This window comes from Trichoplusia ni, chromosome 1 (assembly GCF_003590095.1).
Source record: "Trichoplusia ni isolate ovarian cell line Hi5 chromosome 1, tn1, whole genome shotgun sequence".
Lineage (NCBI taxonomy): Eukaryota > Metazoa > Arthropoda > Insecta > Lepidoptera > Noctuidae > Trichoplusia > Trichoplusia ni.
The window spans coordinates 7,982,621-8,106,167 of NC_039478.1; the positions used below are offsets into that span (position 1 = coordinate 7,982,621).

Sequence of the window (123,547 nt, forward strand, 5' to 3'; positions counted from 1 at the left end):
AATAAAGGAACTAAACGGAAAATCTTGTTGCGCGCGCGCTGTATTTATAATATGCTGGTGACGAGTCAGATCGTCCGCAGCATCTGGATTTTGTCACTTGGTTCCGCGCAAAACATTTGAACAACTGTGTTAGATATCAAGATATTTGCGTTAACAATGTTCCAGAATATTTTTATACAAAGTAAACTTCGAAAATCATTGTACGAGAAAATATGTGCCACGTTGGACAAACAAAAAGAGAATTGAAAGTCTTTATTAGTGTAACACATTATATGTAGTTTTATTTAACTGTCGATAAGAATTTCTGCCGTTTTCTTACGCCTCAGAGGTACCCTACTTGAGAAGACCGGTTGGCGGCAGTAAGTACCCGCGTATGCACTGTATAATTTAGTAATACTGGACGACATTATGCACAATAGTGTCGACGGTTATCGTCACGGCTACCGTACAATTATCGATGCTCACTACACTTATTATCGATACCCAACCCCATTAAACAAGCTATAAGTTTCTCGTTTTGTGGTAAACGCGCATTAAAATGATGGATAACGTCGTCCATCGCCGAAACGATCCGATAATGGAATTTGTTCTTTATTTCGATAATTACTCATCGCCAGCGGCGAATGTACTCGTACTTAATTTGTTTATTACGATTTATGAATATAAAATAATTCGATAAGTCTGTGTTATCTCGTCATTTGAAAGTGTTGCTACCAACCATCATATAAATGTATAATTACTGGAGCAATAGTACTAACTGTGAGTAATGGCTTATGCTCATCAATAATACGCCTACTGAATGAAAAATTTTAATTGGTTGTTGTTAGAAATTAATCGGGGTATAATCAAATTTTGATATAAATGTGTTAATTTGATTTAGTTTTGAACATAAAAGTGTATTAATTAATTGTATGTATATCGGTGTTATAAAGCTCGTTGCTTTCTTACAAAACTTAAGCCTTATACGTAGGTGCGCCTAAATCGGCGTCGTCATTAAGTGGCGACCCGCGACGCGGCTCGACCGGTCATTACCGTGTCTAAATCTAGACTGGGGTATAGATAAGCAAGTTTGTCGGTTTATTAGTGTTCGGCCATACGACTCTATAATTAATTTATCTCGTTCTCATCAAAATATCTTTGCGAGGCATGAGGTCCTGCCAAAGCGAGGCACGTCACGTCTCCTTAACGATAACAACTACTACGATATTGAAGGAAATGTTCAATACAGTAAATGTTCACATGACTGGCCTGTTGGTCTAGTGGTTGCTGGCCCTGACTGCTGTACAAGAGGCTGTGGGTTCAAATCCCACCCAGAACAAATGTTTGTGTGATTAGCACTATCATTTTTTCTGTGTCTATGTGTAATTTATCTATATTATGTATTCAATACAAGCTCTGCATAGTCTGAGACTAGACGGCGTTGTGTGCAAGTTGAGGTAAATTATTTTTTAATTGGACGTGTTAAGATGCCGAAAATTTTCATACATTTTGTTACGCAACGTGTTACGATCGCATGTCTTGGAGGTGTAAATGGTAAGTACGGGGTTTACAATCTCGGGCCCGCTTTAATGTCCCACTTGACGACGCTCGTGGCAACTTTTGGAGTTTAAACTCGAGCAGTGTGATAAGTATTTATGGGTTACATAAATAAAAGCGGTGTTCCTTATACCGTGAGAAGGGTTAATTTAAAAAATATATTGTGGTTATATGTCTCAATTCACATAATTCGTGAATTGATTTCCGATTTCTAAAGTTTCTTGCCCGCAATAAAAGAGATTAAGGATTATATATTGCTCGAAATTGTTTTCTCTTTAGAATTGATTTTTGCTGGACATTCACTAATAAGTACCATATTAATAGCACGCATGAAAACTTGATCACCTATTTAGCTCTTGTTGGTCGCTCTTCCATCTTTTTATATTAAACGCTAGCTCTCGTACCTTCGTATAATCATGCCTCAAGACTATTGTCCTGACCTTGTCTTTAATTTGCAAATACCTATTAATCGTTACACAACATTTTAAATAATGTCTCCTTCTTTAGAATCAATTCTATAATTATTTGCGACATAAGATGACTTAAGAGAAACTCGGCTTGCGCAATGTGGGTATTTTGTGACAAACTAGAGTGGGTGCTTAGGCCTGTTTCATCACGCGACCTTGCTTTCCGTTAATTAGGCACGTACACATCGGTGACTCTGTGATGGATCGGTTACTTGCACTTACATAGATTAGCGATGACTAGATGTGGCAGCTATTAAACATCTTTTTATGGATATCGTGAATGGACGTAGGTTAAGGAGAGACCTTTAGTATAGATCACAAGTCAACAAGAGCAGGACGCTCTTCAGTCCATTTGGGTAGATAATTAAAAAATAAGTTTACTGGTTTGAACTGGTTGCGGAAGACAGAGGACCAGGTGTTGTGACGTAACTCGGGGAAAGCCGCTGTCTGTTTATTTCTTAGATATTTAAAGTATAGATGATTCTGAGATAGCTCAACTATACTGACTTTTTTATACCAGTGAATTAATAGTGAAAGAAATAATTTAGTCAAGAGCCACACTTCAATTCTTTCACAGAGTGGGCCATCTAGCAAATAAATAAATGAATCTCACACCTATGTCGTTTCCTCTTAATGTTTATATCCTTGTAGACATGTCACCGCAGCGGACGGTCCCAAAATCACGCAACTGACCGCAGACAGGTTGATTTTCGTTACATCTTATCTCAGCGTCACCCTGTATATAACTAGGTGACCTTTACTAATTATTTTAGGGTTTTTAAACGACAAGTAAAAAAACATTAGCCGTAACCATTTTTGAACTCGAGTAACTGCAATTTTGACGAGATTGATTTTACAGCCATTATTTGTAAATAAGCATTGTGAAAGTAACTTTAATTCTTGTATGACTTTTCAATTTTCTAGATGTTCTATTTCCTCATTTGACAAGCGTTATGGGGTTCACGAATGTTTATTCTGTCTTGAATGTTTGTGGAACCCGCACGACAAAATGATCATATTCAGTAGTGCAGAAATCTTTTAAACAGAAAAACTCAAAAGTTTAACAATTTTGCAATTTAACATGATGTTGACGATTTTTGAGTTTGTTTTCCATAAGTTACATTCGTAAATAATGACTAGCGTTACCGATAAGAGTGATCTCCTACATGCATGTTATTTATAATCGATTATGCATTAACAAATTCTCTATAAATAGCAGCCTAGCAAACAATTGTAACTTTCCCTTTTCTGTATCTACTGGACAGACAAAACTAACTCAAAGGCTTACTTTGTTGCCATCATTAAAGAAACAATATTATTGTAATGTTCCTGACTTGTCTTATTTAAAACAAATTAATAAACGCCTACTTTACTATCTCAAGATTTAATAATATTCCAATAAATATAACATTTAGGTAAACTACCGAATTGCCAGTAAAATCCTGCATATGCATCGTAAATATTCGTTTATTTTCTATTAATAGTGAAGTTGTATAAATTGTATAAGGCTTGGCTTTCCAAATTGATTTTCTTATGACGCTACTACGCAATACTACTGAAGGGTTATATTGCCTTTAATTTGGGTTTCAAACACAATTATTAGCTTTTAAGTACTGGTTTATATGCATATTTATTGCACATGTAACATTACTGCAGATTAGTGCTGTCAAGTGCAATATAAATTGTAGAAAACAACAATACACTGACATACTGCTGTCATAAAACTGAAATTGCTAACTGTTTGCAGTTAATACTCTCATGTAACATTCCTATTGCTAACAGAAAACGTGTCCTAGTTAACTAAATTTCAAAACTGTAATTGCTTTCTCAAATTTGCATCATGCATTCCAGTAAGTTTACAAAAAGCAATGAAAGCGACCGCAAAAGTGGCTAGGTAAAGCTATCGGTAGTTTTTCAATAAGCAATAAATAATGCAACGCAACGGTGGCAGCGCACGCGCCGCTAACAAGGCGCCCGCGCCCGCGCCGTGCCATCGTTGTGCAACCTGCCCCACCCTGCGCAGGCGCGCGGCGAGTCGCCCCAAGTCATGAGCGACTCATACATCCATAGATATTCAATAAGTATTTTTATTGAAGACAATTTTTACTTCAGCGCTTTTTGCATGGCATTTGGATTTCAGATTGAACAACTATGTCAACATTCATAGTTTGTTAATATTGGATATTGGAAAAATCATTAGGTATATATATCGATATGTTTTAGAGTTGTCCATATGAAATATGAAAATGTTCATACCGTTACCCGTTAACATACCTTTTTATGATGTTGGGAACTGGTCTTCTTGATATATTTTTTTTAGTAAGACATTTCTTTGTTCATAGTCCAACTATCTCTTGCCAGCTTCAACAAACGACTCCTTATTTTTGATATTCAAAGTAAATCTAAATTCTACCTAACTTTAATTATCAAAAAAATTGCTTCGAAACGAATTCGGAGACATCAGTAATGCTACCCTATTTCAATTATCTATCAATGTTGCATACTTGTTAAACGCTTCCAAGTTTTTGTGACTTAGGCCAGCCCCTTAGTGATACCGTTCTTGTCCGACTCCCGTGCCCACTACACTATATAGCAACCACTCCGGTCACTAGTCCCACCTATTAGATCACTACGCCACGGTAAAAAACCAACAACTTTTGCTATCAACTATCAATTGATAAAAAAAACTACGAGTTACGTCGTGTCCTCCAAACACGGCAAAAATGTGTACCTTTCTAATGCCGTTGTATTTCGATATTGTCGGTCAAAACATGATATTACAAGGCGATACTGTCTTATTCATTAAACTGATAATTACTCTGGCTCTGGCGGTTTAATATACGGATATGGTAGAGAACAATCCTTTGCATACTAAAATAAATACCCGTTTTTGTCACGGTTTTGAATTTTATGGTTTTTTGACATTATCGTGCTTTTGTGGGTTAAATTTAAACTGAAAAAAACTACAGGTTCAGTTTAACTAGGTCGTAAAATTGTGAACTTAATACTTATTCGCGCTTTTGTGCTTTCTTCTTCGTGTTCATTATAGAAGGTAATCAATTCATCAATCTATGAAAAGAGAAGTGAATTCTCTTCATATCGTAAAGTAAATTATTTAAGTAATATTGTACTGCGTTTGAACTATACCGTCTTTGAGTTGAATCAGTTGCTATCAGGACCTGCATACCTAAACGTGGCATTTATTTGTTCTGATTAGATCAATAAATTTAATAGTTTGCCAACATGGCCGTGCAGATGGTGTTGGGCGGTTTCGTTTGTCGCAAATTAATGGCAATAAAGCATAATCATATCGTAAACGGCGTTCGTGAGGCTGCGCCAGCGCAACCAGCCTCCGGGCGCCCTTCGATTCAAGATGGCGCTCGCCTCAAATCTTATTTCGTATTTTTTGTTCTGTTTTTTCTACCTCTAATTCTTTTTTGCGTGTTTCTGTGACAATCTAAATACGTAGTCATTTGTGTCTCTATCCAGTCTGACGTTCCTTTAAGGCTTTATTTTTTGTGAACAGCCTTCAGTGTTGTGGGAACTGTGCGAACAAGGCTTACTTACGTGCTTAGTACGCAATGGGCCATTACTACCGTATACAGTTGCATTCAATTAATTGAATTATCTCGGGAATTGAGCTTAGCTGTGATCTTCAGATTTGTACGCTAAACTCCGTTACACTTGTAAGACTTATGTGCAATTGGTTGTAGCTTTCTATAGAATATTTTAAAGACTGTATTTATGTGTTGATAGATTTTTGGATGCAATGTTTTGTTTATTGGAAACATTTGTGTACCAATACTATTAATTATTTGATTCTATTTTTTCTTCCGTTCTAGGGCACATAGCATTTAGAGTCGCGCCATTATTTCTCTTTCCGACTTGCTTGTTTGCTTACTTTAGGATAAGTTAGCAATAAGTTAGGGTAGATACTAAATAAAAATAAAATGAAAAATCGAGAATAAAAGATTTATTGTTATTTATTCATTTTGACAAGGTAATCGGTGACCTTTGAACGACTAATAGGTATCAAAAGTACAAAACGATAAGGTAATAATCTCTATTCATTATACATTCTAGTGATAAGTTAAATAGCATCTCTTATGCGATTCAAACACGATTTTGGTACGAGTACAAGTCATTCATACAAGGTAATATTAATAGGAAGAGTTTGTATAGAGTTCTTAATGCGATCTTTCCTTTTGTGGAAGCGAGACGGAATTATGTAGAGTTTAGTACGCCGTCTCGCTTCCACAATTGGAATCAGACAGTGCTCAGAGGTCCATAGTACATGGACTATTATGATAACGTGTAGGGTTTGTAGCTAAAGCTTATATTACATGTGTTATAGGAAAGATTGAGGCTGAATGGTGATAGAGTCAGCGAGGTAGCCTAGAATGTTTTATATTTTTTTTTAACCTTTTTTTTCTGTGGCATAGTGACAAATTAATTCGAAATTAGAACATCGGATATTTGAATTAACTTTCTTATTTAAATAATAGTATATATTTAAATAAAGTATTAAAAATGATGGTTTCAAAATGTTGGGCAGAACATTTGTCCAATCTTCTAGATATCCTCGCTGCTCGTAGTTTTAGAAAGACATTTGGTAGTAGGTAAACACAACCATATGTGTTCTATGGAACGCGTGATCATACATAAAAGATATATCAACTTTTCACTCGCAACAATTATAGAGATCTATCTATACTTACAGGAACGTTTAGATTAGTTCTTTGAGAGATTTTATCAACTGTTCAAATATTTCTTTTCAATTGTCCAGTAATAAATTAAATCACAGATTTGTATAAACATAAATTTAGTAATTAATTTTGGAATACATAAATGTCTTAACAAAACTCTGCATTAATCTCTAATATTTGTTTAAGTTCTAATTTAAAAAATCTCAATACTATGTAAACATATTTAATTTGCGTAATATTTGGAAACTTAACAATTAGGGCATGCTTTACCACGGAGACAGTGTCTCGAGGTTCGTACCCTCAACGACAATAATTTACGCAACATTCATTATACATAAAATATAAATTTCGACTGATTACATAATTTTTAACACAAACTTTTCTAACATTTCATAAAAATATTTAATATCTTCAATAAGCAACAAGTTATATTTTTATTGGTAACCGGCGTTTCCTCTCAGACTAATAATACTAATTTACATCGAATTAAGCGAAATTTACAAAAAAAAGTACAAAGAAACTACTTACATCCATACAATATATTGATATAGCGTAATCTATGATAGCGAACACTCTCTCAACACTTAACATTATTTGTCTATTTATGTCATTACGACGAGGAATACATACGTACAAATATATTTTTCGTATAACTATCGGTAGAGAAAATTCGGTACGCGTCCTAGCTACATACACTACAATAGCTTAAGTATTTACATTAAGTACACGAGATTCAATATCACTTTATTTATAATACATATCCTAATAGCCGACTTGGTGGCAAGTACACTTACTTTCACTCGTTTGCGCCAATTCAATGTGCTAACGCGGTAACAATAATGGGTATTTACATAATTGATGATGCGTGATCATTATGATTACATTGTATGTAGTGTTTCCTTAGGTTCACAATTACCTGGTGCTCTATGGCAAGATTTCGAAACTTTTGAACATTATTGCCTTGCAATTCTATATTAATATCGTTTAAAACTGATAGCGAACAATAGTTGGCGCTTACTCATTAATTAATTGATCAAATTATTCACACTCAATAAGGATTCTATAAAATACACAAGAGTCATTTGGATGCATCGACCAGATTGTTGTAACTGTGAAGTGGTCCACTGTGTCCGGGTTCACTATCAGGTGTGGTCGGCGACGCTGGCGGTGGCGGCGGCGGCGCGCCTGCCCGGCGCCACGCGCCCCATGAACGACCGGATCTCCTCGAAGTATGTCTCGTCCGGAGACCTTCGACGGCTGTCCTCCCCGTTCTCCGCTTCATGTTTCTTAAGATGCCTATCGAGATTCGTCTGTTGCCCGAAGCAGCGGTCGCAGTGACGACACCGGAACGGCCTCTCTTTATTGTGAATGTTCCTCACATGTCGCTGAAGATTCGACGATATAGAGAAGGAGCGTTCACAATATTTACAGCGATAGGGTTGCTCGCCTGTATGGGTTCTTAAGTGTCGAGTCAGGTTGGCGCTGCGGGGGAATGCCTTGCCGCAGTAGGAGCATGTATATCGGTCTCTTGCCCTCGGCGCTCCAGGGTTAGGAGGTACGGGCGGCGCTCGTGGGGCGCCAGGAGTCAGTAGGGTGGCAGCCGCCGCCGGGAGGAACGGGTAACGGCCGAAAGACGCAGGTAACGCTAGTGGTAGTCGTCGACAAAACTGCAGGAGCGCTGGGTGCGCGGGGTGAGCTGGATGCGTGGGGTGAGTGGGGTGCGGCGGCGGAGAGGGCGTGATCAGGTTACAGTTCTCATCTTCGAGGCGAGGGGGGCGCTTGTGCGTTACGCGCAAGTCTAGTGGCTCGTCGGCTCGCGGGCTACTCAGCGGGCTGGGGTGGCGCTCGCATGGGGAAGTCGGCGGGGACGCGAGGCGGCGCGGCGCCGCGTGCTTTTCGCGCATGGCGGCCGCCGCGCACGCGCTCATCGGGCTCGTGCGCCACCGACCTGGAACAATACCAAACATTACATTAGTCTTCAATGTCTATTTAACAGACTCGTACAGAATCATTCGATCTAGATCTTAACCAGTTAATTTTCGATCAACTCTGCCCCTGCAACATCCTCCGAGCACTCACCGGTATGCTAAAACTTGTATAAACATTACGAAATGACGCGACCGGTGCCGCGGCGGGGGTGGCCGTCTGATAGATGTCGGCTCCTACGCTCGCCTTCGACGCACGCCCACTGACTTGCGACATCGGTAACTGGAGCACTTGCTACCGAAACCACCAAGTTTTTTGTTAATTATTAATACGCCTTTATAAAGCCAATATATTGCGTTCGAACCAGTTGCTTATGGAAGAGTTGCGAATGCGATCGACTGGCTAGAATCAGAATTGACATCCACGTAACAAGTTGCCCGACATGTCTTAGTTATTCTGAGCATGTATTCAGTTAGTGATGAGTGAAATATTATATCCTTATTACCCAAATCTTGCCCCAGATATGTCTGTCTAGTTTTTGCCCAATCTTGCATATTCTGAACAATGGCTTTCACTTCGTTTAAAAGTGAAATCGAAGACACGAATTGACATGAAAGATACGAGTGTAAACGGCATTAAAGTGCTTTCCTTTCGCTATTTTATGCTTCTGCCCACGGTTGTATCATAGCTGATAGTATTATAACAAAAATATTGTCTGCTGATAATCGTGCAACAATAAATTGGACAACTTCATTGTGAAGATTGATCGGCGCGCGCCATCACCCACGTACGTCACGCTCATTGTTGGCGTGCGCCGGCGCCGATACATTTACATGCTAAACCACATTATGTTGTCATTACTTAATGCTGTGATCCATAACAGATTTTGTTTCAGCACCTCTTTTTTACTGTGTTAATCTACGGAACAAGCGTGCAAACAATTCGATTGAAGTCATTTAGGAAATATTCACAAATGGGCATGAAAATGAAGAGTCATAAAGATCAGTGTAGTAATACATTACAAACCTTTCGATACAGGGTTAAACCAATGCAGTATAATCGAACCATTAACATAAAAAGTAAAAGCAAAACATCCTAATAGTGCTGCTACAAATTTGTTCGCTCACGCCTACAGCCGACACGGGCTAATTTGCGCCAAAAGGAGCCGACATAAATCCTTTGAACAAGGGTCGGGCATAGACGTCAGGGCCATATACGGTGCGGTCGTGAGCCCTCAGCACCACACTTATGATTTGTGGCGCAGGCCGCGGACGTGCCCCATGAATTCTAGGATTAGGTGAATAATTGTGTTCTCCTCGCCAATGTACATCCATTGTAATTGTAGGAGCTTTTAGTATTAATCGATTTTCAGTAAAGGTAACTTGATTCTGTAAGTTATTTAGATTTACATCACTTCATTGTGATACAGGAACAGAAAGTCTATTACCGATTGTCTACACTAAGGAAACGAATGAGCATCAACAAAAGCAGCGCATAGCTCGTACCTCCTTTAGAACTGCTGATATAACGAGAGTAAGTACAGGATGTTCTTATATTTATGACAGGTGAAAGTGTTTGCATCAATTAATTTATAGTTTTAAAAGCTAGTAATAAAATCTTAATTACGAATTGGCCGCGGACGGTTCCGCGAGTGAATGCTGCCGCAGAACAGTGTCCGGAAGCCGCGTAGTCTGATATTAGCGGTTCGGCTGAGCACAGATGCACGATTCGTAAGTAGCGCTTATAGCACATTAGCGCGCGCATCTCCGCTCAGTCACGACCCACTAATTACTGGTAATTAACGATGTTTGGCCGGCGCGTGACGCGCGCGCTGGTGGGCGGGGCCACCGTCGTTATGTATGTTAATGTAAATAGCGTGGCCAATGAGAAACATCATGCCGCGCCGACGCCGTGATATATTAGCATTTGAATCGCTTATTCGTTCCGTCGACTCGCTCGGCGCACCGACTGACCACTTTTGTGTTATTCCATGCGTTTCGACGTTCGTCCCACCTCGTTTCTTATGCAAAACTATAATAAATTACCGCGATTCGTTTTACTATGCTCCGTGTATTTGGAATTCCGAACGTCTGCGATAAACTATAGTAGCGATAAATTGCTTTATTCAGTCAATATAATGTACGGATAATGTTAGGGGCGAGGTGTGAATGAGAATGAGGTTTTATGTTTGTATTTTGTGTGCCCGTACAACATTACTAAGTAGCTAAATTGTTATCACTTTAAGTAATCGTTTGTGAGATAACTTTATGAGGGTCCATATACTTTTGTGCTTAAGTGGCGAATAATATGAATCCTATGCAGCTTGTTAGTGAGTATATTAATGTAGATATTATGAGGTTAAATTATCATAATTTATTGTGCATAATGAGGTTTGATACGAGGGCCGCAATATAATCAATCACGTCGATTAATTTTGCGGTACTTGGTACATGGTGATGTACATACCTAGTATGTACGTAGTTATATAGTGTATATAGATGTTTGATGGCATGCTATTGGCTGGCTTCTGTATGTCTCGCATGGCCGCCAGCCCGTGACATAATGCTCGCGTTGCTTTGCCTCGTTACCTCGCGTCTATTGTAATGTATGCACATATATCACACCTGTTATCAATGATCTAGTAGGCTGAACATCGTAAATAATTATGGCAATATTTGCCATGCAATATGGGTAGGGTAACTGTGAACCAATAGAAAACGATGCATGTTCGTCAAAAATATCTCATACTTCCAAATGAATGAAGACCGGATACAAACATTTCAAATATTGTTCTTTGCGATATTGAACCACGTTTGACATAGCGAAATAAGAACAAAAATTATTTCATAACAATACCCAAAGAATATTTCAAGAGAATATTGTCGAAAAAAGCGTGAGTCGTACAACAATAGGTTTAGAGCGGAGATTGCTCCACAGCTATTGCCACCGCGTATCGATAGAATGATTAATAAAAAAAAGTTGACGGCTTCTACTCCACAGGTCGCAACACTGCGTAGTCACGAAGCCGGTCCTTCGCAATATCGCAATGGTAATAAATCGCAAGCCATCGTCTTGCAAAAAGGGGTAAAAATATTCGCAACTGCAATAGATGAAGTAAGCAATTTGTTAAAAAATATTAAACACGTGCACACATGTCGAACTACACAAACATGAGTATAAAGTCAAGATTTTTTAATTCAACAAGCAACTAAATAAAGATAAGGCTTGTTCATTACTGATACTGCAGATAGATAAAATATTGTTAATGGGCACATTGCCAACATATTTACTAAAATTAGTAGTGGAAATCACATAAGTCATGTAGTCAATGGTCGACATTCCGTATGATATTCTCATACGATCGCGGCCGCAGCAGATTCACACGCACCGCCCGCTTTTTTAGACGATATCGTATCGACAACCACGATCTTTGATTTATTTCACATCACTATTTTAGGAAACGCGTCGCGCCGATCGCCTTATGGCGCGATATGAAATTGCTCAGCGATGTATGAACTAGAGGCAGAGCTAAACGGCCCGCTGTTCTCAGCCCGCAGTCTCGGACGACATGTCCGGCCGTATCATGTCGCGTATTATGCGGTCGATCGTTGCAAAACCAAAGCCGCTACTACTAAATCCTCCTGTTAAACGCACATTACTTACACTATATTAGGTCATGCTATTTAAAGCTTCTTCATTGAATATTATCTTTTAGATGACAACTAGTTTGTTGGCTGCGCGAATTTATTTAACATTAATGTCTCTCGGCTAGTCGACGATATGCCATTTATTAAGATCGTGATGGAACGCAGTCGTAAATATAGGTGTCTTTCTTAAGCATATTCAATGATAGCGTGTAGTTTATTGACAAAGGCCATATCTTGACCTGTGCGTGACATGATAATGTGCTCGTGGGCTTACCGAGGCAAGTCTCGAGTCGCACTCTGTCGCATTGTTGTAATTGCCAGCAAACTGCGTAAATCGACGCACAATCCCAAAATTAGGTATTCTAGGCACCCGCCGATGTTCAGCTTGCCCCGCGAAATAATTATCTAATCTATTATCGAATTGCGTTTAAGAACCAATCACAACGGAATGCGACTTATTTTAGAGTGGGCATTTAATACACCTTACGGGCCGAATCTGGCCAATGGCGGATTGATTTGCCACGCATGCGCACTTATGACGGTAATGTTGTTTATAAAACTTGCGATTGCATGTGGGAACCGGGGCGACAGCGCGACGCGCGCCGTGGGAACCGCCGGAAATCGGGACTTTTTTTCTGACAGCCTACACCTTACCTACATACAACTTATTTAGCCGTGATTAGTTATGTGAGCGGTGTCCGCAATTAAATATATTGACGCCGATTCCGCGAAGTATCAGTAGATAACGATTGAGGACCTTTTTCGTGACATCCTGAGATGACTGGACCATTAAGGAGCGTTCCAAATTTCAATATCATTTCTAGTGAATTTAATGAGTATTTTATCAGGGCAATTAAGTCATATATTTTATTTCGACATGAGCTCATCGGTATGCAAGGCATGAAGAAATTGTCTTGTATTTTAAGGATTTAATGATCAACTAATAAAAATGTAGATAACAAGTTGACAGGTTGTCACGTCAAGGAGCTGTCTAGACTTGTCCAAGACATTAGCATGCGTCACTCAGGTTGCGTTTGCATAACGACGAAGTAAAAGTTACTGAATTTATTTTTCGTTATCGACTTGAGGTGTGTTTCGATAGGTCTATATCTAATTTAAAATTTAGATCTGTTAATTTGGGTTCTAAAATTAAACCTCAACACTTAATTAATTTCGAACACAACTTTTACCACATAATTTACTATGTATATAAAACGAGGTCATGCAAAAGCGGTAGCATTATTTTATGGATGAAATAATTGAAGTGCACTGTGTAATTGGTAGTCATCGGTAGCCTAAGAGCCCGGTGTAATTAAACACGTCGCGCAAAATGTATGCGGCACGCGCCGAATTGCAACATTTTGATTTCGCACTAGAGAACCAGTTGATTATTTCACAATGATGCCTCTACAACACACTCAATATTAATATACGGCTCGCATAAACTGGCAAAACTGGAGCTGCCGAGATGAACATTTGTTTTGAATTTGGAATCATTTCAAATGTTTTTTTTCGTGTACAGCCTAATGTAGAGTGTTGACCGACCTATGTCGATATTTTCATTTCTTTTTTTTTTGAACACTTATTTTGAATTTGATTTTATCTGTAACGGTTCACCTTTATTTATTTTATTTTCTTGATTAAATAAATTCTTGATATCAAACCTGCTTGTATTCTCAATATCATGAAACTATTTGATAATTATTCCCATAAATTTTATTTTAGTACTGTACCTACGTTTGTTTCCCGAAAATGTTATAGGTTAATGTAGTTCGACCACAGCCGTTCGAGAGCGCAAAATTTTGCAAACCTACTAGAATAATGTATTTCCATTACGTATTCAGCGTATAATCTCAACGAAATTCTATAGAGAGACGCACGCCGATAACAAAACTGGCCTGTCTTATAATTTATAGTTCCCTATTACATCGTACTTTGTATACAAACTGCATTTCATTTGCATTGGAGATTCGGATTTGCGGTGACATGTCCAGTATTAAAATGATGTATCGCGGTTTGATTGCAGTCGCCGGGACCGCGGAGAGGCGCGTGCGCACCTCGGGATAAACTATTACGCTAGACCGCACCTCCGTAACTCTCCTTTGACGTTAACGACAGATATTTACGTTTATGACAAGAATAAAATGATAATTTTGTGTCATCTAAACTATGTTAATGTTGGATCTTAGGAATGATTAGGGAAAAGCGTTTAGATTGTATTTGAAGTCAACATTTCTGCTACTCCTGAAGAGATTAGAGTCGGTTTAGTTGTATTTCAATTGTTATTTGATATCATCTAGTAAGTGAGTAACACTTTTTGTATTTTTTGGGAACAGGTATCTTTTTCACATTCAATATAAATATTAACAAACTATTGAACAAACAAGTTTTTAAAACCCTGAACTAATATTTTCAGTTGAATGACTAATGATACACCTACACACTTAAAACTCATTTCTTAAAGAAAAAAAATGTATACCGTTCCATTTTTGAATTGAGACGAAAATTCGGTGAAATATATATTTCTAATTTTCGCTCACTGACTTAAATGTTGTGCCATACTCTACTCGATTTTAAAACCAATCGAGAGACGACCGAACCTAATTTACTAAGGACAAGTTGTACGAAATCCGATACCCTGGCTGTGCAGCGCATACCGGTGCCATAATAATGTTGACTAGTGAAATCCTTCGTGGGATTTACACGTAACGACCTTAATGTATACGGCCGGCTATTGACTGAGTTAATATCAAATTTCTTGTTCGTGTCGCATCAAATTCAACGGAGAGTTTTGACTGTAACTGTTTTATTTTACTGTAAGATGTTTTGTTGTTTTACTTTTTTATTGACAGATAAGTTAGGGATAGATATTTGGTTTTCTTAATTATTTTTTTAGGCTATTGATTTCAGGTTTGTTATTACTATAAAACGATTTTTTAATGAGGTTCAGGTGTATATGCGTCAAAAAAAGGAATCATTTTTTTTACTTATTCTAACCAATGAGAATGAGTTAATTAAAATATAATGTTACCTCAAATTACACCCAACACTATTATAATAAACATAACAATATTAAATCGATACCCAATTTACGATCGTTAACAAAATCGTTCAACTAGTGTCGTGCCGTGTAAAGCAAGTCTCGCCAACGCATTCCTAGTTCGTAGGTGGTCACGCCTTTATCACAGTTACAATACAACTAGAGGGGCCCGTTGCACTTTATTAGACTTCCCCTTAGTAAATATCGGTGCCGAGACCGGCTGATATTTCCATACCAAGTAACTCTAACTTTGTTAGAACAAGAGATTTGCCGTAAGTGAAATATATGGGCGAGTAAATTGAATTATGGCATTAGTATTGTATAATAAATGGACTTACTAACGTGTTAATTTTGATACTGCATACATATAAGTGTGGGCAATTTCATGTAAAGGTGTCATCACTCTACTTTAAAAACAAATGCCGAAAGAAGTAAAGAAAAAATCGTCTTAATTTTTTCTTAATCGATATTTAAATAAAAACTCTTTCCAAATTAAAAAAAAAGTTGTATGTGGTGTTTATGTCATGTCTATTCTATTTGAATTCTAAATTCAAATCGTTGAAGTGTGCAATCTGTATCGCCTTTCAGTTTTTTTTTATAACGGATGCGATCAACATAATGTTGATTAAATAAATTTGTACTATATCATTACTTTTGCTTTAATGCAAGATGATGCAAACCAAATTGGTATGTTTGCACTGAACCAATATTATGGAAATAAGGACTAATATTAAAAAGGCTTTCGACTAGTTTGTATAAACATGGTCAAATAGATTATGAAACGTGATACGTTAATATCTGCTATAAATACAGATGTGAACATACCGCCAAGTTGAGTAACAGTTATTATTTTAATTTGCATACGCGCACGTGTTTTACGTCGACATTTGATGTGCTTTAATTACACCTACGAAATGTAAATTCATTGATATAATTATTAAGTATCTAGTTCATTATTTCGTCATAAACGAGATTTTAAATATCAAAACCACCAAAATACGTATTAATGTTGACATAAAATTTATTAATATTAACACTGTCATATATAATGTCAATTAATTTTATTGATATGCGTCTCAACTTGTGTATGTTTTCCTTATAATAAAGCCATCATCATCAATCTTGAAAAGCATAAAAATCTAACACAAGTTTGTCAGACACCTTGTTACCGAGACAAGTGCCACGGATTATCGCGTCCATACGCAATAAACACGCGGCTGGTTATTAGTGAAGCAAGAAAATTAACGCCTACAATAATTACACATTTGATCGGTGAAAGCGAAGCATCGATGTCGCTCTACCTTCTACTGACAGGGCTGCCACTATCTTGCAAGAAAAAGAAAGAAAAAATCGTTCAATTTTATCGAATGTTACTTGCAAATTATTCCTGATCGGGACATCCTTATTGGTACAGGTATAAGATTCGAATTTGTTTCACGAAAGAAATTAAAATTAAAAAATAAAATTAATGTCGTATAATTTGACAGCTACTGCTCGTTAGTTATTCAGTTGATAATTAATTGTTTTATTGTGTTTACTTTATTCTATATTAAGCTTACCTTGTTTGCTAGAAGGATTTCTAAGTTTATTTAGCTTTAATTGTTTAAAACCTACAGAGAATAAAATCGAAAAATACTTCAAGGTAAAACAATATATAATCTGAATAAAATAGTTTAAAACAAAACTTGAATTGCTTTACATTAAATTGAGAGCGATGCACGCTATAAATCTTTTGATTAATTAAAAGAGAGATATTAACTAGCACATTTAAAATATTGTTTTATTCGTCAATAAAACTTCTAATAAAATCATTTTCTAATCTTATTAAACCGTTACTTCATATACGAAGATGTGAGTAATTAAATTCCTGCAATATCGATATTGGTGCTATCTGTATCATATTAGCTTATAGATTTCACTTTGACAGATCGTAAACTCACTATTTTATAACTTAATTATTATTACTTAGTATTACTTTGATGTTGCTATAAAGTTAGACTCGTAAAAGTAAGACTAGAATATTTGCTTTTAATCTGTGCTTCAACTTGTTTTCTTCGAGAAAGTTATTATTTTGACAAATGTGAGAATTTAAATTTAAAATTTGGAGTAACAGCAATTCTTGTAGGAATAGTTTTACTCTGCCATTATATTAGATTTGACCAAACACAGATCCTCGCTAAAGAATCCAAATTCCTACCTAGGGTGTTTCGCCAGGCTATTGAGATGAAAAAACACCCTAATTTCAATAGAGAAGATGGCTGGAAGATATCACCTACTTGGGATCCAATAATAAATAAACTCAAGGCCAAACGCAAGAGCAGCGCTGCAAGACATCAAGACACAGTGAGCCCATACTGCGTAGGTCGGGTCACAAATAATTAATTAAAATATGAAGGTAGAACGAGCAACATCTTCTGTCAAGACGAACGCCATCTCAGTCTGCCCGTGACCATGATACTTGCAAAGGTTTCGAAACGTCGGGAACTAAAATCTAAAATTAAACCGCGAAAAAATCCGTAAAAGTATTTTCATTTCAAAGTTTTACTCTGAATTAAATCATTACTACTCCGACATGGATTAGATGCATTGGTATTTTTTTCGGACTTGGCTTAACACACTACCATGTGTCCGGATCCATATTATTATTCCACGCACAGATGGCATATAGGATTAAAATTATAACTCGTTGAGTTCAGAAACGTGATGGAGTCCATTTACAAAAGTGTCATGTCTCATATTAATTGCGCGCTCACCTGTACCTATTAATTGTAGAGCGCTCTAAGTTCTTATTGAATCGACGCAACCACGACCATTTAGGGTGTAGACTGATGTCCACTTAAAAATTATAACATATTAAATCTACTAACGATCTTTGAACACGACATTCTTTCTCAGATGGACGATATGTATGGACAGATGTGAGGACATTTTAGCTGGTTATAAGATTACGCACTTATTTAGTATCGAAAGTTGTAGAAAAAATATAGAAGAAAAAAGTACCTGACTTGGTAATTTTCTTCTTGTCTTTTTTCATGTAATTATTTTCAGGAGAATAGATATATTCATGGACCATGTGCATACTGTAAAACTATAAAGTTTCTCGACCTACATGCTAATTATATTTGTCATAAATAAAAACAAACAAATATCTAATAAGAAAAACAATTTTAATGACACTGGTTTTAGACAGTCTATGATTTAAATTGTCTCTTGTAATTGTATTGCAAAATATTGATGAATACGCGAGCCCGAATTCCAAATTGCTTCGAAACAAAATACGATCGCGTGTGCTTGGCGTGTGCTACAATATTATTAACATTCCTTCTTAATTTAACGTTATTGAATGCATGATATTTATATTAAATAATATAGATGAAATTTACCCTTCATCGTGGTGGTCTAGCCGCTAGACGCCTAGATACGTTAAAATTTTCTTTTGGATACCTACCTCACTAGATAGCACGATTTTTTTTGTCCCTTTTCCAATGAATTAAATATGAAAATTAAACAATATTACTAAAATTCGTCAAAACAATTTAAACAGGTTTCAATCTGTTTAAATTATAGAATTTTGAATGATTGAATTATTAACTTGTCACATTTTTAAGAGAAAAGACCTACATTAATGGCAAGTGTAAAGCAATAATGACTAATATATCTAATAACACCTAATTGTCTTTCAAATATCGAAAATTACATTTTCAGAAAAAATGTTCTTCTGTTCATAACTTTTTACTTAAAACCTCCATCGCATACATAATAATATCTTTAATGATAATCTTAAAACGATAAGATCATATTCCGTTATTGATTTCTACGTAACAGTGTCATAGTAGAGGTTCGACCTTCTATACGTTCCACATAACATCTATGTTATGTTAATAGTGTAGTTAGCATTGTTGTCGAGAAGCTGAGCAGTGTTGACCCCGCTTTATATTACTCGCACACCATATACACAACACTATTGGTGATGTCATCTATGTATGTAGCTTTTATATCGTAAGTGAAGTATGTGCTTTGTGTTAATTAGAGTAAATATGAAACAAAAAATTTGATGTGGAAAAGCTTCAAAAATGCTTTTGAGGTAATGGTATGCTGAAGTCATGCTTCGGATAGCTGGCTTTACAGGCTTTACATAATTATGTTAAAAAAAAACAAACCAATCAGAAATACCGACTGAATTAACCAACCTACTACTTTTTTAAAGTCGGTTAAAATTATTTGAATTTAAAAAACGAGACCTCAAGACAAAATAAATAACAGAAAATGAAACGAGAAATCCATTCTATAATTTAAAGGTACTTTTCAACTTACTATTAGTTTGGTTAAATGGTACCACTCCCGAAGTCAATTTATACCGACTCAGACTACACTTAAAAACGATAGGTACTGTAATTATTAATGGCTCTACGACCTGTAATTGCGTCATAATTATTATAATAATGCAGGATGTATAATGTCTATACGGATTGAAAATCAAGCGCAGAAACTCTTCTACACAATACTTGGGGCCTACCACAGCTTCTCTAAGTAATTTTGTTTGCGTCAGACATATTTCCAAAAATAAAGGAATTCGTATTTTTTCGTTTATCTAGTAAACAAAAAATGAAGTTTATATAGTGATTTAAAATCTCGTGTGACGTAACTTACCAGTACGCTTTTTAATAGCTTACAATGTGATCTTACTAGCTCTCACTACAATTCATTTCGTTAAATAAAGTTCTTTTAATCTTCGTATCTCCTTTTTATCATTAATAAGGAATTAATGAAGTGATAAAATGAAAAAAAAAAAACATATTCTAAATGTGTGTATTCCACACAGATTTCTTTTATAAGATTTAGTCAAGCACCCTATTTTTGAAGTAGGATGGCGACAACTGTAACGCCGAGACTTTAAGAGCACTTTGAGTAATGTTAGGAGGCCCCTGATGACGTAAGCGACTCGTATGCGTAAATAAATTGTCGCAACACAGTTTTAATATAATCTCAAACTCAAGTACATAGATGTCACCGTCGTGCTAATGTTCCAGATTGCTAAAACACCTATTAAATTGCGGATTAAGATTTTATCGCTTAATTTTGTCGCAGTTTCATAAACTTAGATTAAATTGCATAGAAATTACTTAAAATGTTGTTTAGTTTACGGGCTATTCAATAGCTACGCTTGATAGTTGAGATCTTCAAGATATGACAATCTTCGAGCATCGTTTAATTTACTTTGAAAATGTTTCAAAAGCATTATAGTAACGTAGTAGCCACCTTCAAGAACGACCCGTATTTAGTGTGGCGTGGCGTTTGAATGACGTTGTTAACGAGTCATTATTTGGCAGCTATTGTCATAGCTTAAAAACATAAGATAATTTTTTTTTTATTATTTTCCGTTGTGAATAATTAGTGACTTTAACCCACACAGAGCGAACGGCAAGAGTATATTTCGGACTCTCCCGACTGAAAACATCCCTTGGGCCCTGGCCCCTGGCTTAATAAAGAGTCATAGGATCGCTCACGCATATTCTGCGCTACTCTGGCAATAAGTAAGAATCACCTAGCACTTATAATGTGATATCAATTTCGCTTAGTAATCATTTGTGGTTTTTTTTGTTGCGAATGGAAAAGTAGTCATTATTATGTCATATTTAATAACTCGCATCCGAAAACCAATAAAAAGTAGATCAAATATCAAATAAAAAAATCTGGATTCAAAGAAGACAGATAATTCAACAATTTTAATATTAGTTAATTTGTTGATTTAGCATCTGTGATTAGTGTAAACAAGTTTAAATCATGATCTAGAAACGACAGACTGTAATTTGAATATAAATGTGATAACAACTCGTCACAAAGTTGCACACCGTTTATTAAACGACCTAGTAGAATTGAAGTTATTCAAATTAAGAATTGAGAATTTATTATAAATGATGTATTAGTACCTAGTATCTTTGTATATTTCAATTTTTTTGTCGGACTAATTTCGACATCCTAAAAAACATAATTAAAAATAGTAAGGGTGGGTAAAGTCTGTCTGTTGGCTTTCTGGCTAAAGGAACAGTCTGCTATACATATGTATTACAGCAGATGTCGCGGATTCTATTACAACTTAATAAAAATATTTCTACGATTGTCTAGAGATTTTTCCGATATCTCTGTGTTATTTATCAAAAATATGTCAAGAAATATATTAGTATGCCCAACCGTTGAGATGTCTAGTACTCATAACACAAGCTTTGCTTCGTTTGAAGACAGAAAGCATTGTGAAATATTATATTAAATACTTTTCATTCGGAAAGCTCAAGAATATTTTACTCTACACTAGCTCTACAATCCTTGCCCTTCAGAATCGGACCTAACCCTTCAACTTACATACGTATAACATTATAATTATAAATATAACATCACCTCGAGTGATATCATCATAAATCTATAACAAGTGATGTCTATCACGTAAGTCGGGCAAGGCTGTCTTCCTCCAAGTTCAATACGTGTATGTTTCTATTCATTTCTTAAAACCGGTTAATAGGGGCCTACTACCACATCTCACAGTTTTTTTGCAGTTCTTAAAGCGAGACAGCGCCCTATACTTTGTAGCGCGTTGTCTTGCTTCCACAGTGGTTAGAGTATTTTTTTATTAAATGGTAGTAGACCCCCACCCACATGTTCACGCACTATTAAAACGTCTTTATGAGGTAGAAGTTTTACTATTTGACTACTGATTGTTCTTAGTAGTCTTGTTTATATGTTTGGTTTGAATTTGTAATTAAATTGGTCGGTGAATGGGACTAAGTATTTATTAAAAAGATAATTTATCTGGTTGTGTTAACGCACTGAGTTAACCACAATGACATAAACAATACTTTGTTTTGTATTCATCAATACGAGTTGAATTTATATTTTTATCTTCGCATCAAGACAGCTTAACGATAAAACCGGTAAAAATCCCAGATGGTGTTTTGTTCTATCATCAAAAATCCACCGAACATTGATCAAAAGCACAACCATAGAAACTATCTGTCTATACATATACTTCGTAATGACACTGGTATAGTTATGAAATGGTTAAAATTGTGCGCATGCGACTATGATTACAGTAATTTGTTGCGTTTGAGCCGATATCGCGGCGTCCACGATCTTTCCAAGGCAAGATTTATGCATTGCACAGATGATCATAGTATTCATACGTGATAAATTGCAGCTTTTAAAGTCAAAATTGAGATATAACCAATTTTTACTGAACATCTGGACAAAAGTAATGAATAGTTTTTGTTCGTTCTTGTGATGTTAAATAAAATTTATGAGAAATTATTTTTTCTTTATGTGGGTTGTGATTCAATCCGTTGAGACGTTGGTCTTAGTATTTTGCAAATTAAATAACGAAAACATTTTGTAGAGCCTAGAATTACAGTATTTATACAAAGTTTAGGGTTTCCAGAGTTAGGGTATTTTACGTTTAAGTTAGTGCCTTACTTAAGAACATATTTAAAAAAATAGTTTTTCTATGTTCAATCTGTACAAACAACTTGAACAGAAAGTTCCTCACAATCCGGTGTTCGTTAGTATTTATTTTGATTCACAATTCGATATCGACAGTGAAAACTCGTCAATAGATTCAAAGATACCGTCTAACAGGGAAACCAGTCTTCATAAAGTCATGTAACAAGTACGTATATGTATATCGGTACTTTACATACGGATTAGATCGCAGCGAATATGGAGCGCGTTTGTAAATGGCTCAATAATAGTGATGCGCCTTTTAATGCTTCGTGCTCGAGTAAGTTTTCTTAGAAATCGAACATCGATTTGAATGAAATCGGTTCGATTTTAAACGCTTGATTGCGTGATTGAAAAATTGAATTATGATAAATTGATTTAACTAATTCTTGGTTTTTTAATATCAAAATTGAAAACTGGTACTGTCATTACGAGTATATCAATAGCACAATTGAAAGTTTTGTACTACGAGTACCTAGTATATCAGAATACATTATTCGGAAGACGATCTATAAATAAGTACAGCCTAACAACTATGCTAATAAACAATAATTATAGGAGAGAGCTACGAAAGTATAAATTATCTCCGTACTTTTGTTATCGAGTAGTAAAACGGACAATAAATTGATATCCCTTCGATTTCTCTCGCTTCCACTCGATCTGTTCTTTCAATCGATTCACGTCACTATCGAATGCGGAGCTTATCAGTTGTCTGACCCTCATAATTGCATCCCATTAGAGCATCGGGTCCTAACGAGGCCAGTGTGTATGCGCTTTATGTCATACTTACGTATTATGTGTGGACTGATTTATGCAGAGGCCATTTATATGCGACTGTGAACGTTTAACTATTGCAGGCTTTATGTAACTAAATTGCTACATTTCAGACGATTTCGTTTTAGATGACATATTTAGTGCATGATAAGAGTGGGGTATGTTTGTAGGTGCATGTTAGTCCTAATGACTGCAAGAGAGTGATAATGATGTGGAGATAATATATGCATATCCATGTTAAGAAATAGTCTATTTGCAGCTTATTTTATGTAACTAGAAACAGTTAAGGAAATTATATTTTGCATGTTTATTAAAATACTACAGTAATAAGATAAATCTTGAATGGTAAACTAAACGTTCGGTTCGAAATATATAATCTATCTATCTAATATTCAAAGTGCCTAGCGTACCTAAACAATGGCCGGCCATTATTACTCAACCGTCAGCAACACCACCAATTAATCAGTCACATTACAGGCAATCGACCTTCTACGTGATAACACACAGATGTAGTGCAGCCTCGGGCTGTCATTACCGTAGGAGCCGCTGCAACGAAGGCGGCAAGTACGCGGGATAATCGCCCGTTTGCGGGACATAATGCTGTGGGTCAAGAACTCGAGAACTCGCAAGCTCCTCATACCGCATGCAACCCTGGTACCTCAGCTTCTAATACGAACCCATTTCACTGTTATGCCTGTAACACCAGTGAAAAAGTATCAATCATATTGTATTTGTGTGCATGTGTGTGTAGCATGTTTTAACTGCTTCCTTCAATTTGATGGGTTAGGTGTTACATTTGCTTGCGGCTACATCACCGTGTAAGTACAGGTTGCAGTGTTTGCAACATTCCTCGCACGCTAACCTTAAGGCTTTTTAGCTAGTACCAGTTTGAATAGCTTTTCGCTTTGGATGTGTTAAATATTATGCATGTTTGTGGTAATTGGCGTTTAAGATCAATTGATACATTTTCAACTACGCTTTTTAGATGTCGGGTCATTTTATTGGTCGATTCCATTAAAACCAAGATACTTGTTTGAAGTAATTTGATCCTGATTTATAATTTAAATGACGGAAGATTGACTAACACAATATGACTGATTGTCCCGCCAAAACCCAAAGGTCCTTAAACGAGTTTTGATACCTACTGCCTTTTTGTATTCATATCGTAACATTAATAATAATGGCATTATAATAGAAGTGGCCCAATATTTTCGATACAAATTAACAATGACACCCGGGCACAATTGTCTGCCCACACGAGCCTTGGCATTCAGTAAATGTCTGGCAGATTCCACTGGATGATACGCCAGACGATTGTTACGTGTTAATGCTTACGCGGCACTCTATTGATGAGAATGTCATACAGGACAGTCTGTTGAGAACTAAAAAATATAATCACATTGGAGGAAACTCTGGTACTGAAAAAATCTTTGCCTTTTAATGAAGATATTTCGGGCCCTTTTTAAAATTCACCCTGAACTTACTAACAAAACGCTATCGTAATACGTGCAAAATACTTCTTACAATTTAATAAGAACACTAGTTCTCCGTCTGAGATCTTTAATAAAATGCTTTGATCAAGACAAATAAGGACTCTGTACTATAAAATTATCTATAATCTGTAATTTATAAGGATGATTACAAATTTTAATTGTGTCATTTACATACAAGGTGACACGTGTAACAGATCAGCTGACATTTTCCTCTTGTGTTATATCATCTTCAGCTCTGAATGTACTTTAATGTAAATTAAATCTAATATTTATTTAAGTAGGTACTGTGTTATGTCCATCTTTTGTAATAAAATGAACAGCTTTTGTGTCAACCCGTATATCTCTTAAACTGGTATACCTTTTTCAGTGTGATTTCTATTGTTCAAAAGTTAAAATTATGTTTGAATGTTTTTCAGAAAAGATTAAGGTTTCAATGTGAGGCATAAAGCCTAGTTTCTAAAAAACGCTCACGTATAATAGTCAAGGAGTATGAGAGTAAGTTGTTGCCTTTTTTATTAATATAAATTTAAACGGGCCAATATAGAATTGAGTAACATTTAGTATTAGCATGGATCCTACCCACGTATGTACCAAGTTATTGGTATTGACGTGGCGATTTATTTGAAGCCCGACGTCTGGGCCATTATAATCGAGTGTCTAGAATGCACATTTAGAACACAGTAAATTAAATTGTAGTTTGAATCCTACTGTATTTGCAATATTTCTGAAATATTGCTTGCAGGTTTCCATATTTATATAATCGTTTATCAAAGTGCCTTACTTCAATGTTGCTTAACTCTTGATTTAGTGAGTATCGAGTTTAAAGCCTTAATTTCATTTGTAATTTTTCACTAACTTTCTAGTTATTATGCGTCGTATATAATAGCGAACATTTTACAACTATTTTGAGTAATGTCAAAGTTTATACCAAACATTTTAATTCATCGTTGATCACCATATCGATTCTTAGTTCCTTCTCACAAATCCCGCTTTACTAAAATTACACAGTCAGTTCTAAAGAAGCAATTACTTATAGAAAGTTGCTATAAATAAAGTCTAAACAAAAGTGACGTGTTACACGGAGGCAATCAAACACTGAATGGCCCATCAACATATCAAGCCGACAAGTTGGATCCAAATTGGTGCACTGACGAAGAAATTTCCTATATGCAATTACATTAAGATCAATGCAAATTCTGGAGCGTACGACAGCACCGTTTATGGGCTTCATTAAGGGAACATAAAAAACAGTATTGAACTCGCCTTGGCGTTTAAATAGCAACGGTTTTAATTAATAAACTTGAGGACCTTTGTTACCGGCCTCTTTGCTCGCATCTTACGTGACGGATGATTTCGTAATTCACTGTAATCCTGTTAAGTTGCCTTCGATTTATTGCGCAACTCTGGCTTAATTGAATGAGCATTGCTTAATTTTTCGGAAGTTTTATCGACTTGAATTGGAGTAAAAGAGGTTTATTCCTTTATAATGAGCTCGATGCGGATTTTTGTACTTTAGCGATATACGTTACACATCTTTTTATATTTGTTCGAGTTGTTACTTAAAATGGATTGAAAAGTTCAGCTTTTTAAACTTTGTTAACATTCTTGGGTGGCGGATAAATTTATAGCCGTATTAACAGTTAAAATAAATGTTCTGCAAGTTCGCGAGAAATTCAATATTGTTATTCTTAACTGAATTGGTATCTATTAGAAATCATCAGCGGAGTAATAAAGGGAGTCTAACTGGGTATTACGGTGCGGTCGTAAAGCGCGCGCTGCGGCCGACAGATGGCGGTGTGCGCACAATGGCGCGGGGGCGGGGTGCCCGCTGCCGATGCGCACGCGCAACCCGCCGCTATTGATTTGCTACTAACTGCAGAAGCTCAAATAAACTCATGTTTGTTAGGTATCATAGATTAGCACTATCTGTTTTATAGAATCTATGGTATCCTATTTGGTACATATTGTGTCTTTATTTTTTTTCTACTTTGAAATGTAGGCATGATTTAATAGGTCCGACTCTCGTTTTATAATTGTACTACCCTCACTTAAGGTAACTACCAAGCTTATACGATAAAATGATAAATTCAAATTATTTATCTATTCCACATAAATGATTACGAATATTGGACATTAGTAATAAAAATCGTATTTATTACAAAAAAATAAATAGCGAAAGCATGTTCTTCACTGACACCATTCAACGGTACTTGTATCATTCAATTGATCGATATAAAATGACAATGTTTAGGAAGTAATCTATCATTAACAGCCAATAAACGACAAAATCTTGAGCCAAACTAATTACCGCTTCCTTTGGGAATTTTCTGAAAGTAATGAAAGATTGTATTTGTACGTTAAAAAGCTCTGATTTCGATAATATTTAATTAATAATGACGAGAACCGGCCTCCTTCCTGTTCTACTAAGAAACAAGATGTAGTGATTCGGAGTTACGTAATAATAATATTAATGTGTGACGCGTAGTGCGTAGTGCGTAGTGGCGCGTAGCGGAAACAAAGTGGCATCGGTAGTCGATTAAATTTATTGTAACACATTATTTAATGCGGTAGTCCGATAGTTTTTTTATTGCTTGTAATAATCGAGTGTACTATTAATTGACTTCGGAATGGTAAAAAGAGTTTAGTAGCAATTATATTTGGTGGGCATTAAAATTATCTCAAATATATTTTAATGTAACCGGCTTTTGTAGCGTGGTAGTTGTTTTAGTTACGACGATAAATACGTACACCTCTACAAAGACAACTATTTTTTGTCGGTACATTATATTAAAGCCTTCATCTTCTCATAGTCAAAGTACACACAAGTGTGACTTGTATGCGCACTCAAACCTAAAAACTTATTTCGCAAAATAACCATTTTAAAGTCGAAAATCCTTTTACTTAAAAACAATTAGATCACACTATTGATAAGTTTAATCACCGAACAGAGGCGTCGAAAGACTTTCTCTTAAGCAGAGGAAGTCTCCTGGAAAGCCTTCAAGCCATTACGCCTTACTCGGCGCAACCTCGCACCTGCTTTACATACTGATCTGGTCCGTCCACCCAGCGTGCACTAATTCCGAGTGATGTGACATCGCTAGATACGATTTTATATCGATACAACACACGCTTTTAGAAAGGTGAACTTACAACTTGTCGACTATGAGATTGGTTATAATTTATGCGTTATTGATATTCCTCTTTTAAGTATTTATGAAAAGTTGGTATGTCATGTAGATATTTGCGTCAATATTGTATTTAGACATAAACGTGTCTCATGCAAATTCTAAATGGAAAACTGAAAAGGGAAGGGAAATCGACATGTTTCAATGTTGAAGAAAATTTACATTAGAAATATAGTTGATGTTATCGACTATCGATAAATCGTGTCTCTGTCATAAAACTAGTATTGACATTAGGTATAGCCGATGTGCCGAAGATGTAAGTAGCCATTAACGGTGAAACCGCTCTTTATTTAGTCACAATCTCGTACACTTGTAGTGTTTTACGATAGACTTGGACAACTCAGATAAATACATGTAGTCGTCACATTCCGTCGCAGAGCGCCGTCGTGATTTTTTGTAGAAAATAACAACCATTTCATCGACATCGATATCTTGAAGTAATTATATAATCAACATACCTAATTTGAATTCCGCTTTAATTGGCACATCATTTGCTGTGTTTTTTGCTTAGTTAATTGAGATTTCTGATTGAAATTAGATCATTAGTATGTAAATTTGCCGTTATTGACCGTACTATAATTGTATTCGTAAAATCGAATTCGAGGTTCTTACGCGGAAGACCACACGCAACAAGATCATTACTTACCGGCCAGGTAACGGAGACCTGTTGCGAGGCATCATCTTCATACATTTTCAGTAATGACTTTAAAGGAGGCGTGGCGATTCAAGTTACGCTGGTCGCGATCGTGTTTCAGAGGGTGGGCGCAGTACTCCAATTTACGTAAAAAAATGTGTACTCTTAATAATAAGGAGTGAAACTTTCCCTTCTTTTCTTATGATGTACTCGAGACCTACCACACGTTCGTTCAGACGTGATTGCGTTTTTTTTCCGTCTCGCATCGCCATTGGCCTAGAGGAAATTATAAAAAGTGATTGGAACACGTTGTGATTTTTGTCTGATAACAATCGATAATTCGTAGGCGTTTATCGATTGATTAGATTTCAACTATTTCGCTTAATTCAAAAGCTGCTTTTAATTACAAACGGTATGAGTATCCACCATTAGCCTATTACACGCACAAGATCTAAATAAGGTACGTATCGCCTTATTTAACTACAAGTAAACATCATAAATTGTCGCGAGTAGGTTTGAGCGATGATTGCGAATCGATTTGTCGACATAATTCGATTTCACGGGGTAGTATCGTTAATTACTATTAGCGAGGATCGATGCATCAGCAACGAGACTGAGCGGACTGGTTCTTGCGGTGAAACTGGACAGGGGCTCGCAACCATTTGGAGCGTTTATAAAGTTGTTACCGTTTATGTTTTGGTATAAGTGACGAAGAAGATTTTCGTGTTTTAAGTTGATAATTACCTGAAACAAAGTAAAACGTAATTAGTTTTGGTGTTTATGTATAATGGTTGATGATGTTAAATTGCTGTGGTGTTCGCTTGTTTTGCCGGTAAAATCTTAAATCTTACAAACTATACTGTGGCAATAAGGTCATTCTATAGAAAATAATATACAAAGTACACATTTTTTTACGGATATTTATTTTTAAATAATTAAAATTAAATAAAATCGAATTATTACAGAATAATTGAATTCTCCATATTATGATAAAAGACAACTCAAAATTTTTTTTCTAGAGCACAACAGTTGGCAACCCCGCAATGATTTCACCGCTGCGCAGGCGCACGTTCGTCGTGCGGAATTTAGATACCGCTCGGACACTCGCTCTTGTTAGAGGGACATCTGCGGCGCATGCCGTTTTCACTTCGCTTACGTAACTATCATTATATTCACACTTAATACATTCTAGTACCGGACAGGACTTATGCTTCAAATCATAATTAGTAACTTGCTTGGTGAATAGTTTTTACACGTAGAAGAATTTGAAATCCAACGGACGATTCAGTAATCTTTTATCGATAAGATGAATTATGGGCCAACATTGTAGCAACATAAATGAAAATGTTCGTAATAACTATCAAGATACCAGTTTTTGCCGCAATTAGAATTGATAATTTTTATTAGAATTATCCTGCCCGCAATTTGTCGCGTTACAAGGAAAATCATCAAGTCTTGGTAATGGTAAGGTTGTGTGCTTGTAGGCCTAGATGACAAAACGTGGTCTCGTTGATAACAACGTAATTGACGCGCGCCACTGAGCAGGCTCACGCACATACTGCCCGCTAATGCACTGTGGATTACCGTGTTTAACATATCGGTTTATGATGGCCACGGCAACCATTAAATCATCATTAGATATTATTCCGTTTTATGGTTATAGATTTTATATTAAATTTTATGAACTTCCAATATTCAATAGTTACACTAAATTATACGGTAGGTCTGCGTTATGCAAACATTGACTCAGTGAGATAATAACGTTACATAAAATATGTAATAAACGCTTATGTTTAATTTCAGAGCGATTGATATGTATTGCAAAATGAGAGCTGCATTTGTGAAAGAACGCCTTTCGTTTTGGGCCTCCAGAATGACAGAACACGTATAAAATTACAAAAATGTATTGAAGGCCTCAGCGAGAGCGATCAGACACAATTAATTTTTATTTACCGGTTTATTTTTAATACTTATTGGTTTACGTAACGGTCATAAGTTAGTACCACGTGCTCGGCGCGGGCTACACGGCCCGACGCCGCCTGAACAAATCAATTAAGCGGCAGTTACCACCCATTGTCTTTGATTCAGATGTCTCGTTAAGGCGACGCGCTCACGGTAAACAGGCTTCTGTCAAATTTATGTTTATCATTAAATTCCTTGCCGCCGACATGCATATTCAAAGTTCAGTATTTTAACGAAACTTTAATTTGAGCTAAATTCGATCATTGTTAAACGAAAAACGCTTCAAAGAAACACGCCACTGTAAAACATACCTTATTGATTGCCTCATTATCGAAGCTGTTTTTACTCTAATTTAATTGGGTGTATAAATTGTATTGCACTTTCTTGACTCTTTTTCTGGCTGTCGTGATTGAAGGAACGTATTAAATAAAGTTTAAAGGGTGTTCATTTATTTGGTGCAATTATAACGGTTCGTACGCGCGGAGTGAAATTGGCATAGCGCAATAATCGCGCGCAGACTGGTCCCATCAATATAGTTAGACACGCATCCGGCGACAACCGAACGGACAGCCGGACAAGCGGACGCGATTGAAAACTAATAATATTTCATGTGGCCAATAAACCGTGGTACACATTTGCGCAAGACACGTCTGCTCCGGCGCGCTCACGCCCGGCCGGGCTAATGAAAGCGACGCGGTGCCCACCTGACGCTCACATGTACCTACACCTATAGTTAGTGCAAGGAGAATTATTTTTATTGGTGTCCTCATATTCAGGAATGAAGATTTCTAGGTCTATTTAAGGCCACGAGCATAAAACACCTTTGTGAGCAATTCAGGATGCACATATTTGACCGGACGACGTAACTATACATATTACGTATAATTTATCTGCAAACTATGAATTATTGAGTCATTCGTATCTGTAATGGTTTACCGAGAATTTGAAGTATGGGAAATTGTGAACTTTGATGGTTATTTTATGACTGAACGAGTAAAGATTTGCGGAGGTTGGTATTGATGAAGTTACGAGTACCGACGTTTAATGTGTGTAGAAACTGTTTTCGCTATATCGAATCTATATAAAATCGAACAGGTGCAGCTACAGGTCACCCAGTACGTAGTTCTTGTCCATAAAATATTAACCAATTATCTACCCGTCTTTATGAACGCGCTTGATGAATTATATCAAATTAGAATGGTCATAAACCTACTAAAGTAGTTATTTCGATTGTAAAGTATTGATGCGCTGTAAAATAATATCACAAATATAACATTAAAGCTAATCAAAATTTAGGGTACTCTATAAAACATATTTAGAATCTTCGAGTTTTATTACGCGTTACTCGATTAACTATGAAATATTTTTATTTATGTGAATTAGTTTTCAATTAGAATTTCTATTAAATTTATTCAAGTGGAGCATCTTCTGTATTTTTTTTTTCAATTAGACTTTTCATTAAACTAATTAAAGTAGAGCATCTTATCGAATCAACATTCAGTATGTAGAACTGTCTTTGTACAGCAATAAAGTGTGGAAATTCGTGAACTTTAACAGTTTTAACAACTTTGATCGCAATTATTTTTTATTTATCGTTCCTCAATGCGTAAGTCTGCAGCACGAATGTCCACTTACCGTATCCGTTCGATATTTAAATTAATCGAGTTGATTCTTTCTGCGTCTTGTATTACCATTGGAGTTCGTGTAATATGTATTTGTCAGCGGTCATATCGTAACGAAACATAATTCAATTAAAAATCGGCGGTAATCGGCAGTCGGCATCGCTCCATAAAGACTTGAACCCCGCCAGCAATTAAAACATTGTGAAATTCAACACCGAGACATTTTGGCTGTATGTTACATATGCGTGATTGTTAATGAGATACATTATTATAACACTAGCTTTCGCTGGCGGCTGACTTTAGCAGACGTCGATTACCATATAAAATGTAATGCATGGTTTTCATTGCTGTGAGGTTTGTTGTCCCGTTTTTTCTCCACAGGCATAGCATAAAGGAGGTGGTGAGGGGTGGGTAATGTGGGGTGCTCTGTGTAAAAAACTGTTTTTAGTTATGCCTTTAATAAGGGAATTCTGATTAAGATTCCGGTCATATCTTTGTTTTTTTTTGTCATTTATTTCTGAGGTCATTTAGTGTATTTTTCAGGTTATGCAAATCAACAATGTGGTTAAACAAATAGACTAGATTTTAGGGATGTAACCATTTTGGTGCTGTTATAAAATGACATCTTATATAGATCGTAAGAGGCACTTCGTCAATCATAAAAGACTAGGTGTGAACGAATAAAATGATCATTATGACCTTATATGAAATAATGTGTTAATTAACGCAATCAAATTTGAATACATTTGGATATTTACAAGTCTATAATGACCAATATAATAAAATGACAAACAAACATTCATTTAAGTTTCCATGTATGGAAATCGTAACACATAAAATGGATGAAATTAAAACTTGTAAAGTAAACTCATTTGAAGACCACGCAGTTGTTAAGCGTAATATAAACGAATCCAAATCCCGGAATTATCCATTACGTAAATTTGAATATTTTTTACAAAATATGTATAAAAACTCGAGCATATTAATATTATACCCTAAGGACATAGTTATCTCCATAAAATGAACAATTAAAATGATCGATTACTTTTTTATAGAGTTGAAACGACGTATTGAAGTAAAATCGACTTTATTGCCTTGCCGTGGTTTGATTGCGAACGTTTATAGTTCCAGCTACTCGGAATTCAGGAGACACTCGATAAACATCGATTGTAAATAGTCAATAGTCGTAAAACAAAAAAAGTTCGGGTCCTTAACTCTATCTCGAAAACATGTTGATTGATGAAATGAGTTTGTATCACATCGTATGTCCGATTCAATGAGGGTATTTTATTTTATGTGACTTAGAGGAATTTTACAAGCATCGTACTATATAAAGTTCAATTTACTTTAATTGGTAGCTGTATTTTTTGTTGCTTACAAGTAAGAAAATAAACAACCTTTTTGGGGACAAATAGTACTTCAAGACACGATAAATCGAGTGAATTTTATTAGAAAAATCAAACTCTTACAAGATACATTTGACAGTCGGCATAATGAAAACAAATGCTACCATATACGGTAGCAATGAATACGATTTTTGAGGTGATAATATAATGAGAACTTTTGGTAGCCGCATAAGGCAGTAACTCCGGATACCGCGACTAGTTTCTAACTCCGATGTAATAAATATAAATAAATCAATGAATAAAGTCGTAAATGCGTATGATTGGCATATTATAAATATTTGATAAAAGTGCTCCAGTTTTCAAAGCTTGATTTAGTAATTTACGATTTTGTGAATCTATTTGAAGTTGTTAAATAAATTGGCAGTATGTTATCTGGTGGATGAGCTACATCGAATATAGTTCAGTTTTTAATTAATATCACCTTTGTGGTAGAACAACTTTTTGTGGGCATTAATCCTTAGAGTTTAATGCTTTGCCAAGCTACCTTTAGACTGGTTGATTGGATAGGAATGTTAAGTATGAGGTCGTTCATAATGTAGACATCAACAAATTTGGAGAAGCGCTCGTTACACAAATATAACTTTAAACAAATGACTAACGCTTCCATGGCGTGTCTTTGTTTTTTACAAACGTCATAAATCAGCTGTCTGCTTGGATATTCGACTGCAGCCATTGTCTTCATTGGAAGATACATTTTAGTTTTATAATCACAACTGACCTTAATAATTTCTCACCGCAAAGCTCATTGCTCGAGCTTAATCAATAAATAATATTTTACAGCTGCCCCTTAATTCATTTTTTTATAAATTACCCAAATAAAGTAATACGTTACTGGACCTTAATTACATATTCACTCAATGTACAACACGAGATGGGTTATTCATATAAAGAGATCGTCCAGTATATCGTATGAAGATCTCAGCATTGAGTGATCGCGGTAATTAACCCGCTTGCGAAGTGGGGCAAGGCGGGGGCTTTAGTGCGAGCTCACGTCACATAATTATTATGTCAACATTTTTATATTAGTTGTGTTGTTTTATAGCGATTTAGTTGAATTATTGGTATGGTCGTGGTACAAACAGTTTAGGAAAAAGATTATAAGTTGCATTTAATTTTAGTCGTTACCTAATAAAATCTTTTTGTTTTTTAAAGATGCCGTTAAAAATATCACCGCAAATGACTTATTTACAATATTCGCAGAATATTAATTCAGTAACAAAGTGGTGGGTTTAATTTTTTTTACACTCAAGCGCGTTTTTTTTGTATTATTTTGTTTTACATTACTTAGGACTTCGACAGTTTGGAGGCTGACTCACAGTGACGTCAGAGCACAGATGTCACCTTCCATCGACGTGATATGTCACTTATTCATCTCATTCATGGAAAGACGAGGAAGAAGGTTGTATGTCGCAACCGTTCGACTTATCGCCAAGACATAAGTTAACACATTTGTTGCAAATAAAAGGTAATGAAAGATAAATGTTAATGTCACCGGAAAGGTCATATCAAGTAAGATAAGAAAGCCACCGATTTTAATATGTTGCCTACATTTAATTAAATATAATAATAATATTCCCTAACTTTTACAAAACGCCATTTCATCACAAAAACATTATTTTGTCCCGGGTGGGAATCGAACCCACGACCACGACCAACAGGCCACTAAAATACAATTTTGTTGAGAGTTTAACAACAATTGACTTTGATATTGTCAATGGCTTTGTGTTGTTAAGTAGCATTTGCAGTTTTAAAGAGTTGCGTTAATGTATGTATTCAAATATAAGTTTGGAAATTGTACTTCTTCATTTTATTTTCTTATAGTTTTAAGAACTTTTTGAATAATTTCTTGACGACTACCACGACTGACGATTGCCAACCGTCGGAAGGAGAAATGACTATAAGAGTAAATAAATTTAGGTTCTGAAGTCGACGCATGTCGGCAATTAGACCAACAAAAAAGGTTGTACGTATTGTTCACGACGACCGCCACTCCACAATCAGTGCAGGAGCTGACAACATTTTTATCGCCTCGTAAACTTTTGCGAACCAACCTCTCGAAGGAAAGTGAGTTTAAAAACACCGAATACGCGTAAATTGGAAGTTTTACACACCGACACACGAATTATTTTGGAACTTTAGTGACATGTTGAAACAGCAGCGATGTTGCGTAAGGAGAAGCAGGACTGACAGATTACATCTCAACGTTTTAACTTTGTACATTCACTTGAAATATAAGAAAGGAGTATTGTATGTGTTGAAGAAAGTGTCTTGAATTAATTCCTTTAATGATATTGTGAGTGTGACTTACTAACACATATCTATATATCTATACTAATATATAAAGCTGGAGAGTTTGTTTGTTTGTTTGTTTGTTTGTTTGAACGCGCTAATCTCAGGAACTACTGGTCCAAATTGAAAAAATCTTTTTGTGATGAATAGACCATTCATCGAGGCTTTAGGCTATAAACCATCACGCTGCGACTAATAGGAGCGAAGATACAATGGAAAATGTGAAAAAAAAACAGGGCAGGTATAAAACATAACTTATATCTTCTACCCACGGGGACGAAGTCGCGGGCAACAGCTAGTGTATTTATATTAAGAAGGCCCAACGTGAAATGCTAAGTGTGAAGTTTGTTCCAGAAATATTTGATGTTCTTTTTTTTATTCAAAATTGTATACCTTCTAGAAACTATCGCTAGAAGTGATATAGTCCAATTATAGACTCAGTAGCATCGAAATGGTTGTATTAAAGTAAAAGATTCTTAACATTCACTATCAATAAACTGCAAACGTTACAGATGTTCGGGTTGTACCAACTAGACTACAACTGGTACAGTTTGGAGCACGTTCCATAAAACTGGTAAATAAAGAGAGCCCGAAGGCATTTGTTGTGTACCTCTGTATAAGTAACACGAGACAAGCGCCTGTGCCGACGGAAAATACTTTGATGATTCGTTTACACATCCCAGTATACTTGAGCTAGTGTTACTTAATAAAAATTCACTTAATGCTATCTAAATAAAAAGGACATTTAATGTTACTTCTTAAAGATAATTTTTCAATTATAGATAGTTCTTGTATTACAGTTGCCGAATTTCCGCGATTTTAAATACATTTTATAGTTACGATAACACGTATCCCCATTACTTATCAAAGTCGTTTACTGGTACGGCTTTTTTAATCAGTGCATTTTCTTTTTACTAAATCTACATAAATTGCAACGAAATCTCGAATATCTCGGGTAAGTAGATTAACGTAACAGGCTGTTAAGAAACAGTATAGAATATTCAAAGGTAGATTTATACTATTGTTACGTAATTGCAGAGATATGGTTCCTAATCCAGTCTATTATCATCGGAAACGAAAGCTCCTAGCAACTGGTACTAGTGCAGTCCAAACGCTTGTTATCGATGTATCGGGAAGCGAGTGGTGAAAGCATGCAAGGGGGGCACGGACAACGGTGCATGCGACACTGCCCTCTGTCCACTGCACTTAGGTACTATCGATAACTTGGTGCTTAAACCACTTCCTCGTTACATACAACTATTGTTTGAAACTTGGAACTTGCTCTAGGTTACTTGGATTCAGTGAATGGTTATGTTAGCTCCGAAAAACGGTAAATTTCATTTTGGATTCCTCTAACGTGCCCCTATGACCCATTAGCGGTGTTTATTAGTATTATCAGCATCGAATACGAATACTAACGATCGAATGCTTTTCAAATAATAGGCATGTGACAACTGCTGAGTTATAGCACATGTTATTTAAATATTTCGAATTAGTTAGGAATGGGTACACAATTATTATAATGACACCACAATTTCCAACGTAACATCTAAGTTTACTCCTATTTTGGTTATATTACCAATATGCAATAAATATAAATGCTAGTTAACATTTCTCTTAGCTGGCTTACATTAGTTGAAATTCGATAGGCTTTGATTCTAGTTCGCTTTGCAATGTTTACAATCAAGTGTGGTAAAATAAACGATCTTGCGTGCTAATGAAGCGAATTCTACTTAGTCTGTCTATGATGCTATAAACTGGGTTTAAAGTACTTTAAAGCCTTAAGCTTCAATGTAGGTGCACTAAATATGTTTATGTGAGTTAGTGCGACCGACTGCTACAATTAATTGGATGCGGTTAAGTTTAAATTGATATTTGAATGAGGAAGCTCATTAAATATCGTGTTCCAGATGCCCGTTTTACTGTTCTGATGAATCTTTATCGGCCCTAGGCGTTCGCTATGGGCCGTCGCCACGGCGGGCTTCGCTGATGCTTTATTTAGTGCGATCGTTTGTCGTTCAAGCAAGGTTTAGTTTCGTCTGACCTACCGCTGTGGAGGATAGATTATGTGGATTTAAAAGAATTGACGGATTTAAATTGTTTTATTTTTTAACGCAGATTTTTAATTCTGGCTGAAATTGTTTTTGTTACTTTTATCGTTAAGGTCATGACTCCAGCTAGTTATACAATGAAATATGGCTTTGTTTTAAATAAAAAATATATATTAAAAAAGTCGTGCGCCATTGTTGCAAGGTGTGTTGATCGCGATGATAAATGTTCGACGGTCACACAAAAGAGAGTATTACGACTTACGCACAATGAATTTGATTTATTGCTTCATCTGCAACCCTGAATGTATTTTCGGGTCATCAAAGTTACTCCCACTCACGACCTGCCTGAAGCTACTCAATGAAGACATCGGTTTGAATGCCTTCATAAATCAGCGATTGGGGAAGAAAATTTCTGTCTAGTTGAAATATCGATGCTTCGTAAAAGTTTCGGAGAAATTCGACTCGTCTTTGCATGATGCGCTGGCTGTAGGGCTGTCACTCGAGTGTAATAGTAATAAAATTATACCAGGTAAATCTGGTATTTATTAGTGTTATAAATAGATGATGGGTATTAAATGTACGTAATCGTCGAAAATTGATATATTTGTTGAAATTAACCTTACAATCGTTTAAGGTAAATCTGCTAATAAACAAGTACTATGCACCAAAATTATGAGTAATCTAAATTCAAGTATTAGCCACACATGGTCAGCTTTTGAAGTCACTTAGGTTTTATTGTTAATTTTACGAGATGTACCACGTAATATCTAGACATAAATAAACTTCGAATAAACAATCTAATAAATATTAATGTTATCGTTTAAAGTCCATAAGCTTTATAACTTTATTGAGTGGTATCGTAAAATTTTCGAGTTTTGTGCCAACCCTACGGATAAACGAAACAAATTGAGCTGTTGTTCATCATTGCGTCTGTATCGGCGCCTACGCATGTCCGATTCCAACGAACATTAAACATAATGTTGTCGCTACCACAATTACTTAAACACGATTTTTTGATGGCAATCATTGTTGAATAAGTGTCTGATAATGCGTTTTTAAAGTTTGTGTCTGTAGACTTTAGGGATTTTATGTTTAAAACATATTACCTTTTCTTTGTTTGTTTCCATTTAATCACATCCCTACATAACATACTCAATTCTTAGATTTAGAATCGAAACAACATAATTTTGTGAGTCAACAAGTGAAATGCTTGTTCTAAATCTGGGTATCTTGAATATTTGTGAAGCCCCCGCGACACAAGCATTAGCTTTGGAGCGGGAGCAATTTTTTCTTATAAAAATCATCTACTAACTTCAATAATATCACTTTGAGAGGTGGTGGTAGACCCCCAGGTGCAAAGCCATCTTGATATTTCCGTTCATTTGTTCATTACATTCGTATAATGACCACATATCCTCGATTACGCTTTTTACCATCGCTTTTGTGGGAGTTAAGTGCATTGTCGGTCCTAAAAAGATGGTTTTAAATGCCAAGGGCATGGATTACAAGGGATTTCTGACTCAGATCTGACTCATTATACTCAATTCTACAATTTATTTTATACGTATGTCTTATAGACTTCCTTATTAATTTCAATGTTATGCGTTTTGTTTTTTTCTTGTTTTAATTGGAATTTCCCGCGGAAGTAATGTGACGTGATACATATTTTACATTTTTTTTTTTACAGAATAAGTGAAAGTAACTTATAAATTCAACTAAATACTTTACAAGGTATAGTATGAGACGCTGTGATTGATAAATGACGTCACTCTTTAAATCTATTTTTTTTATTTATTAGTTGTTTTTTATGTTTGATACCACTATAAGAAGTTGAATTGAAACTCAACTTTGGCTAGAAAAGTAATATCACGTCAAAAGCATCTTGATCAAATAGGTGTAAATTTAGTAACCTATTCATATTTTATTGAAGATCTATGAAGAGCTATTTGTCTCATAAAATTAAGTACATTACGACTTCACAAACGCTAAATGATTTCGACGCACGAATCCTGACCGTATCGACGCATTTTACGATGATAATTTAATGCGTCCTAATTAGAATAGACGTGTAACTCAACTACGTTTAGATAAATCTGATAAGTAATTACTGAAATAAATTCCTGAGCATCTGATTTCATGATTGGTCTCGAGACTGGTTTTTCGAGAATATTTTGAATTAATTTTGTCGATGTCATATTAGTCACTGCGTTTTCATGAAAAAAATAATTATCTAGTTAAATATCGAACGTTTTTTAAAATCCCAAATGCATTTTTCCTTAAAAAATCCAAAAACTATTCACTAAATCTTGTGAAATTACGAGTTAGATCTGATCATTTCATGGACCATAAGATTATAAAATTCCAAAGCAGAAAACGAAGAAAAAAGCCAGCAAATCAAATGATGCTCGCTTGATTACATGACATGGTGCTCGTGCCAACAGCATATGAATAATTACGCGAGCATAACAAATGAAAACGATTTTCAATTGCTCGGATAGCGACGAGCAACTAATGTCCAACATAAATATGTTATACTTGCAGTTGCCCGCGACGTCGTCCGCGTGGTTGGAAGATATAAGTTATGACACCTTGGGTTGCAATATCGCAGTTTTCTTACGGAACCCTAATATTTTTGAAATAAATTATAGCCTATGTTTAGCGGGGATAATGTAGCTTCTCAACAGTGAAAGAATTGTTCAAATCGGACCAGTAGTTTCGAAGCCTATTCGTGTCAAACAAACAATCAAATATTTCCTCTTTATAATATTAGTATAGACTAATGCATATAACTGAAGAAGCAAGATAATTGAGAACGCCTCAAGCTACAGAATCCATGCTCCTATTTATTTTCTATTTTTCATTATAACGGTATAGCGATTTAGATTGAGATCTATTGTTTTTTGAGTGCATTAATATTATCTGTCTGAATGTCTGCTTTCTTTATTGAAATTGTAAATGATTGTTAAGCTACCGTGTAGGAGGCAAGTCGTCTAGCCTTAATGTAAATGTATTTTTATTAATAATGATATTTTAGAACGCTAGACGTATTACGTAAACCGCCTTTCTAGACAAAGTTACATTGTCTAGGATCTAGTCTGAATATTTTCATAAGAGCTCACTATTTCATCTAAAAGACTATCGCAATATACAAAAAGTCCCTGCGTGCCTTGGTATCGAACTCGAGACCTTTGACTCGGCAGTCCTATGGTCTTACCACTGGGCTACACAATTCACACATTACAACACATCTTACATCGATATAAAACAAGCACAACTATATCAATCAATCAACTATACGCTGATTAAAATTATTAACCGTATTACATACAATTCGTTAGTCTCTTATTGTATACAAATATCCGTTTAATGTCTGAATCGACCTTAAATATTGAATGCGATTCTTCACTGGTTTACGCTCGGCCAGTCGGTACTGAATACAATTAAATACGGTTTGTAAAAATGACTCGAGAGATGGATGGGCGTTACATCCAAAGGTCGTTAGATGATATTCTGCAACATCGTGTAATAGTTATTTATGAATGGAATATTCCTGAGCAGAAATAGCTTTTGGGTGTATTTGTTATTGGTAAGTTTAGTACTTTTGAATGATCATTTTTGTGTAGCTTACTTTATACTTTATGTTGGATTGTAAATATACCTATTTTGACGTGTTAATTACCTACCTAAGTTGATATTTGATTCGAAAGTAACACCATAGGTGGTCTATTTTAATAAAACACTAAATACGTCAATTCACAATTCCACATTTTAATATTTTATTTATTAACTCGCTCTTACATAATAACCCCTGCATCATTCTTAAAATCAATTAAAATAAACAATCAAACAAAAATCAAAAAACTCTGAAGCTAAAGAAATAAAGTTCAAAATATAAACAAAATTCGAACGATTAGAATAAAGTTGATAGAGGTAGCAGAATCGCGCGGATCATTAGCGGCGCGTGCGCAGCGCGTGCGATGCGCTATTAAATTTGAAACAGTATACATTACACGTAAATACATTTACTGTTTAATATTCTATCAGGCACAGTCACGCCGGTTACGTTTATACTATAAACTATTAGAGTTTGACTCGCTTTCTGTTAATTAACAATTAATAATAATTACGATATTTTATGTCTGTGTGACTGTAATGTTTCGTAACGGATATTGTCACAGACGTGTTTGAGAGTTGAATGCAGAAAAGCGTATTACTAAATATCGCAGCTATGGGCTAAGGATATGAGAGGCTTTGTATTTGTCTGCTTTTTTTCATATGTCTGTCGACGTAAAGAATTAAATCTGCAACCAGCAACTTGGATTCTGGATGCTGGTTGGACCTCACAAAATGTTGGCTCTATCGTAGGTGGAACATTTTTGACCGTGGTTATATGAAACAATCTATTTACAGATTTTAATATGCTATGTTGCAATAAATTCATATTTTAGTAATTATGTTAGTTTAGTTGTAAGTTTCATAATGTTGAATGAAATTAAATATAATTTAAGTATAGACCACATGATAGCTCAATGTCATTGCATGAACTGTTATGTCTGCACCGATCATCAAATTTGAAATAATACTTTATATTAGGGTTGCCACTAATTTTATTGTAAACCAAATCATAATAATAATTTACCGCTATAACTTTTTTTTTAATTGTAAGTATGTAAATTTACTTACTTAAATATCACGATATCGATAAGTTGAAAATGTGTTAAATTCGTATTTTTATATTCCAATCAATAACGGATACTTAAATGTAACTGCTTAACATATTATACTGCAATACACAATTTAGTTAAAACAGGAAAATCAACAAAACATTCTCACACCCATAAATTATAGTTACACATAAATCATTTATTAAAAGGCACAACCCTACGCCGCAGCGTGTAATTTGGCGCGCATTTTCAGCGTGTGTCTCCCGCCCACGCGTCCGCCATCAATCAAGCGCGCGCTTTCGTTACGTATGACGTTCTAATGCCGTTGCAAAACAGCTGACCGATACATTGTGTACCAGCCTTTGTTTAACAACAGAGGTCATTGCGTGTAGCGGGATTCTTAATCATACTTGTATATCAAAAGAGGTATGGATTATATTCTTTATCAAATTTGATAAAGATGAATGTTCCTCGAATACCAGTAGAAAACTGTTCAGATAAGGGTGTGCCGCAAATTTTAGTTCACTTAAGCACTTTCAATTTTTTTGCACTTCCCACACATAAAAGTAATTTATAAGAGAAGTTGAGCTAAATGTACATATGTAGACATTTCTGATAAGAGCCTCTATTCAAAAAAAATGTTTAATATGTATGGGAATTCAAAGATGTATTTATAAGGGCCGTAATGTGAGGTTTCGCACATGCCAACGAGAGCTATAATATTATCAAAGCAAATACAACTTGACTTATACAAAATGGACGAGTTCCTTAGATTCCTAAAAGGCTTCGTAGCCCGCATTGGCAGACTAAACATTGAGTAAAGAACCATGTATAAAATTTGCATTGAAATGTTGACGATGTCTTAACTTATTCAGTGTTTGAGCAAATATGCGGTAAGCACATATTTTTAATATTATTTGCATTGTAAATTATGTTTACAACATTGTAGTAATTCGCCAGCGTCGATAAGTAGGCGTCAATTGCGATGTTTATTGTGCGGCTATTGGACCAGTGTGGTGGTCGTTAGATAAATAATGCTTGTAACAATGCTGTGAAGTATTGGAGGTTCAAGCGTCGTCGCAGTCTCGTAGGATCGTATCTATATGCAAATTGTGGCGAATTTTCGTAACATGGCGGCGCCGGCGACCGATTCATCATAGAAATGTGGACGGATCTGCCCACGCTTGCTGTTTAATGCACCGAGGCACCGAGACGGCGGATGTAAGCGGCTTGATACGTTACGAAAACTGATTTGTATGTACATAATCCTAATTTGCGACACAGTAACTATCGATATTGAATCACATTATATTTTTGTGTAATAAGACAAGTTGGACAGCTTTTGAGGTAGCCTACTCTCCTAAAATGAGCGCTTAGGTGTAATTTAGTTGAGGTCATGATTATAGACCCTTGAAGTTAATGGTGTAATTAACAAGAAAAGTTAAGTATCGTATAAATTATTCATGTCAACTCAAGTATCAAGATTCTTGTATGACTATAAATGTTATTTTGTGGCTTTAGGCTGTCAAGTCCCTAATCTTTTGAGGTTATCTATTTTAAGGACATGAGTGAGTTTGCGAGACCACTAATATTGCGAACATCGTGCTCGAATAATCAAAGTCCTATTCAGTATGTGCATCGGGACGTCAGTCTTGACGTATCTTTAGGTAATCGGCAAATTTGAGATGTAGGCTTTACAATCTTCAGGCACTTATATTTGAGCAGACTGGTTTTAACTGTCAGGCCGTAATGTGAAATGGTTAAGATTGCTGTTTGAGATGTAGTGTTGTCCTTTATCCAGAAATGATTATATGGATTACCCGGTTTGCATTCTGATGATAGATTTCAACTGTGTCTGTTAGAAAAATATGAAAAAAATCATTTTAAGTAGTGTAAAAACCCTTTTTTTTGTTATTTCCCAAATACTAAAGTATGCGAAAAAAGTTGTAGTTTAATATAGGTACGATATGATTGATGTAATCCATATTCAGAAATCAGGAACCATATGAACTAGCGACGAAATCTCCAGACGAGAGTGAAGTCAATAAATATCAGTTTTGCCTAATAAAGCGCGTATGATGCAACGAAGCACGTGTATTTAGTGTCGAACACATTCAATAGAGCATCCATTGAAACAGCATGACTGCATTTAATAGTCGCTACGATTGAAGCGTATGCGATCTTGATAAATGTGTCTGTTTGATCAGAAATCAATGGGAATATATTGAAATGAAAATTTGAAACCATATATCGTCAGTTTATTGAATAAATACTTTACTATAGAGCTGTTCAACGTTCATGTTCATCTAAAGTTTATTGTGCCAAAATTTTAATACACGAACAGTACAATAGGTTTCAGAATTGAATGGAAGACCAAAAAGGCGCCGCAGACACAAAATATATCCAAACGAGTGTTTGCTGACATAATTGAATACCCGATTTCGAACTGAGATTGTCTTTAAACCCAGATAGTATCGTAGATCTGATCGGCAAGTATTTGGAAGTAATTTGGTATCGGCATTCTGAATATCTTAGTTTATAGAGTGGCGCAGTCATGGCGAACACTGTACCATAGTCTGTTGCAAAATATGTATTCAAATATTTGTAAATGGGTAAGCTATAAACATGTTGAGATAAGACGGAATGTTTTAGATATTTTGCTGTCATTCATGTTTTAGCGATTGTCTCTACGTGGGATTAAGCACTCGGGGAGAAAATTGACGTAAATAGGAATTTGAAAATTAAAAAAAAGATGCAAATTTACTTTTCCACTAGTTATTTACATTTCCACAATATTTCTCACGGTTTTTAACATGTAATTGCTACACACTACTAAGTTCGAGAGCCAATCTGTAAATTGGCGTAAACTTTTGCACATTCAAAGCGCGGAATTGACCATAAAAGTTCTTCAATTTACATTTTATTTTAATTTTATCTCGTTTTACTAGAATATATAGCCAAACTGATATGGTTTGATGTTTATAACTTCTTCTGGCCGTGTTTGGTACTAATATTCTATGGTCAAAGTGTACGTTTCAGGGTTGTCGAGACGTGAAACTAATTTTGAATCCCGGAATGACATTCGATGGCCGCGGGCGTGTTGCGGCGAAGCTTTGTTCAAATACTAAATCAGAGTTTGTACCCTACGGCCGCTGCGTAAACTAAACTTTAGCCTAAGGATGTTACTTTAAACTTCAAGCCGAATTTGAGAAATGGTTTTGAAAGTAACTCACACAATGTATGTAATCACGAACTGTTATTCAGTTCTCAGCTCTACAGCACTTCATATATTTACATACAGATAGTACATGTATGTGTACGAAACTTGCTCAATACAGTTACAACATAAGTAAGTTAACGATTTTTTTCAAAGCCTAAAAATGTAACCCGTTATCAATAATTTCTAAGTTTTTTTCTTTCCTTTTTAGCATACGATTGCTCTAAATCTGTCTATCAACTGCATAGTTGTTCGTTACATAATACATTTCGAACCAAATGAATCTTTTCGCAGCCTTAAACGGAGTTAATTAAAAAAACACCGTTTGTCGGAAGCTGCACCCCTGCGCGGTTTGCGCGTGCGCACTAGGCGCGGCGTGGCTAACTTCCTCAGTGGATCGGCGGCCGTGGCCGGCGGCGGCCGTGCCCCGCGTAATAGCCTCACTAATCCCGTTCTATACCGCTGTCATTACATCGGGAAGTCTATAAAACCTATTGACCGGAGAATATTTTCAATAATAAATGCACACATAAATAATGTTTTATATCTTGAATTAATTTTAAACTGAAGAAGATTATCGACTTTATGAGCTTATTAAAATTTTATTTGATTAAGATGGTCTCTGAATTATTGGTAATACTCAAAGTATGCATAATGGTTCAACATAATTTATCATAGGCTACAAAAGTATTGGAGTTATTGAATACCTACGCAGATTCTATATTGTTATAACATTTGAACAAAAAATATAGCAAACAAACAGGAACATTGAATCTTTCGCTCCCTGAAAGTTTCTTCAAAAATCTTATTGATACATCGAAGGTAACGCAACAAGTCGAGGCACGCAACTTTTTGCGCAATTTAGGGACAATAGAAAAAGACTATAAAAGATCTTGATCTTTTAATCGACTTTCGATGGTCAATACTTAAGGAGATAAGTTCACAACAGGGCACAGCAGGGGGCTGTTACCGAATACTGCATACCGATCACTATCTAATAATAATTGATACGAACTGTTCTCCAAGGCAACCGCTCCGAATAGTCACACATTGAGCAACAACCAATTAAAAATGTTATATTAAGACATTTGTGTCATTCTACTATGGAATTATGGTTCATGAGTGTCTTTTTATTAGTAACATTTTTCATTTCTGATTTATCAACTCCTACACAGAGAGACTGAACTTTTACTTTCCTCGTCTTAAACTAGAGGTCTCCGTTTTTTTTGTGTATGAAACGAAAGTGTTATGATTATAGGCAAAAATGGTGGCCGTGCGTCACAGCGGTCGAGTTGGAGGAAAGAGCTCGATGGCGCGTAACGGGCGTCCAGTGAAAACTTACAAATAACCACCCATTAGCAGCCTCGAGCGGCGGCCGCGCCGGCACAACCAACAATTTCACCCGATTTATATCATCTGTACGCCGATGTACACTGAGAAAATGTGGGAAAATTTTCACTATCCGACAAGACCCGTAATTTGATAAGGGGAATCATCGCTCCGGTTCTACGATTGAAAACGACAGTTTCCTCTAAGTGATGTGACCGGTCCTCGCGAGAAAACTCGATCGGAGGAAAAGTAGTTTGCTCTGCGACTACCCCTTATAGCTGACGTCTCGTAAATAACGCCTTCGTATTTCTATATCGAGCGGGACGCTTGCAATAAATATAAAATCAATATTTATAGTATCGCTATAATTGGTATCATTTCAGATATTCTCGCTTAATTGCTTTAATTTAATCTTGGTGCTTTTATTAAATGTGTAACATTTTACTGCGTACGAGTGTAAAAGTAGAAAATCGAGACAAAAATTGCGGGCAATAAACTAGTGGCTCATTTTGTTGACTTGCTTTTTAACGAGCTCTTATAAATTTGTTGCATAGACGAAGAACAGCAAGCTAACGCTTCTACAAGTTTATACGAACACTCGTTCTAGCACAGAATAAAGATGAGTCACGGTCGTAAACACAAGCGGCTTCGTATGTCAACGAATGCCATCATAAAACACAGTTTTTATGGTGTGAATGTCGTACGGTCACATCAAAAATTACATACGACGCCTGCTTACGATGTGCAAAGTTACGTGAAACATTGCTTTAATTACAACTACGAGTTCAAAACATTGGATATTGTGTCAAAGGTGCGTTAAGTAGAACAACCTTTCTCACGTACTTCACTTTTTGAGGTATTACGCTTCAACAGTAGCATCAAAGAAGTCATCTCGCGCAATTCACTACGGCTCTTATTGCAATGAAAAAAACGCTTACAATTGCGCGCAAGTTTTTTATGGTTTGCGAGAACATCGTGGCGAAATAAACGCAACACAGAAGCAACGCGCGTCAATTGGCCGCGAGTTTCACATCATAAAAAACAGTATTTTACGCGCGTCTAAATTCGGTCCGTTAAATTCTCAGGATAAGATTTTTAGTATTCTGATGGCCTGAAGAAGGCTGTTAGAGTGGAGGATGAATGCTCAAAATATTGTAGATCGGAGCGGTGATACACGACATTTTATTCACACGTATTTTATGGCTGTAGTAAGTAGAAGACAACTGACAAAAACGGTTGCGGACAAAGACCTGTCAGCTAATTGATTCGATCAATTAAAAGACAAGTAGTCCGTAATTTATGTGGATTCGATATCGGATGTCAACGAACTCTTTCGGGTATCATCGGAAGCGGTCGGCGGTGCCTTTGAGCTGTGCTTTAATTTCTTAATCCTAATTGAATTTGTTTGTTCCGAATGGCGAATGAGATAACGCAACGCACTCGCGGCCTGATCGATTGTTCCCCGGTTTCGACGCCGCAAACGGTAACCATGTGAATGTATTGCCCGAGACATTGAAGTGGATTTACGATTTTCAGACGCAAGTAAATCCAACGGTAATCTGACGAAAATTGTCGATGATAATGATAAAAACGAAACAGCAAATAAAATTACCTGATTGTTTTGTAATGATTGACAAATAAGTGGATACTTGGTTGGAAGTGTCGTTACAAGTACTTGTTTTAAAGCGTCATACTAATTTAATGTTCTTACCTTATTCTGTTCTTTTTAAACAAAAAAAGGTTTGGTTTTTATCTTTACTTAAATTTATATAATACGTAAACGTATAATTGTTGCCGATTGACACAGATGTATGTGATACAAATAAATTGAGTTTTTCTTTAAGTTTGCGAGGCTAAAACTTGCAGTAATGAAAAAAAGCAGGAATTATCCCACAGTTTAAGACCTCATGGTTACACTAATCGCTCCTAATGACCATCGAAGGTTAGATAGATGGGTTCTATTATTGATTAAGCTTTGTGTATTGTCCTTTAAAGGTGAAGTTTAAGTCGCAATTGTAGTCTGCTTTATCAATAGATAAATGGACAACGTTTGAGAATTACAACACGGAATGCGGAACATCCATGTTGTAGATAAAGTTAGCGAATAGCTTCTTACGGGGTTGGATTTATAATGCCTCTTAAATGAAGTTATTTACGTCACACTTTACTCAAAATTATGCTGACCAGGAGAACAGTATCGAAGTACAATTAGATGTGTGTTCTTTGTTTTATTTTTTCAATATGCTACTTATGGTTCAGAAAAAAGACTGTTTCGACGATTTTTCGACACAAAAACAAAAGAAAATTATATATTCTTGCTTTAGTTTTACAATCACATTTTTTTTCTTATGGAATTGTTCTTCCTTTTTATGTAATGATATCCTGTGCAATTATGTATCTGATCTCTTACATTACCGACGCACACTGAGCCGGACTTCACACGATGATATAGGCTGTTAGGCACGTTTCACACGCGCCGCTAAATATACGCTCTTTCCTTTATCGAGCTTAATTATTGCCTAAAAGCCGACATTTCAAGAGTGTTTGATGTTTCTTAATCACCCCGATAAGGACTAACGACAGTATTGATGTATATACGACAAATCACATTAAATATAAGAGTTTCTTTTCCCAAATTGAACATTTTGTAACACTTTTTTTATTTAATGTTTCCTTTTGATTACGAAACGAAATAAAAAGCCTAGTAAATATTTACTTTATGTTTGCACTTGTTACTTAGCTGTCAGTGCTTACATTAGCGAAGAATTATACGTGGACACAAGTGGGCTAGGTCATGAGTGACGTTGATTATGTCTGCGTCTTAATTAATGTCACTCGCTTTAGCACAATCTGATCTGTATAAATCTGTCTACATCAAAACTGCAATGTCGGCCCGACGTGACATTTTCTTGAGATCTATATTAGATTCGTGTTATTAAGGTTTTATGAGACTAGTTTGTGTACATTAGAATTATCAATTCGTTCCAAAACAAAGAATTTTAAGGTCGATTTCACAGTGTCTGGGTTTACCGCAAGGGCCGTACATGTCGTCATCGGCTGCGACATCGCCGCCGGGGAAGCGAAAGCGAATCAATCCGGCTTTTATCAACACGGTGCGTGACCGAGGCCATTGTTAGGAAAGGGAAAATGGGACGGAGGAGCCGTGAAAAATAGAAGAATGAGGCGGCAACGCGCTTCACTGGGCGGTCTGCACGTCGCCACGCAACCAGCCACCACGCAACGCCAGTCGTGACGTATCACGCGACGCACGGCGTGCCGCACTCGGTCACGATCAACATCCATACACCGACACATAAGTCAGGGAACATCGATATTTCACTCCTTACTACGTGGCCGACACTATTTTCGCAAACATCTAAACAAGATTCTTAGACCTTGGCTGTTTTAAAGTTCAAACGGCACGTGCGGCGCGGAAAGCGTATCTGTCAGCGGCGAACATTAAACTTCTATGTGGAATACATCTGACATAAAGATAAGGAGTTTGAACCCGAGACCTTTTCGATCTAGCATTTTACAATTGCGCCACTGTGAAATTGTGGTCGGTGGCGTGTGCTGGCCGGCTTTTATTTATATTGGTTGTAGTGCAGGAGCGCTCACGACCCGGTAATTGATGCTCTCTCGAGCGCGCGTGCCTGCCCGCACCCGCCGCGCCGTTATAAGTGCTCTAACACACTGCGCGAGCACGCGCGCAGCTTATACCGCTTATAGACTCTAGTCACTGTAAAAATTTTTCACACTTTAGTCGCGTATCAGCTTTCAGTGTTGCATACAGCATGACTACATCACCATTATTTAATACCAATAGCATAAGTCGTTTGAATTTAAAATAATTATTATCGCTTAAAAGGTTTCAGAACACAAAAACGATTATTACGACAAGTTTCCTTTATTTGTTGTTATTGTTATTCTAAAGTAATTTTAAATAATAGTCCCAGCCTTGTGTAAGCATCCTTACAAAAGCTAACGTTAAACGTTTTATAGTCAAACTACTCTACATTTAATTACTTATTGAATTAATACAAGCTTCATGTATAATAGTAAAAGTAAATCACAATTTTAATGGACAGGTGTCATGTCAATGATTTAATGGGACGATTCAATCTTCAAGAGTTAATCGGTTTAAATCATTCTTGATTAAACTTGTTATAAAATAAGTCAGAATTAGTGTTTTGGAAGTTTCTTTACAGGGTGATGTAATCAAAGTGGCCCTTAATCGATTTGTTTGTAGAAGTGACGTCGGCTTTGGGCGATGTCAGGTGAGTCGTTAAATAGTTACAGCAGTTTGTTGAATTGAGTTGTTTAGTTGGATGATAAATTTTGATTTTATGTTCCGGTTTTGCATGAATAAGATTGCTCAGCAATGAAGCTTCACGAACACCTGTGCAAACCAATAAATGTTTAATATCTGAATTGCTATAATAGGTACCTAGCTGGTAATATTCGAAAACTTAAAATGGCACAATTAGTTGCCCGAATGTCTACACATTCTATAATTAACGTGCACGGTAGCTCAAATCATTTTAAAAGCTCTGCAAATCGTATCTGGTAACGATCGTCGTTTATTTCTTTCTCGCAAATGGAGGTAAAAGTCCCCTGTGATTTCGGTAAATTGTATTAAAGCAAATCGATAAAAACGAAAATTTATAACGTTTTTTTTCTGTCCAGTCACTTTACGCGTGAGTGCTTCGTGATTTAAAGCATCCATTTCTGTGTCTCGTTTATTGCGAGAGCTTCGATTCATACTCCAGTAGTTTTCATGACGCAATGGTGATGTTAAATTGTTAAACGCCGTTGAATAGAATTTTTCTAAAGACGCATTACATTTTCCATTAGAATGTTTAGTTAACACGTTTTCAACGAACCAAATTGTACTTTTTAAAGTGGGCTGTTCAATAGCCAATTATGCAAGTGGTTTTACTGGTGGCTGCTACGAGCTGTTTCAAGTAAATTGGCATCACATATTTGTTGGAAAACCTATGGACTTCCCGTCTGTAATTGTGGACGCATCCGTTCTTAATAATTTTTCTCAAGAAAACTGTGATGAACACATTGGACGGAGATTGGTATTTATTGTAATGGCTGTATAATGAAACTTCCTTCTAATTAGTGGTGTGATCTATGCACATAAAAGTACTGCAAATAAACTAGTTCTAGCTTATAACGGCCGACTTACTTTTTCTAATGTTTTTTAATCTGTGATCAAGTTACGACGTTTAATTATAGCAATAAAGTGTTTTGCTTGTAAGTTATAGAGCGATCGATTAAATATGTTTTTCTTGAAGTATGCAGTTTTATTTGGGTGGTCTAATTACTTGAGTAAATATCGACATCGATATTTCAAAAATAAATCATTTATAGAGGTTAGTAAAGTTCAAAATTGAGTTGTTGAACTATTTCATTACTTGTTTTATCAAATACGTGTTACAACGATGTGTGAACAAAACTAATTCGATCCTCAATCGAGTCTTACTCGATAACCATCCTTTCTATTAAGTTGTTTGAGCCACATCGTTTAATTGAACCACTATCTAGTATAACGATTTTTAGTGATACAACATGATTATCGGAGCGCTCTCATTCAAACAAGATATGACCACTTACCCCGAGCCAGTTAATAAAATCTATTATTTATGCAACATAAACCTATTCACGGTTTTGCGATCAAAACACAATTTTCTACGTTTGTAGTGATGTGCAGAAGTTAATCGATAAAGTGATTGTAAAATAATTGAAACAATTATTAATCGATTACTCGAGTGTTGTGTTAATGGAATTTTCGAAGCGATGTGTTAATTGTAATTGGTATTTGGTCACTTGTTCGAAATTTCAATCCCGAATAGTTTATTACGACGATAAGTAATGAAAACCCCGTCAGGTGTAAGTTGAACTCGCAAAACTGATGGTTCTGTACAAATAACATCAAGAAAACCATTTTTTTCCAAAAAATTGAACTAGTGGAATTTTTGACGACACCAAACTTGTTTTTTATTTTGTTCATTTTTTGTTGTGGCTGCAGAAACAAATCATCTGTGAGTAAGAAAATAATTTAAATCAGACTACATTTTAGTGTTAGAGCAGAGGCACTACTTTCCCACTTTCAATTTTTTGTGCTTCGTAAACAAAATAACTAAAATAATTGATACATAATATCAGTAAAAACCGCAAATATGTCTCTTAGTACTGGTTTCAGTGAAAGTTTAAATTGACTTGTTCAAATTGCAGAAACTTTTTTAGACTCACACTTGAATCCATAAATATATAGTATTTCCTAAGTAAACTATTAAGACACTAAAGAGATAAGGAAAATGTTCTCTATAAGAGCGGTATCTCATAAAAAGTTAGTAACTACGTAATTTGAGAGGCGAGCGTATCACTTAATTTAGAATCTTTAAGATAGATCTCTTAAGATTCATTCTTAATTGTTAACAGTCAATATGATTCCCGCTGTAAGATACGAACCTACCTTTCTCCCTTTTCGTCTTAATTACATCTATTTTATGTCTTCGGGTGTTTCCTGTTTTTTTAGTATACTTATAATAATACAATAATATGTGTTTCAAACAGAACAGCTTCATTCCACATACAAACAAAAAGTGACAACCAAAACAGTCGCAAATGGTGTATTATTTCTTCACAGTAAAAGCACAAATATAATACTTAGACTAGTTATGGTAAATGATCGTACAAAACAGGTGATTCACTCGACTAACTTTCCCTATCGTTTCTCGTACCAACTAGATCAATGTATATCTAAAGAAAAGAAATTCAAAGGGATTATAACTTACTGTGGATCTGATAACTATTTCTTAACAAGAAAATCCAATTTCTATGCACCTGAGGGCCTACTATCACCTTTGAGAGTGATATAATTGCTTTTGTGGGAGAGAGATGCCGCTATACAAGGTTTATGCTCTGTCACGCTTCCACAAATACAATGATACTCCTTTAAGACCCTTAGTAGGGCCCTGTATAAATAAATCACGCGATTCGTTAGCCGTAGTACAATTAGATGAGATTGTATTATAGGAAATTAGTAGTTATTGGCAGTGAAACGGCTCAGTTTAGCTACCGGGATTGAAACTTGTTCTAATAAATACGCTGCGTACGTACTGCGTCGTTAACTTAACTATGTTATAACCTTCTTTTATCTAACATTTGCATATTAACATACTTTAATGTTGGTAGAGACATTTTGACGCTCTCGATCGCTTTATCAGGAATCTAAATTGTTCTATTATAATATTAAATGCTAAGAAATTGGTTGTTACGTCGGCGGGGATGCCGTTTTGCTTGCTTTTACGGGTTTATGGATATTTCAGTTTGTTTGTTTGTGTCCAATTTGTTTGCGAATGTTATTATATTGTGGGCACGTGTGTGGTTTGTGGCAAAAACCTTTTATAATCAAATTAATTCTGCTCTTGAACATGTGCCCAGTAAATGGCCTATTAACGAATACACGAAGTTAACAACCTTATATGCATAAGGATGACCAAAATACTTAACTGTTAATAGAGATAGGTATAACCATATATTCCGTAAAATATCTCGGGACAATATTTCAGTGTTTCGCATCATAAACGGAGATCTAAATAGTTTGTGCGTAATTTATGTGTTTTGAAATCATCTTGATACTTTGTTTTATCTTCAATCGAAGATGATATTTTACAGATATACCAAGCAAACTCACTTTAGCCTGTCTCCTTTGTCTACTAAAGTGCTATTTCTAGCTTTTACTTGAACGTTATTTACTTAGGAAAAATATTTTTTTGACCTATTGGTATTTGGTAAAGGCTAACACGTTTCATAAAAGTTTTCTGTTTAGCTTTTTCATTAATTGAATGGAGCCGTAATTAATTTTCTATGTTTAGCTATTGGCAAAGATTTCCTTAAGTAAATATAGAGTAATACTAAAACGAAACCTCAATACTATAACAGTGCCATATATCGGACCGATAGCTTCCCGATCATCATACCTGACGTCATTACAAAACATATTCTTAAGATATCCAATTACGGTACAAGATATACAAACTATTCGATACACAAACACTGCAATTACGATACATCGGAGCTTCTAAACCAATCGAGTCGAAATCGAGTTGAACGTCGAGCTAGTTATAGGTGTAGTGGCGCAAACCTGCGTAATATTCAATTGTAGGTAACCGCAAATACTTGGATCCGTTGCTTTCGCGATGTATCACATGAAAGTGGGGCTTCGATGCTCCGTGTTGTGTGATAAGATCCATTTGTAGGTAAATTTCTTCGCAGTGATAGATTTGAATGAGCGAGACAACGCTCTACCAAATGTAACGCGCTGTCCCGTTTCCACGGTTGCGACAGTCTTATTACAAGTGGCGGTGTTAATCTAAGAAGGGTAAAGGTTAATTATGTCTGATAGGCTCATTTGATTACTAATGAAAGCGAATGTAGCTCGCTTCGATTTGATCTCTAGATAAGATGAGATAATCTTTATTTTTAAGAACATGATACAGATAAGTTGTAATCTAATATTGGGTCATGATATTCTACCATTTCGACTAGATTTCGTAAATTACGTAAATCACCTATAAACTTCTATTAAAATGTTTGTGATAAAGGATGCCTCTACATTTTTACAATATAAAAAGCTACAGTTTCAAAACAAACTACCAACATTTTTCGTTAAACGCTTGGGTGAAACTTTTCAATACAGTAGGCTTTAATACGTTTAGAGCGAGCCTACTATAATTTATTTTCCATGAACAGTTGGCCGCACGTGCCAACTAGGCTCTGGCTTCAATAGATTGTAACGAGCCGACATTTTTGTTCCATTGTTTTCGTTGTCTTTTTATGATAGCGGTATCGCTTGTAATAGCGGCTGACTCTGAAAGTGGAAGTGGAAAACGAATATTGTTGTCCACTTGTTGCCTGTTAGTTTTTTGTTGAGATTTTGATAGGCAATCGAAGAAGTGTTCCTATCGCTCATATTTTGTATTTGGAGTGATTTTGTTGAAGATCAAGTTTTCCATGATGATTGCAATGTTTGAATATTTTGTGGATAGTAATGTTAAGGGTTATGTAAAATATACTTGCCAGTTTTTGAGCACACATTTACTGTTTGTTTCACTGAGCTTTAATTAAACATCAATATTAGTGATGATTTAAGGTATTTAAATTTCTAAACAAATGGTGTAACTGTTCTTTTTTCATTAGATAGGTTTCAAAACGTTCCTAATTTTCATTTTGATAAGGGCCATTATAGACAGGAACATCGCGTCGGCAGAAAAGTATTAACTACAACTAAGAAAATGCCTTTAAATCGTATTCAAGAACCTAAATGAATGCCTAATAATAGCTCTGTCAAAATGTCCATTTATAACTGCAATATTTTCGCCAGCCTTGACGTGCCAATTCCCAACAGCCTGCTGCCACATTAAATTGAATTTTATGAAAATTTTACGACCGATTATGATTGCTTATTTAAATAGACAATTACGCAGCGTTTAATGAAAATTACTTTTCAATTAGTCCGCTTCCTGTCGGGGGATATTAATATTACTGTATTGACTTGTCATGTCACGAGCTTATGTTTGGTTAAACTGTACGTTTAATTAGTTTTGAGACTTAATCTGTTGTAATTAGGTTTTAATTGCTTATCCGATGCGGTAGCGATTTTATATAGAATGATGTTTAGTGGCCGACTTAAGCAATGTTTTCTCCAGAGATGCCAAGCAAGGGATATGTTTTGAAATTCAATAGAAATGCTTCAACAATAAGTCTGTGGAAAATTAGATAAATTGCTTGATTATAACGGAATTGATAATTTACATCCTTGATACGCACTCCTGCTCTAAATACATCTTAATGTCATATACAGTTTAGTTAATGGTACAATTATTTAAATAATATGACACTGACGTCACTGAAGTAAAAAAAAACATTGGCGCCAAATAAACAACGCTGTCCGAAAATTATTTACAAACAAAAATAAATTGCATCATTCAATACGTATTACATTAAAATAATTCATAGATACGATACGCAAATTACGTACACAGCCAGCCATCAAACTAAATACGCAATTACAATTTACGCACCCAAAGCTTAAATTAAATGTTAATTAAAATGGAATAATAACAGAAGCCGCTCGAAGTAATTACCTTCTGTGTTTGTAGATAATTTAAAATGAATTTATTCTGGTTTGTTTTTATTTCATCTATCATATCGTGACTATGGCTGACATGGGTGTCAGATCTATTCGATTCAGCCTCGGTACTGAGTGATTTGGTATCACTTACAAGCTTTAATATTGATTTTATGGACTGCTTATAACGCTGGTATTAATGGTGTGCGCTCGTCATTTGTTTAATTTGTTTTGTCGGGTTAGTTATGGACTTATCACAAGAACAAGATTGTTTCGTCTATTTTTTTGTTCTTTCAAAGCGAAAACAAATATTGATTTAGAGGTAATTTAACACAGTGATCTCTCAACTCAAGAGGCCAAATTCAAATAATGTCATGAGTCATTGTACACATCAAAAGAAAAAAATATCTTTTTCTAATAAAGACATAAGACAAAGTTGTAAAACATCTCAATACCATAGCAAAGACACATAAAGTAATGCTCGAGACCTCAATAAAAATAAAACGACGCTGTAATGCAAATTACTCTAATTTATACAGATTTAAGATGGAAAACGGCGCTCCTAGGAAAATTTCTCCGCGGCGGTCGTTTGCTGCGCGATTATATCGGAGCGTGTAATGCGTGCGCAGTTCCATGTACAGTCACTGACGACGTATCGTCACACATACGCTGCGGTTCACTGGAAGAGGTATCAAGTTACAGAATAGCGTATAATGTATTCTCGATTTTGATGTTCTTGTTTGGATTTTAGACAGAATTTTAAAATATTTGTAGAGCGTTTAATAAATAATTAAATTAAGAATAGTGATTGTCAAAATAGCTCAGTGATAAAAAATACTTGTGGTGTAATATCAATGGCAGTTGGTTACAGTATGTGAATGTTTCGGAGTATAATTTTACCATTTCTTTAGTTCTATTTTACAAGTACAAGTTCCTGATAAATGAGAGAATAAAAATAGTTCTAGTGGGTGATAATAATTTTACTTCAATATACTTGTGTGTGCGAATATACCTTTAAGATTGCCGAAGACACTTTAAAACTTTTCATTTTTTAAGTGTCTAAATAAGTTTGTTCTGTTAATGTTTTGGTGTAAAGTAAAAAGCGTAGCCTATTTTTTCGTAAGTGCTATTGTTTGGTAAAATTATTCCATTTTCCTTATTGGATATAGAAATTGTTCAATAAATTGTTCCAAACAATTTAGAGTCGCCCTAAATGTTGTAGAAAGTTTACGTAATTCAAACTTTTCGTGATTACTCCAAAGAGTTTTATAAAATGTAGACCAACTCTACGTTTGTAGTTTAGTACGTAGTCGATAAAACTTTTTAGAAAGTAGAGTCGTAAGAACGTCTCGTCAAATAAACTGTGTCTAAGTGTTCTCTTAATTTAAACTATGGTAAATTAAAAAGCAAAAAACGCCTACATTAAGGCTACTGAAGAGACACAACAATTTACGAGAGGATTTCCAAATTACAAAACGATTATAAATAATGTTAACCTTAACCTTGTGGTGAATATACCATTGAATATGTTCATATTAAATTCATAATTTAATTTTCACACATACATTCTACAAGTACTATGTAAATCACCTCCTAAATCTCGAAACAATTGAAAGCCGTATATTCATTTAATTCGCCCACACTGTCGTATTCAGTCCTTTACGCTTCCAGTGCATGTTATTGTAGGTACCTTTAGTACCTGGTACTAGGGTACCTGTAGTAGCCGACTAATCGCAGGCTGGGGTCAAACCGTGTAGGATCCCGTCGGCCCACCACGTTTATTATAATAAGCTTAGCCATTATAAAGTTTGCCCATCGCCCTTTATGCTAGCCTAGAATACGTTAAACTATTTTCGTTTTACATTCTGTTGGAGAGGATGGCAGTTGACAAGCGGATTTGGGAGATATGGTTTGATTAGGTAACCTGAAATAGTAAACTTTTTGTTTTTGTCTTTTGTTTTTTTTTTGTTCCGTATTTTTTTTTGTGTAACAATTCTTTGTTGTCAAATATTGTCGAATTGAAGACGAAATCAGGGGTTCAAAAGTTTGTTATTCATTTTATAGTCTTTTGAATTTTATTGCAACTTACCTATTAGCGCTTCGACGTGGTAACTGGGTATAATCTCATTTGCGGTAGTCAGCTTGGCGGCGGTAATGGTACACTGTAACAAAAATAATACACTATTATTATTACGGAAACACGTATAAAAAAAAACTAATAAGTATGACATTGGGGTAAGTAGAAAATCAATCATTTATTTATCTTTAATGTCCTTGTGAGGCACTTGAAAGAAGAATAACCTCAAAATACTTGATGGTAATAAGTCCGTCTAGCCACCGCTTTGTAATACCATATAAAAACGATAAAAAAGACATAAGCAATAAATCAGAACCAAATAACATGTTACGTTACATATAAAGAAGATACGAACAGAGAAACCAGGCTAATAATTGGTAATAAAAATGTATAGGTTTTGATGACAAATTAAGCGGCTAGCCCGTACATAATGACGGTGTTGAGACACAACAAATAATAACGGTTGTTTACCAATAATAAGGCTAGCAATAAGTTAATTTCGACGTCATCTGGCTTGCGCAATCCGAACGTCCCCAAATAATTAGTTGCCACAAAAACTCTCGCTTGCAATTATTTCATAGTATTTCGTAATTGCAATGAAATTAGTCGCATCGTGACAATCCTGCCGATCGATATACAAGTCTATTGGGTTTTAATCTCGTGATCTTTGAACTATTGCCAAATGTTCTGCAGCCCTGCATTGTCGCTTGTGATTCATGCTCTACCGTAAGCTCCTTTTACACGAATTATATAAATTATCGATGTTCGATCGGGATTATGCGATATTGCACTTTTTACTTTGAATTCGTAACGTCGTATTTTTTAAAATAACGAGCGTGTTTATTAGGTTGTAAATTAGGTGTGTTGCAAAAGTTGTTACAAGGCTTTGTTATAAGTTTCACTCTACTGATCGTAAACATTCCTCATTGGTTATATGTTCATTTTTAGTTTTTATGTTTTGAATTATTGTTAGCCTTAAAATTATTATTTATTGCATACATTCTTAATATTGAGGTTACGATATTTTAACGTGGTTTTGTGCTAACTGGACTAGATTGATATGTTATGTTGGATAGTCCCAACGGTCTACCACGACATAAAAAACAGGTGTGGATGAAAACGCTCTACAATGTTACGATGTCACGAATAATATTACTTTAAGAGATCTGGTGATAGGACTTCTAGGAAGCGTATTTAACAGTCTAGTTACATTAAAGAGGTGATATCTATATTAAAGTCTAGACCAGATCAAAGGCCCAAATTAGTAGCAAAGCTTACAAATACTTGAATATTCATGAAGCTACTTTACAGAGATGAAATTACATAGTACAGTGAGTGCTAGACGTATTTTATTCGCATAAGCGGAAAATAATTTCTTTATAGGCATGGAATCGATTAGCGGCGCGGTTTACGATGCGCCTGCGCCGCTCCGGGTGCCAGCTTTATTGCCCCGTACATAAGTACTGGTTACATACACATAGTAACTAACTTGTTATTAATGATTTAAACCTTCCTTTTAATGAAAAATTAGAACTGTGAGCGCATGAGTTAATAAATGTAAACGGCAGTTGAAATTTTATGCAAATTTTAGGTTTGATCTAAATAGGAGACTGGTGGGGGGTAATTATGGTTACGTATAGGGAGGTAACTTTTAGAGTTTACTTACTTAACAATTTCTGAATATATTATGAGTTAAGAAGTAGCTGTTGATAGTTCAGGTATCATATAATTAGTATTCAAAAAGAAGCCAATATTTTTGAAATTCCGTAATATTTAGAAATTGTCATCATGACATAAGTAATCACGTTGATAATACTGACCATTTCGCTATTATCAACATTTTCCTACATAAATATTGTTTTTGCTGTTCAAGATGATGTTGAACCGTAGTAGTAATTCGAATACAAAAACCTAGTAGTATTGCATAAAAAAATTAATTGCCTCAATATGTCTGAACTTAAGAACAACAGTAACTATCAAGTCACCGCATACCGAAACCATTTCTCAACGAATGTTATTGCTTCATCACATTCATACAATCCACCACATACAACACTAACCCATATTGATCGTTATTTGCAAAACATTAAGGTTGATTTTTGCAATGTAACGTAAGCTTTTGTGAGGTGTATTGTATTATGCATCAATGAGTTTGTGTTTGATATCGAAACAAAGGTACAAACAATCCGAGAGATCTATTACGTGGATGGCTATTGAAAAAATTGACGAGCCGCACCTTAATGTGATACAGGGGTGAAGAGTTTGGCCAACATTGGCACGTGCCTACAATAATGGAACAAATGTTGGACTTATTAAATTGTAGACAGCGATACTATTTTGTTTTAAAACAGAGGCATTACCTCCACAGCTTAGTGTAATATTATTTCAGGTGAAAGAGAAGCCGCTTTGTGTTTCGTCTACTGTGTATTACGATTTCACGTTACGTACCTATATAAAAAAAAAGTTTCTTGTAAATTGTAGACGTTTTGGAGATTGATAAGATTGGATAGTGTAAGAAGTTTTAATAAGAAAAATTACCCTTAAGAAATTCATGAACAACAAGACAACACGTCTATCCACTATGCTCCTCAGTCTACTCATCCGTGTGTCTCAACGTAACATATCAGATACAATAGCCGATGATTCTGATACACAAAGCGTTGGGAGCCTCGTTATTAATCCTCACTGAAGATTGATGTGACAGTGTATCATACATATATATTATATACAATGTGGGTTAAGGTCCAAATATGAAGCAAGCATTCAACATAGGACAATAGCCAAACTAATGTACTTGCTAATTACATATTTAAGCAATAAGAAGAAGATTCTTGGAATCTTTTTGATATTAAAACTCTTTTCTTTCATAATTTTTTGTCCATCGTATCCACATTAAAGAAAACATTTGTAGTCGTGGAAACGAGACGGAAAACTGCACGATGTAGAGCGCTGTCTAGCTCTCTCATTTATAAAGTTTTATTTGAAGAAGTGTCGGGACTCCTTGTATTTAGATTTATTGATGTTAATAAACGTTATTGATAAATATAACGGTTATACAATAGTAACGGTTTGGTTATGAAATGACATGTATTAAGTTTAATAGTAGCTGTCTTGTGTATGTTTGTTCTGTAAATGTAACTCTATACTGTAGTCGATACAATGGTCATAAAAGTAAGACAGATATGTGAAGATTTTAGATATTTTTTATTAAGTGTGTGTGGGCATTGAAGATGATTGTTTTATTTAAGTTAAATGTTTAAGAACATAGTCATTCTTTAAAGGTATGTAAAATTATTAGATATTATTTTTTCAATCTCTATTGGAGGTAGATATCTGACTCCAATTGATTTCAATTCACAATAACGGTAAGTATAGGTTTTTGAAGTAGAGAGATTAAAACATAGTTTATTTACGTGTTATTCTAAAAACCTATAGGCTTATGTACTACTTTCAAACTAAGTCCTTAATTAAAGTTAGTTAAATAAAAAATAATTCATATATGACAAAATTATTACAATCGTTAAAATGCGTTAAATGTTAATAAAACTAATGTTTAAAGCCTATGAGTCCTTGATCTTAATGTTTATTTATAGAATTTCGTTTTAAATAACAGTTTTAAAATCAATAAAAATCAAAGACAATTTATAACGTGTTTATTACTTAAATTCATGCATACCGGTGATTATTCTAGTTTCTATGAACACAAAATTACGCAATTTCCCTTGACGTTGTAGACATTAGGTAACAAAATAGCGAGTCCAATGAAAAATACTTTGGTTTGCTCGTTTATACAAAATGTAGTAAACAGTCTCCCATACATAAGCTACAAATCGGAATGAAAATCACCTTTATCTCCAAACAGTAAAGATAATTTTTGTAACGTTGAAGGAGGTATCTGTGCGGTAGGTTGTACATATTTTGTTGATGGTAGAGACCTCTATTACGGACAGAGAGCAGTGGTTAACTTGTAATAACAATAATTAAGATCTCGAAGTCCGTTGGAAGACGGTACAAGTGGCTGCTGCTGAATATAACGCAGTATCATGTTAATTCCAGATGTTGAATGTTATGTACCGTATTCTTGTTTAAGTCTTTATGATTTCACTTTAATTTTCAGTGTTCTGACTTGCAGTTGTTAAAATGATCGTAGAGTTGTAGAGCTGGTTTTTGATACGGGCTTAAGACGTTGTATATCATAGTGAAACTGAATCTCAAATTAGTATTTACTCACGCTAAGAGTGTATTGTAAAGAAAATATATTTAGGTTAAAAATTAACTTTTGTTATAGAAATGAAAGACTTAAGAGTCTTTTTAGTAACCTTGTGACGTAAAGAACATTCTTAAACTTCTTGTAATATAACTTAAAGTACACAATATGCTTAAAATGGCGATCGATTGAGCTTTGCTTAATACTAATGCCTTGCACCTAGGGGAGATCCAAAACAAAATCACCGATACCAAACAAATCAGTTTATCGACATCATCCTTTGTTACGCAAAATTTCGCAACATAAAAATCCGAACAATAAATGTCTATCCCACAATTATTATCGACCATGATATTGATATACGAACACTAAAACCGCTCCATCAAAACGTGAATCATACGTACATACATATGTAGGGCACGGAGATGTTAATATGGATTACATTTATAAGGTTATTACTACCCAAATTTACGACGAGAATAAAGAGAAGGGTCCTTATGTTGACAACGGATTTGGAGTTTTTATTACTTATGAAAGTGATTGGTGTGTTGCGTAAGGGATCGTTTTTAAGGATAGCGTTTGAGGAAGGACTCTCTTACTCAATGGTAGTAAACTGTATGTATGTCATAAGATGTGACAAAATATTTTACTCTCTTTCACACGCACCTTCTCGGGGAAAGAAGTGTTTGGTGTCACGCGTACTGACTAAATCTGAATCCTGCAACGTCTCTCGCGTTTGGCTGATGCGTGGAAATTAATTTATTCGTTGCAATTCAACACGCCCAAAGCAAATAATACCTAGATTTATTAATACGTTGTTATATCTGGTGTATGACCTGTGTAGTGTGTGTCCTGGAGTACTTGAATCTTAGACGACTGAAATGTACGCATGTTGTATGTATTGATGTCAGTCTTATAAATAAAGGTATAAGTGTTAATGAATTATGAATCTATGGTTGCTTCATGTCATATACTGATCAGCTTGATTCATTAAGAATGTTTTCGCAATTGTACGTCACATTTTTTTTCCTTTTTTCAAACTACTACCTACTACAATTAATGTCTAGGAACTAACCAGTTAAATAGCATAATAAACTCGGCTAATATCTCACATAAGTACATAAATATTTCAGAACACAGCATTTTCATGGAAATCTCGTTAGTCATTGTGGTCGCCATTTTTTCCGTGTTATAAGGAAGTGCTTGCGACGTAGATCACGGCTCACTGCTTCGGGCATCATCAGAATTTTTATTGCTAATGTTAACCTCCCAAATGTATGGTGTGCAAAATAATGACTATTTTTTGCTGAATTATAATCTTTGCAAGTATTTGTTTAGTTTTAGACGATATTTATTTATTGTGGCTAAGTAATATTTTTAACAGAGATTTGCTCTTAAAAAATGTTTTACTTAATGTGTGACCTTGTCAAGTTTAGACTCTTTTCATTCATATTTCTGTGTAAAACAATAATATTATCTTTTTTAGATAGGCAACATTGACTTATGTAAAGCTTATAATTGTAAATAGTATTTGAGTTTTTTACTGAAATAACTTACGTAGATTAAGTATATTCATAACAAAAATCCAAAAAGCAGCTCTACTTTTGCTATGTACGCTTATGGTCATAAATTAAGAGTTTTATTTGCTGTCGTTACTGAGTCAGTATTTTAAAGGGTACAGTGCCATATGGCTGCGCCACAAATGGTCTCAGCTAAAGTGCGGTAGCATTTTTCAGAGATAATATGAGATCTTTAATAATATTTTTTTTTGCCATGAGATGTCTCCACGTTTGTTTCACTCCATAATAGTATACTTTATATGTGAAATATTTTTTGTCATCAGATGTTTAATATTTAAGAAAAAAAAATATGGTAACTAATAATCTAGAAGATCTAAATAAATACAGTAGTTTGTTCTAATTTCAAACGTCTAACCTACGGAGCACTTTGTTCAGAATCAGCGCTATATTTTCACATTGAACGCGGATCTCTAAAACTGCGGCAGTAACCAAGTCATATAATTTGAAAAAATGCGGCACGGTTAGTTAAATTTCCACAATTTATTATTTCCGTAAAGCAAGAAATAAATATTATGCGAATTTTTGCACAAGTAAGTCTTTAAATATGTAGTATTTTACATTATATTTTTTTAAGAACCAACGCAATTCCGTAATTTCTCTTTTATTTTTAAAGCACTTCTTCCTCTCTTTCTAATCTGAACGTATGACGTTTAAAAGTTACAAAGTAGAGCCTTTTTAACCAAAAGTAAAACAACTGGTTGCCGAGATTCTTGCTCTACAAAAAACTTTATTAAGTCTTATAATAGCTGATCTTCAATTTATTTAAAATAGAACAGATTTTAAATTAAACAAATTAGTGTTTTACACATTAAATTAATATAAACATAAGGATTTATAATTATTAAAATGAGACTAGAGAAGATCGCGTTAAGTTATGTAAAATATAATTATAATTAAAGAAATATATTTAAACAACCGCTTAGCGTCTAATAAACTACAATCTGACTTCATTATGTCTTACATGTATTTATACTAGTAAATCTTAATAATTACTTCCATTAATTAAAAACCTAATTCTAATTAATTTTAATACGTAAATTTAAAAAATGCATTTATTTCAAATAAGTTATTTATTTCAACATTTTGAAGATCAGGTTATCGCGTCTAAAAGTTGTTCATATCATTTACTAAAATTGATCCTATACATATGTACATCACACACCATCAAAATCGATTAAGTGATTTCGCCGTTAAAGGGTAACAAAAAAAACAAATAGAGCTTGCCAAACTTTAAAAATACGTGTAGGATATGAAAAAAATGATACAAATATATTTAGAGATAAACTCAACCTGTTCTTATATAAGACAAAATCAATGCAGTCTAACGATATGACGTATATAAAATCAGATAGCCGCCGAAGTAAGGTCCCTGCACGACCCCTGTTTATTATGCGCATGAATAATTTGTTCCTATTAGTGATTTATATATGATAAAGCACCCAGCGGAATCCACGATATTGTATCGTGTATGATTTAATATCAGTATGATCCTCTTTGCTCTGAGCTTGTTTTGTAGGTTTAGTATGGAGGTTTTACTGTAAAGTTTGTTGTTCATAGATTGTAAAGATAGGAGGGATTAGGATATAGGGATGTTGATCATTATCGGTCAGTTAAAAAACAATGTTCTAGAGTTCCAAGTAAATACGCTGGAAAAAACATATTTGATGATAAATATAAACAGTTATCTTTTAAGTAATCAAATAAAGTTTATTAATAATTTACCTTTTACAAAATATCAGAATTAACTTATATTTTGCAAAAGTTCAATGTAAAGGCCAAATCAGAAGACACCAGTTCGTATCCGCGGATAAAAGTAAAAAAAAAATACAAAACTCGCACGTAGGTAAAAGTTAATGTAAAAACTTTCACTGATTTTAATTTCGTATCGGTTCAAGTGGAGTGAAATTAAAATCTTGTATATAGATTTTCATCTAAACGACTTTTTGTTGGTGTAGTACAAAAGACATCAACGCGCAAAAGGTTAACATTCTTACTTACATACAATGTAATGTTTCACAATACCTATATTTTACCTATAATGATTAAGTTTCGTAGTAATTAAGAAATATTTACGAATGTCTCGTTTGAAACTAATCTTAGATAACACAGATTTGATGGCGCTACGGAAACAACTTGTAACATAAACTACATTTTAATAGAAGATGTCCCCACACTTTAAAAATTCCACCGTAACTTAAGTGTGGTCAAACATTGCGGGCATTCGTGCCATCATTTCGTACATTTAATGTGGCCACATAAAATCGGACTCATCTCCGTTATTAGTCAGAAACTGGTCCGACTTCCTACGTCCACAGGATGTTGCTCCATATACGCCATTCATTAAGTTAATGGCTTTGGGCCGATGATTTTTATTGCGAAACATTGATCTGAATGCGACTTCGTGTGAATGGGTTTTTAATGAAACTAGCTTTTGTCATTTTTGTATGTTGTTAAGGAGTTGTCTTAATGTCACCAACATCAAAACAACTACTTACAAAGTTACTTTTCGGCGACAGTATAAAGTGCTGACCACCATATTTCATCTATAAGTTTACTGTTTATCTGTTTAATTGTCTTAAATATTACGATTTTCAATGTCAAACCTCTTTGCAAACATTAACCGTCTCATATACATAAGTTGATATAGAACTACTTTAAACAATCTCTTCAATTAACCGACAGAACATTATTTATTTTATTTTAGTCAATACTAAAATGCCAGTCGAACCAAGACTCAGCTATTTAACATACTAATCTCTGATTGTTAACATGAGACGGTTCAAACGATCCGCTTCTGTTGCACACATTATCTCAAGAATCAACTTTATTGAAATAGATTTTGAGTTAAATATCGATTGGTAGAATTACGAAAGAATCGTGCTTACGGTAGCCGAAATCAAGGGTCACAGAGATCAAGCGTGATCTAAAACTGATATTAAAGATTGTAAAGAGAGTGACGCATGCGTGAATGAGATATTAGTGAGGCAAGCAGTGATGAAACCGGCTTACACTACAGGCCACTGTAATGTGGCCAGATTGTAATTAATGTGCAACGAAATTTTTATAGCATGATCATAGTAATATTGTTTTTTATTTCGTAATTATTTCAAGTTAGCGTAAATTTCGAGAAATTGGTTTTATATTTAAGGCTGTTATATAAATTTTTTATATAGATTTTGTTCGAAAATATCAAGAAAAATGTATTTGGTATACAATAACTCTGTTTTTATTGTAATTTATTTTTCTGTCCTAAAGTGTACGTTTATAAAAACAATACCTACATGTTATATGAAGCAAAAATACACACATTTGCTTGCGGCCTCTTAAATTATGTGCCGCCATATTATATACTATTTTTTCTTCTTGGTCAAGTATTAGTGTATGTAATAGATACTGCCGAGGACTTGCAAAAAAGCGATGGGGGATATGGTTTTCCTGCTGTGGATGCGTGAACGTATAACTCGTTAAATACTGTTGGTTAAATAAATTGCTGGTTAACCGTAATTAGCTACCTGAATTTAACATGAAACCAATAAATTATTTCCCAATTTAATTCCACTGATTACATTATGACCTTTAGCGAAAAAAACAACGAAATTATTAAGCGAATAAAGGTGAAAGCTTGTTAAAATGCCAATGTACAAGAGATTCTTACACTTGACGTGACGTCAAACGCACCATTAAAATTATCTTCGAAGCAACGTCAAGTCTAATCTTGTTCGTTCGTACAATAAATAAAGTTGCTTTTGATGTAGCCGCGCCGCTTAAATTCGCTTAAATTAAGGCACTCCGCTCATTTGGGCAGCCAATTAAGCGCGAAAAGTATCGCGCTCACGAAAAACTGCGCGCTCATCAAAATTGTTCACTTTCGTTGTTTCGGCTTTTATGCTCCATGATAGGGTTATTTTTTAATTTTAATAATTATAGCGGTAATGGTGTAAATATTGTCGTAAATAAGATTTAAGAGTTTAATAAGTACTTTAGATGTCAGTTTCCTTATGGTAGGTACTATTTCAACTTTACTTCTCTTTCATGTTTGTAAATGAAATAACTAGCTTTAGTGTAGGCTTTTAACTCTTTTTTCATGTACTTTATTCTTACTGTATGAACATATCGAGCTTGTTACAACTCTATATGGCGTCAAGTATCACAAAAAACCCATTCACTACTACGCTTCGGTTTTTATCGATCACTGAAAGTTACGACCAGTATACCAGCTCAATCCAAACGCATGGTTTTCAAAGGACAATAATTACTACTTTAGTTTGTAATATATTGATTGTTGTTTCCTTCGTAGGCCGACTATCAACGGGCATTCAATTAGCATAATACTATAAACGCCTACACGAAAAAACTCATCTGCATCGAGGGCATCTCGCAAATTTCATTAATTTGACTGTAACATGTCTTAAATAAGCTACGAAATTACTGCTTCGTTGCAACGTAATCTTGAGTGTGCATTAAAACCTTCGTGGGTGGTTAAAGAACTCAGAAATGTGTCCATATATGTAAATTATTATTGGCAGGACCTTGACGGCTTTCAACTGAAATGTGAGGCGCGAATGTTTGTAGTTGTGATGCGATATTGTTTTTGTAGATCCGGGACCCACTTATTGTGTATTGTGTTATTCCATGAATTGGAGACGTTGCTTGAGCTTAATTTAATAACAATAGCTTTGCGTTCCTGCACAGTGAATACGATGCTACAATATTAAAAGGTTATAAGCTTGACTTTTTTACATATGTATATTATAATCTTATACCTAAATGAGCTGAAATATGGCTCTACATTCATTGTAATTTGAAAAACTGGTTTTTCGAAAAATAAGCTTTTGAAAACAAACATAACAATTTTATGTTCTGTTTTAACTTAAACAAACATATTTATGTAAAACAGAAAACATTTTTGGGACTGGTTATCGCAATCTGCATAATTTAAACATAATTAAATCTAAATAGGCCAGGAGCGGACTCACAAGTTTGTTTATTTGTTTTTAATTAACAAAACACATACGATTACCTCGAAGATTATTTTCGACCCAACAAACGATTATTGACGAAATTTGTTACCCTTCAATAAAGGCACTTAGAGCGGCAGGTAATTTGGTAGTCCCTAACTCTGTTTATTTATTAATATTAACATGTATAAAAATCCTGTACAGACAACAAGACAAGTCGTTGACATTCACACGAATCGTCCAAAGCTCCGTGTGAAATGACAGCTGATTCCTGCCTTACAAAACAATTGAACTCTACCAGACAGAAAGCGATCTTGGCGTTATTGTTTTAAGGTTGAGATTTATTTGTGTGGTTGAGATAGGTTTTTTTTCAACAACGTCTCATCTCAAATGGATCAAAGCTTAATGCGTCGCTGTGAGAATTAATTTCGTGTTGTTGACCTTCAGGTAACACTGTTTCTGTGACATCACGTGGGAAATGCTTACTAATGTATGCTAATCTCTTTTATAGGCATTTTAATCGCGATGAATTATTAATTATTGTACAAGAATGGGTTTTATCGGGTTCCGTTTGATATTGATTTCCTATGAATGATTAAGATGAATTAATTAATTATTAAAAATTCTGGAATTATCAACACACAATGAGTAAGCGTGCTGGTCAGTGATAATTTTTTCTCTATATTATAGAGTCGCCTTTGCCCAGCTGTGGGCCATTTACATGATTTAATTATAATAGCACAATGGGTTGACGTGTTTGCTTAGTTAACTTTGTTTACTTAGTAGTAACTTGGTTTTCGGTTAAAAGCCTCCATATTATGTTATGAACAATTTAAACTCCGGAGCGTTAAATTTTACGATTCTCAGCTATAATGCTTGTGGTTTAATTTGTTTACGAACTAATTATAATAAATTATAAATTGATTATGTGGTAAGCAAGTTACAGGGTAATTAACTTGATCGATATAATTAATAGTTTCGTTATGATGTGCCTATAATATAATGTTTCCGTTTATTTGACCGGATGATACGCAGTTGAATCTTATATAAAAGCGTAGCGTGAGTAAATTAGGATTTTCTTTTTTATTACTGCTACTTGTAGAGAAACCTTTTGCCATATCTTGTATATCTACTATTAATAAAATATTTTAAATGGAAACAATGACTTCAATGAATTAAAACGTCATTAAGTGTCACATTCTTTGTGATGTGTGTGACAACTTCGTGAAAATCCGTACCACTCAAAAAACAAGTAAGAATTTATAAAAAAAAAGAAATCTCTTTTTCTCACACTACTGCTCAATAGGTACTTGCTTAATAAAAAAAAAAAGTCAAAAGGCAACATCAAAAATGATGTTCCGACTAGTTTACTAGGAAGTGTAGTCCGATACGCTGTGGCTTTAACCCACAATCACCTCTCAAAATACTCGTAAGACTATCATTGTGTGTATAGCTCTATCTCTTTGCCACAACTACAACAATCTTACATCATGCGTTGGTAGGTTTATGATGAAGTGGTCACGGGTGGTCCCTCGTTTTATTTTTTCACTCGTACCCGTAATGAATGAGCTCAGCCAAACTTGTGTGTAATGTGAATAGACGGGTAAAAGTATTAAATGAGTTAATGTCAAGGAGATTGATTTTAATGCTCACTAATGCTTTCCGGTTGTAATTAATATTTTGACTGTTTTTTAAGCTTGAAATATTTTTTACTTTTAGCGAAATGTATTCGATGCTGACTTCTTTAAAAAAAAATAACAAAATATAATTTATAATTTTTGAGGAATTCAAGGTGATGTTTAGTTATGCTATGTCAAATTACTATCGATTTTTTTGTAAAATATTTAAATATTTGATGACCAGTTACATAGTAAAAGATCATACAAAAATATTGTTATTATGAATTGCGATTAAACTTCAATATCGAAGTATAATTGCAAACTTTTTGACATCGAATACCAGCGAACGCAACTTTAGATCAACACGATAGGCAATAATAATTTACAGTTAGGTCAGTTAAAAGAATATTTTAATTAAACTATTTGCTTATGGCATATCTGTAAAATCGTTGTACAGTCAAAAGTCGAGCGTCGAGATACAAATCTGGATGAATATTAATTGAGAATTTGTTCGTTACAAATGATGTGGCCGCCACTGTACGCAGTTGTTGCGTAAGTACTTAGTACGCAAACGGACTAAGTCAAATTACTCTTGTAAGTTAATTTTTTCTATACAATGGAGTATTTGTGTTGACTTAAAGTTAAATTGTTAAAAGTAATACTTGATATCACAGGACTTGGGATTAAAACAAATGAATCTGTGAAAGATAATTTTCGTCCCAATACTGAGCACAATCCAGCCCTGGTCTTAACAATGATGCTTTAATTTATAGGGGGAAGATTTGTGGAAGCAAAGAATTTCATTTTGTGCAGCCTCAAGAAGAACTCTGCTTATTCTAATTATTGATCTGAAGAATCTTAACAAACATAAGTACATACAGCGTGAGAGCTTTCTTTGTATGAGAATCGACGCTAGAATTTCCCGGGCACCTGTTAATATAGCTTAATAAGCGCTGTTTTTGTTTAGAATTTCAATTATGATCGCGCACCAAATACGGCCTCCGACGAAATCGATTGACTACAATCTCAAATTGTACGGCCGCAAGAAAGTCGCCTGGCGTCATCCAGTTATGGCAACCGTATATGATATTGTTACAAAAACGCGTATCAAACGTCCACTTTTCACTGGCGCACCTTATAGAGTACTGTAATCCAATAGCAATGCCACTTTGACGGGAAATCTTTGGATACTCGAACAACATTTGTTGAATTCTCTGAAATTGATGAAAGCTATTTTAACAAAAAGTTTCAATTGATTTGACATGACTGTCTTCTGTTTCTATGGTTGTCATAGTTCGTAACCAGTTGGATATCAAGTAAAACTATATTTGCCATAGCGTTAATCATAATAGTGATATCGCTCTGAAAAGCAATTCAATGTGGGTCGAAATAAATTTGGTATCACATTTAAAAGATTAGTTTAAGGTAGGTAATTAAATTAATTTGGATCTGAAAAAATATTTCAATCATAAATAGTTTCGCTATCTTTAAAATACGATCGTAAATAATCAAATATAATAATAGTTTACATAACATAACAATATATTCGCTTGTCGAAAAGTTAAAGATAAATCAATAACAATAAAAAACAAACGTTTACAAGTAAGGCCTATTGTATTCCGCGCCTGTTTGGAGATGATAAATGATCTCTTTGTTTTGTTCGCTATGAACTTTACACATTTCCAAATCATTCAATTTTGTCGATACCAGCTCTTCTTATGAGCAGTTTTTTGTTCTTATTTATTTATTTAAATATAATGCTATTAAAAAAACGTATAAACTGCACTTCTCAAAGAAACAGTAGTCTATTTTGTATTTGATTTAATTATTCATCAGTATTTTCAATACAAAAAAACCATACGAAAAATCAATGAGGAAATCCTAAGGTTTTTCCGGACTATTTTCCACTATTTTCGACTACTATGATCTCAACTGTGATCTTACAAGTCTTGGTAGAAAAATAGAAAAAAATAATTGTTATATCACATAATTATGATGCTCTCAGTTTTATTCGAAAAAATCCTTGAAACAAAACAAAGTGAAAGTCAACATTCATCGATATAAAGATAACAATATCTTAATCAGGTGTTCAGAAACTACAAAATGTTAGAAGACAAGGCCGGTTGAAGAATTTGAGTTCGATGCGTAGCTGTGTAGTTACGAAACGGTTGAGATCTGATAAAGTCCGTCCGTCGAAAGCGAACGCGAACTTGACAGACGTCATAGAAACGCCCGCGTGCCATAACAATGTAGGGTTGGCCTAAAGGAGCTTAGTACTTTAGAATGGAATATTTTTTTTTGGATATTGATTCTAGCTTTAAAATTATATGCCTATAGAAGTGGTGACATCGTTGTTCAGAATAGGTAGCCAAGGTTTTATTGTTGTCTTATAAATAAAAATAGCAAAATAAGTTATAAAAATTTTCTTCGATTTTTTTTTGCAAATAAATTGCATGGAATACAGTAGGAAATACTAATATAGACATTTTGTTGAAACTCAATTTTGAAGTCATACCAATCCAAACTAGATCACAAAACTTTGCCAACCCTAATATTAGGCAACGGTACCAAACTTATAATTAGTGCAACGCGAGTCGTGTCGTTAGGATCAATATCACAGAACAATGATCACAATGATCGCTCTGACTCATGAAGGTCTGAGGTGAAGGTCCTCATCCCTTGACCGTTCCCCAACCTTGCTTTCGAAGATCATGATAACGATGACTCTCAAAATGATTGAAGTTATGATGGTCATATTGGCTATACTCAGGTTTCTTTTCATTGTAACTTCGATGTAGATATATTGTAAGTGTAAACCTTTTTATTTGGTCAATGTGTATGAAAAACAAGGAGTACAGTTTGTTGATTTTTTTTGCTTTCGAAACATGTTGGTATATTTCCAGCGATTAATTTCTGCTTGCAATGATGCTGAACAACTGTTTTACTTAATTTTAATCAAAATTATGTAAAAATCCGATTACATAAATATAAATCGTAAATTATATTTAATGGACGTTTATTTTTTGTGCAATTTTCTTAATTAATACCTACGCATTTCAACCTAACCTAACATTGAAATTGATCTTCTAATGCAAATAATCCCAACATCTCGTTTTGAGTCTCTCAACGAGGTGTGTCAATATCGCTTGGAGCTACGTAAGGCAATAATGTGTTTGATTTACAAGTCCTGATATCGCATAAGTGGTGACAGATTTCTAGGTTCTCGCCTACGTGAGTATTATTAACCCATTTTCCAGAATCAAATCCTGCAACATACCTTATGATATGATAAGAATACTATTCTGTAAGTTCAAATAATACAATATTTAGAAATGAATATTCTTAATAAAATATACTAGTCACAATGATCATTGCTAAGATCATTATGATCATTAAAATTAAAACTAAACTAAATGATACGTTTACTTAATGCAAAGAGACTTTGACATTTACAGCTCAGTTGCAGAATTGAGGCCTACAACCTTGCCCCTTTTGTTCCCCTGTCAAAGTTGAAGTATCGATAAACGTATTGATAACTTTGTGTCGATACGAAAGCTACTAATGATATAATCACATGTTCCTTCAAGGTCGATTAAATCCTACAGGGATTGAGGTTAATGGCTGTCCTCCATTTTGAATCCCATTAGGATCTTATTCATATCGATATTTAGTGCTCCTTTGTAAGAAAGATGAGACGTAACTGGTTAGTAATCTCTGATCGCACAGATGTTCAGTTACGTGTGTTTAAAAAATAACGCGTGGAGACGCGCACGCGCAGTCGATGGTATCGCGACCGCTTGAGGGGCGTTACGAAAACCACTTACCTATCTGCCATCGGAACATTCATTTTGGCTACTCCGTATTCAAATTATAATACTAATATTCTGTAGTACATTGATGAGTGTCGAAAGTGTGCGAAGGAATGCAGGAATGATCTGTTACGTTTGGATGTTAGAGGTTGTGGTATTTAGACAGGCATGCCTTTGAGACAAGCGTAATTTTTCTATTTATGTTTCGTAAATGGTAAATGGGTAATGTCTAGGTTGTTATTTAATAGGTATGTAAGTGTTATTTATGTGTCTAGGAAGCAATGTTAAAATGGATTTGTTTTAGGATTAAATTGTCTCACCTTAAACTACAAGCTGGGCCCAATATAGTACAAGAAAACACTACACTGAAATCTCATTGTTTTTCGAGTAGTTTTTCGTTCTGTCAAGTATTTACATTAAAATATATACAAATATTAAGAATGCGACAAACTGAATAGACAACAAAACCTTTGAAAATTACGTCTTCAAATACCTTAATGTTTCTCATAACTGTCAAAGTTGATATCTGCATTATTTAGAGCCTAGTAACCTTCTCCATTATTCTATTGATTGATATAATAATGACAGATATATCTTGAACTCTCCACTATAAATTATTCTACAGAAAAGGCGTTCAAGTTTGTCCAAATGGTAATCTATTCTAGTAAGAATATTTGTTCAGAAATGATTAACGGGAGATCTTTAGAATTGGTTTGGCTTTTGTGATAATATTTATATTATAGGCTCGCTTAGAATTTGTCTTCGAACATAATTGTTTGGTGTAACTTTCCCCTTGGGATTCAGATAAATGAAAATTTTCATGAAGGTTTTATTATTCCATTGTAATAAAGCAGATAACAAACATCCTATGTAGAGATACGTTCATTTCATTTAACAAAATAAACACACGCTACTTTTTTCTTTTATTTATAATATTTTAAGCTGACAAATTGTGAAACAAAAAGGTTTACAATTCTTGTAAAAAATTTTTTGGTACTTAAGTACTTTGAGTTTTGGATCACTGTCTTTGTGGCACAACGTAATATGACCATTATGTATAATGTGACCTGTTTCCGCCGACAAAGGGAACGCCACCGATTGTCGGCTGTTTCTGATCAGCCGTATAAGGAAGAAAGCTTTGTTCATTCGCATCAATCAATATGATTCAGTATTAATCCGTTTTAAAGGAAATCTTGTTAATCTTAATATTATTGTGTTATGTAGATTGAGTAATTATACTTTTTTGGATTTTCAAGTGTCAATTTAATAATTAAAAAAAATGTAGTAGAGAGGAATGGCATCAAATACGCAGAATTTTAGTCACCTCTAGATGCTGTGGGGCACAAAATAGGTTATGTGAAAAAAATGCAATATTAATATTTAAAAAAAATCTTAAAGAGGAACATCAAAAGTAGAAAAAGCTTTTCTTATTGCACTTTCACAGATGTATTTTCGAAATCTTTCACCTAACCATAGTACAACAGTTCATCTTTAATTAAAGAAAAAATCCTAAATTGAAATATAAACAAAGATTTCGCAAATTCCCAACAATAGAGAATCATAGTTGTTAAACAGTTTAATATGCGAATATAATGACAAATCGCGGCAAAACATTTCAAAAGAAGGCAGAGGACAAACAGTTGCACAACACTAACACTAATTAATACAAAGGTAATATTTTTGTTTTTCGCATGGCCCGATTATCTACATCACTATCTGGACCGCTTCATGCAACAATAGACCCATTATTGTTATACCGAGCACCGATTGTTTGATGTTTTCTTTATTTCGACTTTCAAGGTGATGTTTTGACAGCGTAATTGGTTCGAGACTACTCGTAGTTAATCTCGTGCCTCAAGAATGTAATTAATTTTAGTTTGGTTTTATTTTTTGAATGGCGCGAGCCGCATAATGTTTGTCAGCGTAATTACCGTTTAGACGCACATGAATTCTATTCGACTGGCCTTGTACACTTTCTAGTGGCGTTTGGTATTGATTTAAATTGCTATGTATTCATGCAAAATTTTGTTAAACACCCCCTTGTTGGTATGACATTAATTATTGGTAATATTCTTCAATTATGCCCAATCGCCGGCCGGGTATACATCTTATACCGTTCTATTGCGCCTAACTGCACCCACAATTATTATTACCGGCGTTATTTGGTGCAGAGGACACACCCAGACTCGTTAGCAACTAACCTTATGCTTCGTTTAGACCGCTCAAAGGTTTTCGACCAAGTCTATTTTACTGGACAAAAAACGTGACGTACCTACTAAGAATTAATAACTGTGTGATTTTTGTTATTTAATTTAGAGTACTGAATAATGATATGAAATGAATAGTCCGTGACGGTATTTTAACAAAATCTCTTCGGTTCTTAAAAATCTTTCCTTTAATATTTGAGGTGGGAAAATATTTGAACCATGTGATCAGTTTCTTTTGTATTTTAACTTAAGTATATAATACGAGTTCTAGCGCGAGTTCCTAGCACCGTCTGAACAGGCCTGTCGCCCAGCCAACGCGGTTCTAAGCTTAAGCCGTATTGCGACAGAGTACAGACTCATTGTATGTTAAGCGGGCACTTCATCTTTCACGCCGGGCCAACGCCGATTTATTGGTCGACGCGCCCCTCTTGTGACACGGCTAGATACAACCTATCTCTGAAACTCGTGGCTGATTGAATTAAAGCCTCTCTTGCTGTTGTCAAGCCTCAGATAACGGGGCGTGTGTCGTACTCGGGGTTAGCAAAATTAGATATGGTTTTAACGGTTGTCTTAATTGATGAATTGTGTAGAACGTAGGATTTGCAGTTTCCGTGTGCGTTAATTTGCTAAAGCTGACTTTGAGATAGGTTGCATTCCGTTTTGTGTTTATGTAAAATACCAAACATGCTGACAGTACTTGTGTATGTTTTATAAATGCGCTGCAGTTTATATAATGTTTGCTATTCATCTTACATACGTGACTTGATAGCGATTTTCATTTTCATCGGGCACCTCATCATAATTCGTGTACCGTCTTAACAATAGATGCACGCGTGGCGGCTCGCCCCCGAGGCGCGCGTGACCCCTGCCCGGCGCCGCGCTGACACCGACACGTGCTGCCGCTCTCATTGGCCCCCAGTACCTCCACACCCAGCGCTCATCGTTTTGTAACTCCATTACGAAGCCACTTACTCACAAACAAAATACTGTCGCATTGTTGTTCACTTATAACTATGGCCTCTCGATCCACAATATTAGGTGTATTGTGGGCCACTTATCTTTTGTATTGAATTTTATTTTGAGATACAATAGTGATGATACGAAAATCACTGTTCGTCGAATTAGATTTCCTTTTCAGTAGGTCATTGATATTATATAGAATTTGAGATCGTGTTGTACATACTTAAATTGAATTCTCCGAATACACAAACAACTCGATGTCGTGTAATTGATTCGATAGTTTTGCCAAAACGTTTTGGAATCGAGACATTTATTAAATGCATTATACTTGCGTGACCGTTTTCGGGTTGAATGTCTGTGGAAATGCGATCACGTGCGGCCTTCGTATGGCTTGCCTGCGACAACAGATCGAGTGGGACAAGCATTGTTCTATGACATTTCAGTCTTGCTAATGACAAGCAATTTTGATTTTGAAACAGAACACATTTGATTTATATTGTCATTTAATTTGCCCCAAATTGTTCGTACATCGTAGTAAAATGTGAACTGGAATGAGGTGAGTTATTTACTGTATTAAATATTATCGAAATTGAATATATCAAAGCAATTTACTATATTGAATCGTTCAGTAATAAATTGTTTCAATAATTTATGGGTTTAAATATAAACTTAATGTTGAAATTGCTCTCGTAGATCAAGTTGTCACGCCCGAGGCAGGATTTTTTCGCGAGAAAATCTAGATTTGCTCTAGATGTTTGGGAAGATAATAACTGTAAAATTATAAGTCGGTTGCTTAATGCTTAGTACCTTAAAAACTACGTACTTATCTTAACCCGTAATGAAGTGCTTACGTGCGCTCGATTAGAAACTGAACTAACAAAACAGTTTCTTATCTGATGATTCGTTAGTCGAGTTGTCAGACTGGATGTCACTGGGTGACATCGTACAGATGACAATGCCATCGCGGCCGGGGTGTCACGCTACTCGGCTCCGAGTCCCGATGACGCATTGACGCCTCTTTCACAAGTCTTCTTGCGGTATTTAGACTGTACCGCAATTGATATCATGTTTCGTGATGTCGTAATGCTCTGTCTGTACGTGTTTTTGTTCCTAGTACCGATAAGTTGACTCGTGGCCACTTGTAGATCGACAAAGTTAAGAATTATTTAATACAATTTAGTTACAGAAATAAGCCCTCTTAGTTTGCGTAATTTACTTTAAAGTTGCATTTTGTTGTGGGTTTTTTTCTCGAATGCACGGCACGAATTTGGATGGCTGATAATAGTTAGATAATGAAATATAGTCTAGTTGAAAAGTTAGTAAAAAGGTTTAAGTATTTACGTAAACGGTGTCTGGACCCCCGCGGAGCTTAAATAGCATTCCGTCTTTGTTGAGCAAGCGAAATGGTAGTAACGATTGATTCGCTTCGAAACAAATCACAAAAACTCAATCAAACGTCTTGAAAAACATTTCATCAAAACAATTTTATTCTGAATAAAGCTTCTTTCCTCTACAGATTATTACCGAACCATTTTTTTCCCAGTCACATTAAGATGACTTAGATCGATATACAAATTCAATTAGGCGCCTATTACTATCATCCCCAGTTCAAGCTTTCTCCTCGGAAGGAAGCAATCACTTAAATTTTTAAACATCACTTTCTAAAGAACTCTTATTAAATTAGATATTAAATCGATTTGACGCTGTTTGCAGGATGGCCTGACTTGAATAGCGTTATGTAACACATCCTAGGGATGTTGGTGTAATCTGATTTCGTTTGACTTGTACGATTTCCTGATGATAACATCTCATTCTTAAATATCAAGCTTGCCTAACTGTAACTGTATTGCTACTTTGACTGCGAATATTCTTTGAGTTGCTGTGTGCTGCTGTTTCATTTTATTGGAAGGGGAAAATTAATGATAGAAAAATATAACTTGTTGATATATTTCTAATTATGGTAAAGGATGATTGGCCTGTAATAATTAATACTAAAGTTGACCCTCATGTGATCAAATACAGGCAAAATATTTCGTAGTTTCGTCAACATCTTGACATACAAAAATCCATAAATATTTTCACCTTTTTCTTTTATTGGATCATCTCTCTTAAAAACAATGCTTATGTCAATACAATAGTATGGAAAGAAGCAGACACAAGATATATATCAGCTCATAATACCTATGGGAACATGACAACACCATCGTAGTACCGACTAACACTTATCAGGCGTGTATTGGCTTGATTTATTACCTTCTACGATCAACATTCTTAGCTCATTCATGGCCAGTATAAATCTTTATAGACTTGGCAACTGCCGCCTCTGATAGTGCGGTTAAAATGAGATAGTGCTATATACTATATAGAGCGCTGTCTCTTTTCCACACCGGCAAAAGTACTTTTAAATTTAGTAGTAGAAATATTTATTACGTTTAAATGTACATTAATTTAGTTGGTTCATCAATTTGTTGTTGCCTTAAGATTTTTGTGAAGGAAATAAGGATTTCCTTATGGTTGTTTTTAAAAACGTAGATTGCGCTCTTATTTAATGATTTTTAATTATTAATTCGTGATTCCTTCGTTTTGTTTGTTGAGGTCTCTTTTTGAACATGTTATCTTTAACATTTTGAGAATTACCAAACTTCATTAAGACCAATTATGAACGGCCTTTATAATTAAAATCAACTCCTCTTCTAGTCCGATGCCAAACCAACCAATAAAATGAAATTAAAGAATAACGGTTAAATTTTCCAGTACCGTTACATAATTACGTTACCTAATTATCCCTTAACGTAAATCGTCTCAATCAGACCGATTAGATTGGAGGAAGTGGCTAATAGACTCCAGTAGCTGGTACCGAGGTGTTAGGAAATAATTACCATTGGTCACGCCTCCCCTGATTGGTTTTCGTGTATGATCGTAAATCTCGGAACCCTGAAGTTGGCTGATGGGCGGGTCTGACGCAAGCCCCGAATGTAAGTAGGTTTGTGTAATTACATCCTCTTTTGTACAGTAGTCTTGTAGACCGTGTACGATTATTGGTTGTTATTAAATTCAGTTGGTATATTGATTGTCTGATTGACTATGATTTGATTTTCTGTTTTTCTGGTTTTTCATGGCCAGACGTTTTGAGCTTTGTAAGGGTAGTGAAAACTATTTTTTTATCTGTTATACGTATAAACGTTTGGTTACTCTGTTACATTTTAATGTAATCAAGATTTAAGCATGACAGTTTTGGCAACGTTTGTTCCTAATTTAGTATTAGGTATCATGGCGATGTTTTCCTTATTCTGACTCCGAGATTGACTTTTTTTACCTTGTGTAGAGAAAAACTAATAATAAAATTAACCTACGTATTATATGCATATATACGTCATAGCATAATGACAAGAAAATGTTGACTTATACATATATATAGTTAGCTTAAACATTTATGCTCACACTTGAGTATCAATTTTATGTAATATTTTACAATTCAAATGATGTTTTGAGGATATTACATAGTATTGTTAATACATTGATCTTCATATTAATGTTCTCGTAATTAGGGGTTAGGCACACTTAATGAGATAATATAGCTTGCTTGTGGTCAATAGATCGGCAATCTCTTACAAAGTAGTTTGAATGGCACCACATTTGTAAAGGATAGACTCCAGTTATAGATTAGCGATATTTTATAGCATCGTTTCCAATCTTTTAACTATTTATAGAAAAATATAATTTTATCATTAAAGTTTTAAAATCCCAATTATATTTCAATTAACTGCAATGATGTCTCCATAATTAATAAATTAATCGTCCATATACAGTTAATTAATTTCTTAATACCCTCTGATACCTAGTGGCTTAACTGGTGATCATAAGAGTATAATTATGTTATAACGGGTCTCTTAAAATAATTATCATCATGAAAAACAAATTAAGAGACATTTACAAGGAATGTAATTATATTTAACTTTCAGAGCTCCTTGAAAGTGCCTTGCGCAAGTAACTACTATTATTTGTATCACCGTAAAAGGTAGTTATGACAGTTATTTAATCATAATATCAGCTTATTATATGTCTCATTGCTAGTAAAAGGCTTCTTCGTAAATGGCGAGCCATTGAGTATTGATCTAAAGACTGATTCTAGTCTTTAAATATTCCGTTAAAAAAATATTCATAAGATATAGCTTTGTCATAGCTTTTGGTGTATTATCACCTTGTTATTAAAATTACGGGATGCGTCGTAATTTTGGTACTTATTTTGTAGTTCGATTGCTCAATAGGCAGAGGAAGGCGAGGACATATACAAAATTATACTATTAATGCGATATAAGAGCGGAAACTAAATCACTTAAGATTATTTTTTATTATATCCGTATATTCACATTATAATATTATTTGTAATGTGAAGTGCTACGATGTTAATATTCTTTTGACGAAGTGATCTAAATTCTGTAACGTTTTATTGATTTGAATTTACTGTTTAAAATTTTAAATAGGTACTTGTGAATTAAAAATACTATAGAGGTTTCAAATAAATCATTTTGTCACAAATTCAATTCCCAATCATACACCTGTCAACAGCAGAAAAAAACCATTTAAAACATTAATTAAACAGCTAATTGAATTCAATTACAAGTTTTGCAATCAGCGCAATTAATCTTACTTAAACTCCGATTTTCATGGTTTATAGGCAAAGAAACGTTTATGAGAAAGCATAAAAAGATGAGAATCGTATTATGAACTAATCTCGGTTATCTTAACCGGTGTTTAGCTGGTTCGTTGAGCACTAGTAAGACGGCGATCGTCTATCTACACGTGAGAATGTTTCGCACGACGGATCCGATTGTTTTGACGAACAAAATGGAATGTCAAGATGCATGTTGGGCAAGACTTCAGCTTGACATTCGGACATTACATTGAACGGTTTGAGGTTTTCGTTCGGATTCATGAACGGACGTTCTATTCTATTGTTTGGGTTATATGTGTTGTATGAGAGTTAAGCCCGGTATGTTGAGGTAAGGATTAAATTCCTTAACCCTTAAATACCTCGAGTATCAATTTTGATACCGAACTTTCAAACCGAATGTATACTTGTAATTCGTTTTTTTTTTAAATGTTAGGCTGATTTATAATATTATTGCATAGTGTCGTTTACATTGAAATAAAAAAAAAAGTCTAATGCCTGAAGTATCAAAATTGATACCAGTTTTTTTTTTCGAAATATGTATATGAAATACATACTATGATTTTTTTTATTATTTTTCCAATTATCTAGCTCCTGCACAGAATACACCTATATTTTTTTTAATTTAATTTGAAAAATCAGGCTTCTAAGGGTTAATGCGGGAGTCATGTGTTTTATATAAAACAATTGCAACCCATAATAGATTCTTATCACGTAATTAATATAAAATATTGAGTTCTAAATACAATTACATTATTCAAATTTAGATCAGCGATACATTATACAGAAAACATCAAATATGCATTAGAATATTAGATTAAAACTCGCCTGCAAAAAAATAAATTTGGGTAGGTATTCAACTACAGCTAAAAGTTGCAATGAAATTCTATTGTCAAGGTGAACAATCTTAACACTTCAAGAAGATATCCTTCATACAAACTAGATTACTAACGCACAAAAAATTAGATGCAAATAACGTAGGTAATTACCACTCGTCAATTTGAAGCAACAAGCGACACAGAACGAGGCATCTGATGATATTCATTATATTAATACCCAACACATAATTTGACAGCTCACGCACACACGGCACGCGTCAACAAATTGTATTAGCAACAAAATCTGTTTTAGATTACACTAATTTGTCAGTTCTATAGCTAACAACGGAGGTCCATTCATATCGCCTCGTGTGGGAAACGTTATGAAATTGAAAATGATCATATTTCTTTTAAAAGACACTCGGCGATTGCACAAAGATTCACCTAGTTTTCGTCGTTAACTATTCATTATTATGTGCCGTGGGATATTTTTTGTGGTGCTATTGTTCGTTTGATTGGCGCATTCCAAAGGACTTGGACGTTTGTGTTCTATTCTGTAAGTACTATAAAGAGGAACAAGCGTAATAGAGGTTGTATGATTGGGTATACCTAGTATGTTTTGTATATTTTTTGGTTTCTATTGTTTATAAATTATCATCTCATTTGTTTATTATGTGTCATTATTTTCACGTTCAATTTTGCTTAGCAACACAACTTGGCTTTATAAGTAGTTTCCTGTAAGTACAGTGAACAAAACACTTTTAACTTCTATCCGCCAAATATAAATACGAAAAGCACTTTCTTTACGGGCGTATTTTATAAAATTTTAATAATAAGAGCCCTGTGCAAACTTTTGACCACTGCACAAAACTGAAAATTATCCATGTGCAACGATCAAACAAGTAATAAATCGCCAGCTATTCATTTAAATGTTTCATTGAAGAACAAACTTAACAATTTACAAAGCTATTAACAGGTAAACGAGGGTGTCCGTCTAGAAACTCCGCTCGAGATACTGAAGGCTCTATGCAAATTTCGGCGCACATCTGCGTAGTAGTTACACGTGCAGGCTGCACTATTATATAGCTGTGTAATCTACGGTACTATGCATAAATGAATCACAAGCTCCCATGAGTTATGGACAGTGGACGATGAATATTAAAACTGTATCTAGGCTAAGTGCTAACCTATTTTACATGTTCGGTGAATGGTGTGCCTAAATTATTTCGTTACTGGTATAGGGTGTCATAGATATTTCAGTTTTGTACAAATCTACAAAAATGACAATTAAATAATTTTTTACTTATCTTTTCAGATAAGATTGAGTTGGTAATACTTTACTTTTTTACATTTCACACGGAATAGGCATTAAATTGTTTTTTTTTTATGTTTTGTTCAAATTTTTTAAATTCATGTTAGTTATGATGATATAAATATGTTATCTTGAAGGCCTCACTTCAATATGTACATCAAGGATTGAAATTAACGAACAGGATTTACACTCATTAAAGTTGTCTCATCTTATCAGCAAAAATTAACACATATCTGAGTTGATAATAATTTATAATTAATCACGATTATTTATCATTCGTTAATTGCATCACGCTTACTGAAAATGACTAGATACCCATATAAATAAATCAATATAACGTATAGAATAATCTGAATGGAATCGCGACCAATTAAACGTTACGAAACTAACAATATCAGGGGTCTAACACGACCTCCTAAAATAAAACTGCTGACGTTGTAAAAGAGAGACAAAGCTCTACACGGTGTAGCTCTATCTCTGTCCCACACCAGTTAAGCCTTACTTTGAAAGTTCGTGGTAGGAACTCTGATTTACATTGTGCCCAGCTCCATAGTGTTTTATTACAATTAGCGATCGAGACACTATTACGTAATTGTGAATTAATGATAATAGTCGCTTTAGTTGTCAAAGTAACCAAATATGCATAATTTTATGGATATAATGGTTTGATGAAACTGAATGGCTATGTTTTATAATTAGATTGCTGTATAATTTTATTTAAAAGGATATTGCTAAATTATTTGCTAAGTGCAAGTGGTATAATTTAATTCTGTGATAAATCAAGACGTTTTGGACTTTTAAGATAAGTCGAATAGTATCTAATCATTACCAAATCATCGATACGTTTGGTATCTTAGAAATATCTTAAATAATATAATCATCTAGCTCTTACTAACGTTGCTCTAGTAATAGGTAATAGTGAAAGTGATATCGCGGCAAAAGTGTTACATGGTATCATTAAAATTATCACAAACATTTTATAGAAGCAAGCACGAATTGCTACCGAATAAGAAAAACCGGCCAAGTGCGAGTCGGACTCGCGCACCGAGGGTTCCGTACAAACCTGCAAGGTTTACAAAGTTCGTTCATTACGACAATCGAGTCATATAAATATATATGACTCGATTGTAAAACGTTGCTTCATGCCAAATTTCAAGATTCTAGGTCGACTGGAAGTACCCTTTAGGTTTTGATTCCCTTGCGAGTACTCGCGCGTTTCAAAATATGCAGCTTAAATTGCTGTTTCTTTTGATTGCGTTGACATAGAAGTTTGATTTTGTTACAGCTTAAAGGTATTATAGACCTGAGTATTTGGTATGAATTTCAATTTAATACCTCTACGCGTTTATGAGGAAATAGGTAGTAAGTTTAAAATTATTAAAAAAAAAAATATTATGTGATGTAACTAAAAATTTAAGGTTTTCGGAATTTTTCCTTTATGTGTGCTATAAAACGTTGCTTCGTGCCAAATTTCAAGATTCTAGGTCGACTGGAAGTACCCTTTAGGTTTTGATTCCCTTGCGAGTACTCGCGCGTTTCAAAATATGCAGCATAAATTGCTGTTTCTTTTGATTGCGTTGACATAGGAGTTTGATTTTGTTACAGCTTAAAGGTATTATAGACCTGAGTATTTGGTATGAATTTCAATTTAATACCTCTACGCGTTTATGAGGAAATAGGTAGTAAGTTTAAAATTATTAAAAAAATATATATTATGTGATGTAACTAAAAATTTATGGTTTTTGTAATTTTTCCTTTATCTATGGTATAAGACGTTGCTTCGTACCAAATTTCAAGATTCTGAGATCACGGGAAGCACCCTGTAGGTTTTGATTCCCTTGCAAGTGTCGAAAATTTGCGGCATAAACGGCTGTATCTTTTGATTGCGTTGCCTTAGAAGTTTGATTTTTTCACAGCTCAAGGGACAGTAGACCTGAGTAATTGATATAAATTTCAGCTTCATACCTCCACGCGTTCCCGAGAAAAAGGGTCTTGACAGACGGACGGACGGACGGACGGACAGACGGACGGACAGACGGACAACAAAGTGATCCTATAAGGGTTCCGTTTTTTCCTTTTGAGGTACGGAACCCTAAAAAGAACTCGATTTACTCGATTAATCGATTGTTTTTAAATATCGAGCAAAATGAAATCGATATTAAATCTCGTGCGTAGCCGAAGTAAATGTGACGCAGTTATTACCAAATCGATTGAAAATTGGATTTGTAATAATCGGTAACGCCAATTAGCGCCTTGGTGTGACGCAACGGCAATTTTTCGCGATTTCTTGATCCGATGTGAGTCTGATTTATTGTTATAGATCACGATACTGGCTTAATAAGATGATGTTCTGTCGAAGAGAAAAAAGAACAATATTATAAAATACATCTATTTTTTTTTATAAAGAGTTCGACATGATTAAGGACTCCTGTTGGGTCCGGAACTAGTCGGTCACCGTTACATCATTTAATATAAAACTATTGCCTAGATATGTAATATTTATCAGCAAATCAATAAGATATCGCATGAGCAAGAATTAAAAACCTGAAATATTTATTTTTTAATTAATAAAAGTTTTTGTTTCTGTTTAATACTTAATTGTTATTTCGATTCCTACCATATTTCTAGAAACAATATTTTTAATGGATATCACTTTATACACCGACTGTACAATCGAAATCGCAAGTGATGCCATGACCAAGGTCTTTTAATAAAACTATTAATTTTACTTTTAAATTACTCTGGTGTGAATTTTTACGCAAACGAGGCGTGAAGCTATACTTAGCCTTTTCAAACTTAAAATTTTAAAGTCTCAGATTATTTTGTAAATCCAAAAACGAGTAACGGTTTGTCTTACTACTAACAAATAACAGTAAAAAGTTCTGAATTTAACTTATGTTATTCTTACAGTGTCAAATAAATCAAGCATTAAATTTATCTAATAGCGACAAATGCAGCCGTATGAATCATCTGCAATAGTTTTAAGGCTTGCACCTTTTTGGTGTGGGCACTCTAGCACTTACTTGCGCTTATGCGTGCAATTTTGGGGAAAGTAAAATTGCAAGCGATTTGACGCTTTTAAAGTGAATTATGGACATTCGATTTGATTTTAAGACCAATTATCATTCAAGATAGGTAGTCTAAAATAAATGTTTCAGAAGTAAGTCTAGCTGTTAATACGGGTAAGTACATTTTTTGTCTAATTTTGAAATCATAATGCACTATTTAAATTCAGTGGTTTGAAGCAATGATAAGGAAACGTTGTACAAAATAATGTTATCAAAATAAATACGATGATTGAATTGTGATTTATGGTCATCCAACAAAGTTATGACGGTACCAACGTTGCTTCACCTCTATTTTATGCTACAATTTAGTTTTTATATCGGCAACAGAAATCATCTGTGAAAATTTAATCTGTCTATGGGTTCATCACCAGATATTATCTGGTTGCAACTTATGAACCCAGACAAACATACAGACGGAGAGACAGCGGAGCCTTAGTTATATGGCTTCGCTTAAAGCCTTCGTGTACGGAACCACTCATAATTGTATCGATGTACATTGTACACTGAAAACTTCACTTTTCTTTTTTGGGCTCTCATGTAATAATCGCTGCAGAAAATCAGCCTACATACATAGTAAGCTTGGAGATCAGATAGAGTTATGTTTACAACTTAGATAAGCAGTAAAAAATACAAGTCATTCTTAACATTGCCAGAATAGATTACAGATTACAATGCAATGACAAGTAAAACATATTTCCTTTACTTTACATGAAACTAGGTTCGTGCATGCGTTGCCATGATACGTAATCAAAGTTTTTTAGATTAAATTTAATGTAATAACCTCTTAATGTAATACTAGCTGTTGCCCGCGACTTCGTCCCCGTGGGTAGAAGATATAAGTTATGATTTAGGTATACCTGCCCGGTTTTTTTCACATTTTCCAATGTATCTTAGCTCCTATTAGTCGCAGCGTGATGGTTTACAGCCTAAAGCCTTCCTCGATTAATGGTCTATTCAACACAAAAATATTTTTTCAATTTGGACCAGTAGTTCCTGAGATTAGCGCGTTCAAACAAACAGACAAACTCTTCAGCTTTATATATTAGTATTAGTATAGAGTATAGATTATTGCAGTTCTGCAGACATCGCTCGATGTTGCGTTATCATGTTTGAACGATGGTGGTAGGTAGCCAGGTCCTTTTGAGTAAGGCGGGGAGCCGAGGAAGGATGCTTGTGGTGTCAGACTCTTACTGACTAAAACAATAACGGGTGGCAATTCATCACGCACTTAGATGACCCTGCTTAAGTTTTCAAGCAACTTAAGTAAGAGGAGGATCTTAATTCCTCTGAACTTTTTATGGTTTGTTGCTTAGAAACTTCGGACAGGATGAATCGACTTTGTTGATTAGTAGTTTTTATTCAAAGTCAGTTATTTGTTTTATTGTTATAATTATGTTATGTCTACGCCCAATCATTGGGTATAGTACTTGTAAGGATCAACACACAAACATTTACCAGATTCCAAATGCCCCTGAATAACGAAACAATAAAAAACAGAAGCGTATTGCTTGTATCATACATTGAGTACAACAGGCCCTAATGTTAGGATTTGTGTGCGAACATTTGCTCCAACAATTGAGTTCCCATGCACTGATTACCATCAGTAGTAAACTTGCAAGCCTTACGCAATGCGAAGACGTGTGCCGTAGATAACGAAAGCACTTTTTGTGTGTTTTTAAAACGTGTGAGCGAACAATATGTGGATTGAGGTCTGTAGGTAAAGTATATGTTGTGGTATCAATGCTGTTGCGGTTTGTTATGAAATGGGGAATTGTAGTGCCCTGATTAATTATTAGGTGAGTAGTGTAGGGTCTGGTCAAGATTTGGCATAGATATAGAGCCTGTTGTAACTGAAAAGTTTGTGAATTAACCTTGGAAATGATTTGTGCCGGATTTTAGTTATATTTAAGTGAATTGTAAATAGAAAGGGTTAAAGTATTCAAACCTTGAGAGTAAAAGAACTGCTCAAGTGCCTGTCGGACTCCCGAGTGACATATTCTGTATAATTATGTTTCTTGGATGGTGGCTTTGATGGCTTCTCTTGACTTAAATATTTGATATTTTATCATTGAGATTTGTTGTTTGAATAAGGTACCTTAAATATGTGAATACTATTAGGTGAGTCACATAAATCTGATGTAATATAAGGAAAAAATATAAATACAAATTTTATGGATTAGAACAAGACTTTTATTTGTCGAAGTGTTGAGTAATGATTACTAATTGTTTTGCAATTAGTCACATTTATATTGTACTATTAGTTAGATAACCAAGCCGGTAGTATCATGAGCAATTTTAACTAATTCAAAGCTTTGTAATTAAAAACAGTATTAAGAAAATATATAATTACGACGCGGACGTTAAAATAAAAATTACACCGCAAATATTTTTCATAAAACTTATTAATTATTTATTAAATTAGATCATTTTGTAACCACAGCGTTCGTTACTCCTGATCACAAATACTAATTGCTCTCTTACCACAAGAACAATATTACATTATTATTTAATATCATTCTTCGAGTAATTATTATATGTAATTGGATTGGAATTATTAATTTAATTGGGCTGCATTGTTTCATAATTGTTATTTGACAAGTAGGTTGGTGTTGATGTAGGATATGTCAAGTGAAGTGGTATATGACAAGGTAAGTGTTGTGAACATTTTAAGAATGAATTTAAGGATTTGTTCATTTGCTTCTTAAATACTTTGTGGCGTAAGGTATTTAATCTTTATCAGTTATTACGCTTTTTTTCAGTGTTATTCTTCGGTACAACCATATGTAATATAGATGGACATCCTGTGGATGAATTTTGTATTACAAAACATAATATTAACTTCATAATTAAAAATATCTAACAAAAACTAGAACTGAACCCTTTACATTAAATACAGCAAGGTTTATTTCAGTCCTTACTGCCTTATCCTACGACCAGCCGTTATCATCACGGCAATAAAACTCAAGTGATTATCATTCATTAAACTTTAATGAATGCTTCCTAAATACACCTATATCTGTTTAATTACGAAAATATCGGAATACTTACAGTAATGTCTATATTTAGTTTTATTAATTAATTTGTACAGGGAGTTTAATTCACATAGGATATTCCTCGGTAATTACATAGATAATTTTATCTCAGCAAATTATGTTGTCAATAAATTACAAGTTTATTTCATAATTAATATTTAATTAACCACGTCTTACAAAATAGCTAATTTAAGTTTTATAAATGACTTGAAGCGTCAAAAAGTCGCGTTAAATTAACTTTCTATAAAAAAAATGGTTAAAAAACTGGGACAGTCTGCGGTGTTTCAATTCTCACGTTCAACGATATATTTGTTGAAAATAATTTAATCGATAACTATATTTCAATTTATAATTTCAATATATTTAAAACAAATGGTTTTCTTCATTAATGAGCTCATTTCGTAGTGTATAATTGTTTCTGTCGTATGAGATATGATATTAATGTAAATATTTAATATGGTGTAAAGTTTTGTGGGCTATATATCACGGCTGGCTCGTTAGCTTGTTCTGTTTATGATGCTCGCTTCTTTAGAGTGGAGAATTAATCTTCTAAGGCTTTAGGCGATGACATCCTTAGTAACATGTAAAACGGATGTCCGTAGATGGAGAAAGGCATAATTGATTTATTGAAAAACTTTTAATTAACAGAGAAAGCAAAGATTTTCTTTTATTTTCCTGTCAGTAGAGCTTTGTGATTGTTTTAGTTGCGGAATATTAAACATTGATCTTGTATTTTTCTATAGGCACTTTCAATTGTTTTATAGCTGGTGCTTAAGCTGTGTTTAAATCTGAATTTTATTTTAATACTATTAAGTTAGGTTTAAAATGTAATACAACATGTTAGTAATTCCCGAATGACCTCAACGTCAGACTGCACATTATGAAAATGTATCTGAAAATTATGCACAGACGACCGTAGACGGTCTACAGCCGTCTGTGCATTTTTCAAGATTTGAATTTTTCATCTAGAGTGATGTACTTGACTGCAGAATATGTCGAATTTCCTTGAATTTTGATCAGATGTCTAGGTCTCCGTCTGCGGTAAGCAGAAAAAGTTCACGCGATTATTATCAACAGTCCAAAGTATTTATTCGTTTTAAGATCGAAAATAGCTTGTAGAGTTCAAAGACTGTGGTGAGTTCACCCCTAAAATAGTTTATTTATCGTCTGCATCGTGATTCATGTGTCTGCTGCAGTAGACGAATACAATTGTACTTTGGTTAAGACATTTTTTGAGGTTGAACGTTCATTTTTCATGTCACGGTGCAACCTGTCTGAATTTAGATATAATCTAGATTTCTAGACGTTATAAAAATAAATAAACGACAATTGAACTAGAAAATCCAGCCGGATTACATTAAGTGCATACACTATTATATTTTTCTATGTAATATTGATATTTCTGTAGCGTAAGTGTGCAAGAAGATTATCATATTCTATGCGGCTTTATACAAACATGATGAGTTGATACAATGAATAAAAAACACATTTGCTGAATATTTTAGAGATGTGATCTTATCTGCCTTTTGTAGTTATAATAAATCTGCATGTGATTAGGTTTTAATATGATAAAAACATGTTTTATGATAGATTTTATGACATGATTATGCAGTCGAATTAGTCCTTTATTGGGGATTATGTTTTTGCAAAATATTTTTAGAAACATGCTTACATTTGTTTTTAAGACAAAATAGTAGTTCTTATTAATTTCTATCACTCAATAGAATTCTAATGTCGTAGAGAATAGCACTTAAGTTAACACTATTTACTTTTAAAATGGCTGCTATTAAGTGTTTCATAAAATGCAGTGTGAATTGTAAGTGCCATCTGTTGGGATCCTATTATTTGAACTATTCAAAACATCTTCGTCTATTCACTATACCAGAGGTAACCAAGCGTTTCCCGATCAAATAAAATAAAATTTTAAGTACAATGTTAACATTACTCTCGATGTGTGAGAAGTAAAACTACAGAAGAGTTAATTAAATGTAAAATAACTTATTTGGCTGATCCTATCAATTTTACCATTTATAAACGAAGTAAAAGGAAGGATATGCTTCTTAGACTAGCAAAACGTGATCGCGCACAACCTAGTCTTAAAAAGCGGACCTCAGATCACAACAAGTTTGTCTCCCCTGAACTATAGGAAGAGTATAATAGTCCAAGACACCGTTCGACTGCGATAATTAGAAATGAACCGCAATTATATGCAAATGCGACGCGCGACAAAGTTGGCTCGTTTTGAAACCAGGCATTTCGTAGCCACGCCCACTGCCTTACGGTAATGACGCTCAAACGGCTTGACATATAAACTATGCAGCTTTTAAGCCTACGAAGTTGCTTTAGGATATTTAAAATTTTAATAAAAGTCCTGATATTTTTAAGAGTTGTCTTTTTTTATAGGAAGTTTGTTTGAAGTTAGAAGGTTATTTTGAGTTAAAAAAAAGGCCCAGACGAAAAAATGCATCCAAATCGATATACTCGTTTAGACGCTCCTATATCAAAAACGGACATAGTGATAAAAACTTATTATACCCTCTCTTATGAAAGGGCTCACGATCTTAAAATTGCTGGATTGATTTTAACAGAACATGTCAAAACTCCTCCAATACAAAACCACATAGAAAACGGTTCACCAGTTAAAGTGCAACGGTACCACAAAAAGACACAACAATCCGAATAGCGGTAAACTGTATAACACCCCTCTACTTGCGTAGGGGTTTAAAAAAGGTCATCGAATGTCAATAAACCTACACGGACAAAATGATTCGGGAATACAATACTATATAAAGTGTAGCATTTATTCACTGTTATCTAAAAACGTTATTAAAAAACTAATTTCGGTATCTATATGACGTATTATTAAATTCGTTATCGAAACTATAAAATTAATTACTGAATTAAACACGGTTATCATCGAGAGGTCTGTTTTAATTACGATGGTTATTACTAGGTCTTATTTATCTAAGTAATATAATATTAATGTGGTGCTTCTATCCGTTCTAAAGTAATCAGATGATAATGTTGACGCTCTTACTCCTTTAGATGACCATCAATTAATGAGGTATCGCTCGTAAAAGTTTTTAATACTTAATTTTAAGAATAGAGAGTGTTGAATATCAGTAGGTATCTTTGGTAAGATATTGAGTTTTCTCTTATTTCTTTTAGTTCTAATTATTGATTACTGAATACTACTCCTGAGTATTAATTGTTTGTTTAATTTAAAATAAAAAAAGCAACGTAGACACAAAGAAATCGAATCAAGATTTCAATCCTGTTTATTTATAAAATTTTTAAATATCAGCAAAATTTAAAACTTTACTAAAGAAAAACTTCCCGGAGCATAATTAATTTCAATCTATTAAACTTTTTTTGCAATCAATGATAAAATAAATATATATAGGTAAATAAATGCGGACAACATCACATACATTGTTCTGAACCCAAAGTAAGTTGCTAAAGCACTTGTGTTATGGAATTCAGACACAACAAAGGTACCACAAACACCCAGACCCGAGACAATGTAGAAATGTGAATTTTTACATTGACTCGACCGGGGATCGAACCCGGGACCTCAGAGCTAGCGACACCTTGAAACCGGTGCGTACGCCACTCGACCACGGAGTGATAATAATTATTATCAAAATTCAAAACATAGAAAAACACTCATAATTGCTAAAGAGAGACGCCGCTCTATATAATGTAGCGCGCCATCCTGCCCCCACAACTATAACAGTCTTATTGGTTGCGGTAGGCCTCCGGCCTGGCTCTTACCTAACTCTACGCACGTATTACAGTGAAAGCGAACTTTTTAATTACTTTTTTATAAGCAACAAAGATGACATAGCGTTTTGTCAGAGCTATTGTTGCATTTGCAAGTAATTGAAACTACTGAAACGATTTTATTTTCTTTTATTATTTAATAAATCATTTTGTCTATAATTATATAACATAAAATCGATACATGATATCGAAATCTGCACAAAAGTTTTATATAAACTAAGACCTGCCATTCCTAACGTATACCGCTACGGAACTATGCCTAAAATTAAAATACTGCAAGTACACAGAAACATAGGTAGTATTTCTAAAACTTTATAACGCATCTTTGCAGTTGATAAAAAAATGTATACGATGCGTTGCTTAACAACTAACACTAAAATAAATTGGTACCAAAAATAAATTTACAAATTGGGCGGCATTTTAAGTGCCTACGAAAAATCTTATTTACAATCTTATTATTAATCCTTTCGTTTAATACTCTTAAATAAACTCGGAGTTATTTTATCTTTAAGTTAAAAATAATCTTAAAATTAATAAAATGACTTTGTACGTACTGCTTAAAACCAACATAAATTTATATCACCTAACAAGCAACTGATTTCCAAAAAGGCACTCGGATAAAAATGGAGCATAATTTACTCCAATAATTGTTATAACGTAAATAAGGCACACCGCAATAATATAAAAAGGAGGCTGAATCGCTCCACGATTGCCTTTATATTATTTTTATTTTATTACAAATTAAACATTTTATGTTTTTATTTTATTAAATGGGATGTATAAAAATATTTCCCTTTTTAAACACTTAAAGTTTTAACAGAAGCTGAAATACTTTGATTATAAACATACGTTTTTTATACGAACCTTCATGCAAGTGATGGGAGGTACGATAAGAGTAATTTCGCGAACCCGGTTGCAACAGTTTTTTCTTTTTTTTGGTAGCCGCCGAGTAGTGAATGTCTTTTAAGGAGCTGATACATGTGAGAAATACATTTTATGGTCTGTTACACATTTAAAATCGACAGCGATCCAGTTTTCATCACGTATTCGCGGTACTCTTTTTATATCGGCCCACAGACGCACCGTGGGTTGCATTGCGACGGTTACAGAGAAAGACTCTGATTTTATCTGTAGTTAAGACGTCTCAACAAATGTAAAGGTTTCAGCGATTTATTTGTTTTGGTAATTAACTTCAGAATCACAATATTTTTATGAAAGTTGCAATTACGATAAAAAAGAGATCTGATTAAAACTTTGTCAAAAACTAATTCAAATATTATGAGTACAAAATAATTTGAAAACTAAAACATTAAATACGCAACAAAAAAGGATCGCACAAGCAACAGGTTACACAGAAACTGTCAAAAGTATTTTAAAATATTAATCCAAAAAGCAATTCATCTTACAAACGTCAATCGGGTTTAAATTTAAATTGCGGCGTGAAAGCATGAAGTCCGGTGGACGTTTCAAAACTGGATTTGTAAAGCATTGCCCGCTGTGGACGTTCGGTTGGCAAGGGTTAAAACACGTGGAAGTAATTACTAAATCTAGAGCAGGGTTTAAGGGGCTCTCAATCAAGTTGTACGGCAAAATATAATGTGTCTAAAAAGTTTTGATAACAATTACATTTTATTTTATATCAAACTTGTGGGTAAATGAAATAATGAATGTTAGTTGTACTGTATGAGCCTAACTGTAAAAATTACTACTACGGCAGAAAGGGATCGATTTTTTTGAATACACTACTAAATTCACAGGACGATGTACATATTATTTCAGTAGTAAATGTGGTACCAATTTCGAGCACTACTGAGGCATAATGAGCAAAATTCGAGCAAAAAAGCGTTTGCCGGCGGCGGGCGGCGGCCGGCGGCGGGCGGAATAACTGTTCTGCTTTACTAGGTCGAATTATCTCATTTATTTTACTTTTTACTTTATTTTATCGATACAAATACTAGTGAAACTGCCCTTCACTTTTTAAATTATTGCGATAGGTCAGGGAAATCAATATTAAAAAGATAGTATAGAGATAAATGGAAGAGAATTAATTCAATTGAATCGTAGCAATTACATGTATTTTAAACATGTCCTGTTTTAAAATGACTAATTATAAATCTTATTTAAATAAGTTCATTACAATATTTTATTCGCTTTGTAAACAAACTTTTTATTTTAATTGAAAAGTATCATAAACAAACAGTTTTTTTTATTGTTTTATACCAAGTTGTTTTATTTGCAAGCCTAATCCAATATTTAAATGAGACATCAAAAAGAAAATGTTTAAACAAACACTGTTTATTTAAATTTATGCTAAACAAATATTCGGTTAATGATCGTTTATCGGAACATCCAATAAATTAATCTCCATTTATTTATTCCGAATCGTAAAAGTTGTCCAAATGTTATTGTTGAAAATCGTTGTTCCATTATAAATCTGTTGTGAATGAATTGAGACATTTTAAATTATTAATTTATTCTAAAATTCGATTAAATGCAAAGATTGATGAAAATTTTAAACAGTGAGGAATTTTAATTTTCATTAAGCTTTTATCAGCCTTGATGACTCAACAATTTAAGCGCGGGTGCTTTTATTTATTAAGTTCGTTAACACATACATAAAGGAGGCTTAAAGTTGAAACAATGAATTTTATTGTTTTAACTTCGAAGACAAAATATTGTTTGCGATAAGCGTAAAGTGCGGAAAATCACCTACCTGTTACAGCAAAACAAAAAACGAATATTCAGCTGATCCTTGTCAATAACGTTTCAGTTTCTTTTACAATATCGCACAAAATTATATTTTGTCTAAAAGTTTAATTGAAAATATCCTTTCGTTCAGAATATTATAATTACACAGAGAATCGGTTTCACTTTCTCATTAACACTTATTACGTTCAAACAGTAAAACACACAATTAAAAAAAAGTTATTCGCGATCAGTCAACCACTGAGCACTTGTCCATAAAAAATATCCATTCCATCACTGGGGGCGAATTATTTTTTTAAAGTGTCCGCGCGAGCTTAAAGCTGCGGAGCGTTACTATGTGCGCGTGCGCAGGTCGGCGTGGCATCGCGTTATCAGCGCGAGCGGCGCGGCGCGCGACAACAACAGAACTTGAGAGTCGATCTCAATAATAACAAGAAAAGAAAACGGTCCAGTTTCAGCGGGGCTTCCGGATGGGTCGCGGACGGGGCGCGGGCAGCGCTGCACTGCTCGCACGTAAGGCGGCGTTTCGCTCTCTTTGTCTAACGGTACCGATGCGCGCGCGCCGCGTGAACGATAGCGCGGCTAGTCGCGAGTGCGACGCCGCCCCGTGCGCACTACAGCCTGCGCGCTACAACCTCCACACTCCGCTTCTTTTCCCGCCATTTTTACGTGAATGAGATCGTATAGACACTTTTTAATGAATCCCTTAAAGTTTTTCTTTTTAAATAGTTTATAGCAAACATGGCTTTTTATAGACATGAAGGCTTTATTTATTCACTTATGTTGCCTTTAACCATTTAAAGGCAGTTTTCTTTTATTATTTATGTGTTTCTCTTGGAACCTGCTACAGATTGTTTAATAGATAAAATCTTTGCGTAGAGATACTAATCTTGGACTTGTTTTATCATCGCACCATATTAGAGATATGTAATTAATTTACTTGGTTCTTGTTAAATTTATTCAGTTAGGACAGATATACTTTTACTTTCGTTGCGTTTGAAAATATATCGCTACTGCTCTGAATCGCGTTGATGTCTAATGTATGGGACTAGACGTTCTCTCTTAAGGGTATTATATTAGTCCAATTCATTAATTTTATTTTTTATATAGTACATTAGCCTATTTCCAATAATAATGTTTTTATACTTGTGAACTTGTGTGTGATTTAGGGGATACCTAAAGAAGATTAATGCGGTGAAAATGAAAAGTTGAATGAAAAGTTTTATAAGTATGTGTTCTGTGGAAGGTTACTTATGACCCTTGATGGAGCTCAACGATGGAACTCTGTGGGCTAAAAACGTTGTTTGTTGTATAATCTCGAGTAATAGTCTTATCGACTAGCGAAGCTAACAATTTAAAATAACGCCCGCAATAAATTCCACTATCCAATTCACAATAAATGCGTAATAAATCAACAAAAAAAAAATACGAATCGTTGATCAATTTTCAATAAACCAAAAATTAATTTCGATTTGAATATTTTTCACATTTGTTATTTTCGTGAGCATATTTTGGCAGATAAGCATATCTCGGGTTCAATAAATATAGCGAGTAAACGTGAGTTATATTAAAAATGTTTTTCAAACAATGTTGTACAAGAAGAGGGAAGAATTGCCGCGGGCCCGCAGTGCGGTACCGGACGAAGCCTTATTAAAATGCAATAACAGTCATGACATTTAATCGTTTTTCACGAGAAACTGCCAAAAGTCTACTCCCGAGGAATACACACGGCTCTTTAGTTAACAATTCTTTATTATTATTTAAAAAACGGTTCTTTTGTTGCAGGTATGTGTCGTATTTTTTATGGAAGTGACTAAATACTTGAGCAAATGATGCGTAGAGTTTAGCAATTTTTTTTTTCAAAAAGTCATGCTCCTGAAACTTAATAATGCTCCTAATACTTAGAGAAACTTGGTTAATATTAGTTCGGATATCATTGAATGGAATTTGCAATTTAATTGCATTATTCTTTACTCTCCTATTAAAACTGCATTAAGATACTAAACTTATATTCCTGAACTTTTTGCTAAGCCATCTTGAGAAAATATTAACCTAAGTTCTCTGCCCACATCATTCACGGTTGCTTTAAACATTATATTCTCGTATAACCAATGTAGTTATTAAAGTTTTTTCCGATATGTACCGTTTCATATTAAACTAACGCGTCATTATGCAGTGTAGCGGACGAAGTTAGATAAAGAACTCGTTGCCGGTCATCTTGGGTCTAATGCCATAACGGTTGGAGATGTTATACTCCAGTTACAGCTAGAATCAGGTCTTATCGTGAATGAAGGACTTGAACTTAAGCTGAGATTGTAACCAGTTTGTTAGTTATGTGTAGCGTGTGATGCGTATGGTAAGGGTTTTCTTGGACTTTGTATAAGTTGTGTGTAATGAAGTGGTTTTGGTTAAATTTGTACGCTTTAACCATTAAACAGTTTTGCAACAATTTTGCTGTAATACTGTTTTAAAGGATTTTCTTAAAAAATTTATTATGATAAAAATGTAGAGCGTAGAGTGCAAACTCTACAATGTTTAAACACTGTCTAGAGGTAATTAAAATCAGAATCAAAAACTTCTGAATCACTGCAAAATGTAAACAATATTGAACTTTACTGAAATGAAGAAAAACATAGCCACCTCGTATCACAAACAATTCGCTTCATCTTGTATATATTTTATGCTTTCCACTCGTGCTTGCGGTGTGTCACTTGTTTTTTCAAGCCGTTTCTGAAATTACTCAGTTCATTATGTTAAAATCAACACCGTAGTAACTCTTCATTACCGTGGCCTCAGGTCCCGTCCAAAACGTGCGCCACAATATATATCGCTTTAATCTTTTATAACAAAATGTATATACATAGAATGTTATTGTATTGTTTGACTTTTTTCTGTCTTAAATTTACGTATTAAAAAATATATTGCATTTTTGTGGGCTGGTTGATGTCTCGTTAGAATTATGTCAATATTAAAATGATATTCAGCTTATTGTTCAACTTATACTTTTTTGAATTGGATGTTCCGTTGCCTATTTTGATAAGAGGTTTAGTAGATACAAAGTAGCTGATAGCTTAGACAAATACTTCGCTGAGGACTAAAAAAGCACATCTTTGGCATTATTTTTTTACTCAGATACATTTACTTTACTTGGGTAATTCGTACATGGTATAAAAGAAAAGAAAATGAACTTGGACCTTTAGGAACAAGCGCCACTGCTCCAGTTTAATAAATTACTTTAAGGTGAAAATTTTAATGAGTTCGAAATGTTAACTTATTGGTTTGTGTAATGACCGTCTGTTAATCATTTTGGCAACTGATTGTGTAATGCAAAGACATTATAATATTTATGGACCCTTTCGTTTAGAGCAGCCAGCTAGCAAGTATGGAGAAAATTGATCGAATGCCTTAGACTATTCCTAGACATAGGGAAGTGTATTCCTAGACCATCGAAACTGAATGGCAAATCTAACATCATAAGTTTTGATAGAGCTAATAGGTAAAACATAAAATTATAAAACCAATTCAAATAAAAAACATCGGTGCGATTTAAATACTTTCAGATACAAAAATATATTTCAAACTCTTCGAGCCTTCGTTAAGTAATCCAAAAAATACCATCTTATATTAATTCAAAGGTCGTTTGGTTCATAACACAAAGGTTTTAGAACAATGCAGGGAATTTCCCAATACCTTGAACCGTTTCATCGATGTTTCACACGACACCATACGAGCAGAGAGCGGCAAGATGTAACCAAGAATGGAATCATTATGTTCTTGTGTTTAATTATTGAACGTTACATTAAGGTTCGTAGGTATTAGCTTTGGATTTTTACGAGAAGCAAAGTAGAGTCGAATATGGCTCTACCATAGAGATTTGTAGTATACTGAACTTAACTCGAAGCTTGATTTAATTACTGATGATAACCAGTTACAGAAAACATCGTAAAAAACCTTTTTTCCGGGTGAGAAGTCATCAAATGACTCCTCCCACTTTGGATTGAGCGGAAGGGATTGTCAGAATTTTGCTCACGCAGCTTATCGGACGATCGCGCCGGGTTGTAAGAAAAAATGGATTACTAATATTTTAATGAAAACTCCTAACTCAAAATATGTGAGCTAGTGAGGTAACCCCTTTTTGCAGATAAGACCAGCTGAGGGTCAGAGGCTAATGGGATTTAATTAATATTCATATTATTATTTTCTTTAGATCTTGCCAATCCAGATTTATTGCGGCCATCGGAGAGATTGTTGACCCAATAAAAACATCTCTTTTTGCCTGAATGCAAAACTTTTAGCCTAATTAATGCACTCAGAATGAAATGTCAAATATAATTAAGCGAATTATATGAAAATTATACTGTGTAGTCGAAAAATGTTGGCAGTTCATGAGGCCTCCCACCATTGTTGCGATGGTGAAAGAAAGCGCGCTCTACAAAATGTAGAGTGTCGTCCCTCTTCCACGAATACAATGCCATTACTGTCAGATATTGTGGTAGGTTTCCAGTGCATGTTGACACAGTAAATCATGTTGCGAGACTTGCCATCATAAAATCGCCATAACTTTCCGTTTCAATTAAACGTGAGTTTTATCCGAGTCTTTTATGAATTACATCATTGAGTGGCGTGTTGTTAGTGAGTTTCATGGCTATTTACTGGTCTGTATTGTTTATGAACGGTACACACGTGGGTATTACGTTGTTCGATTATAGTTTTGTTACATGACACACGATGTTTCAGAGGAAGTGGTCTTTATGTCCGGTTATGTGTATCACTTAAGCGGTTGACCTAGGTTTATGGCTTTGAGATGTTAAGTATTTTAAGTTATCTAGGTTCAAAAGGCCTATCACCACAGCACCACTACATCAAGTGAGATGCAAATCCATTTACAACTGCAATAATACTCATCATCTCATATATCAAAAACATGTCTTACAGTTGTCACTCTAACCTTTGTCCGCCTAGATGTCAGGTATAGCTACAAAAACAATAACTCTTTAGTATCGAGAAATAAAAAAAAAAATTGGCCACATGCTAATTCAGAGTATCAGCTAACTACATCCAGTTGTTTGATCGTGAAGGTTTAAGAAAAATTCACAAACTCACGTACATATGTTCGAATTTATTATATTAGTGATATATCGATGTAAAAAATAACGAAATACTTATTTTTAGAATTTATACTTCCACACAGGCTAAAAAAGCGTTCCGACCTACAATGTAAAGATACAATGAAAATAAATATAATTGGAACGGTATAGTATTATGTCGATATAATAGCAATAGAGTTTAACATTACAAACATATTCATTGGCCATTCAATTACGGAGTAATTGTACTGACAATCTGAATTGTAAGCTTTAATACATAATGGTAACAGTGGAGACCTAATTACTTTGGGCTATTATTTTTATTATAATAACGGTACATGATTAATTTTGGACAACATTTCAGATGAACAGAACACAACATTTCAGACTCTTTAGTCAGTCTAGTTGCGACTCTTAGTTTATTTTAAAAGTAAGTGTGTCCTAAAGGCAGAAATCCTAAATTCTCTTTCCTACAAAATAGTTTTTGCATCTTAACATTTTTAATACAAAAAATACCATGTAATTCTTGTTACTGTCGTATAATTTCCTAATTTTGAAATGTAAGTTTACTTGCTTCTTTAAAACTTTTTGCAGCACGTCCATGATTGTCTAATAAAATACTCTAAAAAAGAAAAACAAACAATTCTTTAGTGATTTTAAATGATTTGATGGATTAAATGAAATGAAAACATGTAAATAAAGCAATAACGCATTGCTGCACTTTAAGAAAATGTTATTACAATATATTTTTTATTAATATTAACATTTACATTGTACTCCCCACTGTTTATAATCATGACACTTGCATACACCATTTATATATATGGTGTTTAACGTGAATTCATTTAACGATTTCAAACATTATCGTTTTACACATTTCAAAACCGTATAAAAAGTTTATCGTATTAATCAAGTAAAACCAAATTTAGGCCTTTTGCTGTGTGTGATTATGGTTCAATATTATTGTTAAACATTTTTTTCAATATACTACTGTCACCGTCAAAAAGCACCGTCCGCCTTTACGCAGTACAGAGGTACTGCATAAAGGCTTTTTGACGGTTGCTAAGTAAAGATAATCAAAATGAACGACGGTCATGTTATTAACTTAGCCATTTTAGTGATTTAAATATGGAATACATTCTTCATTTTTTTATTGCTTGATTTTTATTTATTTGGTCGCCTGAGGTAATTCAATTAATTAAAAAAGTCTAGACGACTTCGATTCAAGATCGATTACAGTAGTAGACACATAATACAAAAAAACAAGTTTGATCTATTTATTTACCTATAAGCAGACAATATAAATAAACCTTTTTATTTTGACAACTCAGTTAATTATTCGATTCGTCACGGATTGTATTTGAAATCAATTTAAGAGTAGCATTTAGAGAATTTATTTAAGAGGACGTTTACTGGCTGTTGAACAACCTAATAAAAAATAATTACAAATACGAGATATGCAAATGAGTACCGTTTACTTATCGATCCACCCTTTGCAACAATGCCATTCAAGGTTAGCAATTATATCGCAATAATGATATTTGATTGATTATTTTATTGATATTATTTATTGCTAATAATTAAGGTTTGACTCATATATCATAATGTCACAATTATTTACACATTCATTGTGCACGAACATTCAAATTTTAATTGGTGTTGACGGAAGGTCGTGTCAAATGGTTTTATTAAAAAGATATGTTTATTAAATTACGCTGATATGATAAGAGTTTAATAAAATTCAAAGTGTGAGAGGTCCATAAACTGGTTAGTGAATTAGTTGGTCGCGAGATTAAGATTATGTATCGGTGTGATTATTTCATAAAGTAGCTATGTTTGTATTTATTATTTTGCACTTAAATACATGTCGTTAATAAAAAGTTTGAAGCTCAAAAAGGAGAAGGAATCTCTGAGAGATTAGAAATCCGATTGAAGAGCTTGGACTTTGGTGTCCCCAATTGCACACCATCGAGATCTATCTTCGGCTGCTTGCATCCACATCCTGCCAGCCAAGTTGCCGGAACTTTCCTTAGACTTAATTAAGCATGGCAAGGAATTTCGAAGGTTTTGGTACAGGCCTGCACTCAGCCGTAGAACAACAGGGGCTCAAATACATTGTTTTTAAATAAATCTTGTTCTAAGGAATATAATTACTTTATTCTAGAATTAAAATTCAAATCACTTGGACCGTTCATGGATCACACAAGTGCTTACACTTGAACTCAAGGATCCAACCCGCGACACGTCACGCACAATAGGTTTGGCTATACCCCTAGACTATCCTTGCGAACCAATTGGATACATTGTAATATGTAATGCCTGAAGCCATTTGTAATACGCGCATTAAGAGCATAGTAACTTAGTCATAAATTGCTACTTGCTCCGCTTAATGTGTAAAATTCAATCATCACATTTCAGTGTCAATAGACTAACAGACTAATATTATAATATTTAAGTTTACATGTAGCCTCCGGGAACCAACTTACGATAATTAAACAATACATCTTATTGAACAAATATGCACGCACACAATGATATGATATGCGTATGTGTGCTATACATACGAAAATCGAACAAGTACCAGTCGGACTCGTGACATTGAGGGTTTCAAACAAATTGGCTAAAAAACTAATGAGCAAAAGTATTTGGTCACCCATCATATTTATGTGATAACTAATCATTACTTAACCTCGATACTTTTATTATTGGCTATATAGCAACACATTATCTAAAAAAATACACTACAGCAATCGATGACACCAACTGTGAAAATTTCAACAGTTTGGCTATTACGGTTTATGAGAGAAAGCCTTGCGACAGACGGACGGTCAAAAGACAGTGACGGAAAAAACGAGTAAATGGGAATTTTACTCGCGGTTACAGGTTCACCAGAATAGAAGAATAAATTTAACGAACTTTTCATCATTAGAAATATCGCCTAATTAATAAGCACACGGTCGGTTCGGTAAGTAACGTTCTAAATAGGTTATCGGTCTCCACTTTTTAACAATGACAAAGATATCATAACTCCAATAGATGAAATTTTGCGAAGTGGTGTTGTGTGAAAAATTTTAATGATTATAAATTGCAATATTTTTAAAATACAATATTGATAACCAGAACTCCTTGAGATACTGTATCCCGTTTAACGATAGACGAACAAGATCCTCTGCTCATTCGTTATTGCCCCGAATAACAATCGTTTAGGTATAAAACCTATTTCAATATTCGCCTTCCATTATCGCTTATTCAAATAAGGTTTTAAAACAGTAGTTAGTTCGTTTACCCTTTAAAATATAATCATTAGAATCATTACCAGCTGTCAATCATACATGATGCCTCTGATGGTATGATGGTATCAGTTTTGAACTGTACGAACATGTTTTTAGGGTTCTGCAGCCGAATTGTGAAACGTCCTTAGCAGAAAGGACCCCCTAATATTGAAGTTCTGCTGCCTGTCCGCTTGTCTTTATATCGCCAGATTGCACCTCATGAACAGCGGTAGTTAGATTGTTGATGTCGAGAGATGTCGTATTGCTGTTGCCACTACACTAAAAATGCTAGATATTAAAGTAAAACTCCCATTTTTTTTCTTGTTCATACATTTGTTTGTTAATATGGTACGAAACCCTTTATACGCGAGTCAGACTCGCACTTGAACGGTTTTTTGAACATGATTCATACAATTCTGAGTAATTTCTTGAATTGAAGTAAACGCAGTGAAAGGTTGTATGATGGCCGCGTATTTGTATTAAGGTCGGACGAAGGTACTTATGAGGACCTGTGATGTTGACTAATGAACTTAAATGTTAATATGAGTTAATATTCCAAGTACACTAAGTAACAATGTTTTTGTGTAGGTACGTTTGTTCAAAAAATTTATACACCGTGATTTTTTAGTCGTCTTACAAAAGCAGCTGTATCCGACATAAAATACCCCTAGGCGCTATTTTTTTTTTTCATCAACTAAGATAATAAGTACGAAGAAAAATTAAACAAGAGAAATCTGAAATATACTCTTAAAACTGATAAAAACGAATTGCATCATAATATTGCATAAAAATTGCATTTTAAATTTATTCAAATCTCATAAATACCTATTTTTTTATCATGAACGTGTTCTAGTCATTGGATAAATGAACTGGGCTGCTTTTGTAAGACGACTAAAAAATCACGGTGTATAAGAGAAGAAAAGAAAAAGGATATAATATGAATAAATTTATTCTGTAAGCCGGATACATATGTACGTATAATCTCTTAATTTTCTTTAAGCTTGCTGGAGCCGACCTTTTCTTATTTCCCTGAGAAGTGATTTGGAAACGAATTCAAGGGTGCTGTCTCTTTGCAAACCAGACGATTGTGAAATACTATACTATATGTTAACAAACGAATGCAGAGTTTTCATAGACTATCTTCTTTTTGAGGTTACCTCAAGAACAAGAACTTCAAAAAGAGCAAGCCATTGTTAGTAAGCGACATGCATCGACTAGCTGATTGACTTCATTTTTGAACGAGATGAAGACTTATTTACCCTGAACTGCAGCTCTCTTGCTGGAGTTGTAAAGTCTCATCAAGTGGTCCGGTGAACCCGGCAAAGCCTGCGCAGAAATACAGACAGAAAGTAACAAACGAATGTGAAATTAAAGCGTAGTGGCCACGTGAGCTTTATCAGCAACTTTGCTCCTGATTTCAACCTTTAAAGGCTATTTTTAATGATTAACTTTATCATAACTTATTGGTATTAATAAAAGAAGGCGTGCCCATACCATTGTGACGTAAGTAAAAAGTTTCCAGAGCAGAACTTGTAACTGGTAAACCTTGCGAGAAATATTTTGGTAAAATACGTATTTTCTGCCCTTCACCTTGAATTATTTAATGTGAGAAAGTAAATCAAATACAGGTTTAAATTGAAAGGACCTGTTCTGAAAATAAATGGCATGTATTAATTTAAAAAGTCACACAGTAATTAGAAATCAAATCCAAACTTATTTATTTTTTAAACATATCTAGGTTGTGCATTTGCTAGAAAATTACATTTTAGTTGCACTATGTTTCACCTTGGAATATATATAAATATAGTTTGGCAATAATGTTCAAATTAAAATATACAGCCTTATCACAATACTACTGATACATTTACAGATTTACCTTTTTTTTCAAAAGTATTTTGACAGTGTATTACGTAACCACTTAGTAGCCTTCACCAAAATTATTAATGTCGTATCCGAGTACAGGCAGAGTAGTAAAATTAAAACGTTAAGGCTCTTACTTTGTTTCATTACACTTTGACAAGACCAGTTGTGATGGCCACTCGTGCCTCAAGTTTCCATATCAGTTCTGATCCAGTTATTCCACAAAGCCAAAAATTACGCAACATTAAATGCACATAACACTCGTTATGTGAAGTAGATACAGCTAATTATTAATTCTGAGCACTCAAAGTCGGTGCGTAATAGTCGAGTGGTAGGCTTCGTTTGAGCTAGGCGTGGTCGAGGGACCTTAGAGAGCGGATGTAGCAGCCTCGATCGAGCCACCGCCTATCCAGATCGTTTGATGATAACCGCATCTGAAATAAATAAAATAAAACGTTTGAGTGAAAAGGTCAGACAGCCCACGCCGAAATTAAAGTCCGAAATAATAATCATTACGCGCACACTACTCCCGACAGGTAGGCATTTTGACAACTTGAAATGTCGCTCTCGCCATTTTTGACACTATCAACGGTTTTTTTGCTAAATAATAATACGATAATTTATAAGTTGCAGCACGAAGTTTTGGCAAGATAGTATCGTTAAGTTTTATAGCTTAATTTAGTTCGACGAACCGATGCGTCGCCACGGGATGCGGTAATGTCGCTATATTAAATTAATTGTTTATTTAAGCTGAAACGTTACAACGATCCCCGGTTTTTGCTCGCTTCGTCAAATATGGTAGCGTTTGAGTCATAGCGGTGGTAATGCGGACAAATATATGGAGTAATTACGTCCATGAATTTACTTGAATTGTTCAAGAATCCCACTGGTGAAGCTATAGCCATAGTTTTTGTTGATAATGGGCGTTAACATTGCACCTTTTACTGCTCTTCACATAGAAGGAAGATCGTTTTAAAGAAATAACCTTTATTTTATTTGTTGGCAGCACTTGAAACTTCTCAAAAAGGGTAAGGCAATTCTTAAAACAATTGAAGAAGTAAAACTAAAACTACTATTGGATAAAGTATTGGATGCCCGCTTCAAGCAGATCACTTCGGAAAATAAAATATATTTTTATTAATATATTCGAAATGTTATTATTTATTTATACTTTTTTTTACATAATTAAACTTACACCAGTCAATTTTCGTGTGTTTTAATGTCGAATGCAATTTCACTTCTTGTTTACCAGAAATATTTAATATCAAAACGCGATCGCTCATTTCTTTTTGACATTTACTCAAACGAAAGTGACATTACGTGTTACATATTTCCTAAAACCTGTACTGCGACCGGAGCGACTTAATTTACGCAATCAAGTATTTTCTTTCTCTTTACAAAATGTCAATATATCGTTCGAAAGGGCAAATAAAGTGGTTCACTGTATTAAATCTTCAAGTTTAAATACGAAAATGAGATTGTGATTTATCAATATAAAATAAGGTTTTGTATAATTTTGCAACCATCGCTGTTATCTCCGTAAAAAATGGATCTTGCTCAAGTTCATATGAATTCCTATCAAAAATTGTACAGCAGTTTATTATTATAAGCAGACAAATAAAGTGTTGCATTTATAACCTTAACTATCGATAGATTAATTTATTCGTTATTATGCATATAATATGAATTAGATTAACAAATACATAAACATTACCAGGTTTTTGTCAACCAACAACAATATGATTCTGAATCGCTAATTAGCTAATGATTACATCGCGTCCGCCTGGTTTTGCCCGAAACATACCTACGTACTCGCACTAGATCCGCGTCTTAAGGAATTGTTCTGATTTAATAATTAATGTGTAAGCTACTGCGAATCAATCGCGGATATTAGTCCTTCATCGCTTGTCAAACACTTGTTCTGCGATCATTACTCAGATAGTGATAAGATTATGGCTAATAAAATAATAACAGTCAACGACATCCGGATATTATGTTTCATTGTTTTCATTACAAATTAAGAATAATAATTCGTCCTATCAGATAAAGTGTATCTATCAAACTGACGCGTTATACAAACCAGTTTTCGTTTAACGCAATAGGCCGTATAATGTATGTAGATATTAAAATCACAACTAATTGATCATGTGGTTCGGTCTACGAGGTTTTATGGACATGTTGTTTTCCTTACGAAGTTGGCAGAACAAGTGAACATTAGTTTTTGTATCTTTAAGCGCATGATAGAGCGGTGATAGTCTCGTTTAATGGTGGTTACAAAAAACCTATTGATCGTGATCTTATACGGGTAACTACATGTGTTATTCAAAGGGAATGCATAATTAAGGCGGTCAGTTTCAAACAATACTGCAGGATGTTACAAAAAATGTTTGTGCATTTTTACTTGTGTAATTCAAATTGAAGGTGGATTTGACGTGCTTTTTCATATGTTTATATTTATTTCAAATAACAACTTTGAATGAAAGAGGACTCGTTATTGGCTGTCAGCTTATTTATTTATTTAAACTTTTACGTACAATTGTGGTACATAAGGCGGATTTAATGCCGCGAGGCATTATCTACCAGTCAACCTTTGGGTATAATAGACTTATCTTATTGTTACTTACCTTTTTTATATGCAAGTTAATCATTTTTAAATAAATAAAGCTTTCAAATTCGAAACATTAAAGCTTACCTCTTTGCTAGCAACCAGGCTAGCTCTGTTGAATCTCTTTTAATTAAAATAGATTCAACAGTTATAACCTCATGAAAATGAGTTCAGTAATACCAAGTACCACATAGAGATCATACGGAAAAGGCTACATTTTTTCCGTCATCACTCACGGCACCCTAAGGTTCTCATTAATTACTCGCCCTATAAGGTCTCGCGGTAATCACTCACTTAAACACCCGTTTAACTCGCCTGTCCGTCTGTCGATTGTTATAATTGCTCGTTTAATTTGTAAATGGGTGATGTTGAAGTTTGTTGATGGAAAAGTGAGAAGCTGTTTTGATTGAAGAGAATAAATATGAAAGGAAAAATCCGGTTGAATAAAAAGTCTGCGTTCGTTTTCAAATCGTTGTTTTTTTAAGCCTTTTGCGTTAATATAAAACAAAAAAGGACTAAGAGACAAACTGAATATAGTCCTAATTTTCATAGCTCAAGTTCATGGGTCAAGTTCAAGTTTATTTTCAAGTCGAGATTACATTATTTATGATAAATGTTTTTTTTTATATAAATTAAATAGATTCCAAAATCTTATCTTTAAGTCTTAGACGGAATGTCTCAAGCCTACAAATTCATGAAAACGATCAAGAAAACTCAAGTTCCCACGCAGTCACAGACTTAATAACCTATAAATCATACTAATCTTAGAAAAACGCAGCTTAAGTAGGAAAGTATCTATAAGTAGGCAATGTCATGCTAGACTTGCTGCGAGACCATTACAATCTAGCGCCGACTTTGATCGTTTAACTAAGGTTGTATTACTCTCTTAAACGTAATGAAAGTATTCAATTATGCATTATAAGGCTAGGTTTAAGGTTTTAAATGCGCAAGTATCAAGAATATGTTGAGAATGAATGAAGCGAAAGCGGTATATCGGGATCGGGACTAGAATGTGTGGCTTCTGTATCGGTGAACACGAGATTTTCATTCATTACTGAGAACTTAGGCTCTTAAATCTATCAAAGTTTAAGAGCATAGGTTCAAATAACAATACTCAGAATGTAATAAAAAGTTAAAAGGTCATAAAATGTTGGGTACGTTTTGTGAACATTATTAAAAAAATATCTGCATCGTTCTTATTCGAGTCTATACTTTTAGATGTTTAAGAAGCTTAATATGCTAAGGTCCGATAACAAGCCCACACGATAAGCCTACCTATCCAATAATCAGGTCGCTACGTCACGGAAGCGCGTAATTGGAAATATTTGTTATATCATAGCCTTTATAACCCATAATAATACATTACCGACCAGGATACGTAATGGCCAACAATTGAGTGTATCGATGTACCGGCATAGTTTGCATGAAGCGCGGGCAGGGGTGAGGGGGGTGCGGTAGGGGAGGGGAGGGGGGGGGGCTCGGGCGTGGTCGGCGCCGGCCGCTCTCCTTGACTCCAGCGTCAAGCATCGCATGATCTCTGCTAGTATTGGTCGCTTGAACAGCTTTGATACTTTAGGTGAAGGTTTTGAAAGTTTCTTTGTAGTGTAGTGTAGTGCTGTATTTAAATGATTGTAAAGCCTTTACATTCTGCTTTCTGTTTCTGTTTCCTTACTTCTAGGCGAATGCCTGTACCAAATACTTCTGAATTTCCAATCCCGCGCCACCTAAAACCAGCACTTAATGCAAATTATGGAAACAGAAATTATATACAGAAAACACTTTGGTAATGTACACGTATTTTCAGGCCCACTCTATATTCAAGTGCACTATTATTCATTTTTGAAACAATAACAAATAATAAAATAGTAACACCCGGTCTTTCTATCCAAACTAATAATTGAGAACCTCTAAACCTAAGTATAAATCCAATTGTGAAATACTTAAGTACCAAGACTGTTCAGTCGCAGTACAGTCTTAGTGAATGTGGCGACTGTACGGGTGGACGCGGGCGCGGTGATAACGCGCTGCTTGCCGTTATCACACCGCGCGCTAATGCACGCTTTGTGCTCTCCTAGTGTCTACTGCTTTTGTGCTGTATTAACCACAATAATAGAACAAATTCCACTCAATTTTGAGTTACCGTTAAGCTTTGTGCTCCATTTTTACATTACTATGAAAATGAAAATATCGTTTATTGCTAGATTTTTTTACATTATTGGTTATTCCCTGGAACCCACAATATAATTCCCTATGTCCCTAACCTAGACTATGTATCAATTAAATACTTTTCTAAATAAATTATGTTTCGATTTGAAGGTCAGTTTCCATAAAAATACGTTACATTATTTAGCTTATAAGTTTCTTATCAAACTTATGCCTTATGCCATGAAAATACTCATGGATATTTTTGAGAGCAATAGTTTTAAGGTGCTAAATATTTGACCTTGGTATCAATACTCGGTAATATGATATGGTTGAGGCATGTGATACCGTTTGATATATCTGCCGCTCTTGTTTTACGTAATATACGTCTTCGTTGCGTGAACTTAACGGTGCATAGAGTCAACTTATTTTCAACCTACATTGCTCTATTTAACCTTGATATAATTAAAGAGTAGTCCAGTATTTTGTTTTCTTTTTATACTACGTACTATTACTTCGTATTTACTTGAGTAAATATGAGTAAATAAGTATGAAAGTATTTAATTAGCTCTAGATAAGCACTGCAAGCTTAGTAAGTTTAAATACCAAACTCTCGTTTTTCGAATTTGAAAAACGTTATACCAGAAATTTTAGATTCTACATTTGTTTTGACACTTAAAAAATTAAAGATCTGGGTGTGTCATTTTGTCTAAAACTTGGTTTAAAAAAACAGCGTTATAGATTGCGGAAAAAATCAGTTGTTTATTTATTTAACTAGCTGGTGCCCGTGACTTCGTCCCCGTGGGGCCCGCGACTTCGTCCCCGTGGGTAGAAGAGTTATGATTTATACCCGCCCTGTTTTTTTCACATTTTCCATTGTATCTTCGCTCCTATTAGTCGCAGCGTGATGGTTTATAGCCTAAAGCCTTCCTCGATGAATGGTCTATTCAACACAAAAATATTTTTTCAATTTGGACCAGTAGTTCCTGAGATTAACGCATTCAAACAAACAAACTCTTCAGCTTTATATATTAGTATAGATATGTGTTTGTATAAAAAGACACCAAGATTTTGATTCTCTATATTAAGATTGTTAACCTCTTTAAGTAAATGAACGAATGGAGTATAAACACCATTGTATGCTTTTAACCTTTATTAAACTAAATGACCCATAACACTAATAAAGTTACTAAAACTAAACCGTAACAATGTATTTTCATTGTATTCATACACATCCTTGGCTTTATCGTTCTCGCATTCTCTCCACCGATATCATTGCATTTCACGCTGTTCACTGTGGGTCACGATAAGTTGGTACGTGAGGTCAGTAATCCCTGGCTTCCTTTACAATCGGAACTAATCATAAAAAAGCAGTTAGGTGTCCAGGGGGTAACGGGTTTTAATTCTTCTCTTTTTTATTGGGCTTTAATTTTATTGTTTTATAATTTGTGGCATTGATTGTACCAGTATTTATAATATACAAAGTATGGTTTTCGATTCATGCATGTATGGTTTTTTGATATGGTTAATCGAGGGTTTTACTCATATTGTGATTTTGATGTATCAAAAATTATGAAAGTGGCAACCTTTTACCGTCAATATACATAATAATAATATACATTTATCATAGCTTTTTTGGACGAATGACATTTCTAATTTTAGCCGTGATGGACATCGCTCGAATCAATATGAAAAACGTTTCTTGTAATTTAAACTACCATTTACGCTAGCTTTAAAAATACGCTTAAAAAGACCAGCAGTCAAAACGTATAACATAACCATTATTTGGAATATTTTATGCACTGTTTTAAGCTTTCCTTTGCAAATCTAGTCCAACATTTCATTCCCGTCACTTAACATACAGAAAGTGTATTAAAATAAACGTCAAAAGTAATGTCTCAGTTATGAATGTTAAAAGCGAACTGAACGCCGTAAATTTCAATGTCTGACTGCTTAGTATAATTTACAATACACTTCTGGACACTAATATTGAGCCAACCGGCGGCGATTTTTTTCTTTCATATTGTAAAATACAAATTCCAATAGTGAGGCGGTACAGTTTATTGAAATCTATATTAAAATTTTGGAACTTAAATGTGTCTGAAGACTTCGACTGAGTGGCGATAAAGAAAAAAAGATTTACTTTCAAAAAACAATTTGTTGACAACAAAGTTTTTTCCAGTAATGCTGATAATCTGAACGAATCCGTTTTAGCGAATAAGCCCTCAAAGTTCCATCTTGTCAGTCACTTAAATATGTAAGAGAACGAGCAAGTGCACTAAAATATTTGTTCAAAGTATTGTACTAGTATTTGAAAGGAGGTACGTGCTTCAATTTCATTGTCCGGTGGTGTATTCACTTATTTAGTCAAAATCTAATAATGTAGGTATCGGCGATCCAGCCCCATTCAAATGTTTGTTAATTTTGTTATTGAGGAATTTGTCAGATTAAGATTACTAAAGTAAGGATTAGCAAGTGAAGGACGTAAAAAGCGCAACGAGTATTTGTGTTTCGCTAAAGGATTTTATGGTGGAAACATACGGGAAGAGATTGTTTTCAGTTCCAAGAAAATATAATTTGAGTGTTTCGCGAGATGTTGTGGTTTAACAGTTGAGTGAAGGGTTTTGTGGACAAAAGGTTTTAGGTTCAATTTGAATCTAAACAATTGCAAACGGTTCTTTAAAAATGTTTGATATTTTTAAAGCCCCGATATTAATTAAGATAGAATCGGTATTTAGTATAGTTAGAGAAGGAGGGTTATATTAAGGTTATTTTAAAACAGATACCTGAAAAAGCAATAAAAAATAAACAATCTGATATCGGCAGTCCGTAACTGATCAAGTGTTGTCACAATAATTATTAATAATAATAAGGTAGTGTTCCAGTCTTAATTTGAAAGTACTTTTAATAAACATAGTTATAAATGAATAAAAAAACGCCAGTCTACTTTCACATTCAATTTGTGTAATTAATGAATAATTAATTAATCTAATAAACATAAAATAACGATTACATAAAGCTTATCAGCTGTCATAAAGGCTATATTTTTTCGCAATTATTACTTACTAAGTGCGTACTTTAGTTTTATGCAATGTTTTATTTGCTGATATTGAAATGTTGAAAAATTTTGACTTTTAATTGACAAATTAAAGTTAAACAAATATCTTTAATGATTTATGAGAATATTTAGAATTGTATTATATATTTTGGCATCAAAATAGGCAGGTATAATTCATTGTAAAAAAACATGGTTGATTACCATAAAGTTTGCTAAATTAACAAAGGTGTCTAATCATACTTAATGCATAATAGTACAACGAATTCGTGAAGATGATTCATTATTAGACGATGCAATTATAAATAATCTAGATCTGCATGATTATGGACTCTAGTTGGGTCCGAAACTACTCAGGCAACCCTGAAAAATACCCGTCTGAAAACCGTTGCCTCTTGTAAAAATTAATATTAAACTAAATACTTATAATTATTTTAAACGAATCCTCAGGCGTATGTTTCCACGGGACCACAGCGAGTCCCAGCTTTATCAATAAAACTGAATATCTAACGTTTCGCGTGGGCGTGGGCGTAAACAAGACTGATGTTCAGTAAGAGGGCTTTAGCAGAATTTGTGTCCGCAATACCTATTGATAGCCCGAGACCCGGTGTAGGATATGTCCTACATTGACGCGGATAGCCTGGCGTTCGGGTATTGTGCCCTTTTAAGAATTTGCGAAATTATGCTTAACTACTTTATAATTTTGCCTATTTTGGTTTTGCTTATGTAGATTAGATTAGAACACTCTTTATTATACACTATAGAATAACAGCTGTGATTCTTAGATCATACAGTGTGAGGATACAATGGCGGTCTTATCACTAATAGCGATATCTTCCAGACAACCTTTGGATGGGCAGGAAAGTTATATGTGTATAAGATTTTGACTATACAAAGTAGAGTTTGGAATTCAGTAAACAGAGGTTAAAAATTTAATTCTGAAATTAAATCTCCGCTGTCTGCTCGTCTTCTCGTTCTTCTATAGAGTGTATTTTATGGCTATTTTTTAACCACGTTCAAAAGTATATTTTTTCTATTTTTCCCTTCGTGTAGAAACGATTACATTGTTCGCAGTACAACCATAACCATATCATTAAATGTATGGAAAATTTGAATAATGTCGCTGCGGTTAATTGTTGGAAAAATATACAGATACCTGTCGATTTAATTGGTAAGTTCCAAGCATAATCCATGATTTATTTTTTCATGTTAGAAATCTTCGTTACTTATTGAAATTTGTCGGTCATTAGTTTTATGAATAAGTTTCGAACTTATTACTTAATAGCTGTACCTGCCTGGATATTGGTTTAAGCTGCTAGAACATTTCCCTCCTTTGACTCAGTCGGATAAAAGAAGCCTATGTGTTAATCCAAGGTCAGCCACCTCGCTAACAAGTTTAATTGAATCCATCCGTCCATCCGTTTTAGTGCTGAGAGGTAGCAATCATACACACATTCACCTTTGCATATACAATATTAGTATGATTATTTACCTGCTTCCCAGTTTTTTCCACAGCATAGTAGATAACAGAAAATATAAAATTATGGACCTCACGGATAGCCGACTAGTTGCGGTAACATGCCAAACTCATTGTAAGACAGGCGTATGAGTCATCCACGAATACTTGTCCCGAGTCTGAGTGTCATTGTGCATATGACTTGACAGTTTGTGAAACTATTGTGTTAAATTCCTTAGCGCGTAAGTCCTTTTTATAAACAAAATAGGTTTTTTTCCATAAAAAAAAACAAATAATAGTAAAGAGGGCTGTCCTTTAGCTAATTGATATTAAGACAAATAGATTCACCAATCACAATACTACATCTACCATATCACGTCATACCATCAGCTATCAGTCACCTTCCGCGTCTGCCAATAGCATTCATATTCATTAATACTAGTCTGCAATTACGCGGGAAGATGTGGAGCAGTGGACGAGGAAACCGCATGCAGATACCGCACCCACACTACATCGAACATGTGGGTTATGAGGCACAGTTACTTATGTACTAAGTCTGGTTTTGGTATTCAAATATACGATTAGTTGATTTAAATAATGTGTTTAATCTATTTATACATTTTAGTCTAAATTTTGGGCGATATGATCTTGAGAAAGTTAAGTTATTAATAGATACGATGGATGTTTTGGAAATATTATTATTTTAGCAACAAACACATACGACCGACTTTGAAAAAAAAATCTTCGGAGCCAAACTTAAAGATTCTTAATGGAAAAATAAATGACAGTATTTCACATTAAATGAAATAATAATCAATAACAAATCCGTTTATCCAGTCCGAAGTTCTAATGTAGTAAACTAAAAAAAAAAACAAAATACAAATGAATTGATAATGTCCTCTTTTTGAAGTGGGATAAAATTTACACGTTCATGAAAACAAATATAATTTTCTTCTAATTTTTATGTTTAGCAAACTTTGATATTATTTTAATTCCATATTATTATTTCGCGAGTAATATCAAAACGTCCTCGTGATATCATTTTCCTACTGGCTACTCCCTGATGTAATAATTTCTTGTTATTTATTATTGTAATTGTATCTCACAAATTAAAATGTTTACGTACTATGTCTTCCTTAGAACCCAGCATTTATAGGTTATTTCCAAGTCAAAACAGTTTTATCTTTTTGCATATAGAATTATTCAAATGTGTGTCTTCGATGCAGCCTTATATGTAATTAGTAATGGCCTATAACTACGTAGATAACACTATAATTTCTTATTATTATTGTATTTTATTGTCGCGGTAGTTGGATTTGAATATTAAATTCCAAGCACATGAATCGGAGCTCAAGTGCGTGAGGTAATCAAAAGATTTTCTTCAAGTAGAGAGTTTTCCAAGCAGTTTTAAAAGTAACAGTGATGTCTTAGCTGCACGGTACAAAAATATCAAGAAGTTCATTAAGTTAGATGATTGTGTTAGATGTTATGTAGAGAAATACACAGTAAAGTAAAGAAACCATAGCACCAACATCTACTCTGCCTGCAGTCCTTAGACCGTCTCTTTTTCCTTAAATAATTATTAGTTTAGATAAGTCTGGGGATAGGTAACCATACGACCGGTTAAACTCTCAAAAAATTCCAATTATAGCGGCAGAGCCTATATTTTCAGGTGATTTTTTATTGTAGTTTTAATTCGTAAAAGTTCATTTTTATCACTTTGTTATTTTCTTTCTAATAAGCGATAGTCAAAATTTACATTCCGAGAAAATGGGTGGCAAATGGACTTCACAAAATATTTGAATAACTAAGAATTGATTACAGGTTTACGTACCAACAGGTTTACGTACCGTAAATAAAGTTAAAATGTAAATCAATTCAGTTTGTAATCAATAACAATAAAAAGTAAAGCAAGTTAATCAGGTATTAAGACTTGGGAACTAATGAAAACAATATGTTCTTGATGTCAACAGACGGAAATTCCTTCCCATGCGCCTGCGCCGGTTTTGTCTCACTGATAGTACTAATGTGTTATAAAACACGACAAGTTCCATTGTGATAATGCTTGTAAATAAGTACGCTAACGGCTGCATTTTGAACGAAAGTTTATTGAGATTTTCCTGTGAGAGTAAAAATATAATGCTCTTCAAAAGGATTTATTGCTCTGAAACCGAAAATTTCTAAAGGTTTTTGATAAATAAGCTAAGACTTTAATCAATCAAAACTTTACAATGTTCTAATTTTAAATTTCTACTCACCACTACTCAACATATTTATTTGAATACTTGCAATACAATTTTCCTCTAATTTTAGAGTCTTCTAAAAACAATGTTTTTCATTTGTTTTTAAAGCTCAATCAAAATAAAATACTTTAATATTACGATTGATCCTTTTTCACATTTTATAGGCGTACCAACCAACCCTTGACATGAAGTTCTTCTGACCTTTACCGCCCACTCAGGCTATTCATGCGATAGATTCTAACGATTGTAATATACGACTACCTACTGCAAACATATTATCACCATATTTGCCTTCAATTAGTCGTAAAGTGCTCGTATTTATTGTAATATTAAAATAATATATTGTAAATTGATAGGAGTACTTAGAGTGATTCTTTGTAGAGAAGTGATAAATATCTATTATAACGGCTATGAAATTTAAAGGATGTGTGGATGTGGTAATTGACATTCAAGTCATCTAATTGAAATCCATCAGAGTGAGGCGAAATCATTTTTTCACACTGGAAGTGGGATACATCATTTTACATTTTTTTTCTGTGATGTCATGAGAAGAAACTCTACCCATTCTCTATAAACAATTGGAGTGTTTACCTTATTTCTGATATCGATAGTTAGTTCACGATTAAACTAAAACATGGCTTTTCATCAAGCTTGTTCCTATAGCAAATTGGTCACCAAACAAAAAATACGTTCAATATTAAAATTTAATAAAAGGCTCTTTACCATAAGCTATAATTTAATAATCTGTTGGTAATCTTCAGTAAACGTGACGATACATTAAATAATTTTCGCTAACAGCAAAGCAAGCGATATTTTAAAGTCCTTTTCAATAAGGTGTTAACGTGTTTCTGATGTGGAGGAGTGTCCTCTGACCTATAGGCTGTATACATTACATTCTGCCCTCAAGCTCAATAACCACAAATAAAAAAGTCAAATTTAATAAAATTCACATTAACAAAATAATGTGAAGGTTGTATTAAGTCATAATTAAGTACCTAGTTAGTTCCGTGATTCTAAATATATCAAACATCAATGTTAATAACAAATTAATAATTGACAACATCCATTTCACACTTCGATGGGTTTTATAAACATTTTGTAACATATACTGATGCTCGGCTTTTAATGGTTATAGCGTGATGATATAAATTCCATAGCCTTCCTCAATAAATGGGGTGTATGTCACTGAAAAAAAAATTCAAATTGGATATGCTCTTGTTAATGTTAGCGAGCTCAAACAAACTCTTTAGCTGTATAAAATTAGATGTTGTGAAAATCGAAACATTTTTAAATACTTCAATATATTACACTCCGGGCCACAAATAAGTGCACGCTCATATTTCCAAAGTATTCAACGTAAAACCCGATACGCATGAGACGCGTATTCCGTAAGCGGTATCCCAAGGCCCCGTGCAGTATCGTCGCTGACAGGCGATCCGAGGGTGTCGGGTGTCGCCGACGATGCGATCGACTTACCCATCGACCGATCACGAGCTGAGAATGTCAACGCACTTGTATTGCACTAATTAATTGCGTAGATGCTATTGGGTCGCAATGTACAACACACACTACTTAGTAGGAAGGTAGAAGTCAATTGTCTCTCGTTATCTCAGATAATTAGCCAAGAAATCGCAGCATGAGCAACAGTGAAAGCAAAAAAGTTATATTCCCTTAAAAGTACATCGAAAATTCATTAGTTGATCAACCGACAATTGTAACAGACATTGCGGCAATGGTCTTCGCATGTCACAGCGCACTCAACAAAACCTTACACATAAGTTTTTATAAGTTCGTGGAGAAATCCGCATTGTGCTGGCTTTACAACGTTTAATGTGATGCCGATACGTAGTAAGATTGCACAGTATTGCACCGCGCGGAGTGGGCGTCGACACGCAACTCTCGTTGGCCGCGCCATGCAAATGTTTGGTGTACACAACAACTTGGCCGATAATGTATTAGGAATCCTGTTTGATTTGTGTGGGCATTGTCGTGTCTTTGTCCTGTTACCTTGCGAGACTGTTAACCCTTAATATTATTTATGCCCATATTTATTTTGGTAGTTCCGTTATCTATGAAGAATATTTTTCGTCGCAAGAAGAAAATACGGAAATCAAAGCGGAGGACGAGTGGAAGGCTGTTACCCTGCAGTGGGACAGTAACAACTAAACTAAAAAAGACGAAAATGCGAGTTGTTGTACTTGAATAAAATCCCAACTTCAAGTGCAAATAAAGATTAACTTAACATGTTTGGAAAAGAGGTACCAGTAAGTATAAGTAGTATGTAAAGTATAAAAATAATCTCAAATTTTTTAGTTCCACTATACCTTATTTTTTACTGACAAAGCAGACTTTCCGTATTTTGCACTAAAATCCAAATCAATCCTGATTCGTAGCATTGAAAGTCACTGTTAATTCCTTCATTTACTTCCAAGTCTTGGTATTAAAGCCAACATTTCGAAACAAAGGAATCACGGCAGTTATCAGGCTGACGCAACGGGTCTAGGGGCGATGATAATTAAGTTGGGCGCAAGTGTCCGCGCGCCTCGTTGCGCCGTATCGCCGCGCTCGGGGCTCGTTGCAGCGCTAATGCGCACGCGCATCGCTCCGGCCGCATCACTGACATGTTCTACAATGGTTTCAAATACTTTTGTTATTTGGAACATTTGTTTAGTATCTTTTGAGATGTCGTGTAAATATAATCAGCTAGAAGTATAGTGGACAAAAACTTTACGTTTCATTATTGGCCTAGCCTTTTCCCAACTATGTTGGAGTCGGCCACCAGTCTAACCGGTTTCAGCTGAGTACCAGTGTTTTACAAGGAGCGACTGCCTATCTGACCTCCTCAACCCAGTTACCTGGGCAACACGATACTCCTTGGTTAGACTGGTTGTCAGACTTTTCAAGCTTCTGACTACCTGTAACGACTATCAAAGATGTAGGAATAACAGCCGGGACCCACAATTTAACGTGCCTTCCGAAACACGGAGGAACTCGGTATGACACAGATGGTCACCCATCTACGGACCAACCGCGTCAAGCATAGCTTAACCTGTGAGCATTTCACTTATGCGGTTATAGCTTACCCACGAGCTCCTCCGAATTCCGACACAAAAACTTCGAATCAAACCGAATTTCATAATTTAAAGAGTCTTTTATGTTATTGATCTTTGTATGTGGAATTACTTCCATCACAAAAAAACTGCTGACTTACTGATATTGTGCAAATTTTAATACCAAATTTTAATAATCATCTGTAGCTTTTGATTATGACCTTGTAACTTTGACCAATAAAACGCTCATTGTAGAAAAAAACAATTTTCTGTTGAAAAATAAAATAAAACAGAGGTTAGTACCACTATAGAGGAATCAAATGCTGCTACGCCCGCGGATATGTTTGACATTAGCTTGGTATAAACATTGATGATTCGCCATTTTCATGTTA

General features: G+C 34.5%; 1 protein-coding gene across 2 annotated transcripts; it reads right to left on the minus strand.

The window, feature by feature from the left end:
- Positions 1–5,958: 5,958 nt before the first annotated feature.
- Positions 5,959–99,153, minus strand: LOC113493139 (transcription factor hamlet-like). 2 transcript variants are annotated; one of them, XM_026870971.1, is made up of 3 exons: positions 98,393–99,153; positions 59,667–59,739; positions 5,959–8,657 (listed from the first exon to the last, which is right to left on the minus strand). In XM_026870971.1, exon 3 carries the CDS (start codon positions 8,635–8,637, stop codon positions 7,852–7,854), a length of 786 nt encoding a protein of 261 aa, XP_026726772.1. In that variant the 5' UTR covers positions 8,638–8,657; positions 59,667–59,739; positions 98,393–99,153; the 3' UTR covers positions 5,959–7,851. The 2 variants fall into 2 exon arrangements, with proteins under 2 accessions (XP_026726772.1, XP_026726766.1); XM_026870965.1 differs by lacking the exon at positions 98,393–99,153 and having other exon boundaries at positions 59,667–59,781.
- Positions 99,154–123,547: the final 24,394 nt, after the last annotated feature.

Excerpts from the sequence above, each read along its gene's own strand:
- LOC113493139 (XM_026870971.1), bottom strand. The coding sequence starts at position 8,637 with ATGAGCGCGTGCGCGGCGGCCGCCATGCGCGAAAAGCACGCGGCGCCG.